Below are 121896 nucleotides of genomic sequence, written 5' to 3'. Positions count from 1 at the left end.
TTCCCTCTACGCCCCGCTGTGTGGCCGTACAGTAGTTTATGGCCACATATGGGGTGTTTCTGTAAACGGCAGAGTCAGGGCAATAAAGATACAGTCTTGTTTGGCTGTTAACCCTTGCTTTGTTAGTGGAAAAAATGGGTTAAAATGGAAAATTAGGCAAAAAAATGAAATTCTCAAATTTCATCCCCATTTGCCAATAACTCTTATGCAACACCTAAAGGGTTAACAAAGTTTGTAAAATCAGTTTTGAATACCTTGAGGGGTGTAGTTTCTTAGATGGGGTCACTTTTATGGAGTTTCTACTCTAGGGGTGCATCAGGGGGCTTCAAATGGGACATGGTGTCAAAAAAACAGTCCAGCAAAATCAGCCCTCCAAAAACCAAACGGCGCACCTTTCACTCTACGCCCTACTGTGTGCCCGTACAGTAGTTTACGGCCACATATGGGGTGTTTCTATAAACGGCAGAGTCAGGGCAATAAAGATACAGTCTTGTTTAGCTGTTAACCCTTGCTTTGTTAGTGGAAAAAATGGGTTAAAATGGAAAATTAGGCAAAAAAATGAAATTCTCAAATTTCATCCCCATTTGCAAATAAGTCTTGTGCAATACCTAAAGGGTTAACGAAGCTTGTAAAATCAGTTTTGAATACCTTGAGGGGTGTAGTTTATAGAATGGGGTCATTTTTGGGCGGTTTCTATTATGTAAGCCTCGCAAAGTGACTTCAGACCTGTAGTGGTCCCTAAAAATTTGGTTTTTGTAAATTTCTGAAAAATTTCAAGATTTGCTTCTAAACTTCTAAGCCTTGTAACATCCCCAAAAAATAAAATATCAATCCCAAAATGCTACAAACATGAAGTAGACATATGGGGAATGTAAAGTCATCAAAATTTTTGGGGGTATTACTATGTATTACAGAAGTAGAGAAACAAACTTTGAAATTTGCAAATTTTTCAAAATTTTTGGTAAATATGGTATTTTTTTTATGCAAAAAAAATTAACTTTTTTGACCCAATTTTAGCAGTGTCATGAAGTACAATATGTGACGGAAAAACAATCTCAGAACGGCCTGGATAAGTCAAAGCGTTTTAAAGTTATCAGCACTTAAAGTGACACTGGTCAGATTTGCAAAAAATGGCCAAGTCCTTAAGGTGAAATAGGGCTGAGTCCTTAAGGGGTTAAAAGGCAGCCTCTATTGTTACATAATCCTAGTATACATTCCCTCTCTTACTGTAGTCAGAATCACTACTTTATTTCAAGAATGTGAAATGTCAAATTAATAGTGGAGATAAGGATTTATTTCAGTTTATATTTAATCACATCCCCAGTGTCTCATTAGTTTCCAGATTAGCAATGTACCTTGCCCACGAAAAAGTAGCCCCCCCTCCAGTGATAGTAGGACAAGAGGATTGTTTCTTTTAAATTACCCACAAATTACAAAAGATGCTGAAAGTGATCCCGGTTCACATCTATGCCTCTTTGGGCACGCCGGATTATGTTGGCTGATGCTGCGGACAGCGTTTGTGAGATTTTCCTCGAGTTAATCCAAGAGATGTGTATTGTTAGCGTACACTTTCTGTTTTCAATTTCCCCAAAGATAAAAATTTCATGTGGACAAATCTGGGGAACGTGGTGTCCATAACCCCTTGCTCACAGTTCATGAACCCGTGCCAGTCAGTTCCATGAGATGCGGCATCTCATTGGAAAAGGCAGGACATTTCTTCTTCTTCAGCATTAGTATCAGCCAACATAATCCGATATGCCCAAAGAGGCATAGATGTGAACGGGGATCACTTTCAGCATCTTTTGTGACTTGTGGGGAATTAGAAAATAAATAAATAAAAAAATCCACGTGCTCGTTCATCTTGTCCTACTATCACTGGAGGCAGGTGACGTCTTCGTGACACACACAAACACACACAAAAGTATGCATATTACAATTTGTTTTTCTCCATTATATTTTGGTGATAAAATAGATTTTTGTGGTTATTCCAGGATTCAAACACACAAATCTTGCATATGGAAAACCAGTACCTTACCAGTGTACTACAAGATACACTGCCATTGCGGAAAATAGGGAATAATTAAAACGGATTCATTATTCTTTGTTGATTCATCTTCCAAAAAAACTGAATAAAAAAAAAAAATGATGAAAAATATTATTCCAAAATGGTATCAATAAAAACTACAAATTAACATCTAAACCCCCCCCTCCTACTTGGCTTTGCCACAACTTCTGCTAGCTTGGCTCCACCTACAACATGCGACACTTCAAGTTCCCAATCCACCACTGTGGTTAGTGTTTTGTAGCCTTGCCTTTAAATGGTCTAACTTGGGTCAAATGTTTTGGGTAGCCTTCCACAAGTCTCTCACACTAAGTTGCTGGAATTTTGGCTACTGTAATTCCTCCTGATGTAACTGGTGTAACTTAGCTTTGTAGGCCTTCTTGATAGAATGGCTCCAAGTACATAATGTTGATGTTACCTGCATTCCTATGTAACACAACATATAACAATGATATCTCTGAATGCAGATAATGTAGTAGAATATACCTGCAGTCCTAAAGCTGTATTACATAGCCCGATGTGGCAGACTATTGTCTGCTACATCGGGCAATCGCCTGCTCGCTAGCGGAGGAGACCACTGCTATTACATCTAGCGATCTCCTCCGCAGCATGGAGAGGAGCAATCGCTATGCTATCACTCGTCCCCATGCTGTACAGTGGTTTGCTAGCGGCAGATGGTGGTGTCACGATCTGCCGCCTACAAAGGATAATTTTTTAACATGTCAAAAGATTTGGATTGCCCAATGAATAAGCGTTTGCTTGTTAATCGAGCAATCGGCGGCAGTATTACACTGCAAGATGATCGCTAATGAGGGTTCATCTGACAAAAAATTGGAAGGTGTAAAACAGGCTTTAAAGTAAGACCACAGATAAAGTGATAACTCTCTGAGTGCAGATAGTGATAATTACACCTAACAGTAATCTGAGTTTCCAGAGTCTAAGACGAAACAAGTAGAGTAGGTCTGCTTCGCAGGACAGGGGAAGAGAGAAAAGAAAAGAAAAAAAAAAGAAGAAGGAGAGCCTCTCCCTCTTTCAGTAGTTTTCAGAGAAGAGAGACCACCTTCAGATTCAATCCATCAATCCACATTTTTGGAATTCCTACTATTACATAGCTCAGCCTGCTTCTGTCTGTTCATTTATATCTTCATTTTTTTTTGTTTGTTTTTTTGCACACCCGAGGTACCAACAAAAATACAGTACAATCACCAAACACCAGGAAAGGAAACAAGGGAGGGAATTAGGAGGGTGCTGTCAAATTACCAGTAAGTGTAATTATCATTTTTCCCCATCATCCTATGACGGCACTAGGAGAGATTCCAGAAAAGAGAAACTCAGGGAAAGATCACAGCCTGTAGGACATTATGTTTAAACAATTTTTATTGAACTTTTTCATAAGTAGTAAAAGAATAAATGTACAACAGATCTATGCAAGCATGTTGATTATGTAAATACAAATAGTCTTAACAAAGCATGTTAATAATAAAAGTTAGCTGAGTAAAGACACCCTGTCAATTTATCTGACGAGTATGTCATCTTGATAATGCAGATCTGTAAGTCACCGGCAGAGATAAAAAGAGAATTAACCGGTGAATAAGAGTAGATAAGAAGAGGGTAGAGGGGGAGGGAAAGAGGTGAAGGGGCTCAAAAAAAAAAAAAAAAAAAAATTTTTTATACCCCTTGAAGTTGAATCATTCGTTCATACTTGATCTAATAGAGACTATCTGATCAAGCAGACAATAGAGAAAGAAACTCTGGGGAGTCCTGCGAATCTCTCCAGCACGCCCAGGTTTTTAGGTATTTTGACGTCTGATTTGATGTCTCTGCAGAGATTTCTTCCATTCTCGCTATACATTGCATTTCCGGAAACCATTCCCTCATAGTAGGGACATGTGCCGTGCGCCAATGTCTGGGTATAACCGATCTAGCTGCCGTAATGCAGAACCGCAATACACTGCGTGCAGATTTATTAGGCAAATGAGTATTTTGACCACATCATCCTCTTTATGCATGTTGTCTTACTCCAAGCTGTATAGGCTCGAAAGCCTACTACCAATTAAGCATATTAGGTGATGTGCATCTCTGTAATGAGAAGGGGTGTGGTCTAATGACATCAACACCCTATATTAGGTGTGCATAATTATTAGGCAACTTCCTTTCCTTTGGCAAAATGGGTCAAAAGAAGGACTTGACAGGCTCAGAAAAGTCAAAAATAGTGAGATATCTTGCAGAGGGATGCAGCACTCTTAAAATTGCAAAGCTTCTGAAGCGTGATCATCGAACAATCAAGCGTTTCATTCAAAATAGTCAACAGGGTCGCAAGAAGCGTGTGGAAAAACCAAGGCGCAAAATAACTGCCCATGAACTGAGAAAAGTCAAGCATGCAGCTGCCAAGATGCCACTTGCCATCAGTTTGGCCATATTTCAGAGCTACAACATCACTGGAGTGCCCAAAAGCACAAGGTGTGCAATACTCAGAGACATGGCCAAGGTAAGAAAGGCTGAAAGACGACCACCACTGAACAAGACACACAAGCTGAAACGTCAAGACTGGGCCAAGAAATATCTCAAGACTGATTTTTCTAAGGTTTTATGGACTGATGAAATGAGAGTGAGTCTTGATGGGCCAGATGGATGGGCCTGTGGCTGGATTAGTAAAGGGCAGAGAGCTCCAGTCCGACTCAGACGCCAGCAAGGTGGAGGTGGAGTACTGGTTTGGGCTGATATCATCAAAGATGAGCTTGTGGGGCCTTTTCGGGTTGAGGATGGAGTCAAGTTCAACTCCCAGTCCTACTGCCAGTTTCTGGAAGACACCTTCTTCAAGCAGTGGTACAGGAAGAAGTCTGCATCCTTCAAGAAAACATGATTTTCATGCAGGACAATGCTCCATCACACGCGTCCAAGTGCTCCACAGCGTGGCTGGCAAGAAAGGGTATAAAAGAAGAAAATCTAATGACATGGCCTCCTTGTTCACCTGATCTGAACCCCATTGAGAACCTGTGGTCCATCATCAAATGTGAGATTTACAAGGAGGGAAAACAGTACACCTCTCTGAACAGTGTCTGGGAGGCTGTGGTTGCTGCTGCACGCAATGTTGATGGTGAACAGATCAAAACACTGACAGAATCCATGGATGGCAGGCTTTTGAGTGTCCTTGCAAAGAAAGGTGGCTATATTGGTCACTGATTTGTTTTTGTTTTGTTTTTGAATGTCAGAAATGTATATTTGTGAATGTTGAGATGTTATATTGGTTTCAGTGGTAAAAATAAATAATTGAAATGGGTATATATTTGTTTTTTGTTAAGTTGCCTAATAATTATGCACAGTAATAGTCATCTGCACACACAGATATCCCCCTAAAATAGCTAAAACTAAAAACAAACTAAAAACTACTTCCAAAAATATTCAGCTTTGATATTAATGAGTTTTTTGGGTTCATTGAGAACATGGTTGTTGTTCAATAATAAAATTAATCCTCAAAAATACAACTTGCCTAATAATTCTGCACTCCCTGTATACTCCCCTTCTGAACAGCATTGGATCCCGGTAGTATGGAGAGGGGCGCCATTTGCGCAGAATCCTTCACAGTTTTCCCCGTGATACTCTGAAATATTTTGAAAACACTATCCCAGAACAGCTTTATCAGGTCGCATCCCCACCAAACATGTAACATAGTACCCTTTTCTGTGCCACAGCGCCAACATGAATCAGAGACGGTAGGGAAAATTCTATGTAGTTTAACTGGATATCTGTACCATCGAGTTATAATCTTATAATTTTTTTCTTGTGCAGAGCATGCCATTGAGAGTTTATGAGAAAATAGAAATGCTTTTTGTAGATCCGGACGGCCTATTGCAATGCCTAGCTCCCCTTCCCATCTCTTAACAAAATCCGGTATGTCCCTGTGGTAGTCTGCTAGTAGATTCTTATATAACTGAGAGGTCAAGTGCGTCGGTGGAGAGTCCAATGTAAACAGCTTTTCGGTCTCTGTCAAGGTGGAGCTAAAGAAACCCCGCTCCCCTTCTGCCGAAATGTAGGACCTCAACTGTTCATATTCTAGCCAGGAGATTCGTGTGTTTGTGAGTTTTTTATAGACATTGTGTCAAAGGAAGGTAATGCGGCCCCTAATAAAAGGTGATGGAAACGGGGGCCTTCTGATGCTAGTAAGCCCAAAAAAGTGTCCCTGCCTTTGCTAGCGGGAAATGATGGGTTATTAAAAATCGGGGTAAGTGGGCTAGAGCTTCTGGTGCAGATACTCTTGTTGGTTAAGGCATCCCACAACTTAAGAGTTTGTCGGAGCATTAAGTTTTGTTTATTAATATGTGGGCGGACCCCAGGAGCAATCCACGGCGCATGTTTAAGAGGTAGTGGATACATTAACTGTTCTAAGTTTACCCATTGCTTTGCTGCCCCATTATATTGCCAATCCAATAATCTAACAAGGGAAGTTGCTCAGTGGTACAGTTTTAGGTCCGGGAGCCCTACCCCACCTTGGGACTTAGATCTGATCAAAGTAGAAAGACCTATTTGTGGGCGTAGATGTCCCCATATGAATCTGATGAATGCCGTTTTTAATTTTAGAAAGAAATAGGAAGGTGGTGTTAACGGAATAGCCTGAAATATATAAAGGAAGTTGGGAAGAATATCCATTTTTAATACATTTATTCGCCCAAACCATGACAGATTTTTTTTATTAAAAGGTAGCCAGCTCTCTCAATGTCTTCTCAAAAAGAGGAATATAGTTCATCTTGAATAGAGAGTTTCCGTCTACTGGTATGTGTACACCCAGATAAGTTAGTGCGATTGGCAGATGTCGGAATTGAAACGCGGTTAGCAGTCTGGCAAATGTAGTCTGTGGGATGGTGATATTGAGTAATTCAGTTTTCATATAATTGACTTTAAAGTTACTTATATGGCCGAATGATTCAAATTCCCTCAGAATTGACGGGAAATATATATGAGGTTGAGTGACCTATAGTAGGAGGTCGGCCGCATATAACGCTGTTTTATAATGTGAATTCTTAACTGTAAATCCATGTATTGAGGGGTTGAGTGCATTTGCTAGATGTTCCATCACTAATACATAGAGTATCGGAGATAACGGGCAACCCTGCCTGGTCCCGTTATAAATCTGTATCGGGGTTGATAGGAGACCATTTACCCTCACCTTAGCCGTAGGGTTGGAGTACAGAGTATTCTATTCAGAAATCTCGGACCTAATCCAATTTGCTTCAGTGTGGCATCAAGAAAAGACCAATGGACCCTGTCAAATGCCTTTTCGGCATCTACCGACCACAAACACAAAGGGGAAGTGGTGGCCCTGGCTATATTCGTGAGAATTAGAGTCTTGATCGTATTGTCCCGTGCCTCCCTTCCCCGGACAAAGCCCACTTGATCCGTGTGAATGATGTTTGGTATTATAGGTGCCAATCTGTCTGCAAGGATCTTAGAATATCATTTGATGTCAATGTTGATCAGGGAGATTGGTCTATAATTGGAGGATAAGGAGTGGTATTTGCCGGGTTTGGGTAACACACTAATGTGTGCTTCCAGTGATTGTTTGGGGAATCCCGTAGCCATGCCAATGCTATTGAATACCTTTGCTAAGAAAGGAGATCTAAGATCAATGAATTGTTTGTAGAAGGCTGTCGTGAAGCAGTCTGGGCCTGGACTCTTCCCCGACTGAGAATTTTGTATGGTAGCCCTGACCTCTCCTTCAGTAATGTCCGCATCGAATGAGTCGCAGTCAGTTTCAGGTATCCGGGGTAGAGTTGTTTCTGCAATGTACTCCTCTATGCGTGTGGTTAAAGCTGAAGGTGACATATCTGTGAATTGGCCTTTGATGTTGTATAACTGAGTAATATTCTCTAAATACATCAAGAATCTCGATAGGGTTATGTGTGTTCTTCTGATTACCCTTTTTAATATGAGGGATACATGTTTGCGACGTTCTGGGATGTATTAAGCGTGCTAGAGGCTTTCCGCATTTATTTGAGTATTCATAGAAGAAACGTCACCCCCGGTCTCTGTAATTTTTGTATTGTTGATCTAGTAAGGTTTTGATAGATTCTCTAACTTTGAGTAGATCTATATGAATGGATGGTGAGAGTGTTTGCTTGTGCCTTATTTCAAAATCTTGGGCTTGAGTCAAAAGGTTGGTTAGTTTAATCACTTTTTCCTTTTTTAAACGTGAGCCGTGTTTGATAAAGGTCCCTCTACGCACGTACTTTAATGCCTCCCATTGCATTGGTAAAGGGGTATTGTCTGAGCTATGTATCTGTAGGAATTCCCTAATTGTATTTTGAATGTCGGCTGAACATGCTAAATCCTTAAGGAGATTGTCATTCAGTCTCCAGTTCCACAGTTTAAATGCTGCGTCAGGTAGTTCTATAGCAAAATATATTGGTGCGTGGTCAGAAAACAAAATGTCTCCAATAGATGCCTGAGGGTTCCATGCTAGGGTATGATGACTAACCAGAAAAAGATCAATACGACTGTATGACTGGTGTGGGGAGGAATTTTTTTTTATAATCTTTACCTTGTGGGTATAGAACCCGCCATATGTCCACGAGCTGAAGAGAATGAAGGTGTGATAGTAGAGGTCTCCACTGTCGATTGGGAGTATTATTCCTGCCCGAGGTGGAATCCATAACTGGATCTAGTGTGAAGTTGAGGTCTCCACCGACTATCACCTGTCCATCCATAAAGTCAGACAATTGGTTCAGGTATGATCTGCAAGTAGAAATCTGTCTCTGGTTAGGCAGGTACCAATTCACCACCGTTATTACATTTGAGTAAACCCGCAATTTTAGAAAAATATAGCGCCCCTCTATCCATTTTAACATCCACTACTGTTCCCTCAAAGGAGCTATGCAGTGCAATAGAGACGCCCTTAGAACGTGAATCTGGGCTAAGATTATGGTACCATTGCGAAAAATACCTATCTCGTAGTGCAGGCACATGTCTCTTTTTAAAATGAGTTTCTTGTAAAAGTAAGATTTTGACCTTCTGTTTGTGCATATGGTAAAGAATGCTGAATTGCATTATGGATTCCTTTACCACGGACCATAATGCAATTCCATGACAGAATGCCTAACGTAATGCCTTTAGAGGTATTCCGTTATAATAGAAGTCTATGGCCTACATAACGGTTCCGTCTGGTTTCCGTTATGCAGGAGAGGTGTCCAGCATAACGGAAACCAGACGGATCCGTTATGCTGGCCATAGACTTCTGTTATGACGGAATGTATAACGGAATGCCTCTAAAGACATTCAGTTATGGAACTGCGTTATGGTCCGTGGTAACTAAATCCATAACGCAATTCAGCAAACAGGGACTCTGGAACTCTTAGCAGGAATACCTTTAGATATAGCTCTGAAAAAAATGGATAATTCAAGGATGGGAAGCTAACCTAAGATCAGACAAAATGCTTAATGCTAAAACCTGCACCTTTAATGTACTGAACGACCACCCCTTAACTAAACTTCTTTGCAGAAATTCTAGAACTCTAGGAAGGCTGAGTTGACAAGGAGGAGACAGATGAATGCCCAAAAAAAAAACTAAAGAAATTAGTCCTAGCATATACACTGCTCAAAAAAATAAAGGGAACACTTAAACAACACAATGTAACTCCAAGTCAATCACACTTCTGTGAAATCAAACTGTCCACTTAGGAAGCAACACTGAGTGACAATCAATTTCACATGCTGTTGTGCAAATGGGATAGACAACAGGTGGAAATTATAGGCAATTAGCAAGACACCCCCAATAAAGGAGTGGTTCTGCAGGTGGTGACCACAGATCACTTCTCAGTTCCTATGGTTCCTGGCTGATGTTTTGGTCACTTTTGAATGCTGCTGGTGCTTTCACTCTAGTGGTAGCATGAGACGGAGTCTACAACCCACACAAGTGGCTCAGGTAGTGCAGCTTATCCAGGATGGCACATCAATGCGAGTTGTGGCAAGAAGGTTTGCTGTGTCTGTCAGCGTAGTGTCCAGAGCATGGAGGCGCTACCAGGAGACAGGCCAGTACATCAGGAGACATGGAGGAGGCCGTAGGAGGGCGACAACCCAGCAGCAGGACCGCTACCTCCGCCTTTGTGCAAGGAGGAACAGGAGGAGCACTGCCAGAGCCCTGCAAAATGACCTCCAGCAGGCCACAAATGTGCATGTGTCTGCTCAAACGGTCAGAAACAGACTCCATGAGGGTGATATGAGGGCCCGACGTCCACAGGTGGGGGTTGTGCTTACAGCCCAACACCGTGCAGGACGTTTGGCATTTGCCAGAGAACACCAAGATTGGCAAATTCGCCACTGGCGCCCTGTGCTATTCACAGATGAAAGCAGGTTCACACTGAGCACATGTGACAGAGTCTGGAGACGCCGTGGAGAACGTTCTGCTGCCTGCAACATCCTCCAGCATGACCGGTTTGGCATTGGGTCAGTAATGGTGTGGGGTGGCATTTCTTTGGAGGGCCGCACAGCCCTCCATGTGCTCGCCAGAGGTAGACTGACTGCCATTAGGTACCGAGATGAGATCCTCAGACCCCTTGTGAGACCATATGCTGGTGCAGTTGGCCCTGGGTTCCTCCTAATGCAAGACAATGCTAGACCTTATGTGGCTGGAGTGTGTCAGCAGTTCCTGCAAGACGAAGGCATTGATGCTATGGACTGGCCCGCCCGTTCCCCAGACCTGAATCCAATTGAGCACATCTGGGACATCATGTCTCGCTCTATCCACCACATACTGTCCAGGAGTTGGCAGATGCTTTAGTCCAGGTCTGGGAGGAGAGCCCTCAGGAGACCGTCCGCCACCTCATCAGGAGCATGCACAGGCGTTGTAGGGAGGTCATACAGGCACGTGGAGGCCACACACACTACTGAGCCTCATTTTGACTTGTTTTAAGGACATTACATCAAAGTTGGATCAGCCTGTAGTGTGTTTTTCCACTTTAATTTTGAGTGTAACTCCAAATCCAGACCTCCATGGGTTGAAAATTTTTATTTCCATTTTTTTATTTTTGTGTGATTTTGTTGTCAGCACATTCAACTATGTAAATAACAAAGTATTTCAGAAGAATATATAATTAACTCAGATCTAGGATGTGTTATTTTTGTGTTCCCTTTATTTTTTGGAGCAGTGTATATTTTAGAAGTCACTGGCTTCCTACTTCTAAACATAGTGGAAATAACAGATTCAGACAATCCTTTCTCTACTAACAACCACTGTTGTCACATGTAGTCTCTTTACTGGAGGGTGACAAATTGAACCCTGAGAAATTTTCACTTTCCCGTTTGCTCTTGTAGTAAAGAGATCTATCTCCAGCTCTCTCCAAAGTTGAACTACCTGAGGGGAAAAAAATCTCCAGACTGAACAATCACTCTTTCTGATGCAAACTCTGATGACCTAAAATTGTCCACTCCTCTAATATGCAGAGCTGACAGAGATAAAATTTTCCCTCCACCATGGAAAAAATCTGGGCTGCTATCTCTCCTAAAACCCTGGATCAGGTCTCCCCTTGGTGTTTCAGATATGCTACTACAAAAACAATATCTGATAACACACTTAACCCCTTAACACATAATGCTGTATGTGTGCCCGCATTTGTATGGAGCGGGCTGCTGTGGTAATCCTGCTCCATACACGGCGGGTACCAGCTGTATCATACAGCGATCACATCAAACCCCATCATTTAAAAGGAACCTGTCATCTCCAAAAACCATCCCAAGCCACCAGAGGTAACTGACAGTAGCCAGCAGCGTGTTTCTGACGATAACTTTCTTCCTGAAAGCCGTTGCGGCTAAAGCTCAGAAAACGTTTTTTTTTTTCCTTATCTTGCCCCCCCAAAAATAGTGATCAAAAAGTCAAAAAGTGCCACAAAAATAGCACCAATAAAAAAAATAAACTACAGTTCGTTATACAAAAAACAAGCCCGCATATAGCTCTGTAGACCGAAAAATATAGAAAAATTATGGCTACAGAATATGGCAAAGAAAACTGATTGTACTCACCGCATCCTGGTCCTCGGCTGTGCAGTGGCTGCGCACAGCGTGAGGGCGCTCTGTAACCTCACGCTGTGCACACCAGTTCACAGCAGACAGCAGGATGAAGAGGATCGCGCTGGAGGAGAGGAGCGGCAGCATCCAGGAGCAGGAGCGATAAGTGGTTTATTTATTTTGTGATCTGAGGCTGGGGGCTGCTGAATAATGGCTAGGGGCTGATTATATATATGACTGGTGGCTGATCACATATGGCTGGCGGCTGATATGAGGCATGGAGGACCGATATAAAGCATGGGGGTCTTATCTGAGGTCTGATTAGGGGTCTTCTTTATATTGGGCTCTGATCTGAGGTCTGATTGGGGGGGGGGTCATTCACATTGGGGTCTGAGCTGAGGTCTTAACATTGGGGATCTGATTGGGGCTGTGAGCTTAGGTCTGATTAATATTGGGGGTCTGACCTGAGGTGTAATAAAAATATTTTTTTCTTATTGTCCTCCTCTAAAACCTAGGTGCATCCTATGGGCCAGTGCATCTTATAGGGCGAAAAATACAGTAAACAAAAATAAAAACTATATTGGTATTGCAACAATTGTATTGAGTCGCAAAATACGGACGTCATGTCAATTTTAGCGCACCGTGAACGCTGTGATGTCAAAACCTTGGAGGAATTGTGTTTTAATTTTTTTTATTTTACCCCACAAAGAATTTTTTTTTCCCGTTTCCCAATACAAGACATGGTAAATTAAATAGTGGCTTTAAAAAATGCATCTTGTCCAACAAAAAATAAGCCCACATATGGGGCTTTAGTCTGGACCTCTGTTTAAAATCCAACCCAATGATAACAGAATCTGTATTATTTGCTCCACCTGAAATATACAGTCCTGACTGGATGGAGCTGCTATCAGAAAGTCAACCAATAAGGCACAAATAGGATATTCTTCTCAGACACTAGCTTTGTAAATATCCTTGGAGCCATAAAAATTCCAAAAGGCAGGACTTGAATTTGAAAATGCCCCAAACCACGATCAATGTTTGAGTAACCTCACAAATTGTTTATGCTGTGTTAATATAAGGTTCAGTTTTTTTGAGTCTTGTGTATGAGATTATAGGTGTGCGTTATCTTCTTACATGTCCCTGCCGATTACAGTAGGTTGGTCCCATTATTCAGGCCATGAAAAAGAGGCTGAATAGGCACTGAAGTAACATTAAACTAGGAAAATATAATGACCGTGGCCATAATAAGGACTCTTTCCTGCTAAGTCATTTTGGAACAGATTCCTGAAACGGTCAGGAACTGCTTCTTGAGGCATACTGTATCTTTAGGTTACGTAGCCTGAGGAGCTTAATGAGACAATTTTCGTAAATACTTTTATTTGATGTTTTATTTAACTTGGTCTATTTTAGCAGACATTGTTATTTTACCAGTATTCCATTTTGGATTTTGTATGGTATGTCCCCTTTTTGTGTATAAATTGTACCCCTGTCCAAACCTTTTTACTAAGACTACTCTCTAACAAATATAATATGGCTCCATGCATGACTCATAGACAAACTAATAAAACTGAATGTAGAAGAGTCTTAAAGAGGTTGTTTAGGATTCTGATGGCCTATCAAACTGGTGTAAAGCAGAACTGGCTTAGCAGCCCATAGAAACCAATCAGATTCCACCTTTCATTTTTCACAGCTCCTTTGAAAAATGAAAGATGGAATCTGGTTGCTATGGGCAACTAAGCCAGTTCTGCTTTAAACCAGATTGATAAATGACCCCATTACTTTCCAGCACAGGTTACAGAATGAAAGTTGATCTGAATTGTTCTTAAAGGGGCTATTTCTAAAAACTGGCCTTTCTTCTAATGTGGAAGAAAGATCACTTGGTTCCCTCACTCCACCAATGCCTCTGTCCCCACTGCACTCACACAGGCTGATGGCGCTTCCGCCCGGGTCCTGACTGGATGTGTGGCTTCTTTACATGCTCAGCTGAATTTACTATTAGGTCTACTTTTTATATATGATTTCCTTTTGCAGTCAGCCATAGGGTAGATTGGTGTGTGTGTGTGTGTATGTATATACACACACACACACACACACATATACATACATATACACACACACACACACACGATACCTGAATTTTGATTGAAAAGTATTTTAATACCATAAAAAACAAACAAAAAAAAAAAAAAAAAAACACCCACACATTAACCCCATGATGCGTTGTGCAGTGATTTATATTGATGACATCCTCAGGACAGGTCATCAATATCTCTGATCAGTGGGGGTTTGACACCTGGGACCCCTACCGATCAGCTGTTTGAGGAGGAGGAAGTGCAGTGTAATGAATAATTACACTAAGCTACCGCTCCAAAGGAGATGACGCTTGCATGGAGTGCTGCCTCCTCCTCAAACAGCTGATCGGTGGGGGTGCCAGGTGTCAGACCCCCGTCGATCAGATATTGATTTCCTATCCTGAGAAAAAGTCATCAATATAAATCATTGTAGTGTATATATGTGGGTGGGTGGCTCACACCTAATAGCTATGATGGGTGCTGCTGACTCTAAATTGGGTGCCCGATCCCAATAATAGTAAAAGCTTGAGAGTAAAAAGGGAGAGTGAGCACTCACAACATCTGTATCATATGGAATACGTTTTACTAGGACCTGATTGGTCAGATAGGGTTAAACACTAATACATTAAACACTGGTGCATTCTTAATAAAATACAATTGACATAAAATATATAAAATTGTTGCAATATGGTACCAAATATAATTTCCACTTGCTGTGGTCGGGGTAGAAAGTTCGTGACCACACTCTGTAACACTTATAGCAAAAATGTCAGTAGCTGTGGATAGAGTGGGTAGAAGCGTCTTTAAAAGTTCCTCATATAATGCACTTCTAAGCGGACTCCTTATGTAATAATTCCTATTAGGAGAATTCACTCCTATTAAGACAGTGAGGGCAATGTTCCAGGCTTGTAATTACCAGTTCCTACCTGGTTCCTTAGTGATATGTCCCGCTGTGTGGCGTCTCCTCGAGGCGAGCGGTGCCGGCCGTCCGAGTATCTTCCGCCGCAAGTATCAGGCGGGTGACGTCACAGTATCGCGGGATCCTGGTCAGCGGTCTACGCTGAAAACTGTGTCTGTATTAACTTTGCCAGGAAATTCATTCATGCATGGCCATGCAATCCATAGGGGGGTCCGGTGTATTCGGTGGGCGCTTTTTCTCCTCTGTTTACCAGACGCGTTTCGGGGCGTCTACACCCCTTCCTCAGTGGTCCTACTTTTTATATATGATTTCCTTTTGCAGTCAGCCATAGGGTAGATTGGTGTGTGTGTGTGTGTATGTATATACACACACACACACACACACACACACATATACATACATATACACACACACGATACCTGAATTTTGATTGAAAAGTATTTTAATACCATAAAAAACAAACAAAAAAAAAACAAAAAAACACCCACACATTAACCCCATGATGCGTTGTGCAGTGATTTATATTGATGACATCCTCAGGACAGGTCATCAATATCTCTGATCAGTGGGGGTTTGACACCTGGGACCCCTACCGATCAGCTGTTTGAGGAGGAGGAAGTGCAGTGTAATGAATAATTACACTAAGCTACCGCTCCAAAGGAGATGACGCTTGCATGGAGTGCTGCCTCCTCCTCAAACAGCTGATCGGTGGGGGTGCCAGGTGTCAGACCCCCGTCGATCAGATATTGATTTCCTATCCTGAGAAAAAGTCATCAATATAAATCATTGTAGGGCTGCAGCAAACGATTTTAGCAATCGAGTATTCTACCGATTAGTTTTACGAATAATCGAGTACTCTAATAAGAAAAAAATGAATTAATAGACTGTTTTTTTTTTTATAAAACTCAGACCCCCTTGCCATAAGTCCCCAACACCCTTCGTTCCCTCCTGTGCGATCAGCCCAAGTGCATCAGTTCCACTATCCCCCAGTGCCATCAGCTCCGTTCCCCCGATGCCTTCAGCTCCACTCCCCCAGTGCCACCAGCCCCTCCATTGCCATGTGATGTCCCCCACTGCTATCACATCAGCCCCTCCATGCCATGTTCCCCACTCCCCCAGTGCCTCCATGCCATGTCCCCCTCCCCCAGTGCCTCCATGCCAGCCATTGCCATGCTCCCTCCCTCAGTGCCTTCATGCTATCCATTGCCATGTCCCCCTTCCTCAGTGCCTCCATGCCATGTCCCCCACTCCCATCAGATCATGCCATGTCCCCCACTGCTATCAGATATCATCAGCCCCTCCATGCCATTGCCATCCATGTCCCCCAGCACCATCAGCCCCTTCAAATCACAGGTGCCCCCTTCAAATCCCCCCCCCCCCCCCCCCACCAGATTAGGGCCCCTGCTAGTGCTAACTTTATACTTACCTTTCCTGGCAGTGCGCTGACATGGAGTCCGCAGGAGACGGACCGCGTCTTCTTCCCAGCATGCACTGGGAGGGACCCGACATCACACACAGCATCAGCCAGCGCGCTGACTATGTGTGCACGCAAGGCCCTGCAGCGCAGTGCCGACGGGAGGCCACAAAACGGTGAGTGAAAGGCTTCACTTCACTCACGCTCCGTGGTCCCGTGATTTTCATTGATGAATCGTTGTAGCCCTAAATCACTGCACAACCCCTTTAGTGTGTGAATATTTATATGGGGGCGTATCCATTGCACATTATGTGAGAAAGTACTTGATGGGGTCACATACTATTACTGTGATTACAAGTAAGTCTAAATTGATAAAAACATATGCCTTAATAGTAACCCCAACAACTACCTCCTCACATAGTGGACAACATGCGGTTAATGTGTGAGGTACATGATTGAGTTACTTACCATTAATGTGAGAAACGTTGTTTTATCAATTTGGACCTCCATGTACCTCACGTTAATAATAAATAACCCCATGAATGTGCCTCACATTATTGCCCATTATCTGAAGGAAGTACATGATAGGGTTACTTAATATTAATATGAGGCACATGGTTGTATAATTTTGGACCTCCATGTGCCTCACATAATTATTAAGGCTACTTTCACACTTTTGTTGTCAATTCCGGTATTGAGATTCGGCAGAGGATCTCACTACCGGAATTAAACGGATCAGTTTTGATTTTGCACATCAGGATGCATCAGTTCCGTTAGGATGTGGTTGTGTGAAATAAAAAAATATATATATAAAAAAAAAAAAGAATCCATCACTAAATACATTGAAATATGTAAATGCAGCACTTCTCAGGACCTGTGATGATGTCATCATTATGTGACCAGGAACAAGTGGGTGTTACTGGTCACCTGGAGAGGACATCACAGGTCCTTTATCCTATGAGCATTCAGCACCGCCAGTAGTGTGGACCGTGGTGTCCCTCTCTCCTGCCCTCCTATTCTCCCCCCCTGACACTCCCCCACAGTGAGGAGGGACGTGCTCCCTCCTCCACAGAGCAGAATGCTGATAAGAACAAGGAGTGCTCTTTTACATTTGTATACTTCACTGACCATATAAAATCCTAATAAAGCACAGTAACATTGCATCTGACAGGTCATTTAGTAACTATATAATAAAAATACTTATAATAAAGGATTTTATTTTTGTTACAAACTGCTTCAGTTTTTGATCTGACATGCATCACTTTATTATGAGAGGCGTAGTATTTGTCTAATCATATTCACCTATTTTTACTTTCAAAGGGCCTTTGTCTGTAGTTTTGACCATGCCAAACCCCTGACAGCACTAGGTAGGGGCTGGGAACAGCAGTACTAACCCCTTCGAGGAGCATATGTGAATATGAAGTTTTATTGTACCAGATCCTGCTCCTACAAATGAAATGAAAGCAGAGCTTCACTGTAAAGATATCTCTGCATTGAGCTGCTTCACATGCCCTTCCAACTGAGTGACAGCTGTAGCATCCAACCAGGAGACCACTACAGCTGTCACTCAGAGGGGAGGGGCTGTGGGGCAGCTCATTGCAGAGACCACTTCATAGTGAAGCTCCGTCTCGAGTGCACATATGGAACAGAACAAACATTCATATTCTCACTACTCCCAAAAATAAAAACTCCACAAAATGTATGTTTGTACTGCATTCCCCGGCCCCTCTCTAGAGTCCCTTGAACGTGGTCATACCACACTATTTCTTGTTACAATGGCTTGCCACAGGCAAGCCGATTTCTGGAGACCAACATGATCCTCAAACAATAATAAAAAGAAATTATAAAAGAGAATTACGCACTGTATCCACTATACTTAAAGGACATTCACAATACTCGCTGTAACTGCAGACCTCTCCACTAATAAAGAAAAGCATTGAAGTCCAAAAGCATTTGCCCATAACCCTGTAACAACCTCCACCACTTTAAGTTTTGTTGTTACACCCTTGGGTTTTATAGAACGCATCCCGAGCACCACCAGTTCCTTGTGCGCAGCCATCGTGTGGCTACAAAGAGAAAAATATGTTTGCCATATTCTCACATATGGAATAACATGAGCTCTACTTTTAACTCCAGCAGCAATAACTGCCTTAATCATAGGGGTTAACGTTCATACGCTTGTCTCTTCACATACTCTAACTGGAACATTGTAATGTCGATCGTCTTCAGTTATAAGCGTTACTACCGGCCAGTCAGCCTGGTCATTAGGATAGTAGGTAATAAACTCGTCTGTTCCGTATTTGTACAGTCTATATACTTTGATGGTGTGCTGCAATGCATATCCAAGGAGAAACATTTCAACCTAAAAGAAGAAGAAAAAAATAAATAAACTATATATAGATCATTAAATCATTGATTAATCCAAATATCTAAGATTCTAGGCACATACTGAAGGGGGTGATCAAAAGCCCAATCTAAATTGGGGCAAGATAAGACCGCAAATTTATCCCTCCCAGAAAAAAAAAAGGTGTCGTGTTTTTTTCATATACAAAAGACCCTTTTACATCCTGACTATATTGATTTTTTTTTCTCATGAAGCGCTGTATCAATGCAGCATGTGCAAGTCTGTTCCTTCCACCCGCCCAAATCAGTGGCGACCGCGGCACCTAGGCAGTTACACAAGGAACCTTGCCGTCATCAGCCCCCCGCAAACACAATTGGCCTGCCATGACTATGGGTATTAAGCTGTGTCAGACACAGCCTAACAGACTGCCTGTCACTGTTGCAGTGATATGCATTAAAGGGAGTCTGTCACCACAATTTGCCCTTATAGACCACTTACATAGCACTGTAGCATAACTATAGATCAGTCAAATGGTACCTTTGTCTTTTTGTTTAGATGTTCACCAGGGGCAAAAACGGAGTTGTATTCATATGTAAATGAGGGCTCGCAAGTGCCCAGGGGCGGCGTTTGGGCTGTAAGTGCCCAGGCCGCTCTTCCTTCTTCTCACATAACCCCTCCCCAGCCTGTTGCTTGGCCCGCCCTGTAAGCCTCTTACGTCATCCAGTGTACTGGCCGATATCCCGCCCGCGCATGCGCAATGCATGGAATGATGCTGCTGCCCACGATGGTCATCACAGTGCGCATGCGTCGGCGGGATATCGGCCAGTACACTGGATGACGCGGGAGGCTTACAGGGCGGACCAAGCAACAGGCTGGGGAGGGGTTATGTGAGAAGAAGGAAGAGCGGCCTGGGCACTTACAGCCCGAACGCCGCCCCTGGGCACTTGCGAGCCCTCATTTACATATGAATAAAACTCAGTTTTTGCCCCTGGTGAACATCCAAACAAAAAGACAAAAGGTACCATTTGACTGATCTATAGTTATGCTATAGTGCTATGCAAGTGGTCTATAAGGGCACATTGTGGTGACAGACTCCCTTTAACCGCCTAACGCAGGATTGCGTTCCGGAGGCGGCAGCTGCAGGCAGAGTCACGCATATACGCGTCATCTCGAGAGACGCGAGATTTCGCTCAAAGCCGGCCCGTGCATGTGCATCGCGGGCCGGCAAAAGTTCAAGGAGTATTTCGTCAGCAATCTGCCAACCAATGATCGTGGCTGGCAGGTTGCTGATATTTAAAAAAAAAAAAAAAAAATCGAATCACAAGCCATCTAACACCTTATATTTATAAATGCTGGTCCTTTTGGTCGGTTGGTTCCAGCAGAGGAGCAGACATCACTGTGAGTACCCACCAACACCACACTTAGCCCCAGATCACACCCCATCACCCCAATTAACCCCTTGATCACCCATTGATCACCCCTGTCAATCACTAGTGAAAGGGAAAAAAGTGATCAGTGTAAACTGTCACTTTTTTTTCACTAGTATTGACTGATAGGTTTTAGGATAGTTTAGGCCCCTTGGTTAGGTAGTTAGCGCCCAGCCCACCGCAGTCACTTATTCGCTGATTAGCGCATTGCTAATCAGCATTTGTACTTTTATAGTATCTGTAAGTGATCAAAACTGATCACAGTCAGATCTATAATTGTATAGTGTCACCTTAGTTCACCCTCCACCCAAAACGCAGTGTTTGCCCGATCAGGCCTGATCGGTCGCCCACACGTGCGTTCACACACGCCCGCCCCGCCGCAGTGACAAAAAAATATTTTTTTGATCACTGCACAATCACTTTACAAGCGCTGCGGCGATAAAAAAAAAAATCTGTTTTGATATTTTTTATCAATCGCAGCGGCCTCCGGTACTTCGCTAGCCTCCCATTTGTAAGACAGGCTTGCTTTTTTTCTTGGGTAGTTTCAGGGAATACCCCTAAATTTTGTAGTCCAAATGTCAAACAGGGGGTATTCTTCTGAAGAGGCCTACAGGCTTCTGACCCAGTCAGATGAGGAATGGGAACCCTCATCTGACGAATCTAGCGGGTCAGAATATGAACCTGTAGAAAGCAGTGGCAGTCTGACCCAAAGTTCGGACGAGGAGGTTGAGGTCCCTGATACCACCAGGCGTACCCGGCCCCTTGTTGCTAGACCACAGGTTGCGCAGGATCCGCTTCAAGAGCAGCAGAGTGGGGCTGGCGCTGTCGGATCACATGGTGAGGCATACACCAGCAGCGCAGCCCTCCCTGGACCTAGTACCACCACTGCCGTACAACATGGTGAAGTGGCGAGCACCAGAAGGGCAGTTGAAGCTGGTACGGTGGCACGTGCAATAGTTACCCCGTCGCAGCCACTGCACAGACAGGCCCGTAGAGCCCCTAGAGTCCCTGAGGTGCTGGCAAACCCTGATTGGCAGTCCCCAACTTCAGCCGCACCTGTAGTTCCCCCTTTCACCGCCCAGTCTGGAGTTTGGGTTGAGACAGCTCAGATCGGTTCGGCACTGGGATTTTTTGAGCTGTTCTTGACTGCGGAGCTCTTGGACTTAGTTGTGGCAGAAACAAAATCGGTATGCCACTCAATTTATAGCCGCCAACCCGGGAAGCTATTATGCCCAGCCTTTCCGGTGGAAACCAGTCCAAGTTTCCGAATTAAAAAATTTTCTGGGCCTTCTCCTGGACATGGGTCTAACCAAAAAGCATGAATTGCGGTCATATTGGTCACGAACCCGATTTATCACATGCCCATGTTCTCTGCTACTATGTCCAGGGCACGATTTGAGGCCATCCTGCGTTTCCTGCACTTTAGCGACAACACCACCTCCCGTCCCAGATGCTATGCTATTTCTGTCCTGACCACCCTGCCCTATGCTTAGGGGAGTGTTTCCGGAAGTACCACACACAGGTACACTTAGCATAGGGATTGCATCTTACAGGACAGGCACACAGGGCTATTAGGGCCCTTACACTCACAGCTGCTGCAAACCTCTCCTTTCACCTGGGATAAAGTGCATAATGTACTTCGCCACATCTTTGGGCGATTTGCGCTTTGCACATTGTCCCATGGGGAAGGAGAGGTTTGCCCTATAAAAAGGTAAAAAAAAAAAAAAAAAACACTGGTAAGCAAAAAAGTTAACGTTCAGTTCAAAAAGTAAAATAAAGTTTATATCTTCCGTTCAAATTTTATTATAAAGTTAATAAACTTATTGCGTTGCGGCCTGGTTTTTTCTTTTTTGTTTTGTTTTTTTTTACCTTCCAGGTGGACCAACCGATCGACTAGCTGCAGCACTGATGTGCATTCTGACAGAAGCATTGTGCTGCTGTCAGATTACACAAAAGTCAGTGTATGCGGCGCTGCAAGACGAGATTTCTCCTCTGCAGTAAAAGATACGTTTGCCGAGGCATATGAGCTGAGGAGGCGGCGGTGTTCATATACTTTGGCAAACACTTTGTATATAAAAAAAAAAATAAAAAATACCGGCAATGATTTATTCATCCACATCGATTGATGTGAATGGAGAAATCAGGTTTGCCAGGGCATACGAGCTAAGTGGGTATGGATATTGGGAGGAGCTCCTATGTCCTGGCAGACGCCTTTCCCCTCTTTTTTTTTGGCAGAGATTTTTTCATCCACATTGATCGATGCGAATGAAGAAATCTGTGCCGTTCATTTTTTCTTTCAGCCCAGAGGCTGAACGAAAAAAAAAAAAAAAAAATCTCATTACCTGTATGCTCAATATAAGGAAAATAGCAGAAACTCCTAATGCTGGCCATACATGTAATGATTGCGGAGACCCTCAAATGCCAGGGCAGTACAAACACCCCACAAATGACCCCATTTTGGAAAGAAGACACCCCAAGGTATTCACTGAGGGGCATATTGAGTCCATGAAAGATTTAAATTTTTGTCCCAAGTTAGCGGAAAGGGAGACTTTGTGAGAAAAAAAAAAAAAAAAAATCAATTTCCGCTAACTTGTGGCAAAAAAAAAAAAATTCTATGAACTCACCATGCCCCTCATTGAATACCTTGCGGTGTCTTCTTTCCAAAATGGGGTCACATGTGGGGTATTTATACTGCCCTGGCATTTTAGGGGCCCTAAAGCGTGAGAAGAAGTCTGGGATCCAAATGTCTAAAAATGCCCTCCTAAAAGGAATGTGGGCCCCTTTGCGCATCCTTTGCGCATCTAGGCTGCAAAAAAGTGTCACACATCTGGTATCGCCGTACTCAGGAGAAGTTGGGAATGTGTTTTGGGGTGTCATTTTACATATACCCATGCTGGGTGAGATAAATATCTTGGTCAAATGCCAACTTTGTATAAATAAATGGGAAAAGTTGCCTTTTGCCGAGATATTTCTCTCACCCAGCATGGGTATATGTAAAATGACACCCCAAAACATATTGCCCAACTTCTCCTGAGTACGGCAATACCAGATGTGTGACACTCTTTTGCAGCCTAGGTGGGCAAAGGGGCCCACATTCCAAAGAGCACCTTTAGGATTTCACAGGTCATTTTTTACACATTTTGATTTCAAACTACTTACCACACATTAGGGCCCCTAAATTGCCAGGGCAGTATAACTACCCCACAAGTGACCCCATTTTGGAAAGAAGACACCCCAAGGTATTTCGTGATGGGCATAGTGAGTTCATGGAAGTTTTTATTTTTTGTCACAAGTTAGTGGAATATGAAACTTTGTAAGGAAAAATAAAAAAAATCATCATTTTCCGCTAACTTGTGACAAAAAATAAAAAGTTCTATGAACTCACTATGCCGATCAGCGAATACCTTAGGGTGTCTACTTTCCGAAATGGGGTCATTTGTGGGGGTTTTCTACTGTCTGGGCATTGTAGAACCTCAGGAAACATGACAGGTGCTCAGAAAGTCAGAGCTGCTTCAAAAAGCGGAAATTCACATTTTTGTACCATAGTTTGTAAACGCTATAACTTTTACCCAAACCATTTTTTTTATTTTTTTATCAAAGACATGTAGAATAATACATTTTGAGAAAAATTTATATATGGATGTCGTTTTTTAAAAAATTTTTTTACAACTTTAAATTTCGATTAAAAACAAAAAAAGTAAAAATGTCAGCAGCAATAAAATACCACCAAATGAAAGCTCTATTAGCGAGAAGAAAAGGAGGTAAAATTCATTTGGGTGGTAAGTTGCATGACCGAGCAATAAACTGTGAAAGTAGTGTAGTGCAGAAGTGTAAAAAGTGGCCTGGTTATTAAGCCATATATCTTCTAGTGAGCGTAAAAATAAAACATTTTAAAAGGTTAATAAAGTGTTGTATACAAATCAAAAATAAATCTTTTTTCCATTACAAAAGAAAACACTTTTTTTTTTAAGTCTTTAAAAAACACTGCACACAACTATGGTATGCTGTGTTTGCCACAACCTGTATAAAAGAGAATAGCGATGTTATTTACATGGCCCCATGTGTCTTGAAATGGTACAAATGAAACCACATCTTGTCCCACAAAAAATAAGCCTGTATACTGCTACATCAGGGGGAAATGGTTAAGTTCGGACTAGTGAAAACTTTGGATTAATACTGTTCGGAGATCCGTCTCCGCACAGCATTAAAATGTATGGGCTCCGATGAGCCGAAGTCAGTTATGCGCCAAGTTATAACTTCAGTAGTTGATTTTTAAAGTGGAAAAGCACTTTAAAACTTGGAACTGAACTTGGCTTTGGTTCCGGGGAACCAGTCGGAACCGAAGAATAGGACATGCTCTATATTTTTTGTGTAACCGTGGAACGGAACAAGAGATATGGACCGTACACTGTGTGCTGTCTGCATCTTTTGCGACCCCATTGAAATGAATGGGTGTGCACCTGTTCCACAAAACTGCGGTTGTGTGAATGAGCCCTTAAATAGATTGTTTTTGGCAAAATGGCCCAGCCCTACAAGACACAATAATGGTAACCACTAGAAATGCCAACCTAGAAGTTCTTTGACTTGTTAGTCAAGTACTTACTACTTAAAATTGGCCAGCATAATGGGCAAAGGTTTGCATGTAAAATCCCACAATGTTTTGCAGTTGGCAAAGAAGGATTTTTTTTCTTTCAAAACGTTACCGGTGACTACTAGGTATCGCCTTGACAAACATACTGTACCTGCTCAAGTCCTCCAGAGTGCCCCACATGATTTAAGTGATTCTTCAGAAACTCACAGGGATTATTAGAAGTGTTCCTAGCAAATAATAACCACGAGAACACTGGGACTTCCTTGCCTTCTTCACTGGCATTAAATAAGTCAATAGCAGTTTTTAACATCAAGAACTTCACGGCCTCGTATAAGGAGTACTCCTCTTCATTCTGAAAGATCTCATCACAAGCAGCTTGTTTCTTGTCAAGGATCTCTATTTCACTCAAGTCGGACCACTGGGTAAAAGAGAGTTCACAATAAATGAATCTATCAATATACATCATAGAATCTATGGTAAGGCTCATATTGGAGAACAAGGAGGAGAGGTGAAAGTTCTTATATATTTTTTTTTTTAAAGTAAAGTATAGGAAGAAAGTATTCACCAACAATGAAGAAAGTTCAGACGGCACCACTCCCTCAGATCGCTGACTAGAACAATGTGAAACTTCAGTCCTCTGTGTATATCGGGTGCATGCAAGTAAATGGTGGTGCCTGCTTAGTAGAATAGCAATCGTCGGTGTATCATTGAGAAAATAAGAAAAATCAGCGGCACTCACCAATTGCAGAGTATCAACGTATCATCACTTTATTGCGACAACAGGTACGTGCTTATGCAGGGCTGGGGCGAACAAGCCTTTTACTTGAAATAACAACCGCCTAAGCGGTATGTGGCAGCGACGGCCGTTTCCCACACTTGTGCTTCTTCTGGCTACCTGAATGACGCAAACAGGTGTGCCAGCCTATTTAAGGAGGAGTGTGAGAGTTAACCCCTCATGGGGTATGTAGCTATCAATCGTAAAGTTACGTGCGTAAAGTGCGTGTACAAATGAACATCAATCAAGACAATTAAAGCATTTTTAAGTAAATACACAGATCATTTCGTTCAGACCTAGGGGTCCCATGGCATCTGTGCAAATTATCCATCGCCTATCGCCTCCTTGTTTCATCTGTGGAACCACCTCAATTCCAGCAAAACCCAGGCATTTTTTTTATTTCCCTGGTGTTTTTGCCATACATGATCTATAAGACGGGGGCAGCCCTTCTTTGTTTTGATGGAATTGAGGTGTTCACGCAACCTCTCCAGCATGGGTCTTATCGTTTTCCCTATGTAGAATGCTCCGCATTCGCATTTGACCACATACACCACGTATGCGGTTTTGCATGTGCAGAATTGTTTCATTCTCTGTGAGACATTCCCCAAAGACAAGATCTTGTCCCGGAGTATGTAACCACAGAAGGAACAATTACCGCAACGATGATTGCCTGAGGGTTTCGTTACGCCTAGCCATTGGTTTGGGAGCTGTTCACACTTTATGTGGTTGCTGACTAATTGATCTCTAAGGGTGTGTGTTTTTCTGAAAGTGATGAGAGGTTTCTTGTCTGTGAATTCATCTAGACATTTCTCACTTTTTAATAGATCCCAATTGTCGTGGATGATTTTTTTGATTAAATACAGCCAAATGGCTGACGCAAACACAAATATAAATTTATTCTCTTTTTCAGGTTTTTTACTCTGGTGTAATAACTCCCTTTGTGTATTAGTGCCCGCCCTAGTCAGAGCCTCATCTAGCATTTTCAAAGGATACTCCCTCCTCAATAAGCGATTCTTAAGCTCAGTGGCCTGTCTCATATATCCCTCATTACGGCTGTTTATGCGTCTTAAACGTGTGAATTGTCCATAAGGTATGGCCTCCTTCACGCTACATGGATGAAAGCTCCCATGGTGTAGAAGGGAAGTCGAAGCGGTGGGTTTTTGAAAACCCTCTGTTATAATTTTGCCATCGCGAATAAGGACACGAACATCCAAAAAGTCCAAAGTCTCGCCCCCGAAGTTTAAGGTGAAATACATGTTCATGTTATTCTCGCGATTTAAGTAGGCAACAAAATCTTCGCATGTTGCTCGGCTTCCCCTCCACACCATGAAGACATCATCCACGTAGCGCAAGAACATCTGAATGTTAGCCAAGAAGGGTTTTTTTTTGTGCTGAATACATATCTATTCTCCAGGCTATTCAGGAATATATTGGCGAAGGTACACGACACTGGCGTCCCCATCGCCGTGCAGTGTACCTGCCGGTACCACTGTTGGCCAAATTTGAAGGTGTTATTGCTCAATACAAACAACAAAACTTCCTCAACAAACTGGATATATGTTTTGTCCTTATCAGTGGACATCAACATATCCACGACGGCCCCTACTCCCGCTCGCTGAGGAATGCGGGTATATAAGCTCTCTACATCTAAAAGAAACCAGGTTCCAGTCTCCCTGTCACTGGAGACCCTCCAGTGCCAGAAGAAAGTCCTTGGTGTCCTTCAGGTAGGTAACAGATTTTTTCAGGGCTGGTCGCAGAAGCCAATCTAGGTACTTCGACAAAGGTTCAGTCACATACCCGATCCCCGCCACTATAGGGCAGCCGGGGGGGGGGGGGGGGGGGGGGGGGGGTCAGGTGGGTGACTGATGTACCTTTGGCAAAAAATACCATGATGATCTTCTGGGATGTGTTGGAAATAACTTGTCCATGCTACTGCCAGCGAGGAAGCCAATGTTAATGTATTTCTGCAACAAATCCCTCAGTTGCAGTTGTAGGGTGAAAACCGGATCGTTATGTAGTTTCTGGTATGTTCCTATATCTTCAAGCTGTCTCAGGGCCTCTGATTTATAATACTCGAGGGACATCAAAACGATATTGCCCCCCTTGTCGGCCGGTTTAACTAAACTGTCAGGGTGATTGCGCAACCAACGTATAGCCCTGAATTCCCCTGAATTTACATTGAAGGGGAACCGAGGGTATACCAATGCCCTGACATCTCTAAGTATCCTTTTATAAAAAGGTATCTATACCACTGCTGGCAGGCATAGCGGGGGGGGGGCAATATACAGATTTGATCCCACCAGTGAACCTTGTCCCTTTATCCCCCCCCCCCCCTCTTTACATTCATCGAAATCTCTGTTCACTAGGATCTCTAGACAGGCAATTTCAGATTCAAAGATAGTCTTGAGCATCTCGCTTTCATGTCCAACCGCAGGGGTGTCATGAAACGCTTTGTGAAGATACATTTTTCTGATGGACTTATATAATTCAATCTCAAAAGTAGCCCGGTCAAATTGCTCAACCAGACTGAACTCCAGTCCTTTGTTAAGGGCTGAGGTGCAGTCCGGGGGCAATTCAACACCGGACAGATTGATGACTAAGTCATCCTCATCCACTATGTCAGTCTCCGTTACTGCTTCCAGGACACTTGTTTTCTGCTTCTCACGGACTTCCGAATTCTGTTTATTTCTTCTCCGTCCACTTCTCCTTGTTCTCCTCTTGCAGAGTTTTTTTTATGTTTTTTCGATTGATGTACTCGGATCATCAGAGGCACTTGAGTCTGAGTCAGTTGTCCAGAAGTCTGTTTTACTTCTTCTTTGTGGTCGTCTTCTACGTTGTCTTCTCTTTCCCCAATCAAACACTCTCCCAGTCTCATAATCATTCTTATCCCGTAGGAATTTATCTTTTTTATTTTCCTTAAATTTCTGTTTGTGTGATCACCAGCTTTCTATTAAGCTTCTTTTCAAAAGATGCTACTTGGCTTTCTGTCAGGCGTGCGCGTAATTCTTCCTTCGCTTTCAGCAGAGCATCATTAACAATTTCATATTCTTGTTCATTCCTACGTAACACCATGCTTAATACTTGCATGGAGAAGTCCATGTGTAATTTTTTCCATTCTAGAGGAAAAGTCGCATCATCTTCATATACGCGCAAGCCTCGAAGAACTCTCCCACTGTCTTTGTAGGATCTCAGGGAGTTAACCGACCAAAACAAACGTACTTTGTCGGCTAGTTGGGTAATCTTTATTTCTAAAGTCTTAGTGCTAATTGCTTGAAGATAGTCACCACATACGTGGTGTATGTGGTCAAATGCGAATGCGGAGCATTCTATATAGGGAAAACGATAAGAACCATGCTGGAGAGGTTCCGTGAACACCTCAATTCCATCAAAACAAAGAAGGGCTGCCCCCGTCTTATAGATCATGTATGGCAAAAACACCAGGGAAATAAAAAAATGCCTCGGTTTTGCTGGAATTGAGGTAGTTCCACAGATGAAACAAGGCATCGCCTCCTATTGCAAAAAGAAGCACGATGGATAATTCGCACAGATGCCATGGGACCCCTAGGTATGAACGATCAAAATGATCTGTGTATTTATTTGAAAATGCTTTAATTGTCTTGATTGATGTTTATTTGTACACGCACACAGGTGTCTCCTAACTTTGTGATTGATAGTTACATACCCCATGAGGGGTTAACTCTAACGCTCCTCCTTAAATAGGCTGGCACACCTATTTGCGTCATTCAGGTAGCCGGAAGAAGCACAAGTGTGCGAAACGGCCGTCGCTGCCACATACCGCTCAGGCGGTTGTTATTTCAAGTAAAAGACTTGTTCGCCCCAGCCCTGCATAAGTACGTACCTGTTGTCGCAATAAAGTGATGATACGTTGATACTCTGCAATTGGCGAGTGCCGCTGATTTTCTCAATGATACACATAGGAAGAAAGTAGTTTGATAAGTGGAGAAATATATTTTTAACAAACTTTTTATTTTATTTAGGGAAATGGGAAACTTAGTGCACACTGGAATTTCCCTGGGTTCTTGCATAGTAACCGGAGACAACCACCGACCTCTTATCCCGTGATCGGCAAATGTCATCTACAGATTCTCCGGGGCACTTCTTGCCCATTAAATGAGCCATTTCTCACTCATGATCACCTTAAAGTTATGGCTAAGGGTACTTTCACACTTGCCGCAGAGGATTCCGGCCTGCCTGTCGGATCAGTCAATCCGGACGCAAACTGATGGCATTTGTCAGACGGATCCGGATGAGGATCCGTCTGACAAATGCATTGAAATACTGGATCCATGTCTCCGGTGTCATCCGGAAAAACGGATCCGGTATTATTTTTTTTGCATTTTTAAAAGGTCTGCGCATGCGCAGACGGGAAAGCCGTCTGCTGGATCCGGCACTAATACACTTTAATGTAAATTAATGCCGGATCCGGCATCCTGGCAAGTGATCAGTATTGTGCGATCATGCTGCGGTATTTTCTCTGTCCAAAAAACGTAAGAGGGACTGAACTGAATGCTCTCCATTTAGAATGCATTAGGATAAAACTGATCAGTTCTTTTCCAGTATTGAGCCCCTAGGACGGAACTCAATATCGGAAAAGAAAAACGCTAGTGTGAAAGTACCCTAAGCTTCAACAATTGATATTGGTAGTGCGATACTGAGAACAGACTGCAAGTTGTTTTAAATTTCTGTTATTGGAAAGTGACTTTAAAGCGGTTGCCACATTAAAACAACAAAGACTAAGTATCTAATCAGTGGGTACCCGACAGCTGTGGACCGCCGCCAATCAGGAAAATGGTGGCCCACGTTCTATCACTTGAATGAAGTGGCGAATATTAATGCGCTTTGCCACTCCATTCAGTTCTATGGGGTTGCCAGAAATTGCCCAACACTTGTGGTCTTCCATATGGCTATAGCTTGAACTCTGCGTGTGCATGTCTGCCGTGCCATTTAAATGGAAGAACAAGGGCTCCTGTTCTCGTGATTGTCAAAGGTCCCAGGAATCAGACCCCGCCAATCAGGCACTGTGGATACGGGATAAGCTGATGTAATGTGACAACACCTTTAATTGTGTACCTTATCAACATAGTTCAGTTTTCACCTTGCAATTTGCTATGAAAAAAATAAAATAATAAAATAGACGAGATGTACAACTATGGGAACTAAAATATTTTTAATACACAAGCCCTGATCTTTACAATTGGAGCATGGCCTAGCCACAGTGATGGCTAACCTCCGGCACTCCAGCTGTGGAGAAACTACGACTCCCAGCATGCTCTTCATTTCTATGGAGTTCTGAGAACAGCCAAGCAATCTTACATCTTGGGAGTCGTAGTCTTACCACTGGGAGTGCCGGAGGTTAGCCATCACAGCCCTAGGGTCTTTGCATACTGATGCCAAACACAGTGCCACTTTTTTTCCTCCAACTAAAGAGTTTCCCTTGACCTTATAATGAGAAAACAAACCTGTCTATGGGGATGTTCCTAAGGTGGTTGATGCAGTAGGAATTTGGGTGTGGACACTGGTAGTTTGAAGCTACGACTGTGCAAGAAGGAACATGTTCCTTCTTGGCGTGGTATCCCGATGGATGCAGCGAAGGATGTCTGATTGCCATTTAGCTTCATTCAATGGAGCGGGTCCGCAATATTTAAACTGAACAATCATGGCAGAAACACATGTGTTTGCACAGTGTGAATGTACCCTATGGGTTTCATGCCTAACCATATACCCTGCAGCCATCAAGTGCTCACGACTCAGGTATGTAATCCTTTACAAACCCCCTGAAAACACAAGAGACAGACATTGCACTTGACCAAATGATTCTTGGTTCTTCACTTTTTTCCACCTTGTCTATTTCCTTCCTAATCCTCAACCTGTTTTGTTCCAAAATTGAAAAAATTGTCCATTATGTATTTTAAAATAAAATCTTAATTTCAGGATTTCCTTACACAACCTTAAAGGGGTTCTGCACTTTGTTTTAGCTGATGATCTATCCTCTGGATAGATCATCAGCTTCTGATCGGTGGGGGTCCGACACCTGGGACCCCCGCCGATCAGCTGTTTGAGAAGGCAGCGGCGCTCCAGCAGCGCCGCGGCCTTCTCACTGTTTACCGCAGACCCAGTGACGTCACGACTATCAACTAGCGTGGGCGGGGCTAAGCTCCATTCAAGGGAACAGAGCTTAGCCCCGCCCACGCTAGTTGATACTAGTCGGAGCTGGAGCGCCGCTGCCTTCTCAAACAGCTGATCGACAGGGGTCCCGGGTGTCCAGAGGATAGATCATCCGTTAAAACAAAGTGCAGAACCCCTTTAACTGGTCACTGTATTTTCAACAAACATTGGATAAATCAATAGTACAGCTGGCCATAATAAACTTTGTAATCTATGTTATGTAAGATGATCCTTCAGTGAGAAGTCAGTCTGTCTCATATCTCAAGACGGACTTTGCAGAGAATGTTAGTATAGGAGGAAGTGAAAGCAGTATTTTTCTTTTGTAATATATTTTTACATTTTCTTATATTCACTTGTAGTGGTAGTCCAGCATGTGCTCTAAAGCTCTGCAGATGGCAGTAATAGCAGAAATGACCAAGTGAAGGTACATGACATTAGGGAGTTTCACTACAGTAGCCTGCATTTCGTCAGCGCACTATGGGCTGTGCACTAAAGGAATACAGACATTCCCTGTAGTGCCTAATGGGTCCTGCGGGCAGCAGGTTCAGGAAAGAAATGGTCTTCCTCAAATGTCATGTGAATGGGTCACCAGAATATAATGTCAATAGAGTGTCGTTGTAGCCTGTATGTGTCGGCATATTTGTATTACACGGTATTCAAATAATGGCAACATATGGCATTATATGCCGAATATATAATGTATATGACAAATGTGGAGCAAAAAAGCCATCTAATGTATATGCCGTAACCAAAGCTTTACACACAGTATACCTAAACAGTGAAGGAGAAACTGAATGGATTTGGGATTTTGTTCTTTCCATAACTTAGCGTTACCTTTTTCTTAAGCAGCTCCAAGGACTCCTTTATCTGCACCCAGGTTTTCTTGCTTCCATACGAATGCCAGAATCTCCACAGATTAATCCACTCATATGTTTTAACAAGCTTTTCAGGCAGCTACAAACAAATTGTAGGGAATAAAATATAAGTTTTGGAAATGTAATTATTGCTTTAATCCAACCCATGAAAAAGTTCTTTTGCAGCTTTACAAATGTCAGGAAAGCAAGAAATAGTCATTGCAGATGGTTTTTTTCACTATTATTTTGAGGGCTCATGCACACGACCGTACATTGGGTCAGTGTCTGATTTGCATGGAAACACATTCATTTCTATGGAGCCACACAAATGCGGACAGCAGACTGATGTCCACATCAGGGTGTTCATTCCGCAAGATATAGAACATGTCCTAGTCTCGTCCAATTTGCAGAAAAGAATAGGCATTTGTACAATCTACAATGGGGTCTATGAAAAGTGCAGCATGCACATGGCTGGTATTAGTTTTTTGTAGATCCATGGTTTGCAGACCGTAAAAGGCAATGGCCATGTGCATAAATTTGGCTTGTCTTTTTGAACAGTCTTAGGCCTCATGCACACGACCGGATGTATTTTGCGGTCCGCCACAAATACGGATGACATCCGTGTGCATTCTGTATTTTGTGGATAGGAGCAGCTGGCCCCTGATAGAACAGTACTACCCTTGTCCGTAATGCAGACAATAATAGGACATGTTCTATTTTTTTGCTGAACGGAAATACGGACATACAAAACAGAATGCACGTGGAGTAACTTCTGTTTTTTTTGCGGACCCATTGAAATAAATGGTTCCGTATATGGTCCGCAAAAAAAAAAAAAAAAAAAACTGAATGGACACGGAAAAAATATACGTTCGTGTGCATGAGCCTTTAGTTTAATTTTCAGGTCCTTAAAGGGAACCACAGAAGTTAAAAAGGTCTCTAGCAGGCTTGTAAATGAAATAAAAGCCAAGACATGGCTTCCTCCAGCAATAACAGCTGACCCATGGCACCAGCTTCTTTTTAAAAAGAGGAGAAAAACAAAAGAGTAGAGCTCATAGTACCAAAGAATACAAATATAAATTTTATTGAGACATGATTATAAATACATAATTAGAGAAGCCAGTAAATGTGATGCAATTAACAAAGCAAATAGGGGCAGAGGAAAGAAGAGAAAAAGAAAAAACAGGTCAATGATACGAAATTACATATGGATCATAGAAGAATACTCAGTACAATGACCAGCCTATGAACCAAGTACAAATGGAGGTGCATAGGTGAGTCAATGGTCACCAAAGGACCCCACACGGCAATAGAACATGGTTTGTTTAGCAAATGCAAAAATAAACAATAAACAACAAACAAAAAAAAATAGAGGCCCGGGGGTTTTTTGGTTTTTAAATTTTTTTTGGTTTGTTGTTCATTTTTGCATTTGCTAAACAAACCATGTTCTATTGCCGTGTGGGGTCCTTTGGTGACCATTGACTCACCTATGCACCTCCATTTGTACTTGGTTCATAGGCTGGTCATTGTACTGAGTATTCTTCTATGATCCATATGTAATTTCGTATCATTGACCTGTGTGTTTACCCCAGGCTGGTGCTTTTTCTCTTCTATCCTCTGCCCCTATTTGCTTTGTTAATGGCATCACATTTACTGGCTTCTCTAATTATGTATTTATAATCATGTCTCAATAAAATTTATATTTTTATTCTTTGGTACTATGAGCTCTACTCTTTTGTTTTTCTGCTATTGTACTCGGGAGCTTGTACCGAGTTACCCATCACGGGTGCCCCCTGTGGTTATATTGGGTGGGCACTGTCCCCCCCCCCCCCCTCCCTTGGGACACCCTGGGTCGTCTTTGTCTTTCTTTTTAAAAAGAGGGTTGACTTTGTGTTACAACCCTTATAACCTCTGCTTGCATGGACATAGCCAGTGGTCTACCTGGTCTCCCTTATATCCATCCAGATATGGGTACCTGCAAAAACAAATTCACATTGCTCTATCCCATAAGTAATATTTAAAGTGACTGTTATCAGACTAAGCTGTCCTATGTAAAGACCACATAGTATGGGACCGGTCTGGTCTTCCATTAGCCAAACAAAGTATTATGCTGTCATAGTTATGAGTCTGATATTCATGGGGGAAGCCTTCTCCTCATTCTCCTGTACGCAGATACACAGAACCCAGTCTTGAATCACCAAAGGAAGAAGTGAGGAGCGCTCCCATCATGAATTCATCAGACTCAATCTATTTGTCCGCTATATCCTTTGATCACTCCGGTCAACCTGGCACATTACTCTTTGTGCTGTTTTAGCTAACAGAAGAGTGAACCTGTCCCCATAGTGTATTGCTCATACATGGGGTAGCATAGTCTGATGATGGATCTTCTTAAAGACAACCTTCCTTACATGAAGCCGCTCTCACTCTGGGGGACTCTGCTACCATGGTCTCTTACATGGTTTGTCATTCACTTGGAAGATCAATGTGTTACTACAGAGGGCTTGTAAAGCTGATCCCACTGCGATCAGACGATCAATGGGCCAGTTTAAGTTTTAAAAAGGGGTGGTCAAGATAAGACAACCCCTTTAATGTTCTCATATACATTCTGCTGAAATTTGGTTTCCTTGGTCTCCGAAATTGTGCTGTTGATGTATTTTCACAGAGAGACTATTGGTTTAGGAAGAACTGAGATAAAAATTGGATTTTTTGTACTCGCCGTAAAATCCTTTTCTCGTAGTAGGCATTGGGGGACACAGCACCATGGGTATATGTCCAACTACTACTAGGAGGCGACACTAGACATAAAAAAAAACTGTTGGCTCCTCCCCGTTGGGCTATACACAGGCGCTAGGCAGATCAGTTTGTACCAAAAGCAGTAGGAGAGAGAAGAAAGGCAAGGAACCAACAACTCCCGCACCGGGAAAGATCAAGAGACCAGCCCGGAGAAGCGGAAGTAAAAAACATGGGGTGGGATCTGTGTCCCCCAATGCCTACTACGAGAAAAGGATTTTACAGTGAGTACAAAAAATCTAATTTTCTCGTGCATGGCATTGGGGGGACACAGCACCATGGTACGTCCCAAAGCAGTCCCCGAGGGTGGGAAAAGAACAGCCATGCCACCGGTTGGGCATACAGGTGCGGGAGAACAATGTGACCCAACAGGAGAAAAGCACGGAATAGGCAAGAAGCCTCATAACAAGGGAGAAACCCCAAGGAAGCCACAGTGAAGACTGTCAGCACCCCAGGACAAATGCCTGGGAGAAAATCCCAAATGCAAGAAGAAGGCAAAGGGGAACACCCAGCTCAGCCGAAGGCTGGAAAGAAAGTAGGACAGCACCGCGTATTGGAGCTACCTAACATTCTAATTGTCTCAGGCGAAAGCACAAACACCCTGAGGCCAACCCCTGACAGGCCAGGGGACCAAGGAAACATGGAATCACTGAAGGCCAAACGAGTGAAGGAAGCCATAGCAAGGCTCACATGTGAAGGGAGCAGGTCTCCCCTCACCGCAAAGCAGGTGAAGAAGTTAAGCGCCCTATTGAAAGGAGAAAATCCCTAAGGCGCTAAGGGAAACCGCCAACCCTTGGAAGGGGAGGGGGTTGTAAGTAAAAGCCAGGAAAAGAGAAAAGATAAGACCTGCATCCCAAAACCATGAGACGAGGAACGAGCCTCTGAAAACAAAATATCGCTGAGAAGCGCAAGACCGGAGAAACTCTGGCCAAACGAAGTATCAGGGAAAAAAGGGGACCAGATGCAGGCCCAGGAAATCTCAGCAGGGACACACTGGAGTGAGGGAAGCCATAGCAAGGCTCACATATGAAGGGAGCAGGTCTCCCCCCACCGCGAAGCAGGTGAAGAAGTTAAGCTCCCTATTGAAAGGTGAAAACCCCAAAGGCGCTAAGGGAAACCGTCAACCCTTGGAAAGGGAGGGGGTTGTAAGTAAAGGCCAGGAAAAAAGAGAAGATAAAATAAGACCTGCATCCCAAAACCAGGAGACGAGGAACGAGCCTCTGAAAACAAAATATTGCTAAGAAGCGCAAGACCGGAGAAACTCCGGCCAAATGAAGTATCAGGGAGATGCAGGACCAGGAAATCTCAGCAGGGACACACTGGACTGAGAGACATGGGAGGAGAAGGGGAGTACTCCCAACAGTCTAAGGAGGAAGGTTCTACAAACAGAAGGAAGTCCCTCCCGAAGGAGACCATAAGGTAGAAATGCAAACCGTAGCACTAAACCACTCAACACCAGGTACTTGACATGGGAGGATGGGAAGATAGACACGAATCCCAAGAGGTCCACAAGGGGAACAATCAACCCAGGCCCCTCCCAAACAACGATCATCATACAGAATCTGTGTGGTCAAATGAACGGGGAAAAGGAATCCAGAAAGGAGTACCCGGTATGGGCTCACAAGGAACCAGGAACTGAACCACCAGAGGACAACAAAAACCAGAATATCCAAGAAAAAATGAAAAGAACCACCATAGGGGAAGGAATTGGCCATGGACAACTAGCCATTCTAAGAATAGTGGCTAGCAATCTGCATACATTGTCCCGGGGAGGGCAAGTACAGCGGCTTGGGTTGTACCACTAAAACAACAGACACCCATATGCATAAGGAATGGCGAAGTCGCTATGAAAGAAACGGGGTGTGACTACACGAAATGTAGAAACCAGCTGCGACAGACATACAGAAGACTCCCAGGTGGAGAAAGTACCTGACAGGCGCAGACAATAGCAAGGTCCAAGGGGACTGCCCTCTGTCAGATAGTACAACTAAGCAGAGAATATAAGGGAACACCCGGACCCAGAAGGAACTACGGAACCCTGTCCGAACTACTGTCCGATGCCAGAGCAATCAGCAGAAAATTCACCTTCCAGGCAGGTGTGTGGCGCTCAGTGGTTCTGTCCCTGACTCATCAGAGAGGACGTCCAGCGAGGATAATGTCACTGACCCCAGAAGGATTCCGTGTGGCGGAGGACATCCAGTGATGGCCAAAAACTGCTGCAGCGGCCGGTGCTCACCAAGCTACGTACCCCAACAAGGAGAAGATCCAGTGGAGATCACTGTACTCCACCAGGAATGGTCCGCCCTGTAATAGAAAACAACGCGGGTACTCCTTTATAATATGGGGAACGCGGAGTGCAGCAGACAGTAGTATTTTATAGGTATGGCAATAGCAACCCTAGCACAAAAGCCAACAACCACCTGGCCATGGTGTAGGGAGCGTGGTTGTATGTGGACCACCCACCAGATCAGAACAGATCAGCCATATACTGGGTACACCAGAAGTAGCACTAGACCAACAAGGTGGAGGTGGGGGTTGGGCTGGCCCACCCCTGCTAGATATGGTTACCATGTACATGCTGAACCAGGATGGCCTGTTGTGGACAGTGCCTTGAGAAAGTACAAGGAGACCATAGAGCAGGACAGTAACGGAGTGGCAGATGTATGGAAGAACCAAAAAGGGAAGTAACCAACATCCGCAGCACAGATTAGAGCCCGGGGAAGGAAGCACCCAGTAATACAGAAACTGTATGGGCCACAGATTGCACCATGGGGCCCAGCACTTGGGTACTAAAAATACACGCCTAAAACCGAGGTAAAGTGGCTGCATGTTGCACTCTATGGAGAGTGGAAACAAAGCCACAGCATCCGGGAATGCGACCGCATTTGGAGGGTACAGGTCCTCAACCTGTAAAGTAGAAATACGGCTGTGTAGTGTAGAGATACGACCAGACAGGTGCAATGGGTACAGCATCTGGAGATGGTAGAGGTACTAGATTTAAGATTAGAGCGATGTGGCTGCATGGTGCACCCTAGGACCAGAGAAGTGCAACGACTACCGCGTTAGCAATGGTACCTATATTCCGCTCGGGAAGGGGAAAATAGGGCCGCACGGTACCACAAAGAACGACAGGTGCACACCACAATTAAGTAAGTGCAATAGCAACTGAAAAGAGGGAAACAGGGCCGCATAGTACACCATAGAGCCAGACAGGTGTAAAGGCTGCAGCATCAGAGACTGTGCAGGAACTCTACCTAAGAAGGGAGTAAGATGGCTGTTTGGTACACACTCTGATGAGGTAGGTGCAGTGGCCACGGCAATACAAGGTGGCCTCAATATCTCATCCGGTAAGGGAGAAATAGTGCAGCAAGGTACACCATAAGGCCAGATAGGAGCAACGGCAACAGCCTCTGGAGATAGTGAAGGTACTCTACCTATGAAGGGAGCAAGGTGGCAGCTTGGTGCCCACTAGAACCAAACAGAGGCAATTGCTACAGCAATAGAGAGTGGCCTCTATATCTCGCCTGGAAGGGAGAAATAGTGTCGCACGGAACACAATAGAGCCCGCCAGGGATATTGTATACAGCATCAGGAGATGGTGTAGGCACTCTACCTATGAAGGGAGCAAGGTGGCTGGAAACAGACAGGTGCAATTGCTACAGCAATTGAAGGCGGCCTGTATATCTCGCCCGGTAGGGGGAAATAGTGCCGCATGGAACACCATAGAGCCAGCCAGGAGTAATGGCTACAGCATCTGGAGTAGGTGTAGGAACTCTACCTATGAAAGTAACAAGGTGGCTGGAAACAGACAGATGTAATCGCCACGGCAATAGAAGTCGGACTGTATTCTCTGGTACAGGCACTACAAAAAAACCTTTAGAGGCCGAGAAGGGTTACCAACCCTACAAGAGGCGTTTGCCTGAATTATCAGCTTGCCTAGAACATAGCCCCTGGATAGGGGAACCAGGAAGGTCTGTCGTCTACAGCCTATGAGGGCGTACGTACCAGAGACACCGTGTAGGTGTCCCAGTTGCTAAGCATGGTGACGGCTGCCTTACCTGTGCGGTAATTACCTGTGCAGGCAGGAGAGCGCCATCCGAAATTCCACTAGAGGGGCACCAAACCTGGGTAGGGTAGGTTCCACCGTGCACGTTTGTCTTGACCTCACAGAGGAGACCGCAATTTGGACAGATTAACCGGACAGATTAATATCAAAAACATCGGACCCCCAAGGAGTCATAATAATCACCAAAAAAAGAATGAAAATAACTTACATATGTATGAAGATCCAAACAACTTTATTGTAAGTATATATAAACATATAAACAATACATACATATATAATAAAACAGGCAGCACAAGGCAGGACACACAGATGAGTAGCAGGACCCAAGGAGAGGTCGGGAGATCGATGCACGAAATAACAGGGAAAAAGAATGCTAGCTGAAAGAGCATACCTCAAAACCTCATAGCAGCAACGCCCCAAAGTGCAAAGGAGGCGATTGTAGAGATTGAGGTTGAAATAAAAAGGACAAAGTATAAACATACCCTGAATGGTGCAGAGATCTCTCGGCCGACTCCTGACCCAACGCCGTTTCGCCAGCAGATCTGGCTTCTTCCGGGGAAGCCAGATCTGCTGGCGAAACGGCGTTGGGTCAGGAGTCGGCCGAGAGATCTCTGCACCATTCAGGGTATGTTTATACTTTGTCCTTTTTATTTCAACCTCAATCTCTACAATCGCCTCCTTTGCACTTTGTTTGGGGCGTTGCTGCTATGAGGTTTTGAGGTATGCTCTTTCAGCTAGCATTCTTTTTCCCTGTTATTTCGTGCATCGATCTCCCGGCCTCTCCTTGGGTCCTGCTACTCATCTGTGTGTCCTGCCTTGTGCTGCCTGTTTTATTATATATGTATGTATTGTTTATATGTTTATATATACTTACAATAAAGTTGTTTGGATCTTCATACATAAGTTATTTTCATTCATTTTTTTGGTGATTCGCAATTTGGGTAGGTAGCGCTCCAGCGACTCCGCCAGGGATAGGGCGAGTCACGCAAGGTTCCCATGGTTCGACAGGGAGGGAGCCCATTCAGGGGGGACCTACACAAAAGGGTGGGAGGGGGTGAAAACCTCCGTAGACAACGGACGCACGTGAAATACGTGGCGATCCGATAGGGAGGCTGGAAGAGGAGGCCCTCATAGAGCAGCAGGGCTGTCCTATCTGTCCCCGGATGCCACGTTCCCAAGAGGTGCTGCAGCAGCTATAGATCAGGTGGCAGGGCTGCAGGAGAATGAGGCAATTGAGAGGGGAGGGGGGTGAAGGAGCCTGCAGAGCAATTCAGCCAGAGGCTGCCTACCAGACCCCAGGAGCTGTATCCCAGTGCGCCCCATGCAGGAAAGCAGCAAGATGGTGATATGGTGAGAGAAGGAGCCGGCAGCAAGAGGAAGAACTGCCCCTCTGAGACAGAGCAGGGAACCTGGAGCTGGATTGGGCAGGCAGGAGAGGCCCCTCCCAGGCTCCCCCCACAGAGGGGAGGTGACAGAGCAAGCCCGGGAAGCTCAGAAAGTGGGCAGGGAGTGGCGGCCTAGTAGGCCCGTAAAGCTGGGGCCTCAATTAGTGGAACGCGGCCGGGGACGAACGGCCGCGATCTCGGAAGTGCTCCGGAGCTGCCGTGACGAACGGGGGCCAGGTGGGGGAGAGAACTGGAGAAGCGACCCCCAGAGAGGGGAAAACGGAAGGCCAGGGGGCTTCTGGGGCCAGGATACAGCTAAGAGATGTAGGAATCCGGGAAGGGAGGAGAGAGGGGAACGCGCCCAGGCCCGGGGAGGAGGGTGGGAGACCCTAATCTAAGGGAACATACTTACCCTCAGACGTCTTTAGCGTCGGCGGACTCAACACGGGAACCGTGGGACCGCCGGAATTCCACTGCGGAAGCAAATTTGGGGACTGGGTGGCTGCAAGGCACCCGAGTACGCGCCCGCAGGGGGGCAACTAAAGTGGAACACGATTGAGCCACCCCAGCAGCAGACCAGAACCTGCTGAGAAGAAAAAGAAAAAATGATTGAAGAAAAAAATAAAATAAAAAAGTAGCAGGATGACCTGCACAAAAAGGGCAGGTCAGGTCTGCCTCCTACGGACACTAGAACAAGACTGATCTGCCTAGCGCCTGTGGAGAGGGTATAGCCCAACGGGGAGGAGCCAACACTTTTTTATGTCTAGTGTCACCTCCTAGTGGTAGTTGGAGAAATACCCATGGTCCTGTGTCCCCCAATGCCATGCACAAGAAATACTATAAATATCAAAACAGTTACAACAACCTTACAATTCCTTCTCCCAGTCTTTTCACATTTAGTAAAAGCCAGAATATTGAATGTTTCTAGGCAGTGGACAGCAATGTAGAAGACACAGCACAAGCGGTGTGTGTACTGCCATCTAGTGTCCTCAACATGTATGACAAATTCATTTTTTTTTTATTTTACAAGGTCTCCGTTCATCCTTACTGACCTGAAGCGGAGCCCCAAGAATGCACAGTGCACACAGAAGGAAATGTTGGCACTGAACGTCCTGACCTGCATGATACATCCAAATGAAAATGCTTCAGGACATCGCCTAAGGGTCCATTCACACGTCCGCATTTTGCGGACCGAACATTGCCAGCACTAATAGAATATGCCTATTCTTGTCCGCTATTTTTTTCGGGAATGGAATTGCAGAACCAGAAGTGCAGGTCTGCAATTCCGTGTCCGGGCAGCACATCGTGCTGCCCCATAGAAATGAATGGGTCCGCAATTCCGTTCCGCAAAATGCGGAACGAAATCGCGGACGTGTTAATGGACCCTATCAGTGTTACTCAAAGACCGTTGGTAGGTGAATATACTGTGTAAAGCTATTCTAGATATATAGCAAACACGAAGCACCAGGACAAGAAAAGCATCGAGTGCAGGGAACACGACAAGGAACAGAATAGCAAAGCATGCAGAAATGCCTCGGCAGTAAGTCTATGCCACACAGTCTCACATAACCTAAACCAACCCAAGCAGGGAGGAACAATGGCACTAAATGGTTTATATTGTCACCAGAAGGGTTCACTGGTTTTACAAAAATACAGCTTGCACTGTCTACAATGAGAGGACGGCAACTTGTTAATATATTGATGTTTCCATGTTCAAGATCTCTGCTAGTTGTCAGCTTATTGAGAGGCTGAAGACCACCGGCCATTTCAATATCACAGCAGCGGGGGTCCGACTCCCAGCACCCCCACCAATCAGCTACTTGGAGAATACAGCAATCATACAAGCTCTGCCTTCTCTTCACCATTTACCTGTTCGCTGTCGCCAGCGCAGTGGTGAGCAGGTGGAATTACAACTAAGCTGTCCCATTCACTTCAGTAGGACGGCTCTTTCCTACTCACAGGACAGAGCCATCGCATTGAAGTAATGGGGATGGTGGAGTGGTAATTACACCTGCTTACCGCTGCAATTGTGACAGCGAGCAGGTAACCAAGAGAAGGCAGAGCTTGTGCTGTTCTCTTCAAACAGCCGATCGGCGCGGGGATGCCGGCAGTCAACCCCCTCCCACCAATCTGATATTGATGTCCCATAAATCCCTCCTGACATCTCTCGGACAACCCCTCCCCACCAACCTCCTCATCTACAGGGAGTGCAGAATTATTAGGCAAGTTGTATTTTTGAGGATTAATTTTATTATTGAACAACAACCATGTTCTCAATGAACCCAAAAAACTCATTAACCACTTAAGGACCACAGGTTTATACCCCCCTAAAGACCAGGCCCTTTTTTACAAATCGGCACTCCACAACTTTAGCGGTTTATTGCTCGGTCATGCAACTTACCACCCAAATGAATTTTACCTCCTTTTCTTCTCACTAATAGAGCTTTCATTTGGTGGTATTTCATTGCTGCTGACATTTTTACTTTTTTTTTTGTTATTAATCGAAATTTAACGATTTTTTTGCAAAAAAATGTCATTTTTCACTTTCAGTTGCAAAATTTTGCAAAAAAAAACGACATCCATATATAAATTTTTCTCTAAATTTATTGTTCTACATGTCTTTGATAAAAAAAAAATGTTTGGGTAAAAAAAAAATGGTTTGGGTAAAAGTTATAGCGTTTACAAACTATGGTACAAAAATGTGAATTTCCGCTTTTTGAAGCAGCTCTGACTTTCTGAGCACCTGTCATGTTTCCTGAGGTTCTACAATGCCCAGACAGTACAAACACCCCACAAATGACCCCATTTCGGAAAGTAGACACCCTAAGGTATTCGCTGATGGGCACAGTGAGTTCATAGAACTTTTTATTTTTTGTCACAAGTTAGTGGAAAATGATGATTTTTTTTTTATATTTTTTTTTTCTTACAAAGTCTCATATTCCACTAACTTGTGACAAAAAATAAAAACTTCTATGAACTCACTATGCCCATCAGCGAATACCTTGGGGTGTCTTCTTTCCAAAATGGGGTCACTTGTGGGGTAGTTATACTGCCCTGGCATTCTAGGGGCCCAAATGTGTGGTAAGTAGTTTGAAATCAAAATGTGTAAAAAATGACCGGTGAAATCCGAAAGGTGCTCTTTGGAATGTGGGCCCCTTTGCCCACCTAGGCTGCAAAAAAGTGCCACACATGTGGTATCGCCGTACTCAGGAGAAGTTGGGGAATGTGTTTTGGGGTGTCATTTTACATATACCCATGCTGGGTGAGAGAAATATCTTGGTCAAATGCCAACTTTGTATAAAAAAAAAAAATGGGAAAAGTTGTCTTTTGCCAAGATATTTCTCTCACCCAGCATGGGTATATGTAAAATGACACCCCAAAACACATTCCCCAACTTCTCCTGAGTACGGAGATACCACATGTGTGACACTTTTTTGCAGCCTAGGTGGGCAAAGGGGCCCATATTCCAAAGAGCACCTTTCGGATTTCACTGGTCATTTTTTACACATTTTGATTTCAAACTTCTTACCACACATTTGGGCCCCTAGAATGCCAGGGCAGTATAACTACCCCACAAGTGACCCCATTTTGGAAAGAAGACACCCCCAGGTATTTCGTGATGGGCATAGTGAGTTCATGGAAGTTTTTATTTTTTGTCACAAGTTAGTGGAATATGAGACTTTGTAAGGGGAAAAAAAAAAAATCAAAAAAAAAAAATCATCATTTTCCGCTAACTTGTGACAAAAAATAAAAACTTCTATGAACTCACTATGCCCATCAGCGAATACCTTGGGGTGTCTTCTTTCCAAAATGGGGTCACTTGTGGGGTAGTTATACTGCCCTGGCATTTTCCAGGGGCCCTAATGTGTGGTAAGTAGGTAAATGACCTGTGAAATCCTAAAGGTGCTCTTTGGAATGTGGGCCCCTTTGCCCACCTAGGCTGCAAAAAAGTGTCACACATGTGGTATCGCCGTATTCAGGAGACGTTGGGCAATGTGTTTTGGGGTGTCTTTTTACATATACTCATGCTGGGTGAGAGAAATATCTCGGCAAAAGACAACTTTTCCCATTTTTTTTATACAAAGTTGGCATTTGACCAAGATATTTATCTCACCCAGCATGGGTATATGTAAAATGACACCCCAAAACACATTGCCCAACTTCTCCTGAGTACGGCGATACCAGATGTGTGACACTTTTTTGCAGCCTAGATGCGCAAAGGGGCCCACATTCCTTTTATGAGGGCATTTTTAGACATTTGGATCCCAGACTTCTTCTCACGCTTTAGGGCCTCTAAAATGCCAGGGCAGTATAAATACCCCACATGTGACCCCATTTTGGAAAGAAGACACCCCAAGGTATTCAATGAGGGGCATGGCGAGTTCATTGAATTTATTTTTTTTGGCACAAGTTAGCGGAAATTGATTTTATTTATTTATTTCTCACAAAGTCTCCCTTTCCGCTAACTTGGGACAAAAATTTCAATCTTTCATGGACTCCATATGCCCCTCACGGAATACCTGGGGGTGTCTTCTTTCCAAAATGGGGTCACATGTGGGGTATTTATACTGCCCTGGCATTCTAGGGGCCCTAAAGCATGAGAAGAAGTCTGGAATATAAATGTCTAAAAATTTTTACGCATTTGGATTCCGTGAGGGTTATGGTGAATTCATGTGAGATTTAATTTTTTGACACAAGTTAGTGGAATATGAGACTTTGTAAGAAAAAAAAAATAATTTCCGCTAACTTGGGCCAAAAAAATGTCTGAATGGACAGAGGGGTGAAAATGTAAGGACAGGGGGGTGATCAATGACAGGGGGGTGATCAGGGAGTCTATATGGGGTGATCACCCCCCCTGGAAGGCTCCAGGGAGACGCCTGTATGTGTTTTGCGGATCCGATCCATCTATCAGTGGATCCGTAAAAATCATGCGGACGTCTGAATGGAGCTTTACAGGGGGGTGATCAATGACAGGGGGATAATCAATGACAGGGGGTGATCAGGGAGTCTATATGGGGTGATCACCACAGTCATTGATCACGCCCCTGTAAGGCTCCATTCAGACGTCCATATGCGTTTTGCGGATCCGATCCATCGATCAGTGGATCCGTAAAAATCATGCGGACGTCTGAATGGAGCTTTACAGGGGGGTAATCAATGACAGGGGGGTGATCAGGGAGTCTATATGGGGTGATCACCACAGTCATTGATCACGCCCCTGTAAGGCTCCATTCAGACGTCCATATGCGTTTTGCGGTTCCGATCCATCGATCAGTGGATCCGTAAAAATCATGCGGACGTCTGAATGGAGCTTTACAGGGGGGTAATCAATGACAGGGGGGTGATCAGGGAGTCTATATGGGGTGATCACCACAGTCATTGATCACGCCCCTGTAAGGCTCCATTCAGACGTCCGTATGCGTTTTGCGGATCCGATCCATCTATCAGTGGATCCGTAAAAATCATGCGGACATCTGAATGGAGCTTTACAGGGGGGTGATCAATCACGGGGGGGTAATAAATTACAGGGGGGTGATCAGGGAGTCTATATGGGGTGATCAGGGGTGATCAAGGGTGAATAAGGGGTTAATAAGTGACAGGAGGGGGGGGTGTAGTGTAGTGGTGCTTGGTGCAACATATTACTGAGCTACCTGTGTCCTCTGGTGGTCGATCCAAACAAAGGGGACCACCAGAGGACCAGGTAGCAGGTATATTAGACGCTGTTATCTAAACAGCGTCTAATATACCTGTTAGGGGTTAAAAAAAAACACATCTCCAGCCTGCCAGCGAACGATCGCCGCTGGCAGGCTGGAGATCCACTCTCTTACCTTCCGTTCCTGTGAGCGCGCGCGCCTGTGTGCGCGCGTTCACAGGAAATCTCGGCTCACGCGAGATGACGCCAATCGGCGTTAGCGTAGCCTGGGGGAGCCGCCGCGATGACGCCTTTCGGCGTTACAGTTGCGGCAAGTGGTTAATATCAAAGCGGAATATTTTTGGAAGTAGTTTTTAGTTTTAGCTATTTTAGGGGGATATCTGTGTGTGCAGGTGACTATTACTGTGCATAATTATTAGGCAACTTAACAAAAAACAAATATATACCCATTTCAATTATTTATTTTTACCAGTGAAACCAATATAACATCTCAACATTCACAAATATACATTTCTGACATTCAAAAACAAAACAAAAACAAATCAGTGACCAATATAGCCACTTTTCTTTGCAAGGACACTCAAAAGCCTGCCATCCATGGATTCTGTCAGTGTTTTGATCTGTTCACCATCAACATTGCGTGCAGCAGCAACCACAGCCTCCCAGACACTGTTCAGAGAGGTGTACTGTTTTCCCTCCTTGTAAATCTCACATTTGATGATGGACCACAGGTTCTCAATGGGGTTCAGATCAGGTGAACAAGGAGGCCATGTCATTAGATTTTCTTCTTTTATACCCTTTCTTGCCAGCCACGCTGTGGAGTACTTGGACGCGTGTGATGGAGCATTGTCCTGCATGAAAATCATGTTTTTCTTGAAGGATGCAGACTTCTTCCTGTACCACTGCTTGAAGAAGGTGTTTTACAGAAACTGGCAGTAGGACTGGGAGTTGAGCTTGACTCCATCCTCAACCCGAAAAGGCCCCACAAGCTCATCTTTGATGATACCAGCCCAAACCAGTACTCCACCTCCACCTTGCTGGCGTCTGAGTCGGACTGGAGCTCTCTGCCCTTTACCAATCCAGCCACGGGCCCATCCATCTGGCCCATCAAGACTCACTCTCATTTCATCAGTCCATAAAACCTTAGAAAAAAATCAGTCTTGAGATATTTCTTGGCCCAGTCTTGACGTTTCAGCTTGTGTGTCTTGTTCAGTGGTGGTCGTCGTTCAGCCTTTCTTACCTTGGCCATGTCTCTGAGTATTGCACACCTTATGCTTTTGGGCACTCCAGTGATGTTGCAGCTCTGAAATATGGCCAAACTGGTGGCAAATGGCATCTTGGCAGCTGCACGCTTGACTTTTCTCAGTTCATGGGCAGTTATTTTGCGCCTTGGTTTTTCCACACGCTTCTTGCGACCCTGTTGACTATTTTGAATGAAACGCTTGATTGTTCGATGATCACGCTTCAGAAGCTTTGCAATTTTAAGAGTGCTGCATCCCTCTGCAAGATATCTCACTATTTTTGACTTTTCTGAGCCTGTCAAGTCCTTCTTTTGACCCATTTTGCCAAAGGAAAGGAAGTTGCCTAATAATTATGCACACCTAATATAGGGTGTTGATGTCATTAGACCACACCCCTTCTCATTACAGAGATGCACATCACCTAATATGCTTAATTGGTAGTAGGCTTGCGAGCCTATACAGCTTGGAGTAAGACAACATGCATAAAGAGGATGATGTGGTCCAAATACTAATTTGCCTAATAATTCTGCACGCAGTGTATTCTCTCAATCTAGCTATCCATCCATGTAATCTACCTATCCTTCTACTCTACATTACTCTTTAATAATAGCCTATGTGGCACCATACAGGCCAGAGTACTTCTATAAGGGTATCAGAGCGCTCTACTCTAAAGAGTCAAACACCTGTGTCAGCTAGATGTGGTTAGAATCTGTTTTTAGCCTCACAAAAGTGTGAAGTATATCAGAAAGTTAACGATTAACTAGTATAGAATGAGGTTTTTTTGCATAAAACCTGAAGCCCCCTTTAATGTTCTACAGATACGTCATATGACAAACCCATTTCAAAAGGCAGTCCTATTACAAACACTTATCCCCTGTCCACAAAGCTGGAGATAAGTGCTTGATCCATCACAAGTTGTGTTTCCCCCTTTTAATCGAGTGTCTACCACTTCATTCCACTCTCAGCTCCATGGGACTGTCCTACAGAGATGGAGTGTCAGCGCAAATACAAGACTGCCACCCCATTTAAACAGGGGGACAATGGGCCATCATTCTCATGAATGCCAGGGCTCCCAGCGGTTGAACTCACGCCAATCAGACCATGGACAGGGGTCTGTAATAGGACAACCCTTATAAAGAGGTCCAATAGGTTCATATAGCAACATGATTGATTTTGATTGGTGGGAGTCTCAGCATTTGGATCACTCACACAAAGCGCTCGCTCTCCTTGCTGCAGGAGACAGACTCGAGATGTGCTTCTAGACTTTCTATTGAGCCAGTCTCCTGCAGTAAGGGGAAGTGGGCTCTCACCACTTCAACCCTCAACAATCAAAACCTATAATTTGTCGATGTTAAACATTCCCAGCACCTCTCCACTTCCTCTTCCAGAAACCATTTGAACTGCCCGGGTCACCGCTGCAGCCAGGGATTGGCCGAGTGGGAAACCCCAGCCGTTTCTAGTGTGTCAAGCCCAAAAAAAAGAGGAAGTAGACAGTAGTGGGGACTGGAGCAGTGTCTGAACAGCAGCTAAGTAAGTTGAGTGCTTGCCATTTGTTATTTCTGTCCCCATTTTATTTAAAATTATCACACCAGAATACCCCTTTAATGCTTTCATTTTTCTAAAGATTAAAGGGGTTGTCTCATCTCAGACAATGGGGGCATATTGCTAGGATATGCCCCCATTGTCTTAAAGGTGGGGGTCCGGCTGGGAACCGCACCTATATCGAGAATAGAGCCCCACAAAGTGGTGGCTGGCCTGGAGGATTCCGGTCCGGCCACCCCCAAGCACTCTCCTCACAGAAGTGAAATGGGAGCGCATCGCGCATGACCAGCCACTGCTCCCATTCACTTCTATGGGCCAGACGGTGCTGGCTCGGCTATTTTTGGCAGCCCCATAGAAATGAATGGAGGGCGGCTGCGCATGCACAGTGCGCCCTTCACCACTTTTACGGCTCCATTCTCGATATAGGTGCGGGTCCCGCACCTATCAGACAATGGGGGCATATCCTAGCGATATGCCCCCATTATCTGAGATAATACAACCCCTTTAATTATAGCAGTACCAATGGTTTTACTATTCAAATAGTCTATACAGTGCATCTGTACGTTATGTTTATTATAGTAATAAATACGTTTATAAGTTATGTAATCAGAATATGTTCACCTTTATGTACTGTTCACGTAGTAATAAAAGTTAAACTGCTTTGATACGATACCCTAAAATTCATATTAAAAGGGGGCTTTATTATATGAATACAGAAGTCACATCTCACAAAAAGAGTAAAACAAAGCACAGACAAAGAAAGCAGAAAAATATTGTGGGCTAAATGCTTTAAATAGCTGGGCTGAATGGACAAAAGGACGGGTCGCTGCTCTAGTACATTCTAGTTTTTCTAAAAGATTCCAAATTCAAAAGGGCACAAGGAAAAATAAAAAAATAAAAAATAAATACTAAAAACTTTACACCTTTTACACATTTTGCATGCCATACTGCACTTAAAAAAAAAAAAAAAAAAAAAAAGAATACAATAACAAAAAAATGCCTGGATTTCAGAGGCTGATTAGTTTTGAAATCAGCTCCGTATTGTTCTGTTTTTAAACAATGGCATGTGAACACAGGGGGAGATTTATCAAACTGGTGTAAAGTAGAACTGGCTTATTTGCCCATAGCAACCAATCAGATTCTACCTTTCATTTTTTTACAGCTCCTTTGGAAAATGAAAGGTGGAATCTGATTGGTTGCTATGGGCAACTAAGCCAGTTCTCCCCCACAGTCTTACTGCACTGAGCAATTAGGAAAAAAAACTGGTATCTTGGGTGAAGAGACAAAGATTGTAACCACTAACTGGCATTATTAGAAAATGGGACACACACGTTTTCCTCTCTGGAACCCCTAAAATGTGGTCGCTCTAGACCAGGGGTACTAAAGTACTCTTTTGTAAAGGTCTACATACCTGAGACTGCTGTCGGGTAAAGGTTTGAGCTGAAAAGTGTAAGGAGAGACACCACCAGAAGCCATTCCTCTAATCTCGCTCAAACCACTTTGTGCCCCCACACAGTATTGCTGCCCTTTTAGTGTCTCCTACACATGCCCCCTTATTGCCACAATAGTGATGGCCCTTAGTGCCTCCCCACACAGTATGATGCCCCTTAGCAGTAAGATGGGCCTCTAAATGCCCCTTTTACAGCAGGATGATCCCTTGGTGCCCCCACTCAGTATGATTTCGCCTCAGGCAGTGGGAAAAGTAGATAACTGGGGGGGGGGGGGGGGGCTGCTTTAGATGCTGCTATCTCCTGAATAGTAGCAGCCAGAAACATGCAACAGGTCCTGTTTGAAAGCTGACATTCCAGGCTTTCATACAAGACCAAAATAACTGCTAATGCAACAGAGGATGAATCACTGTTAGAAATAGAGTCGGGAATAATCGTGGGTAAAACCTGCTGTTACCGTCACTTACAGCATCCCGATTTTTATCAGTGATATCTTCCCCTGTCATGAATGTTTTTCTGTCATTCTGGTATTGTCTGAAAGCCTGGAATGTTTCAAACAAGACCAGTTGCGCGTTTCTAGCTGCTACCATTCAGGAGATAGCAGCATCTAAAGCTGGAGCTGGACTCCGGCAAAACAGTTAGGTGGTTAAGTAACCCCCATACAGAGTGATGCTCCTTATTGCCTCCAATTTTAATTTTCACTTACCCCACGTTCCACTGATAGAGCAGAGCTTCTCCGTCTTGTGTCTGTGGCTAAGCGCAGCAGGTGCGATGACCTCACTGGATTGCGCTTGCCTGTGCTGAACCACCATGGCAGAGGAATGGTGAAGCAGGGAGCTGACAGCTCCTAGCTTCACCATTGTATTCCTGAGGATGCAGATACAGCCGAAATCAGGACATCCATGATTCCCTACAGCTGGTATCCGCAGTCCAGATTTTGACCGTGATTTGCCAGTTGAGTACCCCTGCTCTTGATCAAATGATCACCCAACTAAACTACTAAGAATATAAACTTTGATATTTCATTACAACACAGTTAGGAAAATTAACTAATGTGATTGCATCTAGAAGCAGTCAAACTAAACCAAAATTTGGTGCATTTCTGGCAAATTAGGTCGCATCGGGTTTGAGACCTATATATAAAGCAAATGCTCCAAAAAGAATAATCCAATGTGCCCAGTTCACCTGTTTAGTTTTCCAGCTAGGTAAGAGGTGTGGATAAAGATAAGACTATGGCCTGATTCATGCGATCAAGCTCAGTCCGTGTGTCGGCTGCACCTCCTGGACCGACTGCGGCTCCCCTGACTCAAACTGCCTGCATCATAGTGCTTTATGGTAGAGTCAGTTCCTCCCCGATGGCAGCTCTATTGTACTGTATTCATATCATGTGTGAGCACAGTACAATATAGCCGAGATGAGATAGGAACTGACTGCATCATACATTACTATGATACAGTCAGTTCCGGTCAAGGGAGCAGCTGTCCGACCAGGAGAAGCAGCCGACACACAATCCGTTTTTCCTGTATTCATGTGAATCACTCCTATGTGAGAAAAAACTGCCACCATGTTTTGGAGGAATAAGCCAACCAATATAAATGGTGTACTGTCAGACAAAAGTGTCTAGTCATGCACTTTATTATCCAGCAGGAGAAGCAGTTATAAATGTGGCGCTTCTTTAGACTGCCTGTCTATATTTTAGTCTGGATTCTTCCCCAATTTCCCACTAGAGGGAGCTCTGTAGCTTTGTGCATACTGTGGTTTTAAGTAGAATGTACAAAACATCAGGAAGTAAGCTCTCTCCAGTATTGGCTGCATGAACCCTGAATGTTATTTTGTAAAACTGTGTCAATGTAGGCGATTTGGGTTCAAAGGGGTCATCTGTTTGTAACTGATGACCTAGGTCATCAGCATCTAATCGGTAGGGGTCTGACACCTGGGACCCTCGACGATCAGCTGTTTGAGAAAGCCTTCTCGCCGTTTACCCTATTCTTAGGCCAAGAGACTAATGATTGTGACGTCACTGTCCTAGGGAAAAGTGACAGGGCCACAACGCACACGGTAGCACCGGGGGGTCTTCTCAAACAGCTGATCAGCACCGCCCACCGATCAGATGCTGATGACCCATCTAGAAGATAAGTCATCAGCTACAAACATACAGATTTATATATTTCACCTTTATTTATAAAATAAAATAATCCAAAATTTACCATAAATTTGGAAAAAACTCGCAATTTCAATTTCTCTGCTTTTAAAACAAAAATTGATACCTCATAATATATTTATTACTTAACATTCCCCATATGTCTACTTTGTGTTGGCATCATTTTAGTAATGTAATTTTTTTTTTTTTAGCACGCTAGAAGGTTTAGAATTTTAGAAGCAATTGTTAACATTTTTAAGAAAATTTCCAAAACCCACTTTTTAAGTACCAGTTCAGTTCCAAAGTCACTTTGTGGGGGCTTAAATAGTAGAAACCCCCCATAAATGACCCCACTGTAGAAATTACCTCTCAAATTATTCAAAACAGATTTTATAAACGTTGTTAACCTTTTAGGTGCTCCACAAGAATTAAATAAAAATTGAGATGAAATTTCAAAATGTCACTTTTTTGGCAGATTTTCCATTTTAATCAATTTTTTCCTGTAACACATCAAGGGTTAACAGCCAAACAAAACTCAATATCTATTAACCTGATTCTGCAGTTTACAGAAACACCCCACATGTGGTGGTAAACTCATGTAAGGGCACACGGCAGGGCGCAGAAGAAAAGGAGCGCCGTATGGTTTTTGGAAGGCAGATTTGGCTGGACTGGTTTTTAGACACCATGTCACATTTGAAGACCCCCTGATGCACCCCTAAAGTAGAAACTCCCAAAAAGTGACCCCATTTTGGAAGCTACAGGATAAAGTGAGTTTTATTGGTATCATTTTGGGGTACATATGTTTTTTTATTGCTCTATATTACGTTTTTTGTGAGGCAAAGTAAACAAAAATAGCTGTTCTGGCACAGTTTTCATTTTTTGTTTTTTAAAATGTTCATGTGCTAATTTTATGGAGCAGGTTGTTACAGACTCGATGATATCAAATATGTCTACTTTGTTTGTTTCAGTTTTACATAATAAAGCATTTTTGAAAAAAAATTATGTTTTTGGGTCTTTATTTTCTGAACGCCATATTTTTTTTCTCCTGCCGATAGTCTTATGCAGGGGCTCGTTTTTTGCAGGAATAGTTGATTTTATTGGTACTATTTTTGGGTACATATGATTTTATGATCATTTATTATTACACAGTATGGGGCAAGGTGACCAAAAAATTGATTGTTTTGACAGTTTTTATTTATTTATTTTTACAGCGTTCACCTGTGGGGGTAGGTCATGTGGTATTTTTATAGAGCAGGTATTTACGGATGCGCCGATACCTAATATGTCTACTTTTTTATTTATTTATTTCACTTTAACACAATAATAGCATTTTTGAAGCAAATAAAATATGATGTTTTAGTGTCTCCATATTTTGAGAGCTATATTTTTTATTTTTTTTGTCCAATTGTCTTAGTTAGGTTCTTATTTTTTGCGGGATGAGTTGACAGTTTGATTGGTACTATTTTGGGGGACATATGCCTTTTTAATTGCTCAGTGTTGCATTTTTTTTTTAATGCAAGGTGACAAAAATTGCTTTTTTTTTACGGTGTTTATCTGACGGGATATATTATGGGATATATTTATATAGACGGTTGTTATGGACACGGCGATGCCTAATATGTTTTTTTTAATTTTTATTATTAAAAACAATTTTTTTTACTTTTTTTTTTAACTTTATTTCTGTCCCACTCTGGGACTTCACTTTTGGGGGTCTAATCCACTCTGCAATGCATTACAATAACGAGATTTTTGTATAACTTACCAGTAAAATCTCTTTCTCGCTCTTTCCTTGGGGGACACAGAAGACCTTGGGTATAGCTCATCTCCCTAGGAGGCGTGACACTAAGTGAAGACTGTTAAGCCCCTCCTCCCCAGCTATACCCTCAGCCTGGAGAGAGAGACTGCCAGTTGCGTGTCCAAGTAGTGAGAAAAGGCAAAGTCCAAAAAGTGGAACCAACAAGCCAACTACCCAAAGGGTAAAACAAACTCGGAAACAGTCAGAGAAGAACAAAGAATGGGTGGGTGCTGTGTCCCCCAAGGAAAGAGCGAGAAAGAGATTTTACTGGTAAGTTATACAAAAATCTCGTTTTCTCGCCCAGTTTCCTTGGGGGACACAGAAGACCTTGGGACGTTCAAAAGCAGTCCAAAGGGGGAGGGACCACAGCACCAAGGCGAAGCACCCGAAGGCAACAAAAAACCCGCCGCCTGCAGACCAGGCGGCCCAAGGCAGCATACGCCGAAGGCCGAGTATGCACCCTGTAGAACTCGGTAAGGTGTGCAAGGAAGACCAGTGACCACCTTACAAATGCATGGCCGAAGCCTAATGCCTCCGGCCCAGGAAAAACCGACAGCTCTGGCAAAATGAATGGTGACACCAAAAGCAGAACCCTGCCCTTGGTGCGACAACCACAGCAAGAGCCACACTGAGAAAGCGGAGGAAAGCCACCCTGGAGGCCCTCAACCCTTGCGCGGACCTCCTGGGAACACAAGAGACCGAACGTCGACAAGAGTCGGAGATCTCCAAGTAAAAAACTGCAAGGCCCAAACAAACGTCCAAATCGGTGAAGTGTCCGTTCCCGGGGGTGGGAAGGGGAGGACGACTGCCTCAATGAAATGAAGGACAAACATCACCTTCAGAAGGAAGGAAGAGACGGAATGGAGAACAGCCCTGTCCTGGGGGAAGACAGAAGGCTCTAAACAAGAAGGGCCGCCACTCAGGCACCAGTCAGAGACACGATGGCTACAGAAACCCAACCGTACAGGACAGAAGGAGTACAGAGGACTTCTGTAACGACTCCAAGGAAAAATTGGAGCGCCAAGAGCCCAGTATGTGGTTCCCAGGACGGTAACGGAGGGCAGTACAAAGGAACCCAAGAGCCGCTCCATGGAAGAAGTTCCTGACAGGCCCAGAGGGTCGGGGAACGCTGAAAGAGGAAGGACAGGAACGACACTTGATACCTCAAGCAACGGAGTCCCAGCCCCAGGGCCGGGCTGGAGAAAGACAGAACCATGGAGAGAGAAAGGCAGAGTGGGGGAACGCCCAGCTTCCCACAGAACCCCAGGTAAAGTCCTAAGTCCTACCACAGATCCTGGACGAAAACTCGGCTAGAAGCGAACACTAGCGAGCTCACTAGAGTCGCCTGGGCAAGCGGGCGAAAACCCAATGATCAGTAACACGGGCAGAACGGTCAGTAGAACTGGTCCCGTCGGCCCCGAACAATGTTGTCCCGTATCCACCCGGAGTGGGGGAGCAGACGGACAGGAACCGAAGGGTCCGCCCAGCAACCGCCCGATGCCAGGACAAGACAGGCTAAAGCCCAAGCCGATGTAGCCACCACAGGAAGACGGACTAAATGGTAGTCCTCCCAAGTTACCGAGAAGGTAAATCCATAGCAGAAACATTGCCTAGAATGGAAAAAACGCAATCTGCACCCAGCGGGAGGACAGAACGCGGTAGACCCGTTAGATAGGTACACAGCTAGTACAGTCAGTGTGGACAAGACACCAGAACCATCCACCTGAACAACCATGCTCTTCCCAGAGGGGAGGGCAGAGAAGGAACATCCTCTGAAGCGTGGCCGGAACAGAAGCCACATCGGAGAGATCCGTACCGAGTGGGAGCCAAACAGAACCGGCGAGAAAAGGCAGTCGAGACAGAGGCCGGGATAACACCCTCCAAAAGAAAGGAGGAGTGGGCATAGAGAAGCCATAGGACAGCTCAAAAGCAGGACCCCGCTACACTGAGACGCCCCGTTCACCGCTTCGCAGAAGGCGAATATCCTGAAGAACTCAAGGTGGATGTCCTCCGGACCTGGGTAAGCGAGCACCCAAGAGAAGTTGGGTGACCTTTCCCAAGAAGAGCGGCCCGAACCTGGTAGAAGGAAATAGTAGTAGGCGAGGGGACCGTAGTCCCACCAGAGCCAACATAGAATGCGAAGGGCGCTGCAGACAGCACTCTCGACCATGTGACCACTAGCGCAAGGAAACAATGCTGCGGGAAGACGAATGAGCACCGCCCAGCTCGGAGCAGTAGCGAGCAGGTAGAGGCCGTCTACTTATCTATAAGGCATTCATTTATTGTTTGTTGGACAACACCTTAGGCTTACACAGGTGGACAGAATGATCTCTTTAGAGAATAGTGCAAGGCTTGCTGCAAACACCGTCTCCCAAGAGAAAAAAATATGTCGCAGGAGGAAAGGAGGGATACGTACGAGTAGCCCCGTAAGCAGTGAGAAGGCCAACCCACCTACGGGACGAGAAGGTATACACGGCCCAACAACGCACAAAAACGTCCACTCACTGCCAAAATATCACTCAGCGAAGGCCAGCCAGAGTGCCACAGTATCTACGGAAGTGCAAACTGAAAAGGAGTTATGCACAAGACTAGTATGGTATGCGATGGAACGCAAAACTGACCGCCCCGAAAGGGGGGAAATGTACCTGGCAAACTGCAGTCGGCAAGGGTGCAAAAGCCCGCCCCAAAAAAAAAAGGGGGGAATGCCCAAGGCCGTACCTACGTCAGAGAAGTAGGGCATACCATACTTCGCCCCGAAGGGCGCCATGCACATAGCCACACAGTATCCAGCAGGAATGCAGGAGGTCCACCTAGTGAAAGGGGGGCATGCACAGGGCTATCCTAGCATTAAGTGAGTGTGCAACAACTCACCCAACACCGAAACTTCGTGAGAGTGTAACTACTCCCAATGAAGGGGAACATGTGCAAGTCCAATACGGCACATACAAGGACAGCCTTGGATCTCGTGAGCGTGCAAAATTCCGCCCATGGAATGAGGGATGGTCACGCACAAGGCCAGCACGGTATCCAATGGGAGCGCAAGCGTTCCACCCATGTTAGAGGGCCATGCTCAAGGCCAGCAACGTATCCGGTGAGAGTGTAGTATGCCGCCCAGAAAAGAGGGGGGGGGGGGGGGGTCATGCACACGGTCAGCATCGCATCCAGGGAGAGTGCGATCAGTCGGTGAGAATGTGTGCATGTCACCTGAAGGAGGCGTGCCCATGGCCGGCAGCGAATCCAGTGAGAGTGCGTACACCGCCCACGGAAGAGGGGTCATGCATATGGCCGGCAGCGGATCCAGTGAGAGTGCAAGCACCCCGCCATGTATGGGGTTCATGCACATGGCCAACAACGTACCGGCGAGAGAACATCACCGACCGAGGGAGTGTATGAATGCCGCCACAGGGAAAATCCAATGAGAGTGCATCATACCACCTATGGAAAGTGGTCATGCACATGGCTGGCAGTGAATCCAGTGAGAGTGCCAAATGCCGTCCACGGAAGGGAGTCATGCCTATGGGCGTCAGCGAAATCAGAGAGTGCAGTATTCCGCCTAAGAAAAAAGGGGTCATGCACAGATCGCAACGAATCTAGTGAGAGTGTAGCGTTCCGCCTATGGAAGGAGGTCGTGCACATGGCCAGCACCGTATCCGGTGAAACTGCAGTAGTCCGCCAATGAAAGGGGGATCATGCACAAGGCCAAACCGTAGCCAGGGAGAGTACAGTATCCCGCCCAGGAGGGGGGTCCCGCACATGGCAGTACCATAACTAAAGAGGGTGACGAATGCTGCCTACAGAAAAGGCCGCATGCACTTGACCAGCGCCGTATCGTGAGAGAGGGCTAGAAGGGTAAAATGACCCTGGCAGCGCCGCAGCCGGGGAGTGCGACATGCCGCCTAGGGAAGGGGGGCATGTACTGACATGAGGCTGCAGCGTCCTGCGCAGCCCACAAGTTATATATATAAAAAAATTCTTTTTTTTTTTTTTTTTTTATATATATATATATATATATATATATATATATAACAGAAAAGGGGAGCCACCTACAGGGGCACTGGGGGGTTCCATACAGGCCCATCTGAAGCCGGCCTGTACCCAAAGGGTTAAACAGGGATCCGGCCAGGAGGGCGGCGCTGCGATCCCCTGGGGGCAGCCATACAGGCCCATCTGAAGCCGGCCTGTACCGCGGCGCTGCGATCCCCTGGGGGCACCCATACAGGCCATCTGAAGCCGGCCTGTACCCAAAGGGTTAACAGGGATCCGGCCTGGAGGGCGGCGCTGCGATCCCCTGGGGGCGGGGGAACCTCCCGGCGGGAAGAATTCCCGCCTGGAGAAGTTCCAGCCCCCTCCAACAGAGGCCTAGTAATTGTAGGCCGTGAAGCCGGGGCCTAAATTATTAGCGGCGCCCGGCTGACCGGGGCCGCACAGTATTCAAGTACCGGCCGGGGAACGAAGCGGCGCATGCACATGCCGGCCGCGGGTGCCCACCCCGCGGGCCGGAAGAGGCGGGGACCCGGATAGAGCGCCGGGATCGCGGCCGTAAAGCCTGCGGTGCCCGGCCGACCGGAATGTTCCGACGGTCGGCCTGGGGCTGTTGAAGCATAGCGCTCATATTGCAGGCCGCGGGTGCCCACCCCGCTGCCCAGAAGCGAGGACCCTGCGCTCGGCAGCCATTTTACCCATGGAGCGGGCCCTGGCTTATAACAGCGCACCATGTGGCCAACAGCCACAACCACCTTGCCCTTGGGCCGGTGCCCGTGAGGGCAGAGGAGGGTCAGGAGCAGCAAGGCTCTGGCCCTGAAGCAGTAGCCGGTAAGAGGGAGGGGGACCCTGAGACCGGGTGCCTGTGAGGGTGGGACGCCTGCATAACCCCTCAGTCAGGGGCAGCTAGTTGCGGACCTCTGCAGCTCCCCAGGCATTCTTCTTGTAGGGAGAAGGGTGCCAATGACCTATGGAGGCCAGGAGAGAGGGAGCAGAATGTCGCCCTGCGGCAGCCCAGGGGCCAGCCTAGGTCTAGCAGGGACAGAAGGGTCCATAGGCCCAGTATAGGGTCAGGCACGCAGGAGACCGGGGGGGGACGGGGACGTTGGGCTGGAGCAGCCAATCTCTCACCATAGACGTCTTCACCCTCGGTCCGTTCCAGCAGGGTCGCCCCTTCAGCTACTGGCACCGTAGTGGCAGGACGCTGGAAGGGGGACTTGGCGTGCGGGCGACCCTTGCGCTGGCGGGATGTAGGGGAGCTGGGCTGCCCTGATCCACCTTGCCTTCTGTGGGGGAGGCAGCCGTGCGGGTGACCGGCACTGGCGCAGCTCAACCCCGGGAGAAACAGAGAGGTCTAGTGCGTCTCTGTTGTCCCTGATGATCTGGAACAAAAAGAAAAGAAAAAAGTAAAAATCTAAAATTTAAACAAGGAGAAACCAGCCCTGCAGAGCAGGGAGTGTCTTGCCTCCTTGGACACTAAGCAAAAACTGGCAGTCTCTCTCTCCAGGCTGAGGGTATAGCTGGGGAGGAGGGGCTTAACAGTCTTCACTTAGTGTCACGCCTCCTAGGGAGATGAGCTATACCCAAGGTCTTCTGTGTCCCCCAAGGAAACTGGGCGAGAAACATCTGTATTGTAATGCATTGCCTGTTAATGTATTACACTAAATAATAGGGATCGACCGATTATCGGTTTGGCCGATATTATCGGCCGATATTGAGGATTTTGAACGTTATCGGTATCGGCATCTATTTTGCCGATATACCGATAACGTATGGGGAACACAGAACGCGCTGCTGACAGCGCTCTCTGTGTTCCCTCCGCAGCACAGGGGAGAAGGAAGCAGTGTCTCCTCCCCCTGTGCTGCTGCTGCCGCTGCCGCCAATGAGAGGAGAGAACATAGAGGAGGGGCGGGGCTGTGGCCGCTGCGCCACCAATGAAGATAAGCCTTTCATTCATTCATATAGAGGAGGCGGGAGCTGGCTGCAGAATCACATAGCCGACTCCCGACCTCTATGAGCGGTACTAGCTGCGGTCCGCGGTAGTTAACTCCTCAGGTGCCGCGGATCGCAGCTACCGCTGATAGAGGTCGGGAGCCGGCTATGTGATTCTGCAGCCAGCTCCCGCCTCCTGTATATGAATGATCGATAGACTTATCTTCATTGGTGGCGCAGTGCGCCCCCCCAAGCCCCCCAGTATTAATCATTGGTGGCGCAGTGCGCCCCCCCCCCCCCACCCAGTATTAATCATTGGTGGCAGTGGCCACAGGATCCCCTCTCCCCTGCTCCTCCGATCGGAGCCCCAGCTGTGTAAGCCTGGGGCTCCGATCGGTTGCCATGGCAGCCAGGACGCTATTGAAGATCTATCAGGGGGAATAGGACAAGGGTTCTAGTCCCTAAGGGGGTTAAAAGTTAGTAAAAAAAAAAACACAAAAATATTAAGTATAAATGAAAAAGATTTATAAAAAAAAAATACACATTAACAATAAACAAAAAAAATACACATTAACAATAAACATATTAATTTTCAGCAGATTTGTGTAGGAATTTTTTTTTTTTCTCAAAAATGAAAATTCCCAGAATATCGGTATAAATTATCGGCTATCGGCCTGAAAGTTCACAAATTATCGGTATCGGTATCGGCCCTAAAAAATCAATATCGGTCGATCCCTACTAAATAATACACTAACAGTTGCCTAAGAGACCCAGCCTGACGCTGGATCTCCTCAGCCCCCGTAGAAGGCAGGTCCCGATGACTTGCAAGGCATTGGGCAGTCTCTGCAAGGCATCTGGCTGTCTTCTCACCCATCGGGTCCCCGTCACCACAGAGCGGGGACCTGATGGGATCCCTCACTGACTGCAAACCCCTTTTATGCTGCGGTCAGAAGGGGTTAATCCGTAGGCATCGGCTTTTACAGCGAAGCCGGCAGATACAGTAGGGGCCCGGCTTTCAGCGACTGCTGGGCCCCTGCAGTGATCGGGCGTGCACCGCTCCGGTGCCCACTCAATCACCATGATTTAATAGTACGTCAAATGGCTGCAAGTCACCTGCCGCCATAACGTACCATTATGTCATGTCTCAGGAAGGGGTTAAATCAATTATTATTATTATATATTTTTTTAGATAAAATGAGAAATTAACCCGTAGAAAAGCATTGTCATTTTTGATAAGGCGTTTTAAAGATCTTGGGATAGAGCCATAGTTAAGCAAGCAAAGTTACTTTGCCGTCTGACTGCACCATGAAGCTCGACTAAAGGTACTTTCACACTAGCGTTTTTCTTTTCCGGCATACAGTTCCGTCACAGGTGCTCTATACCAGGAAAAGAACTGATCAGGCATATCCTCATGCATTCTGAATGGAGAGTAATCCCTTCAGGATGCATCAGGATGTCTTCAGTTCAGTTGTTTTGACTGATCAGGCAAAAGATAAAACCATAGCATGCTACAGTTTTATCTCAGACGAAAAAAACTGAAGACTTGCCTGAATGCCGGATCCGGCATTTTTCCCCAAAGGAATGTATTCAAAATACCGGAATGCCGGATCCGTCCTTCCGGCCTGCGCAGACCGGTAAAAATGTGAAAAAAAAAATACAAGACGGATCAGTCTGTCCGCATGACAAGTGGAGAGACGAATCCGTTCTTGCAATGCATTTGTGAGACAGATCTGCATCCGGATCCGTCTCACAAATGCTTTCAGTCACATCCAAATCGGCGGATCCGGCGGACAGTTCCGACGACGGAACTGCCCGCCGGATCACACTGCCGCAAGTGTGAAAGTAGCCTAAGCTGTGCCAATCAGAGAATCACTGTATGCTGCTGACTTGTTTATTAGAAAGCATGATCCTGAGGAGCAGCATAAGATGGGATATTTCAGTACATACCTGAATAAGATCGTCATCAGCCATCCACTGTGGAAGCTTTGTCATCTGACTAAGGCACTGGAATAAGGTAGCTCTTAAGGCACAATAATTATCTCCCCTCACTCGTCTTATGGAACCAAAAAAGCGAGACACTTCTTCATAACCCTATAAGAATAAGTAACACCGAGAATTAAGAGATGCATAACAAACAAAACAATGTTCCAAATCTAATATTCCTAAGCAAAGATACAATTGATGCAATTGCTCCTAAATTTAGATGCAAGTGATGATTCTACATAATCCTCACCAATTTGGGAAAAAGGGGAGCGGCGGGGCTGGGGTGGGGTGTGGGCGCATATAATGAGGCGGCTTTGATAAGTGACCCGCTATGTGTCTTTATGGTAATGAACAGGCCCTGTGTAGTTAGATCCTGCAGTCATACTCCCATCCCCTACTTTTTAGTAGGTTAGCAAGACCCAGAGGAAACATGGAAATGAGTATGACTGCAGGATCTGACCACACAGGGCACACGCACAGCCAGGGTGGCCATAAAGGGGTTGGCCAGCTTCTTTTTTTTTTTTTTTTTTTTTTTAACTGTGGCTAGCAGCCTGTTGTTCCAGAGACCGGTAGGGGAGTGAATTGTTGGAACAGGAGGGGCAATAAGATTTGGCAAGTAAGGCCCCTTTCAGACGAGCGAGTTGTACACTCCAGACTCACAGAGCGAGTATGCAGCAGCTCCCGTCCAGACCTCCCTGCACTGACGGGGGTCGCATGGCATTATACTGATTTATGATGATACGTAACCCTTACAGTTCTGGAATGTATTAGATAACACTGACAGCATTATGCTGCTGCATACTCACGCTGCGAGTCCGGAGTGTGGCACTCGCTCGTTTGAAAGGGGCCTAACACTTACATTATTTTTACATTGTTCTGAGCCGGTTCAAAAAAAAATAATTATCAGCTGGACAACGCCTCTAAACATGTAGATTAATATCATGGGAAACCCAGTATGAACTGCATTTTCAATGGCACCTTTTGGGGTACATAAAACGTATTACATTAAAGGGATTTTCCAAGGTCATCAGTATCTGATTGTTAGGAGTCCAAGACCTGGGATCACGATCAGCCGTTTGAGAAGGGACTGGCGCTTGTGGTGCAATACCAAGCACAGCGCCGTACATTGTATAGTGGCTGTGCTTGGTATTGCAGCTCAGCCTTATTCACTTCAATGGGGCTGAGATGCACCTAGACCATGTGACCAGTGACATCACATGGATTAGACTAAGCTGCGAGAAGGCTGCAGTATTACTGTGAGCGCCGATGCTTGATCAAACAGCTGATTGGTGGGGATCCCAGGCTTTGGACCACCACTGATCTGATACTGATTACCTAGGATAGGTCATCAGCATAAAAGTCTCGGAAAACCTGTTTAAAGAGGCTGCCCTTCGCCCACCGCTCCCCCTCTACTGCCATTTCCGATACTTATTCAGTCCCCACTGGTCTCAGCTTCTTAGTATCGTTTCAGCACACAAGAAATGCGCTCTGCCAATCAATGGCCACAGTGGAGATCCGCCTCAGACAGGGATTGGTCTTTCTGGGGAAGAGGGGTGAGGGTGGAAAGAAGCCAGAAAGATTTGATTTTTTTTTTCAAAACAAGAACACATTTTATGAAAAAAAACGTGTATGCTGTCGCATTTCAAGGACCATAACTTAAAACTTTTTTCACAGTGTAGTTTTATACGGACGGAGCCCTTCCCCCATGTTTAACCAGCTCAATGTGGCGCAGGCCCCAGGTAACGGGCGCGTCTGGATCCCAGGGGGATGTCAATCACACTGAGATGGATGGGCTTGCAGCAGTGACTCCATAACACAAGCAATGTAAAGAAGCAGTTAATAACTTCTAGTAGAAATAATAAAGGAATGGCACACCACAGAGCCATAAGGAGAGATGCTCCAGGATTGTTATTACAGGTCTTCTTTAAAAATAATATATGTATATAATCCATATATAAATGCAATTTTCACACTGGCCACTAGGTCCTCTTCTGTACAGGTAACCTTTCAGTAGCCCAGATCATTATCACAATAGGCAGAATTACAATGACAATTAAGGCTACTTTCACACCTGCGTTCAGGTGTCCGCTCGTGAGCTCCGTTTGAAGGGGCTCACGAGCGGTCCCGAACGCAGCCGTCCAGCCCTGATGCATTCTCAATGGAGGCGGATCCACTGAGAATGCATCCGCCTGCCAGCGCTCAGCCTCTGCTCCGCTCAGTGAGCGGACACCTGAACGCTGCTTGCTGCCCGCCTGGCCGTGCGGAGGCGAGCGGATCCGTCCAGACTTATAATGGAAGTCAATAGGGACGGATCCGTTTGAAGATGACACAGTATGGCTCAATTTTCAAACGGATCCGTCCCCCATTGACTTTCAATGTAAAGTCAAAACGGATCCGTTTGCATTATCATGAACAAAAAAAAACAAAAAAAAAAAAATAGGCAATAATCCAAATAGGCAGGTACAGCATACAATCCTTCCCTCCCAAGAACTAGACGAAACATAGGCTGGGAGTCAACTGAGGTCTTCCAAGTTCCAACATTTATACAAGTCCCCATGCAAGGGGTTTCCATAAAGACATAGCAGGGGCATTCTCCACATTTCTCCCATCAGGCATTGCATTTCTCCCATCAGGCACTGCTGGACGAACAAAGGATCCAAAACGGCCGACCGCCGCATGGTCGGTAGTCGAACGACGGCCATCCTGACTCCTCTTAACTACCGATTGCAACAATGTTGCAATCCTTAATGGGAGCCACACGACCTCCTGTGTGTGGTCTCCATTCGGTAGTTCATTCTTTTTACGAACAGTGTTGAAATTCACTGTTCGTGAAGCACTTGCATGAATGCTGGCGGTTTTCATGCCGCCAGCATAGGAACGTTACAGCCCACCTGAACCATATTACACAAACATATATATACGCTTGGTTCTTTAAAGTGGTATACACATATGCAATAACATCATACATACAGGAATGACAATATACAGTGGCTGGGTTTGCCACAGGCTCCTTTATATGGCTCAATGTAGCAAGCGATTGTCTGGAAGGAAGCGTTCCTTCCAGACAATCTCCTGCTTGTCAGTGAAGGTAACTTCTGTATTTACATGCAGAGATCTCCTCCACGGTATTAGAAGGAGCAATTGCTAAGGTCATCGCTCATCCTCATACAGAACCATTGTTTGTAGGCATGACCAGCAAACAATGATTTAGGTGACCGCATGAACGATCCTATTACCTGATGAATGAGAGTTTCGCTCAGCACTTATGAATGCTCTTTAGCGATAATCTGCCTGAACATTGAGCTGTGTAAAAGGGCCCTTAAATGGATTGTCTCACTTCAGCAAGTTGCATTTATCATGTAGAGAAAGTTAATACAAGGTACTTACTAATGTATTGGTATTATCCATATTGCTTCCTTTGCTGGCTGGATTCATTTCCATCACATTATAGACTGCTCGTTTCCATGGTTACAGACCACCCAGCAATCCATCAGTGGTGGTCGTGCTTGCACACTATAGGAAAAAGCGTTAGCCTCTCTGGTGGCCGGAACCATGGGAGCCCACATTAGAAAAAAGCACCGACCTATGTGGGCTCCCATGGTCCTGGCCACCAGAGAGGCTGATGTTTTTTCCTATAGTGTGCAAGCACGACCACCACTGATGGATTGCAGGGTGGTCTGTAACCATGGAAACGAGCAGTGTATAATGTGATGGAAAAATGAATCCAGCCAGCAAAGTAAGCAATATGGATAATAACAATACATTAGTAAGTGGCTTGTAATAACTTCCTCTACATGATAAATCCCACTTACTGAAGTGAGACATCCCCTTTAAACCACTGGATACACTGTATGAATAGAATTACTCTGTCAACCATTAGATAACATTTATTTGACTGAAATGAGCCTGTGACACAAATGACAATGATCTTACCTCTTTCATAGTCTTCGCTACTGTTGTTTTCCCTCTCCATTCCCTTTGGCAATAATCTATAATGTCTACTTCCAGTCCCACTCCTAATATAAGGTCATCTGAGGAATAATATTAGAAATATTTAAAATCTAATAAAATATAGCTATTAATTCAGCATCGTTCTCAGCAGAACCAGTAAATACATGTTTGTCATTTATTCATATGATGTCACACAACCATGTCACCAGATAGTCCATGCGCCGATCCACTCTAGGAATGCCACCCTACAATGTAGATGTATAACAGAATAGAATAGTGTAAAAAACAAACAGTGCCTGCATACTGCACAGCACTTCACAAATCAGAGGGCACATGTACAAACTAATTCTAATATTACACAGTAACAAAAGGAGAGAAGTGAATCGATTTGTCTCATCAGAAAAGGTTATTCACCTGCGAGGGGCGGTCCCCGCAGGTGTAGAAGCACCCACCCGCCTCTTGATTGACAGAGACGGACATCTCGCTCATCCGTAGTAGCAAACTAATCAGCAATTCAAATAGGAGTGAGGGCCCTGATCATAAGAGCTTACACTCAATGGGAGATAGGCGTGGCTATTATGGAGGATGGCAGAAGGTAGAGCAGAGGTTGGGTGGCAGGCAAGTGCAGTGCAGGACTGCGGAGAGCTTTATAAGTGAAAGGGAGAAGTTTAGATTGAATCGTATATCGTATGGGTCACCAGTGCAGCAAATGGCACAGGACGGGGGAACTAGTGTTGAGACATCAGGGACAGACATGAAGTACATCAGGAAAGAGTTAAAGTAAGGCTACATTCACATGACCGTATGAGTTTTTGCGGTCCGCAAAACACTGACCTGCAAAAAATACGGATGATGCCCTTTTGGTGTCCGTATCGCATCCTTTTTTTTTTTGCAGATCCACTGTAACAATGCCTATACTTGTCCACAAAACGGACAAGAATAGGACATGCTCTATATTTTTCGTTGGGCTACAGAACAGACATACAGATGCGGACCCATTGAAATGAATGCGCAAAAAAAAAAAAAAAAAAAAAAAAAAAAAAACGGAACAGAAACAAATTACGTTCGTGTGAATGTAGCCTAATCATGAGAAATGATCAGGGCAACAATGAGAGTTTTCACTGTTTCCACAGTATGAAGGGGATGTGTAGGTGGCATGAGCAGGTGATTAAATATAGGGGGTAAAGCATAGCTTTGTGTCGCACATTGCACCAATACAGCGGCAGGTTAGCAGATGGTACTATAAACACAAAAGAGAGGGAAAGAAAAAAAAGAAAAAAAAAAAAAGGAAGAACATGATTATGGAAACCGTATACAATCACAATCCACCGATCAGTTGTTGGGGAGCTGCATCGTCAGAAACTATACAGTGAAAGGAGGGGAACTAGTGTTCTAGCGAGGACCCATTTATATTCCTTTTTTGTGTTTTTATTTCTTGCCTTCCCAGAGCCATAACTTTCTTTTATTTTTCTCTTCACATAGTCGTACGAGGGCTTGTTGTTTGCAGGACAAGTTGCACTTTCTAATGGTACTATTTATTATTACGTATGATGTAGTGGGAAGCTGGAAAAAAGTTCCTAACGCAATTCCGCCAGTTTGATGGCGTTCTCTATGCGGTAAAACTGACCTGTTAACTTCATTCTCCAGGTCAATACGAGGACAACGATACCACATTTGTATAGTTTCTCTTGTGTTTTAATACTGGGGAAAAAAAAAAAACTTTGAAGAGAAAAAATTTATTTTTTACATTTCCTTTACTGACTCCCATAACTTTTTTATATTAAGTCTACGGAGCTGTCTGAGGGCTAATTTTTTGGCGGGCCAATATGTAATTTTCATTAATACCATTGGGCTCTAAGACTTTTTGATTATTTTCTATTCAATTTTATAGATATAGAAAATAGATTTTTTTTTTCCATTGGGATAAATAATTTTATAATCCACTAAAAATAAGTGAAATAATCCCTCAAGGCATGGATTATGTATATTTCTAGTATAAATTTAATAATAGTAGAAAAGACAATAATTATGTCTTATGGTCTTTCATTGTTATCTACAGGGGATATCTAATACACATATTTTTATGAATGCGACTTAAAATTTGCAGATGGCGACAAGACTTTTTAGTCTTGTCGCAATTTGTGACTGTACCGCCGCGCTCCTGCGCAGCCCAAGGTCTCCTCAGTAGCACAGTGGAGAAGGAAAGAGTCCCTCCCTCTCCACTGTGACGCGGCCGCCACTACCACCAATGGGGATATAGCTGGGAGGAGGAGGGTAGGAGCTGTCGCCACTGCGCCACCAATGAATTTAAAACATAAGTATAGGCAGCGGTATCACAGACCCGGCACCCAGCCTCAATAACAGGGCATGCGATACGGGGCAATTAACCCCTCAGGTGCCACATCTGACGGGTTAATTGCCACAGATCGCATGCCCTGTTATTGAGGCTGGGTGCCGGGTCTGTGATACCGCTGCAGACAATTGTATATAGGAGTTAAAGAGGACCTTTCATGGGCCCAAAGAATATGAACTTAGTAGCAGGCTGCATAGAGCGGCGCCCAGGGATCTAAGTGCACTTACTATTATTCCTGGGCGCCGCTCCATTCGCTCGCTGTGGCCCCCAGTATTTTCAACATTCAGAGCAAGGAGGAGTAGACGCCAGTGTCTCTCCGTCTCCATGACAGCAGCGCTGTCCAATCAGAGCTCAGAGCGAGGGAGGTTTTTTTCTCCCTGGCTCTGTGCTGTGATTGGACAGCGCTGCTGTCAGGGAGAAGGAGAGAGACACTGGCGTCTCCTCCTCCTTGCTCTGAATGTTGAAAATACGGGGGGCCACAGCGGGCGAACGGAGCGGCGCCCAGGAATAATAGTAAGTGCACTTAGATCCCTGGGCGCCGCTCTATGCAGCCTGCTACTAAGTTCATATTGTTTGGACCTACGAAAGGTCCTCTTTAATTACATTCATTGGTGGTGCAGTGCGCCCCCCCAAAGCCTCGCCCCCCCCCCATTATCACAAGTCCCCCCCCCCCATTGTTATATGGTGGCCACAGGGTCCCATCACCTTCATTGGTGGCAGTGGCAGATTACACTGCTGGGGCTCAGATCATTACCATGGCAGCCAGGACGCTACTGAAGCCCTGGCTGCCATGTTCAGCTCCCTGCTGCAGAGCTCTATCAGGGTTAATAGCACAAGGGATGAAAAGATCCAGGTTCTAGTCCCTAAGGGAAGAAATGGTTATTAAATAAAAAGTTTTAAAAAAAAAACACCAAAATACTAAAAGTTTAAATGGCCCCCTTCCCAGTTTTACATAAAAAATTTACAAACAATAAAGAATAAACATATTACATATCGGCATGTCCCAAAAAGTGTTATTAAAATATTAAAAAATATTTCCGCTCGGTGAAGGCCGTAACAGAAAAAAATAAACTCTAAACCACACAATTCGCCATTTTTAGTCACCTTGTCCCCCAGAAGATGTCCCTGGATCTGAGAGGTATGTGGTGCTGTTTTCTCCTATATGTAGTGCTGGCTCACTACTGTGACCTGCGTCTCATCTTCTCAAAGTCCTTTTTTTTTCATTTATGCATTTTAAAAACAAGGTGCTGATATTATTCTTTAGAAATGTTGGCCCATATTGATAGGATAGCATCTTGCAGTTGATGGAGATTTGAGGGATGCACATCCAGGGCACGAAGCTCCCGTTCCACCACATCCCAAAGATGCTCTATTGGGTTGAGATCTGGTGACTGTGGGGCCATTTTAGTACAGTGAACTCATTGTCATGTTCAAGAAACCAATTTTAAATGATTCGAGCTTTGTGACATGGTGCATTATCCTGCTGGAAGTAGCCATCAGAGGATGGATACATGTTCTCATTCTGTTTACGCAAAATTCGGACTCTACCATTTGAATGTCTCAACAGAAATCGAGACTCATCAGACCAGGCAACATTTTTCCAGTCTTCAACAATCCAATTTTGGTGAGCTCGTGCAAATTGTAGCCTCTTTTTCCTATTTGTAGTGGAGATGAGTGGTACCCGGTGGGGTCTTCTGCTGTTGTAGCCCATCCGCCTCAAGGTTGTGCGTGTTGTGGCTTCACAAATGCTTTGCTGCATACCTCGGTTGTAACGAGTGGTTATTTCAGTCAACGTTGCACTTCTATCAGCTTGAATCAGTCGGCCCATTCTCCTCTGACCTCTAGCATCCACAAGGCATTTTTGCCCACAGGACTGCCGCATACTGGATGTTTTTCCCTTTTCACACCATTCTTTGTAAACCCTAGAAATGGTTGTGCGTGAAAATCCCAGTAACTGAGCAGATTGTGAAATACTCAGACCGGCCCGTCTGGCACCAACAACCATGCCACGCTCAAAATTGCTTAAATCACCTTTCTTTCCCATTCTGACATTCAGTTTGGAGTTCAGGAGATTGTCTTGACCAGGACCACCCCCCTAAATGCATTGAAGCAACTGCCATGTGATTGGTTGACTAGTTAATTGCATTAATGAGAAATAGAACAGGTGTTCCTAATAATTCTTTAGGTATATATATATATATATATATATATATATATATATATATATATATATATATATATATATATATATATATATATATTTATAATATCAGTGCCTTGAGGGACTATTTGCCATATTTTAGTGGATTGAGCCGTTTTAGATCACTTGGCATGTCAGACAGTTGATTTATCTACTTTATTTATCGTATTTTGGGAGGGTAAAGCCACTGTCTATTTTTATATAAATATTTTTATACATTAATAACAGACATTTTATGTTTCCGCGATGCCCATGATGTTTTTTTATGTTTATATTAATTTTGGGGAAAGAGGAGCGATTTAAACTTTTATATATTTTTTTTATATTTCTTCACTTTTTTTTTTTTTGTCACCCTAGGCGACTATAAGAAGCAATGATTATATTACCAATTGCATTCTGTGATGGATATTTATCCATCACAGAACACGGCATTCAATATATTCAAATGTAGCGCCGCCACATGCAGGTATTGGAATACACATCAGAGCCTCAAGCAGGCTAAGAGCTATCACTGAAATAAAACGGCTACCTCGATCTCAGCTGGAGGAAGTTGTCGCAGAAGCACATGACTCCCGTATTTTCAGCGCTCAGATGCTATGGCATCGGAGGGGTTAAATGTCTGATCAGTTTTATGGCCATTCGAAGATATAAGCCCCAGGCCTCTGCTGTTTGAAACAGAAACCCTTCGGCTATGGCGCCCGCGAAGTGATGACTTCATGTCGTCAAGGGGTTAAAAGGTGTTGGGCTGCAGAGGTCCTGCCTGTGGCCCACTCCCTCCTACCTCGTCCACATTTTACAAAAGTAGCAAGAATGTACTAAAAGGGCAAAAAGCTATATTTTGCTTCCGCCAAAATATTTTAGGGCAGTTTTCATTCTAATGAAGTGACAGGTTCTCACTGTGTGTAGACAGACAGGACTGCAGCTACAAGTTCCTCATCAGTTGTGTAAGGGAAGACCAAGCTCTGGCTAGAGGAGGATACCCAGTACAAACTGAGGGACAGAATGTAAATGACAGCATAGGAGAAGGGAAACAGAAAGCTACATACCTGTTGGACCCTTTTCAGTTGATGCCGTCTCTTTCTGGATTCTCTCTTTTTCAATTTCTTCTTCATCTCGATAAAGGTCTTCATCACTGATAAGAAAATGAAATGGTATGGAAAGATTAATTATAGGAGTGATCATACAAGTTTGCATAAAAAAATAAAATAAAATCAATCATGTACTAGTCTATTGTCATGTGGGATACATTAACTCCATGATCAAGCTTTCCAAAAGCTTAAACTTTTTTATTTTTCCGCCTATGTAGCCATAGGCGTTATAGCTTTTAATAGCACCATTTTGGGGTACACATAATCTACAGACTAACTTTTTTTTAACTCTTTCTGGAGGAGGGAAACCGCAAATAGATATAGTTTTTGTCTTAAAGGGGTTGTCTCACCTCCCTATTTGCAGGCTGCCTCGCTGCTCTCAGGGTCTCTCTTCCCTGCTTACGGGGGACAGAGCTGAACTTTCAGACGCAAAGCAAGGCAAGCCTGGCAGAGAGTGTGCTCGCTCCTGAGGCGGTCACAGTAGCAGATTCTGTATCAGCTTCAGGGACAGCAGAGCAGATGGTGACATCTAATGGTAAGCTGCTTGTCACAATCTGTTCTGAGTGCTGTGTACAAGTTCCCCCTCCTGTCCTCAGCACACAGTTTACCCTGCAATGTCATTTTATGTACTGTATGCCTGTCCTGTAACGGTGATCCCTGCTGTATTGACAGCTTATACGAGGAGGCCGGGTGTGCAAGAGGTAGTGCACGCTCGCTCCTGAGAAACCTGGCCACCACTGCAGCCGGAGCGCAGAGGATTAGTGTGCTTGTGCGGCCACCACTGTAATGTTAGGAGCGTTAGAAACAAGCATGCTGTTTGGGTGTAGAAAAATCTGAATTACATGAGTTACATCCAGATTAGAAAATGGATGTATACTGAAGAACCCTTTAGTGGAGGTTAAGGAATTGATATACACTGCATTAATGAGGTGAGACAACCCCTTTAAGTTTTACTACTTTTGCACAATAAAACCCCTTTAACAAAAAATGTTTTGCATTGCTGCATCCCAAGACATAACGGTTTTACTTTTCTCTCTATAGAGATATGTGAGAGGTTTAGTTTTGTGTGACGACTTGTAGTGGGTACTTTTGATCACTTATTCCATTTCTTTGGTGGCGAAAAAGCAAAAAGGAGATTTTTGTGAAACTCACCTGTAAAATCTTTTTCTCGTCTTTTCCATTGGGGGACACAGACCATGGGTATAGCTTGAGGTATTAGTAGGAGGGACACTATGCAAATGAAAGAGCTCCTCCTCCTCGGGCTATACCCCCCCGACTCAACCAGGAGGAACTCAGGCGTTGCACAAGCAGTAGGAGAAGGAGCAAGAAAAAATTATGGAAACCATCGGACCAAGCCATAAGGTCCAACCATAAGCAAAAACTGAATTGAAGACCCCTCCTGCAACAGACAGAATGGGTGGGAGCTGTGTCCCCCAATGGAAGAGACGAGAAAAAGATTTTACAGGTGAGTTTCACAAAAATCTCCTTTTCTTTTTCCATTGGGGGACACAGACCATGGGACGTCCTAAAGCAGTCCATGGGGTGGGAAAAAATCTCAGCACCGCCAGGAGGAACGTCCAACGGTCAAACAGGAACCACAGCCTGTAAAACCCTGCGGTCAAAGACAGCATCAGGGATGCAGCTGATAAAACTTCGTAAAGGAACGTAAGGACGACCAGGTGGCCGCCTTACGCAGCTTAGACGCAGAGGCACGATTGCGCCTTGCCCAGGAAGCCTTCACCACCCTAGTGGCGTGAGCAGCATTTCGTGCCGGGGGAACCCTAACACGAGCGCGACAACAGCAGAGCGGATCCATCGCGCCACAGTGACCTTGGAGGCCGCCAGACCCCTACGAGGTCCCTCAGAAACCACAAGGAGGAATCAGAACTGCGGACGTAAGTGGTAGCCGTGAGATACACTTCCAAGGCCCGGACGACAGCCAGGGAGTGTAGAGCGCGTTCCGTGGAGTTTGCCAGAGAAGGGCAAAAGGAGGGCAGGACAAGATCCTTGCTAAAGGTGGAAAGAAGAGACCACCTCGGGCAAAAAGGAGGGAACCGGACGGAACACAACCGTATCCTGGAGAAAAACTAGAAAGGGGCTCCTGGCGGGAAAGAGCGGCCAGCTCCGACACCCGTCTGATGGGAGATGTGGCCACAAGGAAGACCACTCTCCAGGTGAGAAAGGTCAGGGAGACCTCTCTCAGAGGTTCGAAAGGGGCCGTCTGCAGAGCGCGCAGGACCAAATTGAGATCTCAAGGAGGCAAAAGGGGAACATACGGGAACCGAATGTGCCACCCTCTGAAGCTAACCACCGAATCCGAGAATCCCCTCTTGTTCAGGATGGCGGTTTCAACAGCCACGCCGTTAAACGTAGAGACCGTAGATTCCGGAGGAAGAGAGGACCCCGAGACAGTAGAACCTCCCTGTCGGGAAGAAGCCATGGGGCATCCGAGCCACGTCCGAGAACCATGCGCGGTTAGGTCAATCTGGGGTGATGAGGACGGTCGAATCCCATCCACCGCAATCTTGCGTAGACCCCTCGACAGAAGAGAAGCGGAAGGAAGACATAGAGGAGGCTGAAGACTTGCCACGGAGACACCAGCGCGTCCACCCCATACGCCTTCGGACCTCGGGCGCGAGCCGGAGACCTGGGAGCTTGTTGTTGAACCTATGACGACATCAGATCCACATCCGGACGGCACCACCTGCCACGCACGTCATCGCAGACACCCGGATGCAGAGACCCTCGCCTGGCTCCACCTTGTTTCGACTTAGAAAGTCCGCAGCCCAGATGCCTATTCCCGGAAGGAATACTGCTGGCCACACCGGAACGTGCGACTCTGCCCACAGCAGAATTTTTTATTTAATTTAATTTTTTTTTATTACTTCCCGCATCACTGTCCGGCTGCGGTCCCACCTTGATGGCTGAAGTAATTCACTCTCAGCTCAAGGATGTTGATAGGGAAAACTATTCCGTCGCCGACCAAACCCCCACAATCGAGTGGGACCGGAGAACGCCGTCCCAGCCAGAGGCAGGCATCAGTGGTCCAGGAAAAGAACGGGAGTAACGATCTTCCCGCCGTCAGGTTCTGTAGAAAAAAACTGAACGCGCCACCTGCAGATGTAATCATACAGACCACGAGAGGTCTCGTCCCAGAGGGAAAGATCTCCTGTCGCGGCGACAGAGTGTGAGAAAAAAACTGGACATATGGTACGGCCTCGGAAGAGGCCACCACAAGACCGAGGACCCGCAGGTACCCCCGAAAGGAGAGACACAGGGAGCGCAGAAGGTGCGACACCGCCATCTGGATCCAGAAGACCTAGTTGTCTGAAAGAAAAAAAATCTCTTGGTCAAGGCATCCAAAAATATCCCCAGAAGGAGAGCTTCAGGGACGGGAGGAGAAGGATCGTGGAAGTCGATCAACCATCCGAGCTGTTTAATTTGAACAGTGATCCGGACGCCAAGAAATGTCCTTGGTGCGAGGAAGAGCCATCAAAGGCGCTAGGATCATGGTACAGACCCTAGGGGCAGTCGCTAACCCGAAAGGGAGGGCGAAAAAAATACATAGAGTCGTCCACCCATGGCAACCGCAGGAATCGTTGAACAGGTCTGAAAAGAAACCCGTGCCCTGTTCCTCTGGAGAAACCGGGGTAATAATACCCCTGGTCCAGAAGGGAAGAAAACTGCCATCCAGAGATCCGAGGCGCGGAACGGATCCCCCGAAACGCTGGATGTAAACTATCTTGTAACCCGACGTTACAATTCTTAGAGCCCAGGCGTTCCTGAACATGAGCCCTCCAAACCTGTGGAAGTAGCAGGGAGGCCGACTGCATCCTTGGACACCATGACGGCTGGGGCTTGAAGGGGGGAGGTTCCTGCGGGAGTCCTGTAGCCCCCCCAGCGGCGGGGCAGCGAAAGGACTGGTACTGGAACCGGAGGACCCGGTTCGAAAAGGACGTTAGGACGTAGGTGTGGAATGTAAGAGTTCTTGCCCCCAGATAGCGGTAGGGAAGAACTTGTCCAGCTGAGCCCTAAAAAAAACAAAAACCTGGAACCCTCAAAGGGGAGGTTAGTAAGGGGACACTTGGAGAAGCGTCAGCGTCCCACACTATTAACCCAACCTCTTTGTGCAGAATGACCGAGAGGGCTGCAATGCGGGTAAAGAGGGAATCAATGCCCATGGAAGCCTCGCAAAGGAATTTGGAAGACTGAGACACCTGGAGAACCAAATCCGGTGTGTCAGTAGACGCATCATGTTCCGCCAGGTTCAGGTGGTGGCGCTGCAACCACACTTGGGGAGAACACTGACCTAACGTGCCCGCCAGAGATAAATGGCTCTTGAGAGAGAATCTAGGCGCCTGTCCAGAACGTCCTGCAGAGAGGAGCCGGTAAGGACAGGGAAGGCAGTGATCCTGGACACTGGGGGATCCACCCTAGGGGAGAAGACCAGCCCTCCACACTGCTCAGTCGTAAAAGGAGGATCCTGTCCCAGGTTCTGGGTATGACCGCGGAAATTCCTCATGGATAGGAAAAAATGCGGCAACCTATGGCTTCTTGGACAGAAAACCAAAAAAGGGGGGAACTCCCGCGTAGAGGAGAATCCCCTTGGAGATTACAGGTGTCACGGACAGCCGCTACTAAGTCCGCCAAACGTGGGGAGCTTAGGCGGAGGGACCCACTCCATGACCTCGTCCGAGCCGGACAATCCCCCTTCAGACCTGCGCTCCTTAGGGGGGGGGGGGGGAAAGAGTCGTCTGAACACACCTCTAGATGAGGGGGGAAAACAGAGTCATCCAAGATGGATGCTACCGCTCACGCTGCCTCTTATTAGTCAGGCGACCTCAGTGGGAACCACTGCGGGGAGACGGAGTGGTAGGGGCCACTGGATTGGCAACTGCCATACGGTCCAAAAAGGACATGACTGCCTTGGCGACTCAGGCCAAATCAGCGGCCGCGCAGGACCTGGCAGATGCCCAGGCGGGTACCGCCAGCTCTGCTGGGACAGAAATAAGCATTTTTCCCACTTTTCTTTTTTTTTTTTTTTTTTTAAAGGCTGAAAGTGGTTTGAACTCAGAAAGCCTGGACTGGGGCAACAGCCTTATCACTGAGATACCAGCTTGCCTTAGGAGCTGGGTTGGGCAGGAAGGAGATCCTGTCCAGGGCCAGGGCAGGAGGCACAAACACCAGTGGTCTAACAGGACCCCATTGGAGCCTGAGAAGGTGACTTGGCTTAGGCATGATAACAACTATGCAAGAATCTACAGTTGCAGTTAGAGAAAAGAAAACTTAAAAGTGTCTTCTGGGAATCGAACTAGAGATCGTTCACATCAGAAGCAAGGCATTTATACACACACACATACACAGCTAGACAGCTGTTCAGAGAGAAGCAGATTGAATAGGGTTAAAATGCCATACCACACATACCCTTGTGGACCAGTATGGTGCTGCACATGAAAAAAGAAATGGTAAAATGACACAGCCCATTTAGGCTGACACCCTTAATCCATGTTCAGAGAGAAGCAGGGGAGCGGATAGGAGCGTGGGAACCTTTGTAGCAGACGGAGGAAGATGCCGGAGCGAAGCGCTAGGCTCCGCCCCCCGGGCGCATCAGGCTCCGCCCCCGGCCGCATCATAGAAGCGCGAAAAAATCGCGCGCTCCACTCCCTGTGCTTCCTGAAAACATGTCCCCCAGTGCCGAACACAGCTAAGCGGGGGTTAACAAGGAACGCACGCCTGCCTGCAGTTGCAGCCCAAAATCCTTATTCTGTCCAAGGTTAGCTGGCGCCGCCAGGGAAAAGTCATGCCTCATAAAGGGGGAGCAGAGAGTCTCAGCAGGGAGATAAGCCAGTATAGTGCCTCCATGCCCCAGAACCCCCGGACAGAGAACATCCTCAGTTCACCCAGGCGGCCCATAGACATAAGACAGGGAGGGGAAGCAGAGCGATTGCAGTAACAGCCACGCAGTTATACTTATCTGCTCCTGCAGTCTTCTCCCTCCGTTCAGGACCAGCAGGGCTCACCTCTTCAGACGTCTGACTCCAGGAGTGCAGTGCTCTGGGAGGAGGGCAGCAGCAGGTGACCCAGGAGCTGGTGGGATGCCGGAGCTAACAGGTCGAGCCCGGTTCCACTTATCTTCTTGGGGGGAAATGGAGGCAGCCAGGCAACGTCCCAAAGACGGCGGCGGGCACTCCACGGGGGACCAGGAAGGCGCCATGCCGACCTGTGTCCCCATCTAGAATAAAAATAACAAAAAGGAGTAGAATCAGAGAGTGTCAACCTCCTTCACCAGACACTAAGCAAAGACTGAGTTCCTCCTGGTGGAGTCGGGGGGGTATAGCCCGAGGAGGAGGAGCTCTTTCATTTGCATAGTGTCCCTCCTACTAATACCTCAAGCTATACCCATGGTCTGTGTCCCCCAATGGAAAAAAGCACGAGAAAAACAGAATACCTTCTTATGTGATTGCTTTTCCGTGTTTGTACTGGAAAACTTAATAAAAATCTGAACGTTTAAAAAATAAAACAGCAATTCTGCCATTTATTCTTTACGGCATTCACCATGTGGGATACATCATGCGATAACTGAATAGTACGGGTAGGACGTGGCGATGCCAAATAACTGGAGGAGATTTTATTATTTCCATTGAGAAACATTTTTCCAACAGAAACCTGAAACATTTTCCACACCTGGAACATTGGCGGCATATGGGTAGGACTAAGCTACCAAGGAAAAAGAGCACCACGCATGGGAGCACCGAAAATAGCCAAAGGCTGGCTCGGCAGTTTATAGAAGTAAATGGAGCAGTTGTTTTCCATTAATTTCTATGGGATTTCCAAAAGCAGCTAAGAGGAGACATTCGGCTGTTTCAGCGCTCCCATAGAAATGAATGCATTGCGGCTGTGCATGTGCTCTCCTGAACTTTGGGTGCTCTGTTCTAGAGCTAGAACCACCTTTGGGACCAGCACCTCTCTGACATTGGTGGTATGTGAAATGCCACCAATGTTCCAGGTGAGACAACCCCTTTAACTTTTACCATTTATTATTCCCACAAGGGGACTCTGACAGGCGATCTTCTGATTGCTTTTATAAAATGCACTGTACTGCTTATGCAGTACAGTGTATTATACTGTCAGTGCTAAACTGACAGGCACTGCACCTCAGAGCAGGCCTGGGAGCATTCATTGGGTCTCCGGCTGCTATACACAGAGATTGGCACCATTCTCTATTAAATGAAATTGTGTGAAATTACAGTGACTCTAATAAAAGTTACATGTACCCCAAAGTGGTGCCAATGAAAAATACAATTCGTCCTGCAAAAAAACAACCTCTGATCTAGCTACGTCACGGGAAAAACTAAAAGTTATAGCTTTCTGATTGAAAAAAAAAATCTTAAAAAGGAGTTCTGCAGTTTGTTTTAACTGATGATCTATCCTCTGGATAGATCAGCAGCATCTGATCTGCGGGGGTCCGACACCCGGGACCCCCACCAATCAGCAGTTTGAGAAGGCAGTGGCGCTCCAGCAGCGCCGCGGCCTTCTCACCGTTTAACGCTGGCCCGGTGACGTCACGACTAGTATCACTGGCCTGGGTGGGACTAAGCTCTGTTCACTTGAATGGAGCTTACCCTGCCCAGGTCAGTTGATACAAGTCGTGACGTCACTGGCCCTGCGGTAACCAGTGAGAAGGCCGCGGCGCTGCTGGAGTGCCACTGCCTTCTCAATTAGCTGAACTGTAGAACCCCTTTAATATAATAATGATGATAAAGTAATGGCCTGGACTCCATGCAGTAAACGCTCCCCAACGTCTCCCTTCATGTTTGGACACATAGGTACATGGCTTGTTACCTTACAGTTATCAGAGGGGTTTTGGGACATTTTACTACTGATGACCTACAGTATCTTCAGGATAGGTCATCAGTATATGTCCGACTCCTGGGACCCCCGCCGATCAGCTATTTAAGAAGGCACCGACACTCCTGTAAGCACGGCAGCCTTCTCTCTGCTTTTCCTAGGCCAGTGACAACACGTTCATGTGTCACGTGGCCTAGGCGTAGCTCAGCCCCACTCAAGTGAATTGGCTGAGCGCGATACCAAGCACAGCCATTATACAATGTACGGCACTGTGCTTGGTGAGCTACGAGAAGGTAGAGGCGCTCACAGAAGCACTGGTGCCTTCTCAAACAGCTGATCAGCGGGGACCTCCACTGATCAGATACTGACGACCTATCATATGGAAATCTTGGAAAAAAAATGTTTAGGTATCACTTTTAACCCTAAAATATTATGTTTATGCTCTGTTCACACTGGTACAGTAGTTTCCATTTTAGTAAATGCTCATAACAAAAACCACTAGGAATGGATCCATCAAGTTTCTTTTTTCCAGAATAGTGCAGAACAGTATATTATTCTGTTCATCAGAGGCTCTATGATGCCAGTGTGAACACGGCCTTATACTATTGGCATGTGTGCGCTATAATGACGGCACTAGTTTTGTTTGGATTATACACCCAGTTACTCTAGAGTCCATGGTGTGGTACTATGCAGTGGAAAAGTGAGCTGCACACATGATCCGATGGCATAAAACATACTCATGCTGACCACCTGTATAATAGCCAGGGACACAAACCAGGGCTCGTAGCTGGGAAATCAGTAGCCTGTTTACAATATTGAAAGATGAACCACTGCAAAAATAATCCTGCAAACCAACTGGACCAGTCTAATACTCACACGTCCAGAGACAACTCCTTCTGCACTGTATATATTTGACCCGCAGTCTTCTTCTTGGATTTTGATCTCCGACTACTCTGGGAACTACAGATCCCATCAGTGACATCTTCATGTAATATCTCTACAGTGTCAAGTTTGTCTTCCTGTGCTGCATCAGTTGGTGGCTTTTCAGGTCTGTTTTTTACACAGTCTCCCATTGCTTTGGAGTCCTCACAAACATCTACGGGGTCTGGGACATCGTCTGGTTGCCTTCGCTCAGTAACTGAAAGACCATCACTTACGCTTTCACCCCTAGGAAGAAAATAAAGATGGATGGAAATACATCTTTCCAATAGGTCCAATCAGCTTTAAACATAAACTTAAGGTCTGCTTAGTCAAACCAGGATCTAGTTTTAAAGTGTAACGGTCTTTTTTTTATTTTTGTAATGTATCGGGGCAGTGATACTGACCTTTTTTGTAATAGACTTTCATTACTGAAATCGTACATTTCTATTACAAAAATAGCTCTAAAGTGGCCCATGTCGAGCCTTAGCAACGCTCCTCTGTCATCTGGAGACCTGCTTTAGGATCCATTAACCCCTTCAGGACCCTGCCATATTTCACCTTTAGGACCAGGACATTTTTTCAAAATCAAACACACTTTATGTGGCGATAACTTTAAAACGCTATTACTTATCCAGGCCATTCTGAGACTGTTTTTTCGTCACATACTGTACTTCATGACAGTGGTAAAATAGAGTCAAAAAATGTCATTTTTATTTATGAAAAATTACCTAATTTTAATTTCTCTACTTTTATAATAGATAGTAATTACTTTACATTCCCCATATGTCTACTTCATGTTTGGATCATTTTGTTAATGCCATATTATTTTTTGGGGGGCTTAGAAGTTAAGAAGCAAATCTTGAAATGTTTCAGAAAATTTCCAAAACCTACTCTTTAAGGACCAGTTCAGGTCTGAAGTCACTTTGATTTTACAAACTTTGTTAACCCTTTAGGTGTTAGACAAAAATTAGTGGAAAATAGAGAGGAAATTTCAGAATTTCAGTTTTTTGGCAGATTTAACATTTTAGTCAAATTTTTCCATTAACAAAGCAAGGGTTAACAGCCAAACAAAACTCAATATTTATGGCCCTGATTCTGTAGTTTACAGAAACACCCCATATGTGGTCGTAAACTGCTGTATGGGCACACGGCAGGGCGCAGAAGGAAAGAAACGCCATACGGTTTTTGGAAGGCATATTTTGCTGGACTGGTTTTTTGACACCATGTCCCATTTAAAGCCCCCCTGATGCACCTCTAGAGTAGAAACTCCAAAAAAGTTAACCCATTTTGGAAATTATGGGATAAGGCAGCAATTTTGTTGGTACTATTTTAGGATATGATTTTTGGTTGCTCTATATCAGTGTTTCCCAACCAGTGTGCCTCCAGCTGTTGCAAAACTACAACTCCCAGCATGCCCGCACAGCCAAAGGCTGTCCGGGCATGCTGGGAGTTGTAGTTTTGCAACAGCTGGAGGCACACTGGTTGGGAAACACTGCTCTATATTACACTTTTTGTGAGGCAAGGTAACAAAAAAATAGCTGTTTTGGCGCAGTTTTTATTTTTTGGTTATTTACAACGTTTATCTGACAGGTTAGATCACGTGGTATTTTTATAGAACAGGTTGTTATGGACGCGACAATACCAAATATGACTACTTTTTTGGGTTGATTTGTTTCAATTTTACATAATAAAGCATTTTTTTTTTTTTTTTGTGTATCTCACAGGCTCCTCCGGAAGGCATCGGGCTACCTTCCCTGTCATCGGGTCCCTGTCACAGCAGCGCAGGGTTAATGGTTGCTCTATCCTTCCCTCCACACATGCCGCAGTCAGCGCTGACCGTGGCACGTCAAGTGTTAATGCATGCAGCAGGGGTCTGCTATCAGTGACTGCCAGATCCCTGCCGCGGATCGGGTGGGCGTAGCTTCTGCACCCACCCGATCACAGCGCCGTACATGTACGGCACTTGTCCTTAAGGAGTTAAGACGTCCGTAGTGTTTTGCAGTCCGCAAAACACTGACACCGCACATGGCCGGCACTATATAGAGGATTCCTATTCCTGTCCGCAGCTGCAGACAAGAATAGGACACGCTCAATTTTTTGCAAAGCAGCAGACTGGAAATGCAGACAGCACACTGAAAATGAATGGGTCCGCACCGGTTCCGCATAATTGCGGAACGGATCTGGACCATTCATACGGACATGTGAATGGACCCCAACACTGACTGTTATGTAAACAGAAGACAGAGGAGCGTTGCTAAGGCTCAAAATGGGCCACTTTAGAGCTATTTTTCTAATAGAAATGTACGATAGGGATCGACCGATTATCGAATTTACCGATATTATCAGCCGATATTCATGATTTTCAAAGTTTTCGGTATCGGCATCTAACCTTGCCGATATGCCGATAATGCGTCCAGCACTGCTCGCTTATGAAAAAACATGGCGCTTGGCGCATGCCGCCATGTTCAGTGGCCAGAGTCAGTGGAGAAGGAAGGAAGGAATCCCTCCCTCCTATGACGCGGCCGCCGAAGAGCCCAATAAAATGAGCGGGCTCTGAAGCTGCCCGCACCACTACTACCCATGAATGTCTGCCTAATATTAAAGCAGGAGGAGGGACAGGGGATGATTTACCGCTGCGCCGTCTCAGCTAGTGTGCTCGGCGAACGGCAGCATCCTCCTCCTCCTGAGTGTCCTCCCCAGAGTCAAGCAGCCAGCATAGCAGGTGCCTGGCTACTGTGCCACCAATGATAATTAACCTTTAATTACAGATACAAGAGGCGGGTGCCAGCTGTACCCGCCTCCTGTATCTGTAATTAAAGGTTAAATATCATTGGTGGCACAGTGCCCCCCCCCCCACCACCATTAAAGTCATTGGTGGCAGTGGCCACAGGGTCGCCCCCCAACCTAAGTAATTTCAATGATGGCAGCTCTGATCGGAGCCCCAGCAGTGTAATCGCGGGGCTCCGATCGGTTACCATGGCAGCCAGAATGCTACTGAAGCCCTGGCTGCCATGGTGAGCTCCCTGCTTCTGTGTGTACTAGGCACAGGGCAGCAGGGAGAGTGTAAGATCCTATACACCCTAATAGAGCTCTATTAGGGTGAATAGGGAATAATAGCAATCTGCCATCAGCACACCGCTGTCCTGTATGCGGGTAAGTGATGGCATAGAGATTGCTCCTCCCCATAGTGCAGAGGACATCACTGCATGTAATAGAGGCAGCAGTGTCCTCTGCTAGCAATTGGGGGGGGGGGGGAAGCTTCCCTCCAGATAATCACTAGCAGCATCAGGGTGTCAAATACACTATATCAATCTGCCCTGCTCCTCCTGCTCTAAAACATGCTGGTACAGAGTCTGATTCCTGGCACCCACCTAATAAGCTGTTTAAAGATGCCACTGCACTCACTGGTGCTCCAGTGAACACTGATCTATTAGCAGCTTACCAAGCACAGTGTCCTACATTGTATAGCGGCCTTGCTTGGTACTACAGCTCAGTGCCATTCACTTCAATGAGAGATGAGCTGCACCTGGGCTATGTGATGTATGGTGACCGGCCTGGAAAAAGGCTCAGGCACTCACGGAGCACAGTGGCCTATTTAAACAGCTGACTGTTGGTAGTCCCAGGAGTTGAACCCTCGCCAATCTGATACTGATGACCCATCCTGAGGACAGGCCATCAATATAAAAAATTCCTGTATAACCCCTTTACAGAGTTAATGTGATCTTAGACATTTATGGTATATTTAGATACCAAAAATGTTTGATCAATGTGGGTCCCATCTGTAGAACCAGGGTACCCCTCACCCCATCCAACTGGCGGCTGCATACAAGCTGTGAAAGGTGGCTGGGTTAGATTCCAAACTACCACCTTGTCAGTACGTACAAACTAAGTACTAAGACAATTTGCAATGAATGTGCGGGAAATCTCTATAAAAGTAGATGTACTCTTCACAGGGGTTTCTCATTATAGTCTTTGGCATTAGGGCTGAAACCATTACTCGATTGAATCGAGTAATTAGACAAAAAAATCCTTGATGCAAATTTTTTGCATCGAGGATTCATTTGTGTCATGTGACCACGGAGCGGGGGTGAAGCGCTTGCTATTACTCACTGCTCAGTGGTCACCCGCCGGCCCGTCCTGCGCTGCACTGGATCCTGACACATCGCCAGGTCATAGTGCGCGATTACGTGCACTATGACCCGACGCTGTGCGGCGTCAGAATCCAGTGCAGCGCGCGAAGAAGAAGAGGAAGGAGCTGTGGGGCGGCACCCCTACAGGAAAGGTAAAGTATTTTATTTCACTGGCGCTGGGGACATGGCACTGAAGAGGGACATGGCAATGGATGGCATGGAGGGGCCGATGGCGGTGGGGGACATGGCAATGGATGGCATGGAGGGGCTGATGCCACTGGGCGAAATGATGCCCTTTGGCTGATCACACAGGGGGAACGAAGGGTGTTGGGGACTGATGGCAGGGGAGTCTCATGAGTTTTTATAAAGGAAAACAGTCTATTAATTAATTTTTTCTTATTAGATTACTCGATTAATCATAAAAAATAATCGATAGAATACTCGATTACTGAAAAAATCGTTTACTGCAGCCCTCTTTGACATATACATAGGATAGCAAGCTCAGATGTTCTCTGTCTCCTATAGCCTAAAATAATTAAAAACGCATTATGCTGGGAAAAGCCATTTGACAGGACTTAATATCTTGGTATACCCATGAGTCATTTCCGGCTGGGGATCCTGGAACAACCTGGACCTCTTACTGCATTCTGGCAGGTTTCCAACATCTGCTTTACCATCATTTGGATTGCTCCACTCTCCAGACGATCTTTTTGGGTTGGGATCCACACCGACAAAATTGACACGTTCCAGCTCCATTATTGCTTGAATCTTCTTATTGCCGATTTCTCCACCATCCAGAAAATCGAGAAGACTTTCTCTGAAAGTGTATGAAAAAACTGCGATTAGTCGTAAAGCTATAACTAAAACAGTAACTCATCTGCAGACCTGACTGCAGGGCGTCCATCTGCTGAGATCCACTATGATCACGAGAACAAAACGGGCCACGCGCTTTGCAGTTCTAGCAGACGCAGTGGCGCGCAGTGCAGTAGCTTAGCCAAATTCAAGTGAATGAGCTGCAATACCAAAGCGGGGCTTCACTGCTTCATCATATGACCAAAGGGGGTCCAGACCCTGCACGTCTCACACAAAGCAGAAATCTAAATGATAAGAAAACTGTATGTATGAGATGCCTTCTGCAATGACGGCTGGGAAAAAGCTTTCAAAACTTGAGCAAATATGAGAAGCAGGTGACTGTCCAAAGCAAGTATGTAGTGCGGAGGCTGGACAGCCCGTCCACATGCGGCAGTGCGTCTCGTGTAAGTTTTTATACATGGAATAACCTGATAGAAAACATGATAGAGCGCTCACCCATCTTCTAGCTCATTGCTATTTTCAGGAAGTAAAGTCTGCCTTCTTGTGTAAAAGGACACCTCCACGGCGCAGTTGAGAATCTCAGGTTCGAGCTGCTGCGAGCTCTCAGGAGGACCTTCCACTTCCTCCTTCACGGGGACATCTGGCTCCTCTTTGCTGCAATGAAAACAGGTGTACAATTGTCCCATCACACTGCAGTGGAAACATCAATAAGAGTCAAACTGCTGAGGAGCTTCCGGTGTGGACAGAAACGCGCCGACTCCCATAGCAATCGTTCTATGACTACACTGAATGAAGTAAGAACCGGTCCAGCAATGACAGATCACCTCGTCACACACCATCCGTGCTGGTGACAACATCCCGTCTCTATTGACCGGGGCATGATAGCAGTACAAAAATAGCAGCAATCATGTACGACAAAAGAGGAAGTGTACTGTATAATTATAGAGTCAGGCATCACTGCGCGTGCGTGTTCTGCAATTACATCCGGCAGGTATCTGGGGAACCTATATACGGACCTGGCCATGTGCATGAGGTCAGGCTGCTTCTTACACCAGTGTGCCCAGGACTGCATTATACTGCACCGTATAGTAGGGTTTAACCTATAGAACTATATATGGACGTGGCCATGTGCATGGGGTCAGGCTGCTTCTTACACCAATGTGCCCAGGACTGCATTATACTGCACCGTATAGTAGGGTTTAACCTATAGAACTATATATGGACGTGGCCATGTGCATGGGGTCAGGCTGCTTCTTACACCAGTGTGCCCAGGACTGCATTATACTGCACCGTATAGTAGGGTTTAACCTATATATGGACGTGGCCATGTGCATGGGGTCAGGCTGCTTCTTACACCAGTGTGCCCAGGACTGCATTATACTGCACCGTATAGTAGGGTTTAACCTATAGAACTATATATGGACGTGGCCATGTGCATGGGGTCAGGCTGCTCCTTACACCAATGTGCCCAGGACTGCATTATACTGCACCGTATAGTAGGGTTTAACCTATATATGGACGTGGCCATGTGCATGGGGTCAGGCTGCTTCTTACACCAGTGTGCCCAGGACTGCATTATACTGCACCGTATAGTAGGGTTTAACCTATATATCTATATATGGACGTGGCCATGTGCATGGGGTCAGGCTGCTTCTTACACCAGTGTGCCCAGGACTGCATTATACTGAACCGTATAGTAGGGTTTAACCTATAGAACTATATATGGACGTGGCCATGTGCATGGGGTCAGGCTGCTCCTTACACCAATGTGCCCAGGACTGCATTATACTGCACCGTATAGTAGGGTTTAACCTATATATGGACGTGGCCATGTGCATGGGGTCAGGCTGCTTCTTACACCAGTGTGCCCAGGACTGCATTATACTGCACCGTATAGTAGGGTTTAACCTATAGAACTATATATGGACGTGGCCATGTGCATGGGGTCAGGCTGCTCCTTACACCAATGTGCCCAGGACTGCATTATACTGCACCGTATAGTAGGGTTTAACCTATATATGGACGTGGCCATGTGCATGGGGTCAGGCTGCTTCTTACACCAGTGTGCCCAGGACTGCATTATACTGCACCGTATAGTAGGGTTTAACCTATATATCTATATATGGACGTGGCCATGTGCATGGGGTCAGGCTGCTTCTTACACCAGTGTGCCCAGGACTGCATTATACTGCACCGTATAGTAGGGTTTAACCTATATATCTATATATGGACGTGGCCATGTGCATGAGGTCAGGCTGCTTCTTACACCAGTGTGCCCAGGACTGCATTATACTGCACCGTATAGTAGGGTTTAACCTATATATGGACGTGGCCATGTGCATGAGGTCAGGCTGCTTCTTACACCAGTGTGCCCAGGACTGCATTACACTGCACCGTATAGTAGGGTTTAACCTATATATCTATATATGGACGTGGCCATGTGCATGAGGTCAGGCTGCTTCTTACACCAGTGTGCCCAGGACTGCATTATACTGCACCGTATAGTAGGGTTTAACCTATATATCTATATATGGACGTGGCCATGTGCATGAGGTCAGGCTGCTTCTTACACCAGTGTGCCCAGGACTGCATTATACTGCACCGTATAGTAGGGTTTAACCTATATATGGACGTGGCCATGTGCATGAGGTCAGGCTGCTTCTTACACCAGTGTGCCCAGGACTGCATTACACTGCACCGTATAGTAGGGTTTAACCTATATAACTATATATGGACGTGGCCATGTGCATGGGGTCAGGCTGCTTCTTACACCAGTGTGCCCAGGACTGCATTACACTGCACCGTATAGTAGGGTCTTCATCCAGAACTAAGCTGCCTCCAGAGACATAGCAGAGGCCCCTTCTCATGCTCTAGACCAGCGGTCAGCAACCTTCAGCACTCCAGCTGCTGTGAAACTACAATTCCCAGCATGCTCCATTCATTTCTATGGGGGTTCGGAGAAGAACAGAGTAAGTATGCATGCTGGGAGTTGTAGTTTCACAACACCTGGAGTGCCGGAGGTTGCCTACCCCTGCTCTAGACTTTCTATGAGCCTGTTCACATGAAGAGGCCAGCACTCTGCTAGGAGTCTGATCCTGGGGGTCACAGCAAGCAGACCCAGGGATCAAAACTTGGCAAAAACCGTTCAAACTTCACTTTTTCAAACTATGTACCCTTGGATTCCGGGAAATCTGTGTAATATATTCATACACACACATACACTTTTGTCACACATCATGCGACCTCTTAGCACAGGGTACCAGCTTCTAGTTTATGTCCATACAGACCACAAGTGAAGAGGTTCACTGGCACACTGGAAGGTGGGCACAGCAGGGTGCCACTCACTAGTTAGATACACACTGCTCGCCATCACACACTCGTACCTGACAGGAACGTCGCCACGAAGTAACGTAACGTAGCGCAGCGACTACGGCGGGAAGCACCGGAAGTGGGGACCCTCCGCGGTGCACTTCCCTGCCTCAAACCTCCACCCAGTCTGTCACTTACAGCCAATCAACGCGCCCTGAGACAGCGTCCAATCAGCTTGTCACGAATAACCATCCAATCAGGGAAGGTGTGTCATAGGGCTTTGGTGTACTCGACACCGTTTGAGCGGCGACTGGTGATTGGTTGTAGGTGACTTACTAGGCTCAGTCGGGTTGGTGTGGGCTGGTGGGGTGATGCGTGTGCTCAGTCTTGCCATAGTTTGCGGGTTTGTGCGGGTCTGATGGAATTGATGCGCTGTCAGTGACCCTGCCTCCAGTTGCTGAAGCAGAGTCACTGGGCTGCTGCTCTCCGTGTAAACCATATTCAGTCACCCCAAAAGAAGGCTTGAGCTGCTGCCATGGAAGGTTGTAGTTGCAGTAATCACGCAGTGTCCTGCTCCAGCCATGGCCCTTGTTTGTACCAGTGGTCATACATGCTTCTGCTGGTGTGCCCCAGGTATCAGGCCTCATGCCCACAGTAGTGCCATATGCACAGAGATACTGTCAATGCCAGAAAACCTCCACTATGAAACATGCTGCAATCTACACTGCTCAAAAAAATAAAGGGAACACAAAAATAACACTTTACATAGTTGAATGTGCTGACAACAAAATCACACAAAAATAAAAAAAATGGAAATCTAATTTTTCAACCCATGGAGGTCTGGATTTGGAGTCACACTCAAAATTAAAGTGGAAAAACACACTACAGGCTGATCCAACTTTGATGTAATGTCCTTAAAACAAGTCAAAATGAGGCTCAGTAGTGTGTGTGGCCTCCACGTGCCTGTATGACCTCCCTACAACGCTTGTGCATGCTCCTGATGAGGTGGCGGACGGTCTTCTGAGGGATCTCCTCCCAGACCTGGACTAAAGCATCTGCCAACTCCTGGACAATCTGTGGTGCAATGTGACGTTGGTGGATAGAGCGAGACATGATGTCCCAGATGTGCTCAATTGGATTCAGGTCTGGGGAACGGGCGGGCCAGTCCATAGCATCAATGCCTTCGTCTTGCAGGAACTGCTGACACACTCCAGCCACATGAGGTCTAGCATTGTCTTGCATTAGGAGGAACCCAGGGCCAACCGCACCAGCATATGGTCTCACAAGGGGTCTGAGGATCTCATCTCGGTACCTAATGGCAGTCAGGCTACCTCTGGCGAGCACATGGAGGGCTGTGCGGCCCTCCAAAGAAATGCCACCCCACACCATTACTGACCCAATGCCAAACCGGTCATGCGGAGGATGTTGCAGGCAGCAGAACGTTCTCCACGGCGTCTCCAGACTCTGTCACGTCTGTCACATGTGCTCAGTGTGAACCTGCTTTCATCTGTGAAGAGCACAGGGCGCCCGTGGTGAATTTGCCAATCTTGGTGTTCTCTGGCAAATGCCAAACGTCCTGCACGGTGTTGGGCTGTAAGCACAACCCCCACCTGTGGACGTCGGGCCCTCATATCACCCTCATGGAGTCTGTTTCTGACCGTTTGAGCAGACACATGCACATTTGTGGCCTGCTGGAGGTCATTTTGCAGGGCTCTGGCAGTGCTCCTCCTGTTCCTCCTTGCACAAAGGCGGAGGTAGCGGTCCTGCTGCTGGTTTGTTGCCCTCCTACGGCCTCCTCCACGTCTCCTGATGTACTGGCCTGTCTCCTGGTAGCGCCTCCATGCTCTGGACACTACGCTGACAGACACAGCAAACCTTCTTGCCACAGCTCGTATTGATGTGCCATCCTGGATAAGCTGCACTACCTGAGCCACTTGTGTGGGTTGTAGACTCCGTCTCATGCTACCACTAGAGTGAAAGCACCGCCAGCATTCAAAAGTGACCAAAACATCAGCCAGGAAGCATAGGAACTGAGAAGTCATCTGTGGTCACCACCTGCAGAACCACTCCTTTATTGGGGGTGTCTTGCTAATTGCCTATAATTTCCACCTGTTGTCTATCCCATTTGCACAACAGCATGTGAAATTGATTGTCACTCAGTGTTGCTTCCTAAGTGGACAGTTTGATTTCACAGAAGTGTGATTGACTTGGAGTTACATTGTGTTGTTTAAGTGTTCCCTTTATTTTTTTGAGCAGTGTATTTAATGCCTCAGGGCTCATTCACACGAACGTAAGCTGCCTGTGCTGCTCCCATCGCGGACCATAGTGCACGAGTACCAGCCGTGTGGATTGCATTGCAGACCCATTCAAGTCAATTGGCAGTATACGGCAAAATATAGGATATGTCCTATCTTGTGGTGCGGGGGCAGATTGGCAGACGGCTTACAGTGGTGTGAATGGGCTCTTATTAGTACGTCAGTGTTTGGTCAGTGATTTCCATCAGCGATTGTGAGCCAAAACCAGGTGCGGCTCTAAAAGAACAGTTGCAGATCTTTCACTTATATCTTATGTCTGTGTAGCCTCCAGTCCTAGTTTTGGCTCACAATCACTGACGTGTGAATAAGGCTCCATTCACACATCCGCAATTCCATTCCGCATTTTGCGGACCCATACATTTCTATGGGGCCGCAGGTCGTGTATAGCGGACAAGAAGAGGCATATTCTCTTAGGCTGGGTTCACACTTGAGCGTTTTACAGCGCGTTCAAACGCGCTGTAAAACGCTCAACACATGAAAACCAATGCTTCCCTATGGCCCTGGTTCTCACTTGAGCGTTTTACAGTGCGTTTGAACGCGCTGAAAAACGCCCTACGCTCAAACAAGTTCTTGAGCTTCTTTGGAGTGTTTTGACGCCATAGGCCATAGGACACTGCAGTCAATCACACAAACGCGCGTCAAACGCGCGTTTACTATTGTAAAAAACGCGCATAAAAACGTGCGACAAAAACGCGCGTTAAACGCGCATATAAAATGCGCTCAAGTGTGAACCCAGCCTAAGTGCCGGTACGCACATTTCCGCTGTCCGTGTTTTTCAGATCCGTGGATCCGCAAAACACACGGATGTGTGACTGGACCCTTAGGCTTTACTGTTGGATTTGTGCAGAATCTGACACAAGAAGCTGCACGCCTTCTTATCAAATCTGTATAAAACATCATGCCCTCAAATCTGCAGAAAATTCTACTACGTTTGTAAGCTTTTTTTTACAGTGGGGGTCCCAGCAGTCAGACCACCACTGATCAGACACTTTTCACACTCTATACAGTGGATAAGTTGTCATTCTGGGACATTGCGTTACATTGAGAGCCTGTCTGGACTATACATCTGCATCTCATCAGTGCAGAGCAGAGAATAGGCCTCTCACCATTAGGCCTTATTCACACGTCCGTTGTTTCTTTCCTGATCTGTTCCGTTTTTTGCTGAACAGATCTGGACCAGATCTGGACCCATTCATTTTCAATGGGTCCTGAAAAAAAACGGACAGCTCAATGTCTGATTTTTTTTCAGGACCCATTGAAAATGAATGAGTACAGAACTGGTCCAGATCTGTTCAGCAAAAAACGGAACAGATCAGGAATGAAACAACGGACGTGTGAATGGACCCTTAAAAGGGTTTTCTGAGACTTTAATACTGATGATCTGTCCTCTGGATAGGTCATCAGGATAAAACCCTGAAAAGGTGAAGTACCACAGTGGGACAAATATAAAAAGTAAAATAAAGTGAAAAAAAAGGTTTTTTATAATAAAAAAAATTAAAGTTTCAAGTAAAAAAATAAGCGTCGGTTTTCCAAAATAAAGTAAAAAAATTTTTGTGAAAAATAGGGAAAAAAAGAAAAGTATACATATTACATATCGCCGCGTCCGTATAGACCGGCTCTATAAAAATATCACATGACCTAACCCCTGAGGTGAACAGTCAAAAAAGTTAAATAAAAACTGCTAAAAAAACATTTTTTTTGTCACCTTACATCACTAAAAGTGCAACACCAAGCGATCAAAAAGGCGTATGGCCCCCAATATAGTACCAATCTAACCGCCACCTCATCCCGCAAAAAATTAGCCCCTACCTAAAACAATCGCCCAAAAAAAAAAAAAAATATGGCTCCCAGACTATGGAGACACTAAAACAAGTTGTTGTTTTTTTGTTTCAAAAATACTAGTGTATAAAACTTTAATAAATAAAAAAGTAGACATATTAGGCTACTTTCACACTGGCGTTTCTGGGTCCGCCTGTGAGATCCGTTTCAAGGCTCTCACAAGCGGCCCCAAACGAATCAGTTTAGCCCCAATGCATTATGAATGGATGCGGATCCGTTCAGAATGCATCAGTTGGGCTCTGTTCAGCCTCCATTCCGCTCTGGAGGCGGACACCAAAACGCTGCTTGCAGCGCTTTGGTGTCCGCCTGGCCGTGTGGAGCCAAACGGATCCGTCCTGACTTACAATATAAGTCAATGGGGAGGTATCCGTTTACATTGACACAAATATGGTGCAATTGTAAACTGATCCGTCCCCCATTGACTTTCAATGTAAGTCAGGACCGATCCGTTTGGCTTACACTTAGACTTAGATTTTTTTTTTTACTAAGTTATGCAGACGAATCCGTTCTGAACGGATACCAGTGTTTGCATTTATAGGTGCGGATCCATCTGTGCAGATACCAGACGGATCCGCACCAAACGCAGGTGTGAAAGTAGCCTTAGGTATCGCCGGGTCCATAACGACCGGCTCTATAAAAATATCACATGATTTAACCCCTCAGGTGAACACTGTAAAAAAAAAAAGCGGTGTAAAAAAAGCAATTTCTTGTCACCTTACATCACAAAAAGTGTAATACCAAGCGATCAAAAAGTCATACGCACCCCAAAATCATACCAATCAAACTGTCATCTCATCCTGCAAGAAATGAGACTCTACCTAAGACAATCACCCAAAAAATAAAAAAACTATGGCTCTCAGAATATGGAGACACTAAAACATGATTTTCTGTGTTTCAAAAATGCTGTTATTGTGTAAAACTTTAATAAATAAAAAAAAGTATACATATTAGGTATTGCCGCGTCCATATTAACCTGCTGTATAAAAATATCACATGATCTAACCCCTCAGGTGAACACTGTAATAAAAAATAAAATTAAAACGGTGTAAAAAAAGCAATTTTTTTGTCACCTTGCATCACAAAAAGTGTAATAGCAAGTGATCAAAAATTCATATACACTCCAAAATTGTACCAATAAAACCGTCATCTCATCCCGCAAAAAATGAGAGCCTACATAAGACAATCACCCAAAAATAATAAAAAAAACTATGGCTTTCAGGATATGGAGACACAAAGAAATTATTTTTTTCAAAAATGCTTTATTATGTAAAACTGAAACAAACAATTAAAAAAAGTAGTCATATTTGGTATTGTCGCGTCCGTAACAACCTGCTCTATAAAAATAGCACATGATCTAACCTGTCAAATGAACATTGTAAATAACAAAAAAAATGTTGCCAAAACAGCTATTTTTTGTTACCTTGCCTCACAAAAAGTGTAATATAGAGCAAAAAAATCATATCTACCCTAAAATAGTACCAACAAAACAGCCACCTTATCCCGTAGTTTCCAAAATGGGCCCTCCAAGAACCATATTGCGCTCCTTTCCATCTGCTCCCTTCCGTGTGCCCATACAGCAGTTTACGATCAGAAATGGGGTGTTTATTTAATCTACAGAATCAGGGTAATAAATATTGAGTTTTGTGTGGCTGTTAACCCTTGCTTTGTTACCTGGAAAAAATTGATTAAAATGGAAAATCTGCAAAAAAAAGTGAAATTATTAAATTTTATCTCCATTAAAGGGAACCTGTCACCTGGATTTTGGGTATAGAGCTGAGGACATGGGTTGCTAGATGGCCGCTAGCACATCTGCAATACCCAGTCCCCATAGCTCTGTGTGCTTTTATTGTGTATAAAAACCGATTTGTTACATATGCAAATTAACCTAAGATGAGTCATAGCTTGAAAATATGACTCTTCTCTGGTCACACAAGTAAGATTTGACTCTTTTATGTTAATTTGCATATGTATCAAATCGGTTTTTATACACAATAAAAGCACACAGAGCTATGGGGACTGGGTATTGCGGATGTGCTAGCGGCCATCTAGCAACCCATGTCCTCAGCTCTATACACAAAATCCTGGTGACAGGTTCCCTTTAATTCTTGTGTAACACCTAAAGGGTTAACAAAGTTTTTGAAATCAGTTTTGTAGTTTCTAAAAATGGGGTCATTTTTGGGTGGTTTCTATTATGTAAGCCTCAAGGTTTTGGAAATTTTCTGAAAAATGTCAAGATTTGCTTCTAAACTTCTAAGCCTTCTAACGTCCCCAAAAAATAAAATGGCATTCCCAAAATGATCCAAACATGAAGTAGACATATGGGGAATGTAAAGTAATAACTATTTTTGGAGGTATTACTATCTATTATAAAAGTAGAGAAATAAAATTTGCAAATTTGCAATTTTTTCAACATTTTTGGTAAATTTGGTATTTTTTTATAAATAAAAATGAAATTTTTTGACTCAATTTTATCACTATCATGAAGTACAATATGTGACGAAAAATCATTCTCAGAATGGCCTGGATAAGTAAAAGCGTTTTAAAGTTATTACCACATAAAGTGACACATGTCAGATTTGCTAAAAATGGCCTGGTCCTTAAGGTGAAAACTAGCTTGGTCTTGAAGGGGTTAAGGCTACTTTAACACTAGCGTTTTTGCTGGATCCGGTAGAGTTCAGCAAAAACGCTTCTGTTACTGATAATACAACCATCTGCATCCGTTATGAACGGATCCGGTTGTATTATCTTTAACATAGCCAAGACGGATCCGTCATGAACTCCATTGAAAGTCAATGGACGGATCCGTTTTCTATTGTGTCAGAGAAAATGGATCCGTCTTGCTCGCACCCCAGGACGGAAAGCAAACTGCAGCATGCTGCGGTTTGCTCTCCGGTATGAGAACGCAACGGAATGCATTTTGGAGCATTCCGTTCTGTTCAGTTACATTTTGTCCCCATTAACAATAATTGAGGACAAAACGGAAGCAGGTTTTTTTTGTATTGAGATCCTATGACAGATCTCAATACTGGAAAATATTAACGCTAGTGTGAAAGTAGCCTAAGTCAATTCTTTCTGCTCTGCACGGATGAGGGACAATCACCCCCAAACAGCTGTCTGCATCCGGCTCAACTCGTTTCTGGTTCCTAAACGAACCTCATCAGGAGCCCTATACTTCATTAAAGTTAGAATCTTATCATAAACAAACAAGAGCGTCCGCCACCTCCACATCTGACAGCGCAGTCGTAAATCCACATCCATTCGTGTCGCTTGGTATTATCATGGAGCTCTCTACTTCAAACACTAGCGCAGAAAAGGTCTCTAAATATCTCAACAACCCCGGGGACTACCGTATCCATCCACCAGAGGGTAGAACAAAATGCCCTCCTACAGGAAGCAATTATATGAAATATGATCATTTAGAACATCTGGTCGTACCGTTCCCAGGCGAAAAATCCATTGTGCCTCCTTCTGCAGGAGGCGTCTGTCAGTGTCACCACCTCTGATCACTTCTATGCCCTGAAAACTCATCCTTGCTCCACCGTCATCATGACGGGGTATCAGCTCTATTGCGTATATCGCCCAGGCGCTCCCGAATACGTCTTCTAAATTCTCTCAGCGTTTTTCCTACGTATTGGATCCCACATGAGCAGGTGGCAAGGTAAACCAACCCCACTGTCTTACAATTAATTAATGATCTGATGTCATACGAATTGCCCGTATTAGTGCTCTTAAATATGCCACCCTTTTTGATGGAGCTACATGCATCTGCCACACTTGAATGTACGCTTGAGCGGGTTCTGTAGCCAGTGAGAGCTCTGGGGTACAGGTTGATACAAACTATGTAACAGGTTCCTCACTTCTTTGGCGTGGATTAAGCAATGATGTTCTATCACTACTAAGGGCATGCTGGTATGCCTGATTTAGAACCTTCTTAAGTTTATACCTGACCCCTAAACCTTTGCTGTAGATCATTTGCCGCCATCTGAAATTCCTGCATGGTCGAGCAATTGCGTTGCAATCGCAAATCTTGACCCTTGGGGAAACCCTGTTTTAGGGCCGGCGGGTGGCAGCTCCTCCATCCCAACAAACTATTGGTGGCCGTCTTTTTTATAAATAGACGTGTGCCAAATATCCCATCTTCTCTTCTTGTAGATGCTCAGGTCAAGAAATGTGAGGGTGGATGGATGAGTCTCGCATGTGAAGAAAAGACCCCAATCATTGTCGTTGAGCCTAGTTACAAATAAGGCAAACCTTTCAGCGAAAATATTAACGCTAGTCTGAAAGTAGCCTAAGTCAATTCTTTCTGCTCTGCACGAATGAGGGACAATCACCCCCAATCAGCTGTCTGTAGATTAGGTGCTGACTTAACCACCTCCGGACCGCCTAACGCAGGATCGCCTTCCGGAGGTGGCAGCGCTGCGCAGAGTCACGCATATACGCGTCATCTCGCGAGACGCGAGATTTCGCTCAAAGCCGGCCCGCGCATGCGCATCGCGGGCCGGCAAAAGTTAAAGAACAAGTTTGTCACCAGCCTGCCAGCAACGATCATTGGCTGGCAGGCTGGCGATTTTCAAAAAATCCAATCACAAGCCATATAACAGATCATATTAGTAAATATGATCTGTTATATGGCTTCTCTGCTCCTCTGCTGGTCCTTTTCGTCGGTTGGATCCAGCAGAGGAGCAGACTGAACTGTGAGTACACCAAACACTTCACTGTAGCCCCAGATCACCCCCCTGCACCCCAATTAACCCTTTGATCACCCCTTTGATCGCCCCTGTCAATCACTAGTGAAAGACAAAAAGTGATCAGTGTAAACTGTCACTTTTTTTTTTCACTAGTATTGGCTGTTAGGTTTTAGGGATAGTTTAGGCCCCTTGGTTAGGTAGTTAGCGTCAGTTAGCGCCCACCCCACCGCACCGCAGTCACTTTTATTCGCTGATTAGCGTATCGCTAATCAGCATTTGTACTTTTATAGTATCTGTAAGTGATCAAAACTGATCACGGTCAGATCTATAATTGTATTAGTGTCACCTTAGCTCGCCCTCCACTCAAAACGCATTGTTTGCCCGATCAGGCCTGATCGGTCGCCCACACGTGCGTTCACCCACGCCCGCCCCACCGCAGTGACAAAAAAATATTTTTTTTTGATCACTCCACATTCACTTTACACGCACTGCGGCGATAAAAAAATCAGTTTTGATATTTTTTATCAACCGCAGCGGCCTCCGGTACTTCGCTAGCCTCCCCTTTGTAAGACAGGCTTGCTTTTTTTCTTGGGTTGTCTCAGGGAATACCCCTAAATTTAGTAGTCCAAAATGTCAAACGGGGTATTCTTCTGAAGAGGCCTACAGGATTCTGACCCAGTCGGATGAGGAGTGGGAACCCTCATCTGACGAATCTAGCGGGTCAGAATATGAACCTGTGGAAAGCAGTGGCTCTCTGACCCAAAGTTCGGACGAGGAGGTGGAGGTCCCTGGCAGCACCAGGCGTACCCGGCCCCGTGTCGCTAGACCACAGGTTGCGCAGGATCCGCTTCAAGAGCAGCAGAGTGGGGCTGTCGCTGCCGGATCACGTGGTGAGGCATACACCAGCAGCGCAGCCCTTCCTGGACCTAGTACCAGCACTGCCGTACAACCTGGTGAAGTAGCGAGCACCAGAAGGGCAGTTGAAGCTGGTACGGTGGCACATGCAATAGTTACCCCGTCGCAGCCACCGCACAGACAGGCCCGTAGAGCCCCTAGAATCCCTGAGGTGCTGGCAAACCCTGATTGGCAGTCACCAACTTCAGCCGCACCAGTAGTTCCCCCTTTCACCGCCCAGTCTGGAGTTCGGGTTGAGACGGCTCAAATCGGTTCTGCCCTGGGATTTTTTGAGCTGTTCTTGACTGCGGAGCTCTTGGACTTAGTCGTGGCAGAGACAAACCGGTATGCCACACAATTTATAACCGCAAACCCGGGAAGCTATTATGCCCAGCCTTTCCGGTGGAAACCAGTCCAAGTTTCCGAACTTAAAATTTTTCTGGGCCTTCTCCTCAACATGGGCCTGACAAAAAAGCATGAATTGCGGTCATATTGGTCCACGCACCCGATTCATCACATGCCCATGTTCTCTGCTGCTATGTCCAGGACACGATTTGAGACCATCCTGCGTTTTCTGCATTTTAGCGACAACACCACCTCCCGTCCCAGAGGCCACCCTGCTTTTGACCGGCTCCACAAAATTCGGCCCCTCATAGACCATTTCAACCAGAAATTTGCAGATTTGTATACCCCTGAGCAAAACATCTGCGTAGACGAGTCCCTAATACATTTTACCGGGCGCCTTGGCTTCAAACAATACATCCCAAGCAAGCGTGCCCGGTATGGGGTCAAATTGTATAAGCTCTGTGAAAGGGCCACAGGCTATACCCACAAATTTCGGATCTATGAGGGAAAAGATCAGACCCTGGAGCCGGTCGGTTGCCCTGACTACCTGGGGAGCAGTGGGAAGACAGTCTGGGACTTGGTGTCACCCTTATTCGGCAAGGGGTACCATCTTTATGTGGACAATTTCTACACAAGTGTGGCCCTCTTTAGGCATTTGTTTCTAGAACGGATTTGCGCCTGTGGCACCGCGCGAACTAGTCGCGTGGGCTTCCCCCAACGGCTTGTAACCACCCGTCTTGCAAGGGGGGAGAGGGCTGCCTTGTGTAACGAAGAACTGCTCGCGGTGAAATGGAGAGACAAGCGTGACATTTACATGCTCTCCTCCATTCACGCAGACACGACAATCCAAATTGAGCGAGCAACCCGTGTCATTGAAAAGCCCCTCTGTGTCCACGACTATAATGCGCTCATGGGAGGGGTAGACTTCAATGACCAGATGTTGTCTCCGTATTTAGTTTCCCGCAGAACCAGACGCTGGTATAAGAAGGTGTCTGTATATTTAATTCAATTGGCGCTGTACAATAGTTTTGTTCTCTACAGTAAGGCTGGGAGAACGGGATCTTTCCTCAAATTACAGGAAGAGATCATCGAGAACCTCCTTTACCCAGGAGGTTCCGTGGCCCCATCCACCAGTGTAGTTAGCCGTCTACACGAGCGACATTTCCCCAGTGTCGTTCCTGGTACCTCAACCCAACCGTCACCCCGAAAAAGATGTCGTGTCTGTAGCAGGAGTGGAATAAGGCGTGACACCCGCTATTTCTGTCCTGACTGTGCTGACCACCCTGCCCTATGCTATGGAGAGTGTTTCCGGAAGTACCACACACAGGTACACTTAGCATAGGGATTGCATCTCACAGGACAGGCACACAGGGCTATTAGGGCCCTTTTACTCACAGCTGCTGCAAACCTCTCCTTTCACCTGGGATAAAGTGCATAACGTACTTTGCCTCATCTTTGGGCGATTTGCGCTTTGCACATTGTCCCATGGGGAAGGAGAGGTTTGTTCTATAAAGGTAAAAAAAACTAAACAAAAAAAAAATTACCGGTAAGTAAAAAAGTTAAAAAAGTAAAAAAAAAGTTAATATGTTCTGTTCTAAAGTTAATAAAGTTATTGCTTTGCGGCCTGGTTTTTTCTTTTGTTTTTTTTACCTTCCAGGTGGACCAACCGATCGACTAGCTGCAGCACTGATGTGCATTCGGACAGAAGCATTGCGCTGCTGTCAGATTACACGCAAGTCGGTGTATGCGGCGCTGCAAGACGAGATTTCTCCTCTGCAGTAAAAGATACGTTTGCCGAGGCATATGAGCTGAGGAGGTGGCGGTGTTCATATACTTTGGCAAACACTTTGTATATATAAAAAAAAAAATCCCGGCAATGATTTATTCATCCACATCGATTGATGTGAATGGAGAAATCTGGTTTGCCAGGGCATACGAGCTAAGTGGGTATGGATGTTGGGCGGAGCTCCTATGTCCTGGCAGACGCCTTTCCCCTCCTTTTTCTTTTTTTGGCAGAGATTTTTTCATCCACATTGATCGATGCGAATGAAGAAATCTGTGCCGTTCATTTTTTTCTTTCAGCCCAGAGGCTGAACGGAAAAAAAAAATCTCATTACCTGTATGCTCAATATAAGGAGAATAGCAGAAACTCCTAATGCTGGGCATACATGTAATGATTGCGGAGACCCTCAAATGCCAGGGCAGTACAAACACCCCACAAATAACACCATTTTGGAAAGAAGACACCCCAAGGTATTCGCTGAGGGGCATATTGAGTCCATGAAAGATTGAAATTTTTGTCCCAAGTTAGCGGAAAGGGAGACTTTGTGAGAACAAAATCAAAAAAATCAAAATTTTTTTTTTCTATGAACTCGCCATGCCCCTCATTGAATACCTTGGGGTGTCTTCTTTCCAAAATGGGGTCACATGTGGGGTATTTATACTGCCCTGGCATTTTAGGGGCCCCAAAGCGTGAGAAGAAGTCTGGTATCCAAATGTCTAAAAATGCCCTCCTAAAAGGAATTTGGGCACCTTTGCCCACCTAAGCTGCAAAAAAGTGTCACACATGTGGTATCTCCGTATTCAGGAGAAGTTGGGAAATGTGTTTTGGGGTGTCATTTTAAATATACCCATGCTGGGTGAGATAAATATCTTGGTCAAATGCCAACTTTGTATAAAAAAATGGGAAAAGTTGTCTTTTGCCAAGATATTTCTCTCACCCAGCATTGGTATATGTAAAATGACACCACAAAACACATTCCCCAACTTCTCCTGAATACGGCGATACCACATGTGTGACACTTTTTTGCAGCCTAGGTGGGCAAAGGGGCCCACATTCCAAAGAGCACCTTTCGGATTTCACAGGTCATTTACCTACTTACCACACATTAGGGCCCCTGGAAAATGCCAGGGCAGTATAACTACCCCACAAGTGACCCCATTTTGGAAAGAAGACACCCCAAGGTATTCCGTGAGGGGCATGGCGAGTTCCTAGAATTTTTTATTTTTTGTCACAAGTTAGTGGAAAATGATGATTTTTTTTTTTTTTTTTCATACAAAGTCTCATATTCCACTAACTTGTGACAAAAAATAAAAACTTCCATGAACTCACTATGCCCATCAGCGAATACCTTGGGGTCTCTTCTTTCCAAAATGGGGTCACTTGTGGGGTAGTTATACTGCCCTGGCATTCTAGGGGCCCAAATGTGTGGTAAGGAGTTTGAAATCAAATTCTGTAAAAAATGGCCTGTGAAATCCGAAAGGTGCTCTTTGGAATATGGGCCCCTTTGCCCACCTAGGCTGCAAAAAAGTGTCACACATCTGGTATCTCAGTATTCAGGAGAAGTTGAGGAATGTGTTTTGGGGTGTCTTTTTACATATACCCATGCTGGGTGAGATAAATATCTTGGTCAAATGCCAACTTTGTATAAAAAAATGGGAAAAGTTGTCTTTTGCCAAGATATTTCTCTCACCCAGCATGGGTATATGTAAAATGACACCCCAAAACACATTCCCCAACTTCTCCTGAGTACGGAGATACCAGATGTGTGACACTTTTTTGCAGCCTAGGTGGGCAAAGGGGCCCATATTCCAAAGAGCACCTTTCGGATTTCACTGGTCAGTTTCTACAGAATTTGATTTCAAACTCCTTACCACACATTTGGGCCCCTAGAATGCCAGGGCAGTATAACTACCCCACAAGTGACATTTTGGAAAGAAGACACCCCAAGGTATTCCGTGAGGGGCATGGCGAGTTCCTAGAATATTTTATTTTTTGTCACAAGTTAGTGGAAAATGATGATTTTTTTTTTTTTCATACAAAGTCTCATATTCCACTAACTTGTGACAAAAAATAAAAACTTCCATGAACTCACTATGCCCATCAGTAAATACCTTGGGGTCTCTTCTTTCCAAAATGGGGTCACTTGTGGGGTAGTTATACTGCCCTGGCATTCTAGGGGCCCAAATGTGTGGTAAGGAGTTTGAAATCAAATTCTGTAAAAACTGACCAGTGAAATCCGAAAGGTGCTCTTTGGAATGTGGGCCCCTTTGCCCACCTAGGCTGCAAAAAAGTGTCACACATCTGGTATCTCCGTACTCAGGAGAAGTTGGGGAATGTGTTTTGGGGTGTCATTTTACATATACCCATGCTGGGTGAGAGAAATATCTTGGCAAAAGACAACTTTTCCCATTTTTTTATACAAAGTTGGCATTTGACCAAGATATTTATCTCACCCAGCATGGGTATATGTAAAAAGACACCCCAAAACACATTCCTCAACTTCTCCTGAATACAGAGATACCAGATGTGTGACACTTTTTTGCAGCCTAGGTGGGCAAAGGGGCCCATATTCCAAAGAGCACCTTTCGGATTTCACTGGTCATTTTTTACAGAATTTGATTTCAAACTCCTTACCACACATTTGGGCCCCTAGAATGCCAGGGCAGTATAACTACCCCACAAGTGACCCCATTTTGGAAAGAAGACACCCCAAGGTATTTCGTGATGGGCATAGTGAGTTCATAGAACTTTTTATTTTTTGTCACAAGTTAGTGGAATATGAGACTTTGTAAGAAAAAAAAAAAAATCATCATTTTCCGCTAACTTGTGATAAAAAATAAAAAGTTCTATGAACTCACTATGCCCATCAGCGAATACCTTAGGGTGTGTACTTTCCGAAATGGGGTCATTTGTGGGGTGTTTGTACTGTCTGGGCATTGTAGAACCTCAGGAAACATGACAGGTGCTCAGAAAGTCAGAGCTGCTTCAAAAAGCGGAAATTCACATTTTTGTACCATAGTTTGTAAACGCTATAACTTTTACCCAAACCATTTTTTTTTTACCCAAACATTTTTTTTTTATCAAAGACATGTAGAACAATAAATTTAGAGCAAAATTTATATATGGATCTCGTTTTTTTTTGCAAAATTTTACAACTGAAAGTGAAAAATGTCATTTTTTTTCAAAAAAAATCGTTAAATTTCGATTAATAACAAAAAAAGTAAAAATGTCAGCAGCAATGAAATACCACCAAATGAAAGCTCTATTAGTGAGAAGAAAAGGAGGTAAAATTCATTTGGGTGGTAATTTGCATGACCGAGCAATAAACGGTGAAAGTAGTGTAGGTCAGAAGTGTAAAAAGTGGCCTGGTCTTTCAGGGTGTTTAAGCACTGGGGGCTGAGGTGGTTAAAGGGAACCTGTCACCTGGAAAAGACAATTTACACTAATCACATTACCTTAAAGTATCTCTCATAGTGTGACCAAATATGTATTCATATCTTCTTTCTGCGTTGTGCTGTCTCATAAAATCGACTTATAAAACTGTGTTTGGCACCTTTTTGAAGTCGTGCTGAAGTCACGGGGGCAGCGGCCTCCTTGACTCAACCGTTGGATAAGCCCGCCCCTATGCCGCTCCTCCGCATATTGATGGACATTTTTCCCTGTAGCCGTGACCGTGCTCTTCTCGCGCATGCGCCGTGCGCGTCCTGCCACACTCCCTGGCATCTGCATGTTCACTGCGCCTGCACTGCAGTGCAAGCAGATAGTGATCGCGCTCACGCCGCAGGGGAGAATGCCTAAATGTTGAATGTGGGGTTTCCACTCCCAGGCTAAACAAGTATTCATGTACAAAATTTGCATAAACATTTATAGAAAATAACAGAAAAAAAAACAAACCACCTGCAAATATCTTCTTCCAGAGGCTGTCTTAACCGGAATGAGTCCCCCGTGATCCATTCTTCTGGGGGTTTTTTCCTTCTCACACAGCAGCAGAAGACTCGAGTTCTTTGTAACCTTTTTCCAGTGTGTTTATGGCGGCAGAAGTGATTGCAGATGGAGCATGAACAGCCCATGATTCCACAGAACTTCCTGGAAGGTTTAGTTAGTATGTGTGTAGTATCCAGCAGTCCACATAGTTTTATACTGGACCATGTAGGCCTCTGGCGTCAGTCTGTAGAAATATGAGTGCTATCACAATCTAGTCCACAACCCAATACACTATTACCATATTTTACAGCATCAATGAAAAATAGACAATTCAACACAATGGCCAAGAGAAAAGAAGATTTCTACTAGTATTGCTATTAAGATGTGTCCCTATCATAACTACTGGGAATGACTTTAATGACCACTTTCAAACAGTATCTTGTGCTGATTAATCTGTTTTTTCCAACTTCCCTGCTTAGATGTCATGCAGATTTAAATCCTACCATTCCCGTTGTCTGCAGCCACCACTCTGAACATACCCCTACCCGAGGTGACCAGTGAAATGGTGCCCCAGCCCCCACCACCATTTCCAGGCCACAGGGTGGGCGTGGGACATCCACAGGTACCAAGGAAAACCTTTTATGTTCATACATTATGGAAATCTGTTTAATGCAAGTATATAGGATTTATAAAAATTCAGATCAAATGATTTGTAAAAAAAAATGTGCAGTGTATTACTTACCATCTTCAAATCATATGCACATTGAGCATCATAGGCATGAACACTTCATTAGCATGCACTGGAAGCACACATTAAATATGGTGTCAGAACCAAGCTCAGTACATTTATACTGTACCCTCCCTCCTGGCACTTTTTCCATTATTTTTATTTTTTTTGGTACATGCATCTTTTCAAAGCCGCAACTTTTTTTTTTTTTCTGTTTGATCACGTAAATAATATTTGCGCCTATTTCTCAATGTTAAGTGGGGGATTATTTTTATGTCATTTTTATTTTAGTATATTTTTTATACCTGAAAAAATGTTAAAAAAATGGTCTGTTTTTCACATTTTTATGTAGACGGGATATGGGTTATAAACTGCAGTGTGGTGGTGTTTTTTTATTTTCTTTATTTATTTTTTTATTTAACATTTATTTATTATTTGATTTTAGACTTTGCACTTTTATTTTACACTTTAAGGCCTCTTTCACACTTGCGTTGTCCGGATCCGGCGTGTACTCCACTTGCCGGAATTACACTCCGGATCCGGAAAAACGCAAGTGTACTGAAAGCATTTGAAGACGGAACCGTCTTCCAAATGCGTTCAGTGTTACTATGGCACCCAGGACGCTATTAAAGTCCTGGTTGCCATAGTAGGAGCGGGGAGCGGGGGAGCGGTATACTTACAGTCCGTGCGGCTCCCGGGGCGCTCCAGAGTGACGTCAGAGCGCCCCATGCGCATGGATGACGTGATCCATGTGATCACATGATCCATGCGCTTGGGGCGCCCTGACGTCACTCAGGAGCGCCCGGGGAGCCGCACGGACGGTAAGTACACTGCTCCCCGCTCCCCACTACACTTTACCATGGCTGCCAGGACTTTAGCGTCCCGGCAGCCATGGTAACCACTCTGAAAAAGCTAAATGTCGGATGCGGCAATGCGCCGAAACGACGTTTAGCTTAAGGCCGGATCCGGATCAATGCCTTTCAATGGGCATTAATTCCGGATCCGGCCTTGCGGCAAGTGTTCCGGATTTTTGGCCGGAGCAAAAAGCGCAGCATGCTGCGGTATTTTCTCCGGCCAAAAAACGTTCCGTTCCGGAACTGAAGACATCCTGATGCATCCTGAACGGATTTCTCTCCATTCAGAATGCATTAGGATAATCCTGATCAGGATTCTTCCGGCACAGAGCCCCGACGACGGAACTCTATGCCGGAAGACAACAACGCAGGTGTGAAAGAGCCCTAAAACTTGCATTGTTAACTGCTCCCAAAAGGTCATGTATGACTTTATGAGGGGCATTTACCAATACATTTTTTTAAATTACTGATTTCTCCTGTAACTTGGGCCGACATACAGTGTATTAACTCCATATATAGGTGGAATAAAGACCCCGCAGGACAAAACTCCAGTCTGGAGACAGCAGTGGTTATGGGGTGCTGCAGACCTTTACAGTCTCCCTCTCCAAACAGTACCTGGGAGAGAGAGATCAGTCACAGCGCTCACATGTCCTGGAGACCATACAGATTAGACTTCGGGGTAGAACTACGTGATCTCTGCCGTCTGGAGGTGCTCTATGCATGTATCGGTCTCCCTCTCTGACCAGCTGTAAGGAGACAGAGGTGGTACAAGCATTTATGAGTGCTGTGACTGTCACAAACCTAGCGACCACTCAGACTGGTCTCCGGGGTATAACTTCTCTGATGAGCTGTCTGTAGACAGTGGCATCACGAAAATGAAGGCTATATGCACCGATCTCCCTCTCTGACTGGTGGACAGTAGAGGGAGAAGGTGCAAGCATTTGTGATCACAAGTCCAGGGTCCACTCAGATTGGTCTCAGGGTAATGGTCCGTGTTCTTGGCTGTCTGGGGAGTGTGAGATCATGGAGCATGGTAGCCTGCAGCAAGTTTGAAAACATCCACGTAGAAATGAAGCACATTGACGTATATAGTCAATGGTCGGTCGGGAAAGAGTTAATAAATATGGCACCAGAACTAAGCCTTGTATATAAATACAGCATCAGAACAAAGCACAATAAATTAATATGGGAAAACTTAAATTAGCACTTCATATAAAATGAAATACATTTGCACATCTACCGTTACTGAATGTAATGACAATGAACACCAAAGCTCAGAAATAGAATAAAACACATAACTTTAATAGAAATATGGAATGCTTGTAAGCATGACCGGACAAATGACCAATAGGTCCACACACACACACACACTACCATACGCAAGATTAGAAATGCAAGATGAGAGGCATCAAACACCAGACTAGACGACAAAATAATTTCAGATCCCAGATAAGACCCCTGAATTTAGACCCCAGACAAAGACCTCCAAGCAAACTGCTTTATTCAGACCACAGAACTCCCCCTGGAGCATAAGTGTTTGTCAGGGAGACACACAGACAGAAACCAGCAGCGGGGACCAGGTGAGTATCATCACCAATGCACGACGGCCGTGTCTGGAGGTCCCCTTTAAAGGGGTTGTCCGGGCTCAGCTCATCCCTCCATTTTCACCCTGGCAGCCCCCCTGACATGAGCATCGGAGCAGTTCATGCTCCGATGCTCTCCTTTGCCCTGCGCTAAATCGCGCAGGGCAAAGGCATTTTTTGGAGATCCAGTGACGTATTGGGGCTCTCCATGGGGCTGCCAGGAAGCCCAGTGACGTCAGTAAAACGGCTAGGGCAGGGCTAAAGCTCGCCCATCAGAGCTGGTGACGTCACCGAGCACACTGCCGGGCGGAAGTTTCCGTCCGGCAGTGTGTTATTGAAAACAAAAGAGACCTTGCCCTTGCAGATTTTTAATGTGTGTCTGCGGTAAATCTTGTTGGCGAACAACTCAGGGGACACAATTGCATTTTTAACCCTTTAGTGACATCATTAATTTTAGCTTTAAGGACCAATATTATTTCCCCCCTTTGTGTTCCAGTAGTCATAACTTTTTATTTTTCCTTCTAAATCCTTTTTTTTATTTTGCGGGATTAGTTTTTGTTTTTTTTAGGAATCATTTTGGAATATTAAGTGTAGTAAATAACTTTTATTATTTTATTTTTAGGTGGAAAGATACAAAAAGCAGAAATTTTAACATTATTTTGTTGAATTTATTTACGGCGTTTGCTGTGTGGTAAAAATAGCAACTTTATTATGTGGGTCACTACAATGATAATAATTAGACTTGAGCGAATCAAGCTTCAGATGATAGATTGTTAAAAAAAACTTAGTTGGTAATGCTGTTTCTGTACAGTATTAAAATGTAAGGACTCTGTGTAGCCAAAATTCGTCTCGGCCAAATTTGCGCGAGACTTCAGTGAATAACTATGGTATTCCTATCTGCGTATTTAAAAACATTTTATGATAGGAATCCAAAGTTGGCTTTGGTCCCGAGGACAAGCCAGTACCAAAGCCCACAGCATTTACTATACTGAAAGACACCTAAATTAGGCATATTTCGGGTACAGATGGTGGTTAGTTGCGCTGCTATCCACAACTTCGCCCCGCTCATTGCAGGTCTAAATTGTGTTTTAGGTGTAGAAAATGGTCTAAATGTAAGACAGCTCAGAAGCGGTCTTACATTTATAACTGGCGCTGTATGCACCAAAGTTATGGAGAGGCCTTTATCAAGTCCAGCGTCTAAAACGCCAGTCCTAATAAATGTGCCCCAAAGTTTTTAAATTAATCAACTTCAAATCTATGATCCGAAGCTCGATTCGATCAAGCCTAATGATAATGCCAAATTTGTATATATATTTTTTTACAATTTTTCCTTTATTCTTGCAGCCTGTCAGGTCTGCAACTGCTCCCCCTCCTCCTCCACACTAAAAGGGAGGGGGGCAGCTGCTGATATCTCTGGATTGCTTGCAGCTAGAGATATTGGCTTTGTATTGTTTGAAAGCTGGTATTGCAAGCTTTCAATCAATACCAACACTACATGGGAAGATATCACTGTTAGAAATCGAGATGCAGTGAATACAACTGAAAGTGAAAGTAAAAGCAGGTTTTACTGCGATTATTCTCGACTCGATTTTTAACAGTGATATCTCCTGTTTATCTTAGGCTAATGTTGTCATTTTGGTCTTGTATGAAAGCCGGAATTCCAGCTTTCAAACAAAACCCATGCTTCTAGCTACCAATCAGGAGATATCAGTAGCTCAGAACAGTTAAAGGGGTATTCCCACCTCTGGGACCTGCACCTATCTCATAAACTGAGTCAGCAAAGTGAAGGAGGACTCACTGCGTATGCCCGGGCACCCTGCATTAATTTCTATGGGACCGCCTATTTCTGTCGGCCCCATATAAATAAATGGGAGTACATCGGGCTTACGCAGCCACCGCTTGGCTATTTTCAGCCCCATAGAAATGATTGGAGGGCGGCCACGCATGCGCGGTGCACCCTCCTTCCCTTTGCCAGCTCAGTTTACAAGATAGGTGCGAGTCCCAGAGGTGAGACTTTCACCTATCAGACAATGTGGGCATATACTGTACTAGTAATATGCCCCATTGTCTGAGATGGGAATACCTCTTTAATTACTTTTCCCGCACCCGGAGCTGAACTCGGGCAAAAGAGTTAGGTGGTTTAGACCCTATTACAGTGAGCATTTTTTGGGCCAATTATTGGGAAAAAGCATTCATACAAATGCTTATTCCCAATAATTGGTCCGTATAATCATGTCACCGATCAGCCGACAATCAAGCAAACATGAATTTTTCAACCAATTTGCGTCTTTCATGAGAATGAAAGATGCCCAATTATCAGCAGTGCATCTCTATGTCTAATCAGGAATGTGCTACCGATAATCAAGAGAACTGAATGGTGGAAGCTCAGGTAGCAATTATTCCTCTCCCATTTACGTTGCAATACCCTGTATAATAGGCATATGCAAACAAGTGCCGATCAATGCATTGATCATCAGTTGGCGCTCATCCTGCCTGGACAATGGGCAGTGTAATAAGTCCCTTAGTGGGGAAAGATGACATTTGCAGTCACTTTAATATCAAAGCCTAGCTGTATGTTAGGTATCTATTAGTAATGTGATAAGTATCCACTATATATTTTTTTATAGTCTGCTTCTTCTCCAGTTCCACAGATCGGAATGTTTAGCTTAATCTTTGCTACCACAACAAACAATCGGGCGGAAGTACAATACGCACTTTACATGGATTTACCTAAGTCCTAAGTGATCCTGTGCCTATATTTAGTGTCACTTGTTGTTTGTGTAACTTCAAGAAGTGCTCTCCAGCATCACAAACCGCATGCCAGTAAAAGACAGAATAAACCATTGAATCCCTAACATTCTACTTAAAGGGGCCACAGGTCAGGGGATAAGAGTCCCACCTCTGGGACCAGCACACTTGCCCAACTCCTCCAGAGTGGGAGCCGATCTTTGAAGTAGCTCTCCACTGTAGATATCCATATGAGCTAACTGGGATTATGGAGGGGGTTCAGGTGGGATAACCCATTTTAATATTAGAGAGGCATAAGTTTGTTCAAAGCATAATTATTATTTCATGCAATTTCAGAAATATCAGACTGCAATGGTATGTTTTCTTCTCTAATTTACACTGTGAGGGATGGGTGCTCGGATCCCTGTCTCTATGACAGGTCACCTTAAAAAGGTATATAATGTAATGCTGGCCTTCTAACTACTCCTCGTGGCTTATGTTAGCTGTGTGGCTATGGAAGGTATTGTCCAACCTACTTGAAAATAACTAATGGTGGACAGCTTTTCTAAGAGGAACATTTAGTAGACCACCCACAGTTGTATGATTGGAAGGCCACAAGACCTCCATGCATATGGCTTTCATTCTAACATTTTAAAATTCTTTTCCACTGGCTAAGGCTACATGCACATGACCATATCCGTTTTCCAGCCTGCAAACAATTGATCTGCAAGATACAGATAGTCCCCATGTGCATTCCGCATTTTCTACTTTTTGCAGACCCATAAAAATAAAAGCTTATGTGTGCGATCCTCAAAAAATGCAGACCAAAACTATGGTCGTGTGCATACTTGGAGTGATACATGACCTCCACAGTGCATTGCAGAATAGTGGCTTCTAGTCGAATCACTGCTATGTACTATGTGCTTTTACTAAACCCTAAGCTGAAATAGGCTACACTTACGGAATAGCAGATCTAGGTTAGGGACCACAATAAAGGTGTTTTTTCTCCACCTCAAGTAAACATATTCATTTTATTATTTTTTATTATATTTATTTTAGTATTTCTTTTTATAGCTGCACAGTGTGCACACATCAATATTTCATGTCCAATTCAGTGTCTGGTACAAACAACCAACATTTTCTGAAAATGATTATCGCTTGTTCTGACAGTATGACAGATTTCAGCACACTAAGTTCCACCAGCTGCTTTCTCATTTTCAATCTACAGAAATTGGTCTGGTGGATCAACCTGAGGCTTCATGTGTCCTTGTTGCTCATCGGAATGATTTGTTTTCTATCTAGTTTCGGAAAAATATTATTGACTGGTTATACTGGGCAATGTGGACACTAGAGGGGTCATTTATCAAATTAATGTAAAGTAGAACTGGCTTAGCTGCCCATAGCAACCAATCAGATTCCACCTTTCATTTTTGGCAGCGCCTTTGGAAAATGAAAGATGGAATCTGATTGGTTGCTATGGGCAGCTAAGCCAGTTCTACTTTACACCAGTTTGATAAATGAACCCCTAGGTTTCCAGTTTATATGTATATGTAGAGATGACATGTGACACAACGATAGTGTGGAGTGATAGCAGTATCAATAGTGCATTATATAGAAACTGGGAAATGTCAGCATCATTTCTCTGTAAGGCTTTGGTACATACAGTATTACAGAAGTCCTTAGTCTCTGATAACTTTTAATGGCTAATGGAAAACATGATAAAGCTTTCGAGACTACTTAAAAGCTTGCTATTTGTCGTTGTCCCATTTACTAGGATATGCCATAAATGTCAGATAGGAGCAGGTCCCAGACAGGGCCGGCGCCACCTGTAAGGCGACCTAGGCAGCCGCCTAGGGCGCAATTTAGCAGGGGGCGCCGGCCCTGTGCGGTTTAAAAGAAAAGCGTTGCCATAAGTTTTTTTTTTTAAGTACGGCGGCGGGCCCTCCCCCGCACTGGGCGGCTGCCGCACTGCCCAGAGAGAGGGACTGACAGGAGGGAAGCCCGTCTAATGTAGCGTGGCCGAGCTCTGTTCTGTCCGTGGTACAGGAGCTTTTGTTTCCTGTACCCGGCCGGACTGACAGGAAGTGCTCACTTAGTGTGCACTTCCTGTCAGTCCGGCCGGGTACAGGAAACAAATGCTCCTGTACCGCGGACCGAACAGAGCTCGGCCACGCTACATTAGAGGTGGGGGGGAAATGGAATGAGAGTGACAAGGGAGGTGGGGGAGGAAATGATGAGAGTGACAAGGGAGTGGGGGGGGGAATGAGAGTGACAAGGGAGGGGGGGAGGAAATGATGAGAGTGACAAGGGAGTGGGGGGAATGAGAGTGACAAGGGAGTGGGGGGGAATGAGAGTGACAAGGGAGGGGGGGAGGAAATGATGAGAGTGACAAGGGAGTGGGGGGGAATGAGAGTGACAAGGGAGGGGGGGAGGAAATGATGAGAATGACAAGGGAGTGGGGGGGGGGGATGAGAGTGACAAGGGAGGGGGGGAGGAAATGATGAGAGTGACAAGGGAGTGGGGGGAATGAGAGTGACAAGGGAGTAGGGGGGAATGAGAGTGACAAGGGAGGGGGGGAGGAAATGATGAGAGTGACAAGGGAGTGGGGGGGAATGAGAGTGACAAGGGAGGGGGGAGGAAATGATGAGAGTGACAAGGGAGTGGGGGGGAATGAGAGTGACAAGGGAGGGGGGAGGAAATTATGAGAGTGACAAGGGAGTTGGGGGGAATGAGAGTGACAAGGGGGGGATGAGAGTGACAAAGGAGGGGGGAAATGAGAGTGACAAGGGAGGGGGGAATGAGAGTGACAAGGGGGGGAAATGAGAATGACAAGGGAGGGGGGGAAATGAGAGTGACAAGGGAGTGGGGGGAAATGAGAGTGACAAGGGAGGGGGGAATGAGAGTGACAAGGGAGTGGGGGGGAATGAGAGTGACAAGGGAGGGGGGGAATGAGAGTGACAAGGGAGGGGGGAATGAGAGTGACAAGGAGGAGGGGGAGAAGAGAGTGACAAGGGAGGGAGGGGGGAGAGAAGAGAGTGACAAGGGAGGGAGGGGGGAGAAGAGAGTCACAAGGGAGGGAGGGGGGAGAAGAGAGTGACAAGGGAGTGGGGAGAAGAGAGTGACAAGGGAGGGAGGGGGGAGAAGAGAGTGACAAGGGAGGGAGGGGGGAGAAGAGAGTGACAAGGGAGGGGGGAGAAGAGAGTGACAAGGGAGGGAGGGGGGAGAAGAGAGTGACAAGGGAGGGGGGAGAAGAGAGTGACAAGGGAGTGGGGGAGAAGAGAGTGACAAGGGAGGGAGGGGGAGAAGAGAATGACAAGGGAGGGGGGGAGAGAGTGACAAGGGAGGGGGAGAAGAGTGTGACAAGGGAGGGGGAGAAGAGTGTGACAAGGGAGGGGGGGAGAAGAGAGTGACAAAGGAGGGGGGAGAGAGTGACAAGGGAGGGGGGGAGAGAGTGACAAGGGAGGGGGGGCGAAGAGAGTGATAAGGGAGGGGGGGGGGGGAGAAGAGAGTGACAAGGGAGGGGGGGGAGAAGAGAGTGACAAGGGAGGGGGGGAAATGAGAGTGACAAGGAAGGGGGGAATGAGAGTGACAAGGGAGTGGGGGGGAATGAGAGTGACAAGGGAGGGGGGAATGAGAGTGACAAGGAGGAGGGGGAGAAGAGAGTGACAAGGGAGGGAGGGGGGAGAGAAGAGAGTGACAAGGGAGGGAGGGGGGAGAAGAGAGTCACAAGGGAGGGAGGGGGGAGAAGAGAGTGACAAGGGAGTGGGGAGAAGAGAGTGACAAGGGAGGGAGGGGGGAGAAGAGAGTGACAAGGGAGGGAGGGGGGAGAAGAGAGTGACAAGGGAGGGGGGAGAAGAGAGTGACAAGGGAGGGAGGGGGGAGAAGAGAGTGACAAGGGAGGGGGGAGAAGAGAGTGACAAGGGAGTGGGGGAGAAGAGAGTGACAAGGGAGGGAGGGGGAGAAGAGAATGACAAGGGAGGGGGGGAGAGAGTGACAAGGGAGGGGGAGAAGAGTGTGACAAGGGAGGGGGAGAAGAGTGTGACAAGGGAGGGGGGGAGAAGAGAGTGACAAAGGAGGGGGGAGAGAGTGACAAGGGAGGGGGGGAGAGAGTGACAAGGGAGGGGGGGCGAAGAGAGTGATAAGGGAGGGGGGGGGGGGAAGAGAGTGACAAGGGAGGGGGGGGAGAAGAGAGTGACAAGGGAGGGGGGGGAGAAGAGAGTGACAAGGGAGGGGGGGGAGAAGAGAGTGACAAGGGAGTCCCCAGAGCCAGACCAAGAGCCAGACTGCAGCCAGAGACCAGATCATCTTATTGTCCTGGTGGTAAGTAGACAATGCAATATGTTTATTATTTAATTGTTTAGTTATTAATACTACATTGGAAACTAATTTACCTCACATTAAAAGGACACTATAGTCCTGGAACCACTACAGTTTAATGTACTGGTACTGGTGTCTATAGCCTGTTCCTGCCGAGAAAAGACACTGTGCAGTACTGGTGTTAAAGGAGCACTATAGTGCCAGGAAAACAAACTCATTTTCCTGGCATTATATAGTTGTTAGGAGTGGGGCTCCCTCGTGTCCCCCTCCCACTGGGCTGAAGGGGTTAAAACCCCTTCAGCCACTTACTTTTCTCCAGTGCAGGCACTGGGAACTCTTCTCCCCGATCCTCCTCTCTGCTGCAAATGCGCATGCGCACGCATTCAAAACTATGTTCCGCGTCTTCCCACTGTAATTTTTACAGTGAGAATCGCGGAAGCACCTCTAGCGGCTGTCAGGGAGACAGCTACAAGAAGCTTGATTAACCCTAAGGGAAACATAGCAGTTCTTTTAATTTAAATGCTGAGAAAGGGGTGGAACATATGTGATGTCATGATATGGGCAGATCATCTAATAAAGGGGGGGCGGCAATTTTTATCTTGCCTAGGGCGGCAAAAATCCTTGCACCGGCCCTGGTCCCAGAAATAGGACCCAAACCTATCTCCAGAATTGGACATCGAAGTGAAGAGAGGGCAAGCCTCCGAAAACAGCCGAGCACTGTTTCAGTTATTTTCAGATGTCCCATAGTGGTGAAGGGAGGGGTGGCCAACCTTGCGCAGCTTGCTCTTTATTCACTACCAAGGGTCTTCCAAAAATAGCCAAGCACGCTCCCTCAGCTACTTTTGGAAGAAGTTCCATAGCAGTGAATGGCAAGGACATGCACATATGTGTTATGCTCTCAGTTCATTTTAGGAGCCCTGTTCTGGAGACAGTAGCTGGACCACTGGGACCCATACCTATCTGACGTTTAGGACGTCTCTTAGAAATATTGCATAAATATACCAGATAGGACAACCCCTTTAATAGTCATCAGTGACTTGTCCTACAGTATTTTCTAGCTATGCAAATGAGGTTGTGCTGCTCAGGCAGCATACCACGGTATCTCCTACACCCTGTGTACGCCAATAACCTCATTGGCTGCGACATCTGAAAGAAGAGGGGCAGGGTATGAGCGGCCGATACAGTAGGCTTTTATAGTGCGCACGCCCACTTCTCTTTCCAGCTGCACACCAAGGGCGGGACACTGAAGGCAGGAATTACTTCTACTGCGCAGACGCAAACGCTTGATATGGAGTCTGCTCAGTAAAAAACAGAATGGTAGCGTGCAGTGCCGGAAGGACAGAGGAGCCTATGCAGCCATTTTCTGTGATGTCATATATGGGGGCCAGTGCAACAAAAACCATGAACAGGCCCAGCCACTACCAAAAAAGCACAAAGATTATGGAAGGAAGTTAATGAAGACCAGGGGCGTTGCTAGGGTCTTAAGACATCCGGGGCACGAGCCCACGTGAAGCCACGCCCCCACCCCTTGAAGCCACGCCCTCATCGCCACCGGGGGGGCTTTACAGTACTTATTAACCCCTTTCAGCAGTCCCCCCTTCAGTGAAAGGGGGACTGCTGAAAGTGGTTAATAACTACAGTGAAGGGCCTAGCCATCTGGGCAACCCCACAGATCATCCGAACCTATGGTCAGCCTAATTTAAAATTAAGCAAACCCCCCAACTATAAACTAATCCCAGAAGTTGGAACCCATCCACCCCCCTTGTTCTTGTTCCGCTACTTGCAGGCTGCACGGGCATGAGTTCAGAACTTCAGTCACTTAGGTCCGCAATTCTGTTCTGCGGCGTGTGATCCCGCGAGACCCGCCGCAGGAGGTCACGGACCGAAGTGACTGAAGTTCTGAACTCATGCCCGCGCAGCCTGCAAGTAGCAGAACAAGTACAAGGGGGGTTGGGGGATGATCTGTGGGATTGCCCAGATGGCTAGAAATAGCCTAAAAAAATCCCACCAGCATAAACATTCAGGGCACTGGACAAAACATCCGGGGCTCCAGCCCCAAATGTTTTGACCTAACGATGCCCCTGATGAAGACAGCTTGAGCAGTGACAGAAATACAGTAAGTAACCTAAAAATATTGCAAAGTGGCCAACCCCTTTAATAAAGACCTTAGTACCGACCACGATTAGACAGGGAATCACTGTTATAGCAGTTTTGTATCTTGTTGAACAGCATGTATGGTATATGAACAGGAATATCGCAGTCTGTAGAAATTTGATGAAGTTGCATTTTGGTGGAGTTCATGGAGAAGGCACATATCTCATTGAACACAGCTTGCATGCTGAGCTGGAGAGACTACTACTTTACATAAAATTATCCAGATACAGAGCAAAACATCAGCAGATATCATTATGAGCAAGCAATGTGGTAATGTAAGACTGGTTCAGCTTTTATTATGTTTCTACTATACATGATGTGTTTATATTTGTGCTTTACTGTGTAAAGTCAAACCTGGTTGCTTTGACTGTACTTATTACATGCTACCTTTCATATTCTATCTATCTATCTATCTATCTATCTATCTATCTATCTATCTATCTATCTATCTGTCTCTCTGCATATGTATCCCATATCTGTTTGTCCATCTATCCATCCATCCAGTTATCTATAATATAAATATTAAAACAGTTTTTACCTTTACAGAGCTGATCAGCGCGTTCTCAGTTTCATTGTACAGCGTGGATTCATAAATTCTTTGGGATAGACTGTCTACCCAGTGTGATTTCATTAGGCTATTCCAGACAATGCCTCTAACGTTTGGCAGCAAGTGGCAGCTTGTCTTTGACAATGAACAATCCTCTTTAGTGGCTGGTTGGAAAAGAAAATCCATGTCCTATTTATATACATATTAGACAGTGAACTAAAAATATGGATTTAAAGGGTTGTCCTCGGAGTAGTAACCTAAAAAGCCTTGGCCCTGGTGCAAAATGTTTAACAGTTCATCTCCAACATATCTGCTGTTTATAGTACTGCTGTTCTTTTAATGATGTAGAGGAGATTTTGGGCCCCATTAGATACAAGGTGAAAATGTGTTTGTACCATTTTGGTGCCGTATGTTAACTTTATATTACACAACTAAGAGAAAAACTATATTTGAGTAGGCTTAGAAGAAAATATGCCCACTGATCAGGAGAAAGCAGGGGCTTGCCATACAGGGTCACCCAAGGATAGGCCATGTTAAATTCCGGGAAAACCTCTTTAATAGCCTCTATAGTTGACGCTCTGCAACTCAGTGTATGGCAGCAAGAGTTTTCAGTGGTCTTCAGCCACAGTTTGACTAGACCTGAGCAGAAGGTGGTGGTGCATTAAAAAACTCTTTCTCTCAGTCATGCTGCCTCATTTCTGTTCTCCTTCTTCCTACCAAGGTGTCTGGGAGTATTCCTGCTCCTTCATTTGTGGATGTCGGTAGGCTTTGTTCATAATTGTGCTATGGAGTTTAGTCAAAATTTCGGTCTAGTTTTCTGGTGTTTTTGACAGCAAAAATAACACAGTATGCCTATTTTTCCAATTGGAAGTTCCAAAACGCTGACATTAAAGAGGACCTTTCACCAAATCAAAAAATGTGTGATACATATAGACTTCTGTTGGCTATGGTCCCCTAAGCATGACATACTTGCTTTTATGAATACGGGTCCCCCTGTTGTGTAGTTATGTCCCCAAGAATAGTGGCACCACATATGTTAATTCAGAGTGACTACCCGCAGAGATGTGTGCTAGCCCAGCGGTCTGTGCCGTCGCCACTGCCCCTATCAGCGGGCACGGGCGCCGGGCTCCCTCTTTATTCTCCTGCTGCCATGCTGACAAGCACAGGCAGCAGGTACTGTAGCTTAACTATGCTATCTGTGTTCCATGCCAGAGTTTCCTTCCTGCTGGAGACTTGCACTGGTGTTTGAGCTTACGTAGGTGTGTCTCTCTTCACCTATGAAGCAGCACATACAAGTCCTCTGTCTCACCAGTCTATGGCTGGATTACAGCAGGTATTTAAAGGCGCTTCCTACCACAGGAAGATGCCTCAGCAACCTCATGGTTTTAGCTTGTCTATTTCCAAGTGCTAAGGTGTCTCTCTTGTCAGCTTCGCTGTGTACCGGATCTTGCTTATTGAACTCCTGGACTTTGCCTATTTGCTGCCTGCTCCTGACCTCGGATCTCGTTTCTGGACTTTGTTTACTGCCCGCCTCTGACTTCGGACTTCACTTACTGACTTCGCTTGATTGCCGCCTGTCCAGATCCGGAATCTCCTGGCCCCGCAAGTCCCCTCGGTGCTTGCACTGAGTACTCTGACACCCTGGTCAGCTGCCACTGACTCGGGGACTGCTCTGGAGTAGCCCCTGCCAACTACCCTAATGGCCCAAGCCTATCCTCACCATCAGAGGCTCTAGTGAAGGCCAGGTAGTGGCTTAGTTACGCCCCTCCAGAGTATACTGTCACGGAAGGTGTACAGCAAACTAAAATACACAAAAGGAAGATCCGACTGACTGGATCCAAAACTAAGGAACCAAAGGGATAGCCCTGCAACAGACCTGGCTCTCTCCCTAACTGCTCAGCCTATGCAAAATTCTCAATGGTAGAAGATCGCATATCCTCGTACCTCGACTGTCTAACCCCTGAACACCCTATCGTAGTGAGGGGACACGACCACCGGCTCTCTACACTTGATACGGAGGGAGTCAGGGTCACCTGAGATCCAGCAAACAGGAAAATACAAATGAATGAACAAAACTTATCTGTAGAAGACTCAGTAGTAGCATCCAGCATGTTTACACTCCAGGAAGTTGTATAAACCGCAAAGTGATGCAGTATGGGAAGGGATTTAAAGGGATGCAATCAGTGCAACTACATGACAGCTGAGAGAGGCTAACGAGATGAGGAAACTAAAGCAAAACAAAAGAAACCTCAAGTGGGAGGTTCTGAAGAACGTCTGTCAGAGCTTCTCAGATGTCTGGTGGTGACAGTACCCCTCCTTCTACGAGTGGACTCCGGACACTCAGAGCCCACCTTCTCAGGATGGGACCTATGGAAAGCCCTGATGAGACGAGTGGCCTTAATGTCCGTCACTGGGACCTACATCCTCTCCTCAGGACCATAACCCTCCCAATGAACGAGGTACTGGAGAGAACCGCGGACAACACGAAAATCCACAATTCTAGAGACCTGAAATTCAAGATTACCATCAACCACAATCGGAGGAGGAGGCAAAGACGAGGGTACAATGGGTTGGACATAAGGTTTTAATAAGGACTTATGAAAAACATTATGGATCTTCCAAGTCTGAGGAAGATCAAGACGGAAGGCAACAGGATTGATGACGGACAAGATTTTGTAAGGCCCAATAAACTTAGGACCCAACTTCCAGGAGGGAACCTTCAATTTGATATTCTTAGTAGACAACCACACCAGATCACCAACATTCAGGTCCGGACCAGGCACACGTCTCTTATCCGCCACACGCTTATATCTCTCACTCATGCTCTTTAGATTATCCTGAATCTTTTGCCAAATAGATGACAAAGACGAGGAGAATCTGTCCTCATCAGGTAAACTAGAAGACCCTAGCCAGAGAATGTCCCAAACTGTGGATGAAACCCATATGCACCAAAAAATGGTGACTTATCAGAGGACTCCTGACGACGGTTATTTAAAGCAAACTCAGCAAGGGACAAAAAAGAACACCAATCCTCCTGATTCTCCGCCACAAAACAGCGCAGATATGTCTCCAGATTCTGATTGACGCGCTCTGTCTGGCCATTCGACTGCGGGTGTAAAGCAGAAGAGAATGACAACCGAACCCCCAAGCGAGAACAGAAAGCCTTCCAGAATCTGGAAACAAACTGTGTGCCCCTATCAGAGACTATGTCTGAAGGAATACCATGCAATTTGACAATGTGATCAATAAATGCCTGCGCCAGCGTATTAGCATTGGGCAAGCCAGGAAAAGGAATGAAATGTACCATTTTGCTAAAACGGTCCACCACCACCAGAATACCACAGTCTTCCCCGAGGAACGAGGCAGGTCCGTAATGAAGTCCATGGAGAGATGTGTCCAAGGACGGGAAGGAATGGGTAACGGAAGAAGAGGACCTGATGGCTGTGAATGAGGGACTTTGGCACGAGCGCAGGTCTCACAGGCTGCCACAAAACCCTCAACCGACTTACGAAGCGCCGGCCACCAGAATCTCCGAGCGATGAGATCCACTGTGGCTCTTGCCCCCGGGTGCCCAGCAAGAACAGTATCGTGGTGCTCCTTAAAAATCTTGTGTCTTAAAGCGAGAGGCACAAACAACCTCCCAGGAGGACAAAGATCAGGAGCCTCTGACTGGGCTACCAATTCAGGATAAAGAGCAGAGACCACCACACCTTCAGCCAAAATGGGACCCGGGTCTTCAAAATTCCCACCTCCCGGAAAACAACGTGACAGGGCATCCGCCTTCACATTCTTAACCCCAGGGCGGAAGGTGACAACAAAATTAAACCTTGAAAAGAACAAAGACCATATGGCCTGTCTCGGGTTCAGACGCTTGGCTGACTCCAAGTAGGCCAGATTCTTATGGTCAGTAAACACGGTAATAGGGTGTCTGGCTCCCTCTAGCCAATGGCGCCATTCCTCAAAAGCTAACTTGATGGCCAACAACTCCCTATCTCC

At 45.4% G+C, this 121896-nt stretch overlaps 1 protein-coding gene across 1 annotated transcript; it reads right to left on the bottom strand.

The window, feature by feature from the left end:
* Positions 1–17657: 17657 nt before the first annotated feature.
* Positions 17658–105200, bottom strand: OTULIN (OTU deubiquitinase with linear linkage specificity). The gene is made up of 10 exons (XM_040432247.1): positions 104965–105200; positions 86390–86548; positions 85674–85898; positions 80907–81197; positions 72141–72226; positions 66524–66621; positions 62555–62698; positions 32618–32737; positions 24974–25240; positions 17658–18822 (listed from the first exon to the last, which is right to left on the bottom strand). The coding sequence occupies exons 1-10, from the start codon at positions 105135–105137 to the stop codon at positions 18631–18633; spliced, it is 1755 nt and encodes a 584-aa protein (XP_040288181.1). The 5' UTR covers positions 105138–105200; the 3' UTR covers positions 17658–18630.
* Between the last annotated feature and the right edge of the window lie 16696 nt (positions 105201–121896).

Source organism: Bufo bufo, chromosome 5, assembly GCF_905171765.1.
Source record: "Bufo bufo chromosome 5, aBufBuf1.1, whole genome shotgun sequence".
NCBI classification, from domain to species: domain Eukaryota; kingdom Metazoa; phylum Chordata; class Amphibia; order Anura; family Bufonidae; genus Bufo; species Bufo bufo.
Note: the sequence above shows the minus strand (reverse complement) of the source record. Positions and strands in the feature narration are given on the sequence as shown.

Bases quoted from the DNA above. Each gene is read 5' to 3' on its own strand.
- OTULIN (XM_040432247.1), bottom strand. From the start codon at position 105,137: ATGGGCTGTTCATGCTCCATCTGCAATCACTTCTGCCGCCATAAACAC. The intron at 86,549-104,964 runs GTGGTTTGTTTT...TTTTCATTGCAG, and splicing joins CTGGAAGAAGATATTTGCAG to CAAAGAGGAGCCAGATGTCC. The intron at 72,227-80,906 runs GTGAGTATTAGA...TTTTCTTATCAG, and splicing joins AAGGAGTTGTCTCTGGACGT to TGATGAAGACCTTTATCGAG.